At 41.1% G+C, this 144,179-nt stretch overlaps 1 protein-coding gene across 1 annotated transcript; it reads left to right on the forward strand.

The window, feature by feature from the left end:
* The first annotated feature begins 38,323 nt into the window (after positions 1–38,323).
* LOC117271230 (uncharacterized protein C14orf132) lies at positions 38,324–108,996 on the forward strand. The gene is made up of 2 exons (XM_033649373.2): positions 38,324–38,533; positions 105,752–108,996. Exons 1-2 carry the CDS (start codon positions 38,507–38,509, stop codon positions 105,980–105,982), a joined length of 258 nt encoding a protein of 85 aa, XP_033505264.1. The 5' UTR covers positions 38,324–38,506; the 3' UTR covers positions 105,983–108,996.
* Positions 108,997–144,179: the final 35,183 nt, after the last annotated feature.

The raw sequence follows: 144,179 nt of genomic DNA on the forward strand, positions 1-144,179 counted from the left end.
CTAGCTTAACGTGATATATTGGCATCTATTAATTAGTCATCATTTAGCTAACATTATCTACATGCAACATTACTCAACTTACATGGTTTGTTCGGAAGAAACTGTGCAAGGTTCAAATTGAACGGTGGTAACAGCTGTAAAATGTGTACAAATAGAGGGCACAAATACGGGAAGTGCGGGGGACATGTCCCACGCGTAACCTGCATCCGCTACGCCCATGCTCCAGAGGGCCAATCAATTTAGTCCTGGTATGCACACCTGGGAACCATAGAAAATGCACACTACAGTCATCAGCCACAGTGGTTCTGATGATTTGAAGCTTTGCCTTGAAACACCAACCACAGTAAACAAAGCACCACTGTCCACTGAGGTGATTTACTATTTAGCTGTGATGTAAAGCAGCAGAGGTGCTACAGAGACTGGAACACTTAATTGGCCTAAAAGGTTCTGCACTAAGCTGGTTTAAATCTTATTCATCTGATCGTTTTCAGTTTGTTGATGTTCATAATGAATCATCCTTATGTACTAAAGTTTGTTTTGGAGTTCCGCAAGGTTCTGTGCTCGGACCAATCCTATTTATTCTATATATGCTTCCTTTAGGCAACATCATTAGAAATCACTCTACAAATTTCCACTGTTATGCGGATGATACACAGTTGTATTTATCGATGAAGCCAGAAGAAAGTAATCAATTAACTAAACTCCATAACTGCCCTAAAGACATAAAAACCTGGATGAGCACCAATTTCCTGATGTTAAATTCAGACAAAACTGAAATTATTGTTCTTGACCCCAAACAACTCAGAGACTCTTTATCTGATGACATAGTTTCTCTAGATGGCATTGCTCTGGCCTCTACCACTACCGTAAGAAACCTCGGAGTAACATTTGATCAAGATTTGTCTTTTAATTCTCATTTAAATCAAACCTCATGGACTGCATTTTTTCATCTGCGTAATATTGCGAAAATTATGATGCAGAAAAACTGGTCCACGCTTTTGTTACCTCTAGGCTGGATTACTGTAACTCTCTATTATCAGGTAGCTCTAGTAAGTCCTTAAAAACTCTCCAGCTAGTTCAGAATGCAGCAGCACGTGTACTAACAGGAACTAAGAAACGAGATCATATTTCTCCTGTTTTAGCTTCTCTGCACTGGCTCCCTGTAAAATCCAGAATTGAATTTAAAATCCTACTGTTAACTTATAAAGCTCTAAATGGTCAAGCTCCGTCATATCTTAGAGAGCTCATAGTGCCTTATTATCCCACCAGAACACTGCGCTCTGAGAACGCAGGGTTACTCATGATCCCTAAAGTCTCCAAAAGTAGATCAGGAGCCAGAGCCTTCAGCTATCAGGCTCCTCTCCTGTGGAATCATCTTCCTGTTATGGTCCAGGAAGCAGACACCGTCTCCACATTTAAGACTAGACTTAAGACTTTCCTCTTTGATAAAGCTTATAGTTAGGGCTGGCTCAGGCTTGCCCTGTACCAGCCCCTAGTTAGGCTGACTTAGGCCTAGTCTGCCGGAGGACCCCCTATAATACACCAGGCACCTTCTCTCTCTCTCTCTCTCTCCCTCTCTCGTATCCTATTACTGCATCTTGCTAACTCGGCTATTCTGGATGTCACTAACTCGGCTTCTTCTCCGGAGCCTTTGTGCTCCACTGTCTCTCAGATTAACTCATATCGCAGCGGTGCCTGGATAGTGTGACGTGTGTGGTTGTGCTGCTGCCGTGGTCCTGCCAGATGCCTCCTGCTGCTGCTGCTGCTGCTGCCATCATTAGTCATTAGTCATGCTTCTACTGTTATTATACACATATGATTATTATCACACATGTATACTGCCAGATACTAATATATACTTTCAACATATTGCACCACAGTAGCCAGAACTATAACGATAATATTATTACTTTCATTAATGTTGTTGTAAGCTACTGTCATTACCGTCTGTCCTGCATCTCTCTCTCTCTCTCTCTCTCTCTCTCTGTCTCTCTTTCTGTCTCATTGTGTCATACGGATTACTGTTTTACTGTTAATTTATTATGCTGATCTGTTCTGTATGATATCTATTGCACGTCTGTTCGTCCTGGAAGAGGGATCTCTCCTCAGTTGCTCTTCCTGAGGTTTCTACCGTTTTTTTCCCCGTTAAAGGGTTTTTCTGTGGGGAGTTTTTCCTTATCCGCTGTGAGGGTCCAAAGGACAGAGGGATGTTGTATGCTGTAAAGCCCTGTGAGGCAAATTGTGATTTGTGATATTGGGCTTTATAAATAAAATTGATTGATTGATTGAACATGATATCACTATGGCTACAATACACATAACAAGAAATGTCTGTGATTTATTGCACTTCTCAATGTGCTGTCACACATTACTTTTAATGGCAAACTTTTACACAACAATAACCAGCTGAGGGACTCTGATGACAACAAAGGGGAAGGGAGAAAAATGGGGACAAACAATAGTTCTAGTCTGTGTGGGCCTGATCTAATTTGGATGCAAATGCACAGAGGTTTTCTGCTTGGGTCTTCCATTTATTCTGCTTTATGCAAATGATACAATTAGGCTGCTTATCTCGACAGGATGCGCGAGTCCAAAACAATAGGAGATAACGGGTACTATCAGAGGCAGGCCTCTAAGGGGACAGGGGGTATTTAGATGAAGCTAGCTTCATCCTGAGAGATGATGGGATTCTGTAAATGAATCTGCAGAGTGGTGTGTCTGCTGATGGAGACAGAACATTGTACACAAAGTACATGCTAATAATTCACAGGAGTGGGACTTGTTTTGTCACATAGTGAAGGTGAATTTAATGCCAGAAAATCACAGCAAAGTATTTGAATGTCCTAACAGTTTGCTGGTTAACGCAGTAACTTGAATGCACCCAAAACAATAACACTAACATATTCTCAAGGTACACACTACACTTACTACGATAAGAACACAATGTCACGTCTACTGATGGGAAAGATTTTTCATCCAGTTTAGCTCTCTGTTCATGCTATTAGGATACTTTCAGGGAAGTATTACTCCATGTGGGTAAGGCAGCATATAATTGGTCATTCTTGCTATTTCGCATCTTTCTCATAGAGACAAATATGTTAAAGTAAAAAAACAAGACCAACAGTCTGCAGCCAAACAAGCAGCACTGCACTCTTTACTTACTTGACTGCTAACAAAAGAATGAGAGAAATGTTTATCATGTTCACTATCTTAGTTTAGCACATTAAGCAATGTCTACCTCTGCATCGAATCAACGCCATACTGTAACATGCGTTGTAGTCTGATGTGCACCTCCCCAGAAATGTAACTACATGTCATGGTGACACAGACCTCTTGTCTATTTTTGTAAGCTGAAAACCATTTCCCTCAGTGGAAACAAAGCTTTTATTTCACAGATAAGAAACAATAAATTGTGAAGACAATAAAGCCCCCACATTATAGCATTTTAAGTCTTGTGTGTGATTTATCATGGCTTCATATGAGTAGAGGAAATCTCCGCAACCTGATCTCACAGAAATATGTGAAATGACCTCTTAACACTGCATTGGTGGCAGCACGTAATGGGTTAAAATTATGTGCTGGTACCACGGAAACAATGCCAAAGTAAAGTCAATTAGGATCCATTGTCGTGGTGGACACATGGATTCCCTGATTCAATAACCTTACGTCAACCTCGTTTTCCTCAATGATATCTTTAACATTCCTCTATATACATAAAAACACAAAAGTGTCCTTGATAACTCAACAATATGACAGGTTAATGTCAAGGCCATAAAATAAAATAAATGTATTTTGCCAGCTTTTGATAACGTAGGGCTTTAAGAGCATTGTCCTGTGGGCGGATGGGGCGCGTTCGACTACTGTTTTGTAGCTACTGTCCGCCGTCTGTGGGCTTCATTCCATTTCAGATTGCTGTCTGTCTGCTGTAACCGAATCCAAATGCCACTGATAAATAAATATATAAGAAGAAAATAAGGCTGAGCACAGAAGAACCAGAGAGGAAACCATCACATGGAGCCGTCCGCATCGGGAGACCCGGCCACCCTCCACTCCACCAGGGGAGAGCGGACCCCAAGCCAGCGCCACAGAACCAGCTCCTGCTTTGAGCCATTGACCTTTGAACCTTGACCTCAGTGCATGTTTGAAGGTGTATAGACGGAATCGCTGTGTTGTTTACATTTACTTCCGGGTAGAAAACCGGCGCATCAGTTGAATGAAGACGAGCGAGACGAATGAGAGGTAAGCTATATATATATAATCCTTTAGAATAATTTAATGTTTGTAAAGTCTATAAAACCAATGATTGAACAAACATTACTACTTCTGTGTGCATGTTTTTGTAATTAGTCATGGTTATCGTAGATTAGCTGAGCTAACGGTTAGCTGTCAAAGTTAGCTACACAGTAGTGACAGATATTTATAACTAACTAACTAACTAACTAACTAACTCAAACTCATATTTATGAGGTAGTTATAAATATCCATGTATTGGACAGGAGGAAGCTTAGCAGGGTCAATAAACCACCCATCACTGATATTATAGGGGTCTGGGAGTGGCACGATGGCATCACCAACATGGAGCTGCAATTTCTCTTTATAACGATTATAATCTGCTGTGTCTAAGCCAACAGCATAGGTGGACAACTGACTCATCTTTCCTTTGCTCTTGATGGTCCTGCCTGTCTTGTGCCTCTTGTTATTTACTCCTGCTTCTTCTCACCTTCCTCATCTCTGCCTCTTCTTATTTACTCCTGCCTCTTATTTAAATATTGTCTCTTCTTATAATTCTTATTTATCCCTTCCTCTTCTCTTTCTCATCTCTCTCATCTTCTTACTCCTGTCTCTTATTTACTCAAGCTTCTTCTCATCTTCCTCCTCTCTGCCTGTCTTACCCTGGTTCAATACTTTTTCTGTAGAGGTGAATAACGTGAAACTCATGAATGAAAAACTGTTCAACATTCGTCATTTCCAACATTTTGTTTATTAAAGCAGATCGTCAACATCAACACACCACTTGTTACATTGCTGGCTAATCATGTGAGTGTAGTCAACAACTTGGGGTGCTGTCAGATATGGGTAAAATATGGATAAAATTAATTTTCACCCATTTAGAAATTAGATATTTAAAATCTGATTACACAAATGTGTTTACCATCCCCTTAAAGTCCACAGTGTACTCTCAGTTCAGTATTTACAACTTCCAAATCTAGGAAAAACACATATTTTTTAAAAACTACAATTCCCTAGGACATGCAACTTGATACATATCAGCAACGTAGTTGTAGTTCTAAATAGGGTCGTAAAAAGATATATCTACTGAATATATAGTAAAGCTGAACTAGTCATGACACTACATCTAGATGAACTATGTTAAGAAAAAGCAAGGATGTTGGCTAATTTCAGATAATTTAGATAGTGCTCTAGAAACGGCGTTTTTTGGGACGGTAGTTTTTTGCGGCTTGTTGTAAAATAGAGTCGTAAAAAGATACATCTGCTGAATATATCAAATGTCTAGTAAAGCCGAACTAATAATGACATTGCACCTAGATGAACTATGTTAAGAAAAAGTAAGGATCCTGGTTAATTTCAGATATCATCTATCTCTAGAAATGGCGTTTTTGGGACTCCGGTTGTCAAAGTAGTTGTCAAATAGTGTCATAAAAAAGTAAATCTACTGAATATATCAAATCCCTAGTACAGCCAAACTATCATGTTATTATTATTATTTTTGGTGGGAAATTATAACAAAGGAATATTTTTGCCGTTTTAATATCAAGAACACTTTTGTGTTGTGTGTATACAGGACGTTGTTGAATCAGGGAATCCGTGTGTCCACCATGACAAAGGATCCTAATTGACTTTACATTGGTGTTGGAATGTGGTGTTAAGAGGTCATGGTCATTTCACGTATTTCTGTGCGATCAGGTTGAATCTTGCTAGTGGCTAGGCTAATTTATACAATGTAAAATGCCACAGGTTTGTGCTAATAATGTTAGCATGTTGTATTTGTTTGAAAATTGTGTTTAGTACAAGACAGTTGTTTTGTTGGTGAACCTTGTGAGTTATAATGGAGCCTAATTTTGTAACATTACCTCTGGTAAATGTTACTGTTGTCCCTGGCTTCATGAGTAGAGGAAATCTCTGCTAGCTTGGGTAATTTATACAATGTAAAATGCCCTAGGATGCAAATGCATCCGTAGCTGCTTATAGTATGATACTTAAATGGTTGGTGTTGATAAAAAACACTGATGAGTATGTTTTTAAAGGAGTAAGTATGCTTTTTGGGGTTTCCCCTCTTCTTTGGTGTGTTATAGCATTTTTCTGCCTCTATAAGGTTTGCTAAGTAAAAAAAAAAAAAAAAGTCCAGCCTAAAGAGAGTTGTCTCCCCACAGACACACAGTTCCTGACATGCCTGAAACAGCTTGTTTGAAAAAAATTCAGTTATTAAGACAAAAATCCGAAAATACACAAATTGCATCTAGACAGCATGGAGATGTTGGTAATTTGTTTTTAACAATGATTTATTGGCTCCATAAGTGAAAAACTGATGTTTAAAAATACCATTTTTGCATTGACTCCAATTGTTCGCATGAGAGCGAAATTCAAAATGCTGTAAAAAAATCAGTTTTTGAGATAAAATTCTTTCCAAACATCATCTACCATGATGTCATTTTTTTAATGAACATTGAAAACGTATTTAGCAAGAATTTTCAAGTATATGTTTTCAATACCATTTACAGTCAAACATTTTGATGCACTGTAGGCTCAATTTTCGATAAATCAAAAATCTGTGTGGATCATTTGTGTAGGACAGTCTGAAGTGGTGTCAATTGAGCAAAAATTGTGCGAGGAGATAGGTTTAATAGGTTTTACAGTTTTTGAAAAAAACAGAGTGATGGACTTCATAATTTGCAATAGGTTTAAATGTACAAAAGTTTCTTCAGTATTGGGGCTACAGTTTGGTGAAAGTTGCAAATCTGTAGCACATATGGTTGATTTGTTGTGAATTTTCAAAATTTTGAACTTTAGAGGCTTGCTGTAGCACTACCATCAGGACTACTGGCCTGTTTTTGCAGCTGAGGCAATCTGGCATGAGACTGGACCTTTGTGCAAAGTTTGGTGATTTTTCGCACATGGGAAGTAGGATTTCCTCGGAAGAAGAAGAAAGAAGAAGAACATGCAGGATAACAATAGGGTCCTGGCAGCTTAGGCTGCCCGGCCCCTAATAATACACACACACACACACACACACACACACACACATATTTTCTTTCATTTGGACTTTTGGCTGTCATCAACACCTATAAAGGGCATAGGTTTCAAACCGAGTACAAGACCTCATGTTGAGTTGGAGGACAAAGAGGGAGAAACTCAAACAGATCAGGATCAGGAAACTCCTGGCATATCCAGAGTTCAACACAGGATGGGATGGACGCCTGAATGGAATGAATTGGACACTGTTAGTGTTGCAGATAAAACACTGCTGTGTTTATAAATCTATCTATTGTCTATCATTTAGTACGTTTTTTTGTAGTTTTTGTTTGCTAAAAATTAAGTTCTATTGACAAAAGACTTATTTTTCATTTCTTTCTTTGTTACTGTGAGTGCACTAAAACCTCCCAGAGGAAAAAGGCCAATACTTTATCAATCATAGCTTTTTGATACACAGCGGCTACCGTAGTTGCAATACGTGTTTGAAAAAGTGAGGCGCTAGAGTGCGCTATGCGTTTGAATGCAATACACAATTTCAACGTTAGATGGGAGAAATTCCTACACACTGTGGTACCTAAATGTTAAATCTAAATCTAAATTTTAAATCTAAAAATCTAAATGTTTAATCTAAATCTAAATGTTAAACCTAAATGTGCTTGGTGAAACGAAATATTTAGCTAATGTGCAAATGCACACTGCCAGTCACCGGAAGTACCAAAATAAAAGCCTGTATGGTCAGACTGTGTTTATAGCATCAAATAATAAAAACAAACTAATCTGAGAAAATGAACATTTGAACATACTCAAGTTTGTGTTCTTCCTGAATGTGTTCTGTGTTTCTCTGTGCATGTTTTTCCTCTGGAAAAAGTGCTATATGAGAACATATAGAAAACGACATGTAAACGTGTTGTCTTACCTTACCGGTGTGCTGCCATGTTTGTTTATCATTTAGCTCTGCTTCCCAAAGCGCAGCCGAAATATCGTGAGAACAAGCAGCGATCTCATAGTGTGCCTGAACAAGCAGCAACAGCTGGAAGGATACACTGATGAAGAACTTTGTGAAACTGAATAACGGAGGAGGAGAGAGAGAGAGGCGCAACAGGTAGAGGACAAATGGCTGCTGCAAGGCTGCGTAGCTCTGGAGATTGGTGGTGTACCTGTGAATGCTGTGCCCCAGTGCCCACAGAAGAGGAATGCCTCTGTTGCAAGGAATGGGAGCGGTTGCAGCCTTATTTTCAAGGTCTGGATGTGACCGAGGACGAGACACCTCCACCTGGAGTAACGTTAGTATCCAGCTGGGCTTTATCTAGAGCTGGCGAGATATATTTCGGCCGCGCTTTGGAAAGCAGAGCTAGAGGGATAAACAAACATGGCACCACTCCGGTAAGGTAAGACAACACATTTACATGTTGTTTTCTATATGTTCTCTGGCATTTATCCTAACGATATGAGGCGGTCTTTGTGGAAAAAAAGCTTGTTTAGTGGACTAACTTTGCACTTGAAGGTATGCCCGTTCACTTATGTTTTAACAGGTCTGACGCTACTAATGCGCCCCGGCTGTATCTAGGTTAATGGCTTACATGCTAACGATTATTTTTCGTCACTAGTCACTTGAAACAAATTTAGACGATAGGAGACAGGTTGAAATAAACCGAAATTTCCCTTTAAGTAGGGGTGGACTGCCAGTTTTGTTGCTAACCCTTTTCTCCTGTTTATTTAATTAGGGAGGTAAGATTTTTTGTCATTTATTTCTTATTATTTGATTAGGTTATTTACTTACTCCCTTGATAGAATTGTTTTGTTAGTTATTTTGGCCTTAGTCCACCCTGAAGTTATTATTTCACGCATTACTGTTATTCCATTTATTGTAATAAGTTACCTATTTTGATCGTTAAACACATTTGTATCCTTGTGGCCTACTTGGGACTTGGGGAAGATGGGGGCCTTTCATGTTGTGTCCCAGACACCCCTAGACTGGTCATGAGAACTACATAAAATGACAGAAACCATGTTTGGGGAAATGTTATTTGACGTGTACTTTGAGTTTTTAGTGTCCCATCTGCTAACATGAAGGGTGCGAAATTTATGGGTACACTCCACTGTTGGGTCATTTTCTACATGCTCTCCTTGCTTGCCAACATGTCCGGCGATTAAGCTGAAAACATTGGAAGGGCTGTTTTGGCCACAATTCAGAATATCAGCAGTGCAATTCTGTTAGTTAGCAACACTCGTGCCTTCCCTGGTCAATTTGACCCGGTGGTATGGTGCGTTCCAGGCAGACTTTTGAACTCGTAAGTCACGACTTCAAGTCACAACTTACGAGTTTGTAGCGTTCCAGGAAAGTTACGTCAAACTGCCAGTTATGCTGCAGTTACTTCCTGTTTAACGTTACATTGGTGAACATGGCAAACCGTTTGTTTGTGCTTCTCCATCATTTCCATCGCCAAAGGTGCCTGCTCCTTGCTCATTTGAGCGAAATGGAGGAGGAGAAACGGCACATAGGGTAACAGAAGCTGTTATACCTTTTATCTTACGTTATTTGTGTTTTTTGAAACGTATTTTGTATTGATTAATGCACTGAAAACTAGCTAACGCTAAAGCAGCTGCCAATAATGCATTAACATTAGCAGATAAATAACGTTAGAGCAATACCTTGTTATAATAAACATTCTTTAATGTTAGAGAGACCAGACCAGCCATCTGAAGGCATCTGACCACCTCTCTCTCTCTCTCTCTCTCTCTCTCCCTCTCACACACACACACACACACACAGACACACACACACACACACACCAATAGCCTACACACAGTTCAATAGCCAACAGTGAAGACCAATAATTAATAATAATAAATAATAATAATAATAAATGGCTTACCTCCTGAAAGATGAATCACATTATGAGGATTTTGCTATTTGTTCTTTAAGACTGTCTCATCTTACTTTTCAGAGATGCAATTGCTCAATTTGTCCTGCTACACCCAACAATTTTGAAGACTGGCATAGAATGTGAGCTTCTGTTCCATATGGATGCGCGGACATTTTACCGCCATCTCCGGGTCACCCACTTCCAGTTCGACTACCTCATTGAGGTCCTGAGAGAGCAAGATCTGAATGCAGGGTCTCTGCAGGTTTCAACAAGTCAAATTTAAGACTTTTTAAGACTTTTTTAAGACCATAATGAATACAATTTAAGACCCATTTCACATTGATAATGGCAAAAAAGTACAAAAGACCTGAAGGAAAATTGGAGGCCCGGAATTACTTGCAAAGTATATGAATTTATTCGCAGCTCTTTCACATTGGAATACAAAATGCTTAACCTAACTAAAAACACCAGAAACCTCTCTGTTGTGAATTAATATTTGTTTGGAACTCAGAATAAAAAAAAATATTGGTAAACTCTACAGCCAATGGCCATTGTGTGTATGTGTGTGTGTGTGTGCGTGTGTGTATGCGTGCACACAATCTCGGAATCCGGGAACATAGTCTGGAACAGCTCACCAATGTTCTCATTACCAGTATATGACTGGTGCTTAGTTACCGTATGAAAAGTCCATAGCACCTCCGCTTTTAGTGTGGGTGTAGACCCAAACGCTGCCCGGAGGTCGACTGGAGTTGCAGCAGACTGGGTCGCGCAGGACCTCGATGCTCCAGCTCCTGATGTGGAAAATTACTGGCTGATTGACAGCGTTTGCTGCTGGCATTTTATGACCGCTTTATGTTTTTCTGATTTGCAATGGGATTCCAATGCCCAATGTTCCAAGTTTTAAAGTTTTCTCGCAGAAAGTACAGTGTGCTTCATATATGTTTCCATCCACCAGCTTCAACCATGTATTAAATTGTTCGTTCTGAAGCCACAAATCGTTGAACTTGCACTTACCCATCTATGCAAGTAATTCGGCTTTGCTGTGGGCTTTTGTTAGTAGGTTTTCTCCGCTGCTATGCTAAGCTGTCTGTCACAACACACCGCTGTGCGCGCATGGCACATTAGCTGGTGGTGTTCGATAAATTCTGACCGGGCAGCACAGGTAGCCTACTTCAGTTCCGCTTTGTAGTTACGTTATAGCGTCCTCAAAAATCGAAACATTTAAAAGCGAGACTGAAGTTTATGCATGTTTTAAATAAAAGTAATGTCAATAGATTTTTAAGACCTTTCAAAATCGTATTTAAGACCTTTTATGAGATTTTATGAGAATTTTAGACATTTTAAGGCCTTAAATTCAAATTATTGGATTTAAGACTTTTTTAGACTTTTTAAGACCCCGCGGATACCCTGTGAATGGGGACCATAATGGAGGTCTTGAGATTCCTCTTAAGCAAAAGGGCCTATGCCCCGAACTGTTTTTTTGAAAATGCTGGCATTTTAATTCAGTAGCCGTACCATAATACATTTCTCCCTTTGTGATAATTTCTTGAGTGTCTGGGATACATTATGTATTTATAGGTTGCACTGTTCCTCTGGTACATGGCAAACCAGAACAGCTTCCGAGAAATCTCAGACAAGTTTAATGTGTCCCAGTCATCTGCACAGAGGTAGAAAGTTTAGGTGGTACACTGCTGCTAGAAAACTGATTAACAGACTGTAAAGGATTGATAATGGCTTGAGTTATGGTCATAAAAACTAAGATTTGCAGTGCTATTCTATTCTATCCTGTCCTATCCTATCCTACAGGTGTGTGGTTCACGTGCTGAGAACCTTTTGCACTATGGTTCCAACTTTTATCAGCTGGTTCACAGAGTGTGAAAAGTTGGCAACCTCTGCCGCCCTCAGGGCAATGTGTGGCATTGACGGCATCATAGGTACAGTACAGGCCAAAAGTTTGGACACACCTTCTTATTCAATGCGTTTTCTTTATTTTCATGACTATTTACATTGTAGATTCTCACTGAAGGCATCAAAACTATGAATGAACACGTGGAGTTATGTACTTAACAAAAAAAGGTGAAATAACTGAAAACATGTTTTATATTCTAGTTTCTTCAAGTACATAACTCCACATGTGTTCATTCATAGTTTTGATGCCTTCAGTGAGAATCTACAATGTAAATAGTCATGAAAATAAAGAAAACGCATTGAATGAGAAGGTGTGTCCAAACTTTTGGCCTGTACTGTAGATATAATATAAATAATAAACATGTTTCTTATAAATTACTTAAATACTATAAATAAATAGGAATCTATATAATAACATGCAAAAATCTGTATCTTTGCATATCTGAGAACACAGGACGTGCAGTTTGGATGCTTCGAGGTAAAACAGAACATTACATGTAAACAGCAACTAATGCAAATGATACTTTGCAAACAACAACGCTTTGAGGTGAAGTAAGTACAAAACTGTCATATATTATGCTCAGTCCCTTCAAATAAACAAAAAAAGTGCAAAAATGGATACAAATAAAAAAGTAATGCAATTACCTATAAAATGTAACACACGATACATATATATATATATATATATATATATATATATATATATATATATATATAATATTAATAATATACATCTTTCTTATAAATTGTTGAAATACTATAAATAAATAGGTGTCTATATAATAACATAATGCAAAAATCTGCATTTTTGCATATCTGTGTGTCTACTGACATGCATCACAAAACCAGGAGACACCAGCTGCAGTGGTAGGATCAAGTCTGACACAGCTGAAGTGGAACCATTGGATCGCACAGTTCTTGTTGTCACATGCAACCATGTCTTCCAGTTCCTCAGGCCCACTGCACAGGCACCACAGATTCTCCTTGTTTTCTGCAGTCCTCTTCCTCTTGTTCTCTTTCTTTTGCCTTCTTACTTGAGGGACGTTTTAGTGCAAGGTGGTTTAACAGCCATAACTCTGGAGGGCTGCGTTGTGGAGGCATCTTGTGTGTAGTGGCGGCAAACAAGCTCAGGGTGGGAAACCTTCAGGAAAAATTCCTGTGCCTTCTGCAGACATGACTCCCAGAACTTGACATCCGGCATGACTCGGACAACAATAAGGTCTCTCTGTGTCCACACCACAAAATCACAATATGTAGACTCTGTCACAAAGATCTGTGTCTGCACCTGTGTGTAGTATCTGTGGCCTCATTTCAGTTGAAATCTGTTGTCCACAACATGGAGACAGAAGTCCCTGTCACCATCACAAGCCTCCTAGACAGTGTTATTTTTGTGCTTTGCTGGACACTTTATTTCCAGGCAGCCTTTCCCGCAGCAGACACAGTGAAGTACTCCATCAGGTGAAGCGCCTACTTGTGGAAACGCAGGATTGATGTTGAATCCAGAGAGCTCAATTTTCAGGTCAGTGTGGTGTGGTGCTTGTTTGGCTTGATAAGCACTCCTTGCAGCCTCCTCATGCTCAATCCCCCATCTCATGTCTGGGGTTGTCACCAGCGCTGTTGGGTAGCACATCTTCCTCACCGTGGACACAGCTGGCTTCTCGATGTTGGTAGCAACAACTGCATGCATATTTGAGGCGGTTACTCTCCCTGCCTGTACTCCATACCAGGCAGATGCCTTATGCTGCTGCTTTGTGTGTGCCCTGATCATGTCTGCTTGTTCCTTGGTCACAGCTGTGATGTCTTTCACCGTCTCACAGTGTTGGAGAAGGACAGATAGTGGAGCTTGATCAAAGTACAGGTCACGCAGACAGTGTTGAAGGGGTTTTGGCATCACAGCTGGCTGGACAGGGTCTGTATAGGAGTGGTAGTAGTCATCCATTGTGGACATACAAACTGCCCTGTGTTTATGTAGAACAGGGAGCAGTGATGACAAGTCATCCAGGGGGCGTGTGTCTGCTGGCTCGTGTCCGTAGGCCAGCTGTGGGACTGTTGCCACTGATGACTGTCCAGGGCAATCCTCTGGGCTGCAGCAGAAGTGAAGTCAATCTTGTAGCTGACCTCTCCATGGACCTTGTTAATACCAGATGGAATTTTCCAATATGCTGGCACATCAGTCACTGTCTTTTTTCCACAGATGCGGACTGCTGCCTCAATTTTGAATAGCAGAACCCCAACATGTGTACATGACTCTGCAATGCCAGCCATGCATGTGCAGTGTGCACAGTGAACCTGGCCATCGTTGGCAATGATGACCCATGGCTTAGAGGAGTACACTAGATGCGACTCAACTACTGCGTTTGTTTACTGCTGCCCATAGCCATCAACATGGCGGCGACGTCCATGGCGACGTCACTGTGCCCATTCCCTATTAGCTATTATTTGATTTGGTACTATCTATCTATCACTAGAACTTTAGGTTGGCTAATGTAAATGATGATGGCTAACATAACGTGAGGTAACTTGACTAACTAAGAGCTAACGTTGTATTGACTTGGCACAAGAGTCCCGCCAAAGTAACTGTGTAGTAGCTAATGTCATCATGCAAGCCCTCTAATAACTGTATTGATGCATGGTGGGTGCGGGATGTGTGAGTGATAGAGAACGAGAGAACGCGTGTGTGGGGAGCTCGAGGGCACGGAGGCAGAGCAACTTGTGATGTGGTTATAGAATCATAAGTCATTTAGCTAGAAAATGTAACCCAAAATAAATATCAGAAGTCTCAGGGCCAGCATGGTGTCCTGTGTGCCGTTTCCCTGACTGCCGTGTGAGAAGAGGGTATTTGATCCGGGGTTAGCTTAGCTAGCTAGCTAGCCATTTATTTTGTGACCTTCTGTACCTTACAGGTTATATTTTTTGGGTTAACTGACCAGCTTCTCCTAACCACAACACAGGTTGCTCTGCCTTTGTACTCTCGCACTCCACACACACACACACACACACGCTCTCTTTCTCTCTTGCTCCACCACTCACACACACCCCTCACCAATACAGTTAGAGGGCTAGCTAGCTACACTGCTCCTAACAGCTAGGTTTGTTGACCTTCTGATAGCTAACAGCTAATGGAAGGTGAGCCATGGTTGGTTAATTTAAAGTATTGTGGTAAAATATTGAGTTGTGTGCAAATATTTAATCAAATTACCGTTACGTTATTAACCAGGTGGCGCTAATAGAGCCCTTTCCACTATAGAATGGTCTGTAATCATTTTTTAGGCTTCTAGTTCAAGTTAGCATTGTCACCATTGTGGATTGTAGGCTGCACAGCCCACGTCCATGTAATTCTAGTTAGATTCGTTTTGGATTTAGGTTTATTTGCAAACTCATCACACTAAGTGTAAATGGAATTTCCCCCTTTTCCCCCCAGGATCCTGACCTGGAACCTTAAGCTGTCAGAGTTCTTGCCTCTGGCTGTGTCCGAAATCACTCCCTACTCACTAAATAGTGCACTAAATAGTGTGTTCGCCATTTTGTAGTGCTGTCCGAATGTTTAGTGTAAATTAACATACCCTATAGTGGACTCATACTATCCCACAATGCAGCGCTTAAAGTAGTGTACAACCGATGGTCACTAACCAAGCAATATGTACCATGATGCATTGCGGTGGCGCCAGCAGCAGACGGCAGACATGGCGGACAGTGAGGATGAGCACCCTGTGCAGCATACATACATACAAATGTAAGTAAATTTCCGCTGACTTTCGATATGTTGAATTTTAACTGTTTTTATTTAACTGTTGTGTCTGAAATCACTCAACTACTGTATGCGTTGCGTCATTATGGCAGAAATCACGGCTACTGATCATGGATGTGTTAACGTTACATGTACGTTAATTGTTTCATCCATGCTAGTGATCCAGTTTGCTTTCCTTTGTACAGTAATTTTTATTGGCAAGGCAAGCTATAACGTTAGCTATAACTAGATGATCGTCAATTTCTTTTTAAAATGACAAGTAATAAAATTACATTGGAGTTAGGGCTGCAAAGATTAATCGTTTGACTATTGAATTAATCGCCAACTATTTTGATAATCGACTAATCATTTCGAATCTTTTTCTTTTTAAGAAGAAAAAGTCCAAATTCTCTGATTCCAGCTTCTTATATATGAATATTTTCTGCTTTCTCTAGTCTATGACAGTAAAGTGAAGATCTTTGGGTTGTGGACTGTTGGTCTGAGGACATCTTCTTGGGCTTTGGGGAACAGCGAACAACATTTTTCACCATTTTATAGACCAAAAGCCGAACACATTAATCGTTTTTATTTACTTTTTGTAGCAGCAAAATATCAGCAAAGTTGATTAAAAGATGTAATTTTCAATGAATTATCATCTTTCTTGTGTTTATTATTAATGTGCACATAATTAAAGCAAACTAGTGCTAAATTTAAAAGCTATTAGTTAAATAAGAGTAATTTAATAATTATTCAATACATAATCAGATTAGTCAACTCATCAATTCAATGGTCGGTGAGTAGTTGACTATCAGAATAGTCGTTAGTTGCAGGCCTAATTGGAGTGTCACATAAGCAAAAGGCAAAAGGTTTGCCACGGCAGCTGAATTGAAGTGAGTTATGTCAAATTCTTTTGAAGGAGTATCTTATTTTAATGTGAATTCATAACAAAAGTAAAATTACTCGTAATCCTTTTACTATATTCCCTTATATCAACATTGTTGATGATACTGATAGATTAATTTCTTGTTTTTCAATTCACTTGTTACGTTTTGTATTGTTGAAGAGCTGTACTGAAAGAGATGGGCTTGGTTGGGATGGTGAGCCCTGCCCGAGCAGCCAAAAAGTGGGAGAATCTGAAGAAGATGTACAAGATTTGTATTCATTGTTTTTACCAAGAGTCCTAAATAGCGAAAGCATAGATGAAAGATCAGTTACTATTCTCCTTGAGTAATTCCTTTGCTGTATTAACTTGCCATGTGTGCAGGAGGTCAGGAAGCCACCGTCAGGGAGTGGCACTGAATCGGGGGAGGCCACGGCTGAGACATGGAAGTGGTTCTCCCTCATGGATGAGGCAATAGGTGGGAGGCCATCCATCCAGCCTCCATGCCTCATTGCCTCAGCCTGAGGGGGAGAACACTTTAATGTCGGCATCAGCCTCCCACGAATCAGTGGCATCAGAGCCAGGGAGTCAGACTCCAGAGCCTGAAGAGCCAGGGCTATCAAAAAGGCAGAAGAGGGACCCGATACTGGAGCTGCTGGAGCGGGAGGAGAAGAGGGCAGAGGATAGGGCAAAGAGAGCAAGGGAGGAAAGACTTGTGAATTTATTGGAAAAAAATGTTGAAAAAATGTAAATGTAAACAAATTCATAAACAAACTCTGAATTAAATTAAAGTATTTTCCAAACTGATGAGTCCAGACTAATATATAAACAAATTCTGAGTCAAATTAAAGTATTTTCCAAACTGAGTATAGACAAATATGTACAAAGTAAATTCTAACATATATTATCATTTTTTGTAGGCACAAGCTTAGCAGTGCAGCACAATCTGGAAAAAGGTCTAGAGCAGGAGTACATTGTTAGTATCAGCAGGTGAGGTTTCTCTGAGCTTTAATAATGGCGGCCAGAACACAGGCCCAATAATCAAAGAATGGACTTGCTCCAAATGTAAACAGCACTTCACTTGCAACTTTCTGTCTATTGTCTGTAGTGCAGATGAACAGACTGTCCTAAATGAAAAAGTGAGCAACATGGAGTGAAGTTTGCCTAAACCTAAGAAGGATATCCAAAAGTGTTCAAACATTAAATTCCACTGAAATCCAACAACATTGGAGTGTTCTTTGCTATAAAGCATAGAACAACTGGGTTGGAGTGTGCAGTTTAATGTCACCACATTTTAATACCTCTGGTTTCTAAAGTTTCAAACTGTTGCCTGTTTCTGGTAGATTTCAGATTGATAGAAAGCAGAATGATTTACAACTGACCACTCAAGTTTAATGTGTCCTCCTCTTCCTCTCTCCTCCTCCTCTCACTCTTTCTCTTCCTCCTCCTCCTCTCTCCTCTTCCTCTTTCTTCCTCCTCCTCCTCCCACTGGGAGCACTTTGCAGGTTGTCACAGGTATGACAAGGGAGAATTGAGCTATATTGTTAATAACTATTTACACTATTAGCAAAAGCAATGGAAACTATTTACATTATATTAACCTTACACCAAAAACTTGTGTGAATATATGATTTATTAATGACTGATCTGATTGAAGATGATTGATGATGAAGGTTTTTCAATAGTCAATAGTCATGATCCTGAAGAGCTGCAGGAGGGTTATTTGGTGCTGAGAGAGCAGCAGCAAAGCGACCATGCAGCCGTTCCCCACACTGCAAGTCTGGCTGAAGCTGACCGCCTCCATCATCTGGCCCCAGTGCCTCTTCAACAGGCTGTCGCCATTCTTGAGGCAGACGTTATGCAAAATGGCACAGCATGCGATGACCTTCACAGCAAAAATATGGTGCACTTCCAGGGCTTTGAAAAAGATTGAGCGCCACCTCGTCTTCATGATGCCAAACGCCCGTTCGATGACAGAACAGGCCTTTGCGTGGTGCCGGTTAAACCTTGCCTGAACTGCACCTCTCACTGGCTCCATGTATGGTGTGATGACGGTGATGGGCTCTGACATACAGGGATATCCTCCATCCCCTAAAATACAGTAGCCCTCAGGTCGGTACAGACTATGGACATGAATGGGGCTGTTTATGAGAACTCTGGCATCATGTACTGAGCCAGGGTAACCTACAAATATGTCGATGAACTGACACTGCGGGTCACACACTGCCCGGAGCTGAACAGAATAAAACAATTTACGATTGAAATAACACTGGGCATCTGCACTTGGTGCTGCAGAACCAGCAAGACGGTGAAAGCCTGCACCAACTCTCTCAAGCTCCTCAGGTGGTGGAAAGCAGATGACCTTGTTTTTCAGGCTGATGATCTTGTCTGCTACTCTGTGGATGATATCATTGACTATGGATTTGGATGGATTTTGAAAAAAAATCACCAATCCCGGGAGAATCCTTCCAGGAGTGCATGGAGGCGGAGAAGGATGGAAAAATGCTTTAGACTCGAGGAGGATTATTCTGAAGGGGAAAACTTGTAATTTGTAGTTTAGATTTGAAATAATTTTTTTGTGACCCCAGTCCTGTTCCTTTTCTGACGCACCTCATAAATACTAATAACAAATAAAGATATTAACACTTTTAACTTGTCATGGAATTAAATATGTGAATAAAAGCTATGTGACAATGTGATCACATTGTGATAATAATAGTTATATGTTATAATAGTTTATTGTATGTCAGTGGTTCTCAAAGTGGGGTCCGACACCCAGGGGTCCAGCAAAAAGGGGAATAATTTATTTTCACTCTAATTCCATCCAAGTAACACAATGACAGATATTTTGGCCATGGGTTTCAATATACTTCTTTATGTAATAACATCTAAAAGATAAAAATCTTATCAGATGGAGGACCCTGGGACAAAAATCTTATCAAATGGGGGTCTGTGGTCTAATTTATATCAGTTTAAGGGTCCTTAATGGTAAAAAAAAAAAAAAAAAAAAAAAAGTTTGAGAACCACTGCTGTATGTGATGTGAAAAACAAAATAGTCATGTTTAACTTTCCCCAGGAGGGGGTGTCATTTGGCCACTGGTCTGACACTGAAAGTTTACATTGACAATTCAGAAATGATGGTTTGTGTATCTACTTAAATGTACAGGCCTAGCATAATCTTTTCACTTACGATTCTACGATGTCTTGCTAGTCTAGCGAGAGCAGCACATCTCAGCCTTCTCTCTCTGGTAATGTGTTTTCTTCTTATCAAAATTATTTTGGTAACTGTAAAAAGGAGCAAAACTACGGTGCCATTTGCTTGCATTTCCGCAATGTTTTGTTGTTGGTAAAAAGACCGAAATGACAGGAAAGAAAGTAAGTATACCGGTTTTGGCTTTGTTTGTTTGTTTTTTTATGGCGAGGGCGAGACATTTATGAAGGTGATAAAACGGCAGTTGGGGGTGGATTTACGGAGGAAAAAACGTTATTATAAACGGAGATACAAGTACAATTAAAAAGTTAAATAGAATAAAGCTTACGGTGCAGTGCGAGGAATTAATCAAAAGCCTCTAATATGATATAATAAAAGGCAACGGCAAGGAGAAAAGGTGTTTAGTCTTGATTTAAAAGAACTGAAAGTTTATTAAGTGTATTTATTTTTGTATTTATTCATGTGGGAAAATACGCTCAGTATTATGTATTTGTCACACAAATGAATTTATTATTTATTTCGAAAACCCACCAGACGACATCTCTCTGGCTCGTTTTAACCCAATGGGCCCTAGGCGTTTTTGGGGTATTTTTACTGCCTTTACTTTTAAGCTCATATTACAGTCATTATAAAGGCTACATACACATGCTATATCTTGTTTTTTTCAGGACAATCTGCAATCTACATTTTTACATGTATCTCACCATAAAAAGTTGGAAAAAGACATATTCTGCCATATATGAAGAGGAGAGACTCTCTGGAATCTGGCAATATAAGAACCATGATGGTGGGACATTCTGTCACTTCATAGCTGTCCAAAACATGTGGTTTGTGCCAGGCGGACATGATTGCCAGTATTTTTTCATTATTGCAAGAAATTCCATTGACTCATTCACAAGTCAAAAATGTGTTTTATCTGAAAGAAACATGCAATATTTACATCTAAGATCATAGAAAAATAGTCAACCAAGTGCAATGACGTCCTCCAAGATAATATTTGCCACTTTGTTTGCAGTAAACAAAGTTTGTTGTTGTTTTTCAGTTTCAGTTATATATTGGGGGGGCATTTTGGGCATTGTATATGGTGACTACGGCCCTGTCAGGCATGCATAATTAGGCTGCAGTTGTCTGGGTGCTCAAAGGTGAAGTGGCTGGTCTTGTCATACAAAGTTTGACGAGTGTCAACTGGACAATATGGAGATATTTGCATCTTGAAAGCTGGACTACAAACATGGATAGACAGGGAGAAACACACGCAAGCCTAAGACGTGGTAAGATACGATATTCCTCACTATATGAAGTGACTGATAACAAGATCTGTATAATGGATTGTAAAGAAATTCGTCAGGTTTTTATTTTGTAGACAATTGATCTGGATTTATAGCATGATGGGATGACAGCACAATGATGTGTGTGGTATCACTGGAAAGCTCTGCTCCTGCGCTTTCATGTGATATGTGTGGCATTTCTGTGCGACCCTGCATTCGCGAGTAATCCATCCAAGAGTAATGTGTGTGCAGAGCTGTATGAAAGCTCTGTTATACATAATTTTAGTGTAACTTTATCATTTTTTTTCACTGTGAAAACACTGGACTACCGACAAGTGCTTGTTCTTGTCGGAAAGCTATGATTCTGCTGTTTCACGTGATATGCGTGGCTTCTCGCTTTCTCGCGGAGAAAATCCACAGACAAGAACAGGTGTGAATTTGGACGCACTATGCGTCGTTCGGGCCCATAGGGTTAATTGTATGACAATAATGACGTACTTAACTACGCGACGGAGAAGTGTCCGAAAGTGGTTTAATGAGCTCACTTTATAGTCCTCTATATAGGAATTCTTAGGGAGTAGGGAGTAGTGAATGATTGTGGACACAGCCCAAAATGTGTAGCATTAGCATACTAGCATGCTCATCTGTTTTAATGCTGCAGTCTAGGGCTGTGGTTGACTAGTCGATTATTTGGTCACTATGCTCTCATCCGACCAAATTCTCATTAGTCGAATAATGGCCGTGTTACTTTCATAAGGAGAAAAGTGCGACATCAACAGCTTTCCAGGATTAATCCATTATTTCCTGCGGCAGGGGGACAGGCTAAGTTTCCTGTGAAAATTGGGGAGTTTTCAAAACACCCCTGTTGTTGACAGAAAGTTGAACTCGCCCACCCTAACGCTCAGCTTCACGTTTACGCAGACCTCCTGTCAGTTTCTGTATACTGACACCATTTCCCTCAGTGGAAACAAAGCTTTACTTGTATTTCACAGATAAGAAACAATAAATTGTGAAGACAGTAAAGCCTCCACTAAAATAGCATTTTAAGTCGTGTGTGTGATTTATCCTTCAGGGATTTATCCTGGCTTCTTAGGAACAGAGGAAATCTCTGCTCGTCACTAGGCTAATGTATACAATGTAAAATGCCATAGAGACAGAGCGCAACGCGTCATAATCTGAAAGCCATGCCCCCAAAAGGGAAACAAGGCCCATTTTCCTCTCTGCTTCTTCGCTCGTTCGCTGTCGTTCTGCCTCCACAGCCATGCCTTCAGGTCTCCACGACTGAATTGCTAGCTAGCTAGCTAAAATTATTAGCTATAGCTAGCTAATAATTAGCTAATAATAAGATGGCAAAGGATTATTTTAGCACGCTATGCCTACCAGAGAGGCAACGGTATATTGATAAGCTTAATATTGCCGGTCTACCTCAGTGTCCCTTCTCCTTACCTTGCTCGTCTTGGAAAAAAACATGATGTGGAGATTCTTTTTTAAGAAGATGAGCATGTCGGCATGCTCAGCTGTCAGCCTGCTCCTACTACTGGCACACGTTGTTTTGAGACATGCCTCTACATGCTGGTAGATTGATAGAAGTGCTAGAGCGGACTGCTGGAATGGACTGCTTGAATCGCGGAGCGCTGGGCACAATTATAACAGAAGTTGTCAATGCTTTAGCTTAACATACATAAATACAGTTAACTGTTACTCTAAAAAATACATTTGGAGGGTCTGACAAAGTGTTTGCTGCACACATAGGCATACCGAGTGTCAGGATCCCACAATTTCTTCCCTGTTGAAGCCTCACATTTTATTGCCTGTATCCACTTTTGTCTTCTACAGGGTTCCGTTTTTCTGCTCGGCAGCTGATAAAAGCTAAGCTCTGGGTTTTTAATTGGCCGTGCAGCCCACCACACAGCAACTTTTTGGCATTTGGACTTAGGGAAAACTCAACAGGCTGGAAACAGAGGGGAAAGTGTGAGGGGAAAGCAGGCCTCGTTTCCCCTTTGGGGGTGTGGCTTTCAGATTATGACGCGTTGTGCTCTGTCTCTATAGGCTGGCGCTGATAACGTTAGCATGTTGTATTTGCTTGGAAAACGTGTTTAGTATAAGACAGTTGTTTTGTCGGTGAATGTTGGGAGTTGTAATGGAGCCAAATTGACCTATGCCAAGCCACACCCCCCTCCACTTACTCGGACAAACCATAAACATTCAGTGACCGGGCGCTATGGTAGGTGTCACCACAGACATATATACATAGACGCCGCATCGAGCGCTGAGCCGTATGTCAGCGTCGCCGCCATATTGGATGTGGCAAGGCTGCGCTGTAAACTAATACAAGTAAATGGCCTTAATTTCATAAAGCGCCTTTCCTCAATGAAATGTACGTTAATGCTCTCATTTATTCATTCACACATGCACTAATATACTTGGGAAACAGTTAGGCACCAAAAATAATGTATTTGATCTTCTCAGATGGCTAAGATAAGAACTTTATTGATCCCACACAGGAGCAATTCACCTTACATCAGCTATAGAGAACATGGTAGTGCCGAAAAACAATGTCCACTAGCCTATACATATATATATATATATATATATATATGTATATATATATATATATAGCCAGGAAGTTTCCACTCTGAGAGAGAGATTGGAAACACAGGCAAGCGTGATCGAAGACCAGGGAACGGCTGCGGCTCTGGATCGCCGGATGATGGACTTGGAGAGGTGCTATTGCCATGGATCACCCAGCCAGGCCCATGGGGCTGGTGCTGCTGCGTCGGGAGAGGGAAGCGCCGGGGTCGTCGGAGCCTGCTCGGCAGTCACTGGGGTGACGGCGTGCCCCTAACTCCTCTCCCCAGCATGGAGTACCGTTCTGAAGGAAGGGAAGCGCAAGCCTCAGAAGCCCCAAAAAGTGTAATTGTGTAGGATATCTGAGTCACCAAACAGCTTAATTTCAGCACTTGCAAATCCTGCCATTAGTATGGTTAGGTTCACCTCAAGGCTTTGGAACCATTGGCGTTTTAGTTTATATGCAAATATTTGCTATTTTTGTATCTGTCTGTCCTTTTACTGTGTCTTGTATTTTTATTGTAGGCCTACTGTACTATATACACACACACACACATATATATATATACATTTATATATATATATATATGTATATATATATATATATATATATATATATATATATATATATATATATACATATATATATACATATATATACACACATACACACACATATATATTTGTTCTCTATAGCTGATGTAAGGTGAATTGCTCCGGCGTGGGATCAATAAAGTTCTTATCTTAGCCATCTGAGAAGATCAAATACATTGTTTTTGGTGCCTAACTGTTTCCCAAGTATATTAGTGCATGTGTGAATGAATAAACGAGAGGCATTAACGTAAATTTCTTTGTAGAAAGGCGCTTTATGAAATTAAGTCCATTCACTTGTATTAGTTTACAGCGCAGCCTTGCCACATCCAATATGGCGGCGACGTTGACATATCGCAGCAGCGGGCAAACCCACTCAATGCGGCGTCTACGTATATATGTCTATGGGTGTCACAGTACACGGCATTTCGCAGGAGGCAGTTGATGGTTTATGGGGCCATAACGATCAGATGTCATTGAAAAGTAACCAAAAGGGCCTAAACTAAGCATTGGAGGGATATATTAAAAATTTTATTGTTGAGAAGCTCAATGAAAAGCTTAAACTACAAGCCAAAATTTACAGGTCTCAGTGTACGCTTGTGAACCGCATCTCGTTGCCGTCGCCATCAAAGACAGCAAGAAGTTAAGGCTTTTGGCTCAGAATATGAGAAAAGGATAACGGCCATTTTACCATCTTTACCAAGAGTGTATCTCCATTAGTTTGGTGCTACAGTATTTACACTGAATCATTCAGCATAACGTTTGCCAACCTTTGTTATCTCTACGATATACAGATAAATTAATGACACTAAGCTCCAGAAGCTTAACTAGAGCCCTATGGACAACAGCTAACAATGATGTTAAAAGTAGTACAAAAACTAGAACAAAATAGGCTAATGAAAACAAGGTGACATGATGAACAACGCAGCTAGGAGCTAACGTTAGGCTACCTTTAGCTAACGTTAGCTAGAGATGTTAAAGATAACTTTATATTTCTTTCCAGCAAAGTGACAATATGTTGCCTCAAACACGATGTTTACTTACCTTAGAACAGATGTAGACATCCTTGTTAATCTTATTCATGTTGAGTTGATGTTGTGGTCTACCGCGCAACTTTATTCAAAGGAGACACTTTTCTCGGTTGAGATGTGGTTTAAAGTGTAAAAAATACACCGTCGCCCAGCCTCTCAGGATACCTTGTGTCGGAGTTGCATGTACCCCATGCACACCGTTTGACCATTTTTAAACTTCAAATCTCCAAAAAAGCTCATAAAACTGAACAAAACTGACTTTCTGTAATGCATTTCAATGAATATCCAGGCAGAGAATGTCCAAGTGTATGGGAATGGCTATATGCACTGTGATTGGCTCATCGTCTTTGAGGGCGGGACTTAGTCTTCAAAATACCTTTACCAGCGAGGGACATACAGCCCCGCCTTCTGAGTTCTCGTTGAGAGCCAGGCCAGCCCTGCGTTACTGATAAGCCAAAGGAGAGGCGCTTCACTACTACCCCTGCACTAATGCAGCATAACAAAGTCCCACTCTTTGAGCATAATGCAGGATCATGCATATGTAGCATCACGGGAGACGGAATCCTCGTCGCCAAGAAAGCGCAAAGGCAAATCAAAAAGGCAACGTGACCGGCAAATTCATAAAATGAGGGTCAGCGCCGGGGTAGCCTTTCCCAGGTGGAGAGAGCTGCTGAAGGAAAAGGCAATGCAATCACAGGCAAGCGTCACTGTTAGCTGTTAGCCGCTGTTAGTGGCCAGCAGTTGGCTCAGTAAAGGATATACCTGGGCCCACTCATCATACTCACTTGGAAGCAGGGTCATGACCTGTGCTTGTGCCTTGACCTAGGGAAATAAGTAAATGAGATATTAATTTCACATATATATCATAACGACTGAAGCTCCGGTATCAGCAGTGTTTCTTTCCCTGGGAGAAGATTTTGCCAGAATTTTGAGATTGGCATAATTTGTGACATCCCCCAGCACAGTGTGCCAACACACTCATGGCCCCAAGGATTAGGGATGCACCGATCCGACTCTTTCAGTTCTGATGCCAATACCGAAGCTGGGGTCTTACGTATTGGTCGATACCCGATACCGATCCAATATCATTGTTGATTTAAGAAGCTACAAACCTGATCAAGACGAACACACTAAAGGCATCAGGTGTGACTACACCTTTCTTTCCTGAGACAATATATAACAAGATTAAACAAATAATGCAATGAACCATTTATTTGTTACAAAAGTAAACAATTGTGCAACAGCGGCAATAACTTATGCATCAGCATTTAGATTCAAGTAAATTCGTATATGATCTTATTAGAAAGAAATACAAATGTTGTAGTTGAAACTGAATTGGGCAAACATAGAGACAGTAAACATACACACAGTTACCAAATATTAAAACAAATAGTAGTACACTAGAAAGGCAGAGAAGGAGAGGAAATCCTCCTTCCTGTGTGTGCCAGTTCTTATTTCTGAGGTTTATCTATTAAAGATAGATTCTGTTTGATTTTTGCAGTTTGATTTTTTCTATTAAAAGAGAATATAACAGTTATAACAAAATAGGATGACTTGCATCAGATGATGGTTATAGTGATGTGACTCCAAACAAAAACGAAGTCACTTAGAGGCTAAGTGAGGGAGCATTGCACTGCTGACTTGCCACACAAATGACAAAGCCATTTCCAAGTTTTCCAACAGTATCCCGAACAGCGAACAAACAGGCAAAGCAAGGCAAGGCACGGCAAGATGGTCAAATACCTAGTTTTTGTTAGTTTAAACAGTCAACAAAAAATACACTCTCCCTACTCACCCCCTCTCCATGCAGCCGCCGCAGTGAACAGGTGACTATAAGCCCGTGGTCAGGGAGCAGTGATTGAGTGATTGGTGTCAAGCTGGAAGCTGATGTCAGCACAAACACAAACACCAATATCTCAGCATATAGCACCTACAATGGTGTTATTTCTTTTCTCTTAGATCCTTCCCTGCATTCTGAGCTAAAAACCCAGCAGAGGGCAGCACAGTCCTCTGATGTGCAGCTCCTCTTCTGTATGATTCAGTAGGCTGTTTCAGTCTATTGCACTGCCAGAGGGGGGTTTACACATGAACCCAAGACTAATTGTGCAATACTCCATTGGGAAACCTTTGGTCCTGGCATTCATTTGGATGCTACTTGATGCGCTCCACCCACCTAAACATTGTTGCAGTCTACTACACATGTAAATATTTGGTGCAATTCCACACCAGTCATGACTTGTTGGTGCTCTAAATGCTCACTTAAGCAAAGTAGAAAATAACTTAGCAACTGAACATGAGAATAAACAATTAATCTGGTCAAATACAATCATCAATAATCAATGAATGTAAACATGTTGACATTTAGTGCAGTCTCACCAATCATGGCCTATTGCTGATAATTTGAGTAGCCAGGATGGGTGCTCCCTGAAAACAAGCATTTCTGCTCTCTACTGGATTATGCTTACTTGGCCAAACATACAATAATCAGATATTGTATAAAGGTTCACATTTATTGCAGTCTCTCGCCCCTTATGAATGCTTGTGGACAGCTGAATGCTCACTGAAGCTGCAGTGACAAATTCTTTGTCAGGAAGACAAGCATCTCTGCTCTGTCTGCAGTCAGTCTGTTTCTCCTATCATCCACAATGTTGGAAACTGTGTTGAACAAACTTTTACTTTCAACAATGGTGCAAGGGACACATAGGTATTTTTTGGCAGTGGCAGCAAGATCAGGTAGACCTGAGGGGCCTTCTCTGCTGGCTGCAGAGCCTCTGTTTCTCCTGCTGTGCTACTCAAGTCTCTCTCCCGAAGCTCCTTCAACAGCGCATCTTTTGTATGGCTGGCAGAGGCCTCCCTTGTAAAGTACCCGAAACAGGAATAGAAGAACAGCTTAGGCTAAATATGAAAACACTGATCAAATTACAAACCCTGCTGATAACTGATTTGACTTGACAGTGAGACTGCTAAAAATATTGCACAAATGTTGTAGTAACATTGATATGTATAATAATGCATTTTTAAAAGTTCCACTCAAATGTACCGTATGTCAGCATCTTGTCACATCATTACCATGTATAATATACCATACTAATGTAGGGCTAATGTATGTTACATTAAAATGGCTTAGCTGTCCTTGTATCGTGGGTCCAACAAGGTGGCAATGGTGTATAAAAGCTCCTGCTCTACGTAAAGTAGTAAGTAAGTAAAATCGTTTTTTTGACAGCTTCCAGCAGGGTTTTTTTCATCGTTTTGATGCCAGCATCTGCCTCGCCTTCCCTGGGCAGGATGCGCTTGAGGACAGTGACAGCAGGAATTACATCAGCAGAAGAAGCGGTGGATGAGCTGACTTTTCTTGTCAGCTCCTCAAACGGTTCCAACATAAGGCTAGTTTTTTCTAGCAAGCCCCACTGGTTAGTTGTCAATGTTGTCGGCAGGTTGAAGTCAGCAGCATAAGCTCCTAGGATGCGCTTCTGCTCCAGGAGACTCTGGATCATCAAGTACGTGCTGTTCCACCGTGTTTTTACGCCTTGCTGTGAGCATTTCGGTTTAAATTTGCATCTGGACTTGGATGTCATTTAACTGTGAGGAAGCAAAAGGAGACTTTTTAAAATGCTTTACAATCGCTCTGGCGTTTGCGACTGCGTCACTCACACTCCTCTGAGACAGCAGGCCCTTGTTGACCACCAGCTGTAGTGAGTGGGCATAACAGCCTAAGATGCCCACTCCCATCTTGTCCATGGCCTTTTCCATATTTTTTGCATTGTCCCTTAGAATAAAATGCACTTTGCTAAGCGGAATATTCCACTCGGCAAGCATCGCCTTAATGGCAGCCGAAATCCTGTCGTTGTTATGGGAACCGGGGAAATTCTTCGCTTGCAGTACAGCACTGTGAGGGGTCATATTTGTGTCTAGCCAGTGGACAGTTAACCAAAGCTTACTTCTCTTACTTGTATCATCAAGGGGCTTGGGAGCATAACGGTGATAGTGCCTGTTCCTTGGCCAGTCGCGTCGGGTGTTATCATGGTGTATTACTGTTACCCACTTTTGTTTCAACACCTCGGCGCCACCCTCACAAGTTTGTGCGCTCCACCACAAATAAATTGTAGTGGATGGAATCCAGTATCCTAGGCCTTCACATTCCCTCCTCTTAGCAGCAGTGGTCAGATTTTACACTCCTTTTGCCACATGCTAGGGATCAACGCCGTGGTGTTTTTCTGGATGGCAGACCCTCATTTCTGTAACGATTTGTGGATGTCTGTCAAGGAAATGGAAGAGACCTTCAGTCTGGTCTATGGTTTTTAGAGCTTCCTTAAAATCCTTGATTCCCATGGAATTAGAGCTTGAAACCTGGGTGAAGCCTATTACCTTGAAGTCCACAACCTTCTGCCTTCACACATTAAAAATGTTGTCACTACCCAGCTCTGTGGCAGCGACAAGGATGGGAGACAAGACAAGTTTTTACCATGAAAAAATAGATATTTATTTACAAAAGACTCAAATGAAGGTAAACGTGGAAGTCAGTAGTCAGTAGTGTAAGCATGTGTGGATGTGTGGAATTGTATGGCGCAAACAAAAGAAGAAAACAGCAGCAGCAGCCGTGCCCATGCTCCGACCAGAGAGAGACTGAAGACAGGCAGGAAGAAGCTTTTGACAGAGACACACCCATCAGGCTGATGACCCTCCGCCCTGCGTCCTGCAAGAGAAAGAACAGCAGCAAAAAGGCAGGGACAACTAGTGGAGCGGAGGGGTCATCACAAAGTGTATGTGCAGTATTTGGCTGAGTTAAACACCTTGGAGTTTGGCTTGATCCAACACTATCCTTCAAACATCACGTCCAGACCATTACAAAAAAACCATAACCTTGCTACATTATATCACTCAATAAACTGCTTCACTTTCCAGATCAGGAAAAGAATAGTCTCCCAGCTGTTATGACCCATATTAGATTATGCAGACATTGTCTATCAGAACACTTACGACACACATCTCCAGCCTCTCAACATAATCTTCAATAGTCTCTGCAGATTTATCTTAAAGGGACATTGTTGATGTCTGCATTCATAATATGTCATCACTGGTGTACTATTACCTCCACCAATAATCTGACTTATTCTCGTAAAAGGAGAATTTCGGATTTGTTTGTACATTGTGCAGGTAAGTCGTCTGTGGGGTTCCATTACGTTTCGCCATCTTGAGAATACACCCACCAGCAAGGGACATACAGCACCGCCTTCGGCGTTTTCGTTGAGAGCCAGGCCAGCACTGCGTGACTGAGGAGCCGAAGGAGAGGAGCAAGAGGCGCTTTGCTACTACCCTGGCAAATGTGAAAAAAAGTCCCACTCTTTGAGCATAATGCAGGATCATGCATATGCAGCATCATGGGAGACGGAATCCTCGTCGCCAAGAAAGCGCAAAAGGGAATAGAAAAAGCAGCGTGTCATTTATTTCCCCAAAGGGAAACTTTGCCAACATCAGTTTTACCCCCTAAAATAAAGTTTTTTTAGTTTCTTCATCTAACTTTGGTTCCTTTATATTCCAGCCAAATGTGATGCAGAGCAGACAGACTGACCAACGCCATCATAAAACCTGTCAGAAATGCTGCAGTCAGCTGACAAACTGAACTGTTGGCCGACTTAATGCCCTGTGCGAGGCCAGTTTAAGTCCATGAGCAAAATCCTTCACATTCCGCTAACTAAATGGCAAGACCCATGTTAGAAGCGTTGTCTGCTAAAACCATAAGTTTTTTGTAGGCAATCCCCCATTCTCGTGCTGCTTTTTGCAGGAGGTCTGCAATGTTTGCTCTGGTGTGACTTTAGTGTACTGCTCTACTTTGGAGAACGTGAGACAGCAGTCGTCAGATAATGTGCCGTTATAGTCACATATGAATCCACTGACCTTAAAGTCCAGGCATCACAAGTTAATGCCACCCTTCCTGCTGTACACAAAGATTCCTCAACTTTATGCTTCACTTCTCTGTAGAGCTTTGGTATGGCTCTGTCAAATAAAAAATGTTGGGATGGAGTCACATACCTGGGTTCCAGTGTTTCTGGCATGTAACAAAATACTTTGTTTTCAACAACGCTGTATGGACACAGATCTTTGTTGCACATGAAGTAGGTGATGGACTGTGTTATTTTCTGAGCTCTCTCAGAGTTGGATCATAGTTTTTTTTAGCTGTCAGCAGCTAATGCTATCTCTGGATGGTGGAGTGTGAGGTGAGCCTTCATGTTTGTAGTATTCACAGCATATTTTATTCTCATATGACACTGCTTGCAAATCACATGTGTAATCCAAGTCCTCCTTTCCTTCTGTGTTAAAAATTCCATAGTAAGTGTAGACATTTATATGCAGCTGGACATTTCTCATATTTTTCTCTGCTGCCTCCATCTTTGTTTTGATGAACTTCCTGCCAAATACTGCTGACTGAGACCTCTGCTGACCTCATTAGGAAAAAAAGCCTCAGCACCATCTAGTGGACCAACAAAGCTGTTGATTTTATTATTTTAGTAATCTCTCAAGACAGATTCTGCAATTTACATTGTAGAATCACAATGTAGGGGTGGGGGCTTTGAGTTTTAACGATGCTGCGATTTGGCCAATCACAATTGAGGGGGCGTGGCCGAGACCTGCAGGTGTCCCCAGGACATGTGTACCTACAGAAACAGCAAGCTCCGCGTCCATAGCGACCGCTCCACCCAAACGCCGTCTCATCATCAAAAAATATTTTTTTCCAGCGGATGTCTTAGTTACAACATGATTGAGCTAACTGGAGTAGTTTCATGTCATATCCGACAACGGGAGGCTTTTAACAGATGACGTCTTGATGTTAGCTTTGCTAACTGTCCCTGTAAGCTGCAGCCACTGATGTTTTCTAGGCATCGTGATTTCCTGACATAACTGAATAAATACCACATATAGCAACACAAAACTGCTTTGCTAGCTCAATCATGTTGTAACTAAGATATCCACTGGAAAAAATATTTTATTCATGGACCGTTTATTGAGTTATTACCTTATTTTTATACAGTCTATGGTTATTACAGACCCTGCTAACGGCTAACGTTAACAGCTAACGGTTAGCCCAGCTAATCTACGATAACCATGTTAATTACAAAACACACAGAAATAGTAACGTTTGTTCAATCATTGTGTTTATAGACTTAACAAACATCAGATTAGTCTACACGGTGATATAGTGACGTGAAAAATGTGATATATAGCTAAACTCTGCTGGTTTTCTACCCAAAGTATTTGCACAGCAACAACACAGCAATTCCCTGGGGGCACCACCAGAAGTGAAGGGCGTGAGCGATCGCCGAGGCCCCTGCACTTCCGTTAGTCGAAAAACTCCGGGCTGTGCCTCCAGAGGTAAAGGAAGGAAAAAAAAAAAAAAAAGTTTTTTTTTTTGTTTTTTTTTACTGATGGATTTCCAGATTGTTATTTTAGTACCAAAAATGTTATTAATGTGTATTTGCAAAAATTAATAATGTATAATTAAAGATCGATACTTGGTGTTAATGTAATGACACAATATCGTCATGCAAAATATCGTGATATCGTGATTTTTTCCCCCACTGCTAGTAAATTTGTGTCTTTTTTAGTCATTTTTTATATATTTAATATATTTGTAGTCTTTTTGTGTCTCCTTGTGATTGTTTTGTCTTATTGTAGTTGTTTATGTCTCTTTGAGGTAATTTTATGTGCCTGGTAGGCAGCTCCAGTAATCTATCGATGGTCACATAGAGAAAAGTTTATTATTTTGTTGTTTTTTTCTCACCAGAGCAAGAAACCATGGAAGGCATTGCATTCACTGAATAAATAAAAAAAGAATTGTCGCCTTATCTCATAGTTACGAGATCTTACATTGTATTTATGATATCCTGATGTTGCACTACAAGGCCTTTCGTTGATACTATAATAAGGTTAATGTTAGCTGATTTGTAAAGTGAGTCCACCAAGAAACACAAGGACAATACTTCCAGTCAACGTTTTTTAGAATAAAAGCATTACATCTGTAGACTACGGAAGATGGAAGACTACGGATGACATAAGGTCTCTTAATTCCGAGATCCTGATGTCATAATTTCAAGATTTTATCTCGTAATTACAAGATAATGTACTGATTTTTATTTATTTATTCAGTGAATGCAATGCGCTTCCCTAAGGAAGAGTCTAAAAGCCAGGTTGAAAGAATGGCCTTTGGTAACAATCTGATACAGGAGTGATAGAGAATCAGCACCTAGGATTGGAGGGCGTGTGAGATGTACATGAACAAATAACAGGACCTGATGAGAGGTAAATAGAAGACACTTTTTGCTAACAGGTGGGTACTTTAATAAGCACAGCTTTTTAAAAGACTTTAATGATGAATACTTTTATAAAAGCATTCACCTTAAAAAAATTCAGAATGAGTCCAGTCTAGTTGGCAAAGAGGACCTGGGGGCATGTTAACCTTATCAGTCCCACAAGAACGCCAGCGTTCCACCCACTTTTTGAATGAGCTTATGTTTGAAATGTATTTTCCTGTCAGTAAAGGCCACTCCTTACCCTGTTTATGAAGCTCAGTCTAAGTTCAATCAGGAAGACTTTCTTTATGCTTCATTCATTCACAATTCTTTCTATCTCACTTCTTCCACTCAGCTCATTATGGGTGCTCACTCTTCCAGTTTAATCAATCAAATTGTGCCATGATCTCTATCGGCCAATCATGTTGCCACTGTTAAACTTTAAATAAGTTCTCCTCTCCTTAGGTGGAATCGTCGCACCCTCCCCGATCCCATTCAACTCCATTCAACTTGTCTAGAGCTCAGGGCAAGCTCATCAAAAGTGCACTCCTCATCACATCCAGATCCTCAGCTCCCTCTTCATCTCATCACCACTACTTCCACCACCACCGCAAGACTCCATAGGGGGTTTTCTCCAATCTACTGTGACTTCACCACCTCCCTTGAAATAGAGGGTTGACATCACAATGGGGTCTAATCACTATACATAATTAACATTTCTAGTACTTTTGTGCATAAATATTCTTTTACTCAGAATGATTCTCTCCTGATTGAACTATTTTATTTTGCTATGTGCTTTTGCTTTCCACTTTATTTTTTCACCAACACACCTTACTCTTACCTCACTCTGTTCTTCTCTCTTCCCATTACAGTTAATATTGTAGTTCAGTGATTTTAATACAAAATTGGATTTGTAAAGGTTTAACCTGCCAAGCTGTTATCCATTGCTATGTACAATGATGCAGCAAACAAAAAAGTGCAATGATTGGACTGACAAAAAGAGGCAGCACTCAATGGTTCCTTTGGGGTTTATTGATGTTTAGGCTTCAGCCCTGGAGTAAAAGTTGCTTTGAGTTGTTTGTTGTTGCACTTCATCATTTTTCACCTGTGTCATTTGTTAGTTACAGAGTATAAGCCTATGGCTGACAAAAGAAGAATGAACAGTGGCTAATAGCCAGACATTTGTTGACATTTACCAGTATCATTAATCTGTTACTGCCTCCAGAGTTACAACACATCCGATACATATTTATACTATGCCCTTAGTGTGTATATCTCACTTACTCATATCTATACTACTGTCTATACTTGTACTAATTCTGCACTTTATAGTTCAGTAACTGCTACTAATGTGTCATTTTGCTTACTGTATCTTAGTGTATTCATTTAACACTGTTAATACAGTCACAGACACTGTAGGTATCTTAGCATATTTATATTCAACCTTTACTATTTATTCTACTGAATATAGTCTATACATTACTCTGCAGTTTACTGCTAGATGCTTAATTGCATTGTTTGCTCAGTACTTTAACTTTGTGCAATGACAATAGTATGACCTCATCTAATCTGATATTGTCTAGAGAGAAACATGATATGCTACAAATCCTTTACTGTAAGATCCCCTATTACAAGCTTTTAAGAATTACCTGCACATTCAAATAGGTGACCTGAAAATTATAGAGAAGTCTGCACTGCAATTAGATTTTGAAACCAACCCCATAATAGTGATGGGCAAGTTGACACTTCACAAGAGCTAGCTCAAAGCTCAAGTCACACAGAATAAAATCAACTTGTATAAATTCAAAGATTACAATAAGAATTTTAAACTCGCAGTCACAGTTCACAGTCCCCAAAATGACTTAGTAAACATTAATTTCTTCCATTTTTCTAAGTGAGCAGCTCCAAGCTTTTCTCCAAGCTTTTCTCCAAGTAGAACCTTCTCCTACTTCAAACACTGCACTGCCCACTTCCCAAACTGTGATTAACTGTATACTAATATCAGACAGAGACACACAGAATTGTGCAGGCAGTGAGAAAAAACATGCAGTAAATGCATACTGTAGATGGAATGGAAATTTTATTTCGCCTGCATGAACCAAATTATCAGCTCAAAAACATAAAGTACAAAATTTATATTTTTCCAAGCAGGCCGGTCCAGGCCCCACCGCTGCCTTCATTACAGTTGCTATAGCAGGAAGATGCAGTATGATTTCAGTTCTGAAGAGCACACAATTTAGAGAAAGCAATACTAAATACTAAAAAAAAATTGTGACTGCTGGCTGGAGGTCTCACCCCTTGCTAATGATTTCTTGTGACCATCATTCACTCGCAGATATTTCCAAAGACTGGTCAGATGCTTCAATTTGATATGTCATTTCAACTTCGTTGCTGACGTGGCTGATAACGTGACATCATCCATTGGTCTGTGGACTCAAGTTCTGAAGCATTTCAGCTGCCACCCTCTTGGTTTATTGGAGCCAGAAGTAAACATATTTGGGCGAGAAGCTGGAGCTGGACTTTTTAACATGGGGGTCTCTGGGAAATGACTCGCTCTTGGAGTCAGCCTCAAGTGGCCATTGGAGGAACTACAGTTTTTGGCATTTCCATATTGGCTTCATTATTCAGCCCTAGAGGTTGCCACTTGGTTCATGCTGAATACTGCCAGTGGCCATATGGACAAAGCCAGCAGCAACACAACAAAAAGTGGGACAAATTAAAAATAATGAGCTATGCGTGTAATCCCTCTTCTAGCCATATCAGTGTACTGAACCATGAATCTCATCACAGTTTGACATAATTTTATCTGTAAAATCTGTATGAAGAAAATCTGAAATCAGCTCTCTTAGTTACAATAACTAAATGAATAAACAAACAAAATATGGTTCAACACTTGTTGAAGGGCGTTACACCCATAGACTGTACAGGATAATGGACGTAGCCACTGTGATGTCACCCACTTCTGCCATTTTAGGTCCTTGGATTTGACATTTTGGCCATTGCCATCTCAGATTTTTGAAGCCAGAAATGCCCAGATTTGGACGAGAGGGAGGAAATAACCCTAATGCCGGCTGCTAATTTGGTTAGCATGGTGCATTTACAGCTATGTACAACTGCGATTATAGCCTGCTAATGCTAATTTTCACTGACAGAAAAAAGAATTAGAAGATGCTCTCTTTGAAAAAAACTGAATATGGGACTCCATAAAGAATCTTTTAGCACAACCAAACGCTTAACAAGTCTTTCTCAGGCAACAAAAATGTTACAATTAACCTTCATGAACTGAAAACACACTCCATTACACTAACTAACCAGTGTTGTCACTGTGGTAGCAGCTTGTCAATGGATTGCACACACCTGTTACTCAAAGCAACTCTGGTCTACATTGCACAAAAATGAAGCCAAAGTATCCTGGATACATTGGCAGTCATCTCTCACTGGTGAAGTCACTTGGAGTCAGAGTCTGCGCAGTAGCAATCTCTACCAATATCTAGTCCCTGTCCATACATTCATCCAACCAATTGTGAGCAGTGTGATTGATAACGAGCATACCAATAAGCACACATAACTGTTAATTGTGACCTCAATCCCCCTTTTTTAACATTAAATTACTGATTATAACCAAATTTATCAGAAAAATGAACACTTGAGTGACAGGAAAGTGACAGGAACCATCTTTGGGAAAAATTTGGCGTGTACTTTGAGTTTTTAGTTTGGCCCATATTCCATCCACTAACATGGACAGGCGGGGTTTATGACCAGGCACTGGGGGGTGATCGAAATGTTTTGGCTTCACCTTTTAGGGGCTGTGATGTCGTCCATCTTTATATACAGTCTATGGTCAGAACATTTTAGAGCACTGATGGGTAAAGGACTGTACTGTATGTGGAGAGCGTCATTAGAGTAGATTAGTAGTAGATTCTTTTACTGTGGTTTTTTAATACTGCTTAGTAGCTGAGTTTATATTTTTCATTAGCTCTTGTTCATGTTCCCCCCACAACAATAAATAAATAAATAAAAGAAGAATAAAATAAGAACAGCTTTCATTTAGTTCTGTTATTTTTACTGTTTGTATTACTGTCTTTTATTTATTATGGTTTTACTGACTGAAAAGTCCATTTTGGAATTCTGTTTTCTAATTACTGACAGAGCCAGATAGCCTAGGCCCTACTGAAAGTGGCATGTTATTTAAGGATATGTTCAAATGTCACAGTGTTCAAAACAAAACAACGAATAAACAAAAAAAAAAAAAAAAAAAGTTTTAATTTAAGTTCAGCTGAGCATTTTTTGCCTATTGCCTATAGTTTTTCTTATCATTGAGAAAAAGATGATTTGACATGAAGTCAAAAAATAAAAGTAGCTGTACATGTAGCGAACTACTTTTGCCATTTTCTCATAGCTTTGCTTGCTGCATTTTTGGGGATAACCTCAATGTGGTGAAAATTAATTTTGATGTAGAGTAACTGGCTTAGCTCATTACATTTCCTAAGGAGTTTGCCTAACACTGGTGTCACAGGAGGAAATAATGTTACAACTGACCCCACCCTCCCCTACTAGTTGAGCTCTCTTTCCCCACAGGCTGATTATATTCACTCGCTCTCTTCACCCTCTCTTAAATTTACTTCCATTGTGATAGAAAACGTGATCTCTGAATATAATAATATAATAATGACCCCCCCGCCCCCCCCCCTCTCTCTTTCTCTCTGTCTCTATCTTTCTCATCCCAGTCTTCAGTATCTCACTGCCTCCCCGCCGCCTCCCACTTGAACACTCTGTGCTCCCCCTGCACAGACAGTACCTAAGGAAGATCTTGATGTTGTTTGGCGTGTATCGGATGATGCTTAGTGTTACATCTAGCGGAGGATTCTGTCCTTTCCAGCGGGAGTAGGCGACTCTCCACGTCGTTTCAGGAGGACCAGACGTCGGGTAGCCTACCTGTCCTCAAAGACCCCGCCACCATGGATTTCTCCTTCATGGCAACGCAGGTACACCCGTCGCACTTTATTTCTGCTTTTCGTCCTCCTCATTAAAGTGAGGTGTAATATTATGGAGCTATATTTGTGTCTTTATTACATGCGAGAAAATAAATGATATGAGAGGGAAAAAAATGTTTGAGAGAAAAAAAAAATATTTGAGAGAAAAAGTTTTCACACTGATAGCAAAAAATAATATTTGAGACTAAAAAAAGTTTTGAGAGAAAGTATTTTGTCATAGAATATAAAAAAATTATTTGAGATTTAAAAAATGATTTCCAAGAAAAAAAATTCTCTCAAAAAACTTTTTTTCTCAGATATTATTTTTTTGCTGTCAGTGTGAAAACATTTTCTCTCTCAAAAAAAAATTGTTTCTCTCAAAACATTTTTCTTTTCTCTCTCAAAACCTAAGTCTTTGCTCTCATGTCAGGATTTTGCTCTCACTGCGAAAATAATGTCATGGGCGGGGCCACGTTCCTATTGGCCAGTCTCAATGGAATTGACAGCCGGGTGAGGATCGTCTTGGGAGTCGAACTCAACTGAATCATTCATCCACCATAGTCGATTCACCGGCATAGATGTGCTGCGTTATTTGGGAGCAGAGACTCCAATGTTTGGGTAAGATGGTGACACACACAATTGATGGGTAGCTAGCTGAGCAAGTTGGTTATCAAAATCATTCCTATAATGAATCCCTTTTCTCATGTAACGTTATTTTACCGAGACTGTGTTATTAACTGCACTAACCAGCTAGTGTTAACTTTATATCTAGCTAGGTTATCCCATTAGCGTTACTTTACTACGGTGCTTTTCTCTTCCAACATTCCATGTGTGGCAGAGTGAGCACTGCTACACCTCCGCCCTTAATTGGCATCAGCTGGGTCTAATTTCCAGTTGTCGGAACCTAATTGCGCAGCGGTGGCACCTGCGTTATTTGGTCTTCCCCTCACAGGCGCGCTCACTTCTATCTGGCGTTTACCTGGCGTGCTTTGTGTGTGTCGTGCTCCAGTTTCTGTACCCAAACTTGGGACTCATAAGGTAGGCATGGGTGCTGCAATGTTTGTGAACTGTTAAAGCATATTATGGTGTCACAGCTACCGTGACTCTTCGCTTTACAGCAGCTTTGGCCGTTCCTGTTGTGTGCACCTTCGGAGGGGACTTTGAAAAGCGTGGTGTCTGCTCTTCCTCACTGCAAGACTGTGACTGGGTTTGAGCTGTGCGCTGTGCTTAAGCTCCCTTCGCTCCGGTAAGCTCGCTCTGTTTTTTTTATTTCTACTTCTGCTAATTCTGTTAACTTTATGTTAACAGGTTGTCCTGCTCTCTTGTCCTGCTGTAGCTGAGGCCACAGCTTGTGGCTTCTTCTCCTCCTCTGCGCACTGTGTGGGGCTGCACGGTGACGTGGCCCATCAGCTAGGCATCCTGAAGGACGGCTATCCACGGCCTCCAGCCCTGGTGCGGCCGCTCCATTTTCCACTGCTGTTCTGCCGGTTTTCCACAGACTGATTAAAGCACACTGTAACGCGGCTGTGCATTCATGCGGCTTTGGACCTCTGTGTTATATTTGGAAGTCCGTCTCCTGTCCCCATATTTACCAGTGTACAGATCTGTGTGACCTTCTGTTGTTAAGAGTAGTCTACAGGTTTGAGTGTATTCCCTGGGGTGCAATTCCACAGGTGGTGTTGTTGGTTCATTTCCCTCTCCTCTCCATTTGGCCACACATGCATAACGTTATATATGCATATCCGCTCCCAAATAACGCAGCACATCTATGCCGGTGAATCCACCATGGTGGATGAATGATTCAACTGAATTCGACTCCCAAGACGATCCTCACCTAGCTGTCAATTCCATTGAGACTGGCCAATAGGAACGTGGCCCCGCCCATGACATTATTTTCACAGTGAGAGCAAAATCCTGACACCAGAGCAAAGACTTAGGTTTTGAGAGAGAGAAGAAAAATGTTTTGAGAGAAACAATTTTTTTTTGAGAGAAAATGTTTTCACGCTGACAGCAAAAAAATAATATCTGAGAGTTAAAAAAAGTTTTTGAGAGAGTTTTTTTTCTTGGAAATCATTTTTTAAATCTAAAATTATTTTTTTTTATATTCTATGACAAAATACTTTCTCTCAAAACTTTTTTTTAGTCTCAAATATTATTATTTTTTGCTATCAGTATGAAAACTTTTTCTCTCAAATATTTTTTTTTCTCTCAAACATTTTTTTTCCCTCTCATATCATATATTTTCTCGCATGTAATAAAGACACAAATATAGCTCCATATAATATGCATTGATACAACAAACAGGTAGCCTATGTTTGTGACTCTGTTGGACCTTTTTTTCTTCTTCAAATACAGTGGTAAATATTTTTAGCTTCGATTGATATATTAACCAGATGGACACGGTTTACTGCTTCTACAATGCCAGACAAGTTCGCATTTTCACTTCACACTGCGCTGAACCAAGTCAATTACACTGTGACATCTGAAATATGACTTGTTACTAATAAACATGCTGCATCTGTTAACATTTGTTCTGTGAACAAAACTTTAGTCCATCTTTGCCAAGCCAGTCCCACATGCTGAATAATCCGCAGGGTCTAGATATTATAATCTGTCTTGATACCATAGCAACTAGTTACTAGTTGCATCCTAAACCAGGGCTGAAATCACCTATTTCACATGGGGGGCATTTTATAAACACCTTCTGCAACCCAACCCTCTGGGGAGTGGACTCTGTAGCACAGCTATTTTTCTTTATATTTCTTTTCAATATATTGGGGGGATCATTTACACAGACTCCAGGGGTAGGCTCTGCCTTAAGACCCTCTCCACTGGCACCCTGTGGCTTTGACCTAAAATTATCTGGAAATGTTTTTTTGACATTCAGATTTTCATTTGTCAATAATGTAGGTTGAGAGTGATTATTGCATTCTACAAACATGTTTAGCCTACAACATCGAATCAAAAAATGTCTTCCTAGCAAGGCTAGCTCTGGATTCCAAAACTAAAGAAGATATAAACTTGGAGGAAAACAGAGGATTTAATAGTGTGTGGACTTGTTTCACTATCAAAGTTAAAGTAGTTAAAAATAGCCCAGTGCATGTAGCCACCATGTAGTAAATCATATCAATAAATAATCATTAAGACCTATTCGTCATGTTGATGGGCAAATTTGGACTTGATAGGTTAATACCTTTATTCAAATATGTTTTGCGTCTCCAGACAGACTTTTTTTTTTGGCCAATAATGGCTTTTTAATAGTAAAGGTTGCGGACTCCTGGTCTTTTCCTTGACATATTACCACCTTTTAAATGTAATGCGTATGATGCACTGTGCACTTACATCAACATGATGAGCTACGGTTAGTTAAACTAAATAGGTGTATCAAATTTTCTAACTTGTTGACATCAGTATAGGTCACTTTAAGTATGTGACTATGGATGGATTCACCTGCTGCTTGGCCTGTGATTTGTATTCATAAACAGGCACATTACTTGGCACATGGTTTGGTGTGTTGCAATATAACTGTTTTAAGATTTATTTATGAATATGCTTTCTGTAAGAAGAATGTCACTAAAATAGTAAAGGGTCTTAAACACTTCTGTGAATGAAACTTGCCCACAAACAAAGCACAAACAGGTAGTCTTATATGGCAATTTTAGAGGATGAGCACTCACCTCCTCAGGAACAGGTGGCATTCATCAGGCTGATGGTGACGATGCAAAAATATGCATCTATCAGCCACCCAAACCAGACCTGACCTGCAAACCACCAATCCTATACATCACTGTAGCACAATTGGTAGGACCGAGAACTCAAACCTCAGACAAGGACAGAGACGTTAGGACTTTCCAAGGTGTGTGTGTTTGAGAGAGACGGAGAGAGAGACAAAGAGAGAAAGGTTGGCGAAAGGTTGACACTGAGAACGTGCTTTGTCACTTTTTCACCCGCCTGCTGGAACCTTTGATATTTCTATCGTGTTACCAGTGAATTTAAAAAAAAACAAAAAACAAAACAGCTGTCAGCCCAGCTGATGTGCCTAATCTGCAAACTTCACATTTATTTTAAAGCTAGTATAGCATTGTGTCACTGTCACGATGGTGGATGCTAGAGGATGCCAAACATCTAATAACTCAAGAGCATTTAAAGTCCAAAAGTCAAACTTAATTAAATAAAGGTAAAGGAAATCCTTTCCAATATTCACAACATGTTGTTCTGTAAGGAAATATTCTGCTTCGATTCATATTTGATGCCGTTAAAAAAGAAATTCTTCCACTGTTACACTCCACTCCTGAGAGGCACACACTTTGACAAACAGCACCATAAATTATACTAATGACAGAAAGTTCTGCAAACACAGTGGTTAAGTTCAAGTTACAAAATTGTTTTTAATTTAATTATTCTATTTATGTTACTAGAACAGCTGAAGAAACAGCCTATTATTTGTTTATGAGATATCCTAACAAAACATTTTTAGGTGGCTTTTTGTTAGTTGGCTTTTTTAGGTAATTTGAAGTAAAAAACAAAAAATCTTTTAGATTTATTAGTTCAAGGCAGGGTCTGGAGGATTTTCCAGTTGCTGTTTGTAAACACACATTCAAATTCGGCCCCATCTATCAGGCTCAACTCTGTCGGGTGTACGGAGCCCGGAGGTACGGAAGAAGGCTTCACAGAAGAGGTTCAGGCAAGGCTCGCGCTGGTGCACACTTGGACACGCTCGGGCACGGCACCTGTGCTCTCTCATTGGCTGGGGAAATCTCCGCCCAGAAGCTGTCTGAGCTCACAAAAACATCAAAATACAGTTAAAGGGCAGGAGCTCTGCAAACAGAGTCACCACCACACATGAGTAGAAGCCCATAGGTGATGATTAAGCAGGATTTCATTTGTATATGTCTATATTTTGTTTTGTTTGAAAATCCTCCAGATCCTACCTTTAATAAATGTTGACTTCCAGTGAATATTTATTTACATATTAAGCTGTATATTTTCAGGAATCTGACGATTCTTGTTACATTTTAGCCCATATGAACACATATAGAGCATCAATCAATCGATCAATCAATCGATCAATCAATCAATCAATCAATCAATCAATCAATCAATCAATCAATTTTATTTATAAAGCCCAATATCACAAATCATAATTTGCCTCACAGGGCTTTACAGCATACAACATCCCTCTGTCCTTAGGACTCTCACAGCAGATAAGGAAAACCCCCCTAAAAAAAAAACGTTTAACGGGGGAAAAACAGTAGAAACCTCAGGAAGAGGGATCCCTCTTCCAGGACGGACAGACATGCAATAGATGTCGTACAGAACAGATCAACATGATAAATTAACAGTAATCCGTATGACACAATGAGACAGAAAGAGAGACAGAGAGAGAGAGAGAGAGAGAGAGAGAGAGAGAGATGCAGGACAGACGGTAATGACAATAGCTTACAACAGCAATAATTAAAGTAATAATATAATTAATATTACAGGCTATTTTGGTACAATATGTTGAACATATATATTAATATCTGATAGTATACAGTACAGGCCAAAAGTTTGGACACACCTTCTCATTCAATGCGTTTTCTTTATTTTCATGACTATTTACATTGTAGATTCTCACTGAAGGCATCAAAACTATGAATGAACACATGTGGAGTTATGTACTTAACAAAAAAAGGTGAAATAACTGAAAACATGTTTTATATTCTAGTTTCTTCAAAATAGCCACCCTTTGCTCTGATTACTGCTTTGCACACTCTTGGCATTCTCTCCATGAGCTTCAAGAGGTAGTCACCTGAAATGGTTTTCCAACAGTCTTGAAGGAGTTCCCAGAGGTGTTTAGCACTTGTTGGCCCCTTTGCCTTCACTCTGCGGTCCAGCTCACCCCAAACCATCTCGATTGGGTTCAGGTCCGGTGACTGTGGAGGCCAGGTCATCTGCCGCAGCACTCCATCACTCTCCTTCTTGGTCAAATAGCCCTTACACAGCCTGGAGGTGTGTTTGGGGTCATTGTCCTGTTGAAAAATAAATGATCGTCCAACTAAACGCAAACCGGATGGGATGGCATGTCGCTGCAGGATGCTGTGGTAGCCATGCTGGTTCAGTGTGCCTTCAATTTTGAATAAATCCCCAACAGTGTCACCAGCAAAACACCCCCACACCATCACACCTCCTCCTCCATGCTTCACAGTGGGAACCAGGCATGTGGAATCCATCCGTTCACCTTTTCTGCGTCTCACAAAGACATGGCGGTTGGAACCAAAGATCTCAAATTTGGACTCATCAGACCAAAGCACAGATTTCCACTGGTCTAATGTCCATTCCTTGTGTTTCTTGGCCCAAACAAATCTCTTCTGCTTGTTGCCTCTCCTTAGCAGTGGTTTCCTAGCAGCTATTTGACCATGAAGGCCTGATTCGCACAGTCTCCTCTTAACAGTTGTTCTAGAGATGGGTCTGCTGCTAGAACTCTGTGTGGCATTCATCTGGTCTCTGATCTGAGCTGCTGTTAACTTGCCATTTCTGAGGCTGGTGACTCGGATGAACTTATCCTCAGAAGCAGAGGTGACTCTTGGTCTTCCTTTCCTGGGTCGGTCCTCATGTGTGCCAGTTTCGTTGTAGCGCTTGATGGTTTTTGCGACTCCACTTGGGGACACATTTAAAGTTTTTGCAATTTTCCGGACTGACTGACCTTCATTTCTTAAAGTAATGATGGCCACTCGTTTTTCTTTAGTTAGCTGATTGGTTCTTGCCATAATATGAATTTTAACAGTTGTCCAATAGGGCTGTCGGCTGTGTATTAACCTGACTTCTGCACAACACAACCGATGGTCCCAACCCCATTGATAAAGCAAGAAATTCCACTAATTAACCCTGATAAGGCACACCTGTGAAGTGGAAACCATTTCAGGTGGCTACCTCTTGAAGCTCATCGAAAGAATGCCAAGAGTGTGCAAAGCAGTAATCAGAGCAAAGGGTGGCTATTTTGAAGAAACTAGAATATAAAACATGTTTTCAGTTATTTCACCTTTTTTTGTTAAGTACATAACTCCACGTGTTCATTCATAGTTTTGATGCCTTCAGTGAGAATCTACAATGTAAATAGTCATGAAAATAAAGAAAACGCATTGAATGAGAAGGTGTGTCCAAACTTTTGGCCTGTACTGTACATATGTGCCAATAATCATATGTGTGTAATGCATCTGACGGGACCACAGCAGCAGCACAACCACACACGTCACGCTATCCAGGCACCGCTGTGATATAAGTTAACCTGCGAGACAGTGGAGCACAAAGGCTCCGGAGAAGAAGCCGAGTTAGTGACATGCAGTAACAGGACATGAGAGAGAAAGACAGAGAGAGAGAGAGAGAGAAGGAGAGAAGGTGCCTGGTGTATTATAGGGGGTCCCCCGGCAGACTAGGCCTAAGTCAGCCTAACTAGGGGCTGGTACAGGCCAAGCCTGAGCCAGCCCTAACTATAAGCTTTATCAAAGAGGAAAGTCTTAAGTCTAGTCTTAAATGTGGAGACGGTGTCTGCCTCCCGGACCACAACAGGAAGATGATTCCACAGGAGAGGAGCCTGATAGCTGAAGGCTCTGGCTCCTGATCTACTTTTGGAGACTTTAGGGACCACGAGTAACCCTGCGTTCTCAGAGCGCAGTGTTCTGGTGGGATAATAAGGCACTATGAGCTCTCTAAGATATGATGGAGCTTGACCATTTAGAGCTTTATAAATTAACAGTAGGTATTTAAATTCAGTTCTGGATTTTACGGGGAGCCAGTGCAGAGAAGCTAAAACAGGAGAAATATGATCTCGTTTCTTAGTTCCTGTTAGTGCACGTGCTGCTGCATTCTGAATTAGCTGGAGAGTTTTTAAAGACTTACTAGAGCTACCTGATAATAGGGAGTTACAGTAATCCAGCCTAGAGGTAACAAAAGCGTGGAGCAATTTTTCTGCATCATTTCGGGTCAGGATAGGCCTAATTTTCGCAATATTACGCAGATGAAAAAATGCAGTCCATGAGGTTTGTTTTAAATGAGAATTAAAAGACTAATCTTGGTTTTGTGTTTGTCCAGTATGCACCAAAGCAACAGTAGCAGCAGAAGCCAGTTGTTTACGGGTGCTGAAGTTTTTGGGGTGAGGCCTAGACTAGTTGTATGAATTGAATTGCATACTGCCATTAAAAGTAAAGTTGTTGAAACAGCTGTCCATAGAGTAGTGAAGGCCAAATGAAGCCTCATGAAGCATTTTCTTTATTTTCTGAGCCCACTAGATGGCGCTTTTTGTTCAGTGAAAGGTTGAAAACACACTGAATTGCCATTCTTTGAGCCTCTCTCTTTAAACCATGAGTGCCATCTAGTGGGCTCATAAAGCGTTGTTCCCTTCATTAAATTTCGATAGTAAAGTCTATGTCAGTGTGCGGAGGATTTTTTTGTATATCTTAAGGCTTCATTTGGCCTTCACTCCCATAAAGTTCATGCCTTTACTATTTTGCAAGTGATGCTGTAGAGCTGTTTGAGGGGCTAGCTCCCAAAGGCCTGGTGTTTCCACTGCTGGCACACAGCCTGTTTCTCAACCGTTTTTTGTTTCCTAGAGAAGGTGCCCAGTCGCTGTTTAGAGAACTCTCAGACTTGTGTCCACAAATGGACATGCTTGCTTCTAATCTGCCCTCGGCTAATTTCTGGATGTTAGTTCTCCTGATGCACTGATTTGTGTAAATCACTGATGTGCAGGCCTCTTAAGAGATTTGTTTTAGCATGGATCCCAGGTAATTGATACCCAGAGATTTAAAGAAATTCATTTTACAAAAAACAAGGACATATCGATGTACAGAAAGTCTTTGAAATGTTAGCAAACCCTACTTTCTTTCAAAGTAAAGAAAGTGATACTTAATTAACACTAAGCAATAATTTAACTTCAAATTAATAACTAAACAAAAAGTCTAATGCCCTCTTTCCAGACGATGGTGAAGATCACTGACTCCGGTGCATACCAATGGCAGAACTCCAAACTGCGACCAACACACAGCACCTAAGCTGCCACACTGGTGCATTTGCATATTTGTATTCTGTAAATACAACAGGAATTTTTAGTCAAGTTTGATCATGTTTCTTCATAACATCACTTATTATTATTTTGTAATTATTATGCTATTATGCAAAACAAGTCTTAAGCCTCCTTGATGTGGTTCTTTGACTAACAAACCTGTTAAAACTGGATTTATTACAAGAGATTGTGGCGTTAGTTTTCTTAGACCCTCCTTTTTTTTTTTCAAAATGTAGCTGGATGTTAAAACTCACCATGTTTACAAGGCCCCGTGGTTTGTTTGGGCTCATTGCCTCTGAATTCCTCAAAATTATCAGGTTTGCATAATTTTCAGTTTTGTCATGGCCTGCTCTCCCTAGACATTTTATGAGTCAACTAAAGACAGAAACAAAGAGAGCAGTCAAATATTGAAATTTGAACATAAAACTGCCATTTGTACTTGGACAGTGGAATACCATAAAGCTTCAACTGAAAGTCTAGTCCCAATTCAACACCCAGTCTCTTTTAATGGCCTGGTGTGGCAACTTTTGTCAATATGGAGATGCTACATATTGTTAGCTTGGTTAGATTTTTCACAGTTCAACCGTTTAGTTCATGTTACTGAGTCTACCTTATGAGCACCAAAGACAATAATTCATTGAATTTACCGGCCTGGTAAATAAGAGAGATGAGGAAAAAAGTGGTAACTCCCTGCCTCTGAAGGGGTCATATAGTCACAATATGTGTCCATTCCTTGATTACGATAAGTTGTTAATATTCCATCAGAAGAATCAAAAGGTTTTTCATAAAAAATGTATCCAAGTAGTAAGCATTGTTTTAACAAGATAAAGTGATGTGTCAGTATGCCGGGTGCCATAATCCTCAAGCTAGATCAAATAAATGATTGATATGTTATTCAAAGCCGTTGTATACAAGTAATATTCATACTGGTGTAAGGTATACAAGCTCAGTCAATTTATGCATTTCAGTAAATCTTACATCCCAATACCAATTCCAGGCCACTCAGATCATCTAACCAATCTTTCTCATCAGTACCCCACTCCCTCCACAAATCCACAGATGATTGCACTTTTGCTGTTGGGGCCCCTTCCCTCTGAAAATGTATAAACCCCTCTATTAGATAAGCGGAGTCCATAAGTTGCTTCCAAATACTTGTCAAAACCCATCTCTACCAACATGACTTCCCTGAATAGGGGCTGTAATTCATGTGTCCTCCGTAGTTTCCTGCGTCCTGTATCCTTGGAAACAGTCTGTAACTTTGGAGGTCCTTTATAAATTAAAAAAAATATCTTTCTTACTAAGAATGTGCCTAAATATGAATATGCTCATTTGCACAGGTAATGTGCTCTAAATAGATGCAAAATACATATAAAATAATCACACAAATTATTTTTGCAGTAATATGGTTTAGACATAATTTTAGAAACACATTCCTTGACCTTCATCAGGTCCTGTGTCATTATCATCAGACACAGACTACTTCTTATGTATCAAAAGTAATCCAGGTGATGGTCAACTAGATAGTGTGAACGGGAAATGGAGCATTGACATCAAGTTCAGGCATAACTTGATGTGAAGTTTAGTTCACATCCCAGCTACATTAGCTGATCTCAAGCAGCCTAATCACCTGATGGGTCACTGATTGATGGAAGGGAATCAGGAGATAGATAACATGATTCCTTTCTATGCAACCAATCAGCAAATCTCATTCAGGGCCCCCTATTTGAACTGCTTTGGCCTGCCTACTGTTGCTGCTTCCTCTGCAAGTTGCTTAGCAACCCACCTCCAACCCAGCTCCTCCTTTCATGTTGTGTCTGACTTATCAATGTCATTTCTGTTTGTCATTGATGCTTGCTCTGTTCTGTTCCCGGGGCATCTTTGCTGCTGCTCTCCCTGCCTTAGGCTTTCCATGTAGGCGCATGGAAGGGCAGGGAGCTGTGCTCTCTCTGCATCAGACTTTCCACATAGGCATGTGGAAGGGCAAAGAGGTGTGCTCTCTCCACCTTAGGCTTTCCACATAGATGCATGGAAGGGCAAGGAGGTGTGCTCTAGGGCATTAACAACTTTGATTTTTTTCAGGTCGACTTATCTGTCAATAAAGTCGAAGTCGAGTCGACAAGTCATTTGATAACGTCATCACATTGACACGGCGGAGGAAAGTGAAGTATCTCCACACATGTGATGTGTGTCTGGCAAGGCCCGAACATACTCGGGCGGAACGTACGCGGAACGGACTCTGCGGAGGTCCGCGCGGACTCAAAGCGGACGTCCGCAAGCCCTGTGCGCGCAAAGCTCAGATTTTACGACCGTGCGGACTCTGCTCTGCGCACCAGTGACAGCTCGGCATGTATTTTTAACATCGCGGGGATTTTTCACGGACATTTTTACAGGAAACTACAACGCGGAAGTGCGCTTGACTATGAAAGCCCGAATGACTGGAGTCTTATAGTATGCCCGAGTATGTTCACTTAGTCAAGGATAAAGTATCAGTGTAAGCTAATCAGAGGCAGCGATTGCATTCCGTACACAAGCACACAGAGAGAGAGAGAGGGAAAAAACACAGGACTTGTCGACTCCTCCCGGGGGGTGTCGACTTGTGCCACTGATGTCGACACGTTGACAAATCGATTTTTCTGTTAATGCCCTAGTGTACTCTCTCTGCATTAGGCTTTTCATGTAGGCACATGGAGGGGCAGAGAGGTTAACTCTCTCCGCCTTAGGCTTTCTGTGTAGGCTCGAGGAAGGGCAAAGAGGTGTGCTCTCTCCACCTTAGGCTTTCCACGTAGGTGTATGGAAGGGCAAGGAGGTGTACTCTCTCTGCCTTAGGCTTTTCATGTAGGCACATGGAGGGGCAGAGAGGTCCCAGGACAGAGCCATTTTGCCAAAGATAATTCTGCAATGGAAATAAAGTTTTCTTTGACCAAAGTGGTCCTGAATGAACTACTAGTAAGTGTTTTAAAAACGTGGAGGTGTACACTGAGGTTTAACTTTAAGTTCAATAGAGACATTCAGCCCGTTCCCTATAATGACTCATTTGTGACTCATGTATGTGTACAAACACGGATGGAGCCTTCTGTCAGTACACTCTGTACATTTCTTCCACATTTGTGCATGTTTTCTGATAGCTAACAGATAACAAAATGGACAACATGGAGTAGTGTAGCATAGTTCAAGCAATATACAACCATAAGACACGACAAAGAAATTTAATGATGGCAGAACTGAACTAATCAGTAATATAGTAGAAGAGAAGAATTCAATGCCCACATGTTGCAATGTATTTAATGGCCACATAGACCACCACTGTCTACAATGCTGCCTCCTTTAAAAGGTAACATTTTAGTAATACAACCTCCTCCACCCATCCCCTTGTTTGTTGTTGTCAGAAACCTCTGATTCTGCCCTCTAGCGCCATCTAGTGGATGTATCTATGCCATCATAAAGGAGGCACAGAAGTGTAATGGAAGTGTCGGTCACAATATTTGAAATGAATATCTATTTTCGTACATAGCCTTAACTTATTATCAGTTTTCATGAAATGAGCTGTCTAGTGTAGAATCATGATGTCTGATGCGCCACAGGTGTTATTTTTACCTTACGATACTGAAGCCTGCATAGCACCTTGTTGGTAGAAAAGGGAACTGAGGAGCTGAGATAAGGGACCATCTTAGAAAGAAATTTAAATGGGCCAAAGGGGCTTTCTAAAATTTCTGTCAATAGCTTTCTCATTTTTGAAATAGACATTTTAGACAGAATTTATTTTGGACCTCTTCCCACTGCAGGCACTTTTTTAAAAAAGCTACAGGGGAGGTATTATGAGCTAATATCGGACGATCTTTATACAGTCCAGTTGTTACAGAAAATCTTGCAATATGGCCAAATGGCAATTCTGACCACTAATGTCCAGATCCTATCTACTTTTAATTTCCACAGAGGAGCATACATGGCAGTAGAAAATGACTGGCAGTGAAAGTCATGCCCATTTACAGTGCAATTCCAGTACAAATACAAATACACAAACAGATTTAGCTCACAGGAACTGCTCTCAGCTCACAATCCATGGACTTGCCAATATATATATTTTTTTAAAGATATTTTTTGGGCATTTTGCCTTTATAGATAGGACAGCTGAGTGTGAAGGGGGAGAGAGAGAGAGAGACGGAATGACATGCAGCAAAGGGCCACAGGCTGGAGTCGAACCCGGCCGCTGCAGCAGCAGCCTAATACATGGGGCACCTACTCTATCCATTAATCCACCGACACCCCAGAACTTGCCAATACTAATGCTTTGGAAAACCACCTCTCTTCACCAGCCCCCATCAAACTGTCTAGGAACAAGATGGCAAAACTGTGTGTGTGAGATGTTAAGAACAGAATCCATCCTCTCTTAAGCCCAGTATTAGCAGGGAGCAGGCGAGTTGTGAGGCAGGAATAATAATAAGCTGTCAGCTGTTCTAGACTTGACTGTCCTTCACCGGTGCATATGGGCCGGGTGTTTAATGTTCTTTTGTGGAAGGATTTTCCTCTGTCCTCATTTCTTTTCCAGCCAAGACAAAAAAGAGCTCTAATCCTTGGCCAAAGGACTTTTTTTTCAGGGTGTGCATTGAAATTAATGGCTGGCCTGATTAGTTCTGACACAGAATGACGGGTTCTTGATTTATTTTTATGGTCATAATGAATTCTTCTTGTGTGAGGAAAGTATAAAGGTAGATACATGAATGTATCCAAAAACACTGACATTTCTTTTAGACTTATTATCTGTGCGTCTTGTACAACAATGATTATTTTGCTTGGTATCTGAGACATTTTGGGGGCACAAACTTACACATAAAGGTCAGTTTACTTGTCATGGTTTATAATGCTCAGTCTGTGAGCAGGTTTGTTTGGGTGCAGCTTTGTCAAGTCATGGAAAAGTACTTTGATGTTAGTGTTAGGCCTGGCATTTTATTATGCCTCCACTCTGGTGATAGTCGTGGCTCGAGGCTTTGGGCTCTAGTTTCTCGGTACGGCACAGGGTGGCGAACCCAGCGCAGAGCTAGTTTCAAGCAGCGCAACCCGAGGCGCGCTCAGTTTGGTAGTTGGGCAGACCAAGGTGCACTGAGATGGGTGTGGCGGCGCAGCAGGGGGAGGTGTCGACAGATCCAGCTTGGCGCAGTGACAGTTTCGTGCCAAAAGGCTTCACCGAAGGTGCGCTAAAAGCTCGCCAACTGAAACCAGGTCTAATGTTAGCGCAGGCGGAGCGCAGCCGGTGTAAGCCAAAGTTTGGCTGACCGGCGGACAGTGCGCACACGTCACCAAAATCTCACAGACAGGTTTCCAGAATATCAGGCACATTAATAATGCAATAAATACACAAAAAAACACTATTCAATGCAACTATCTGCAATCAGCACATAAATGTATCTCTATATCGACTGTCCCGTCACATCTGATGTCAGATCAAAGGGGATTGGCACCGTTTGGCACGTTTGGCACGCGTAATGGAAACCCAACCTGATTTGATTAACACAGCTGCAAACTAATGAGTTCACATCCCTCTCAGCCAACCACAAACAGCCACAGCTTCAGATAGGGAGTATATATTCAGCATCTGTCATCTTAGAAAAGTCAAAAGAAAAGAAACAGAGTGAGACTGCGAGAGAGAAAGAGAGAGTGCGCGTGCACGAGAGAAACGCAACATTGATTTACAATTGTGGTGACCTCCTCCCAGGCTACCTTTGCATCATCAGCCCGTGGAGGTCTGCTTGCAGTTCCATATATTTGGACACTGCAAGCTTGGACCTCCCGGACCAAAACATCAGTTTCCTCCTGGGAGGAGTTTGGCTGTCTGATGCTGCTGCTCTCTTCTGCCATGGCGAATTGAGTAAACTCTCATTACGCCTTCGCACGGCGCATTTAAGGGCGAGGAGTGGGGCTCATTTGATTGGTGTGATGTGTGTAAAACCCACTCCACGCCTTCTCTCCTCCCTCTTTCCGACTTGCGCAGGTAGGAGGGATGGAGGTGGGAAAGAGGAGTAGCGCCAGGGCGCACGGTGTGCCAAACTTGCAAAATCCGCCTGGCCACACCCAGTTGGCGAAGCGCAAGTGCGCTGCGCCTCCGCCTCCCCCGGTCTGCGAAACTAGAGCCCATTGTGTTTTCAGGTTGTCCCTCTGTCCATCCCATTCTTGTTAACATGATACCTCTAAAACGCCTTGAGGGAATTTCCTTCAAATTTGGCACAAATGTCCACTTGGACTCAATTATGAATTGATTAGATTTTGGTGGTCAAAGGTCACTGTGACCTTGTCTGTCTCATACTTGTGAATGTGATATCTCAAGAAGGCCTTCAGGGAATTTCTTCAAATTTTGCTCAAACGTCTTAAGGATAAACTGAATTTTTTTTGTTTTTGTGTTTTGGTCAAAGGTCAAAGTCACTGTGACCTTGCATCTGTCTCATGAACGAGATCTCTCAAGAACACCTTTAGGGAATTTTCTCAAATTTGGCACAAAGTTCCACTTGGACTCAGTGATGAACTGATATTTTGGTGGTCTAAGGTCAAGGTCTATGCGACATCATAATGTTCTGCAAAAACTCTTTTCTGGCCATTACTCAACGTCATATCTCAGGAACAGAGGGGGAGACATTTGGTCAGATACTGAATTGGTGACACTAATGTTGAAACTGTGCTGACTGTATAGACTGTTAAAAATTAATAAAGCTCAGTAGTATATGTGCTACCAGATTGAAGATGTGAATGAAGCTTCCATGTTTCAGAATGTTTAGTTTTTTTCAGCAATATCAATATTTGAGACATTCTCAACTATCATGGCAACATACGAGTCTGGATAGACGTGGCTGTAAACTGTAACTGCAACTTCAGTGGTTCACAGAGACGTTGCAGTGATTCCACTTTAATCTGATTGCAGTTTCAAATCTGAAATATGAACAGAACATTTCTCAATGCAACTAAAAAATTTTTGTACAAACATTTGTAGTTTTGACATATGCTTACTTTTGTGAGTGACAGCAAAGTGCATAGGTGTTGCTTGTTTCAAGTGCTGTATGTTCACTTGGGGTAGTTGTCATGGCAGTTCAAAGATGTCAAAGATGACACACAGGGGCACTTTGCAAACGATGCACATTAATGGTGTGTTTCTCCCACACACATTGCACTTTTTACACCCCTCTGTGGCCTTCTTGGAGGGATCCTCACTCGTAGCAATGCTACAGGTGTGCTGGTACTGCCTCTCTTGAGGTGCGTCTGAGAGTATTTACTTGTTTGTTTGACAAGGACAAATGCATAAAACATTGACTCATATGTGAAATACAAAGTTGATACAATGCATATAGATTTCTAGCCACGGGTAATTAGCAACTCCTGTTCTCGGTTAAGCTTTTAGAATTAAAACAGGAAATTCAGGATCACTAGGCTTGGAGTAATACTATACAATAATACAACATATACACTAAAATGCGAGCAAAGACTAAATGAAAGTGGAGACCAAAATAATGACTATGTTATTTGAGTATTGTGTGTGTGTGTGTGTGTGTGTGTGTGTGTGTGAGAGTTGTGTGTGTGTGTGTGTGTGTGTGCGTTGTAGCCTGAATGAGGTTGACGTTTGACCTGCAATTTAACAGTTGAACAATAAACACTTTCTAAGAATTACAACCTGCCCCATGCCTAGCAGCCATGAAAGAGCTAACCGTTTTTAGCATTTAGCTTCAAAGCTAGCACTAATGAAACACATCAAATTAAACTAGAGAAACTACTATTTGAACCTATGTAAGTGAAACAATTGTACATACAACACAATGGACACTGCAAAAAACAACTGTGATGAAAATGTTTGGTTTCTCACCTGAAAAACTGTTTTTTGGCTCTAGAACAGACAAATTTGGACTCAGAGACATGCTGCTTCACCAGTGAGCTCCAATTGTAAATGAGCATGGACTATGTTGATGATGTCACCACAGCTTGTTTCTAATTGGCCAAACTGAGAGTATTACAACTATCACTTTGTTACAACCATCCCCGCTCTCCCTACAGCGTTTATTGTGAAGTGAGTACTGCACTGAACTCTTTTTAACAAAAATGTTACATTGCTTGTCAGTGACCGGTTATATGGAAACAAAATGGTGCTTTTTGTTCAACAAAAGGTTGAAAGCACACTGAACTGCTATTCTTTGACCCTCTCTCTGAAAAACAAAAGCGCCATCTAGTGAGCTCAGAAAATAAAGAAAATGCTTTATGAGGCTTCATGAGGCCATCGCTAGTTGTTTTTAGGTTTGTTTTCTTAGATTTAGGCAAGAAAAGCGTGTGGTTGGTTTAAAGTAATTTACATGGGAAACAAACAGTGGGCTCCTGAGTGAATGTCCAAAGATTGTTTGACCCATCTGCTACTCCTTTCATCCTCCCTATACAGGCATTCTTACTCTTTATATTACCGTAGTTGCCAGGGTCGTTACAAATGGATGTGCCCGATGCATATCATACTGCCGAAAAAAGTACCTCTGTGTGTCTGTGTCTGATGCCTGCATCACTGACAAAGCAGCAGTATGTATCGAGTTGGGAGGCCAAAGCAATCATCCTAGGGAAAACACTGCTCTTTGTTGAGAGAGTTCCTGATTTGTTTGATAAAGGACAATCAGTGCTGCTGTCACCTTGAGAACATCGAACCACTTGCATTTTCATTCTATCACTAATTTCCTTCATCAGCAGTGTTAAATGAGTTTCATTGTAAGCCATTAGAATTCATGATAAACACACACATCAATGTCACACCATTAAACCATTAAGTCAATCCAAATTATCATTAATCTTTTCTTTCTAACACTGGCCTACACACAGAAGAGATGCTAATTTGTTATGCAAAAATAAATACATAAAATGCACATACTGTATTACCAATGCTCCTTGAGATCAAATCTCTGCTGAAAGAATTCCTTTCTTTTCAATCGTTTACTGCTTTTATGCAAAACATTTCAGCCACCTTTACTGCAAATAAGTTGCACTTTTTTTTATCTACATCTTTTTTTTTTAATTATGTCCATATTCACCCTCTATATATGTAATATTTTATTTAAAATGAGACTAAAGCTGCATCCCAATTCCATACTACATTAATTCTAAGCTATTTACAGTGGACATAAATTATTCTCAGAGTGATCACTATCCAATTTATATATATATATATATATATATATATATATACATACACACACACACATATATATATATATATATATATATATATACAGTACAGGCCAAAAGTTTGAACACACCTTCTCATTCAATGCGTTTTCTTTATTTTCATGACTATTTACATTGTAGATTCTCACTGAAGGCATCAAAACTATGAATGAACACATGTGGAGTTATGTACTTAACAAAAAAAGGTGAAATAACTGAAAACATGTTTTATATTCTAGTTTCTTCAAAATAGCCACCCTTTGCTCTGATTACTGCTTTGCACACTCTTGGCATTCTCTCGATGAGATTCAAGAGGTAGTCACCTGAAATGGTTTCCACTTCACAGGTGTGCCTTATCAGGGTTAATTAGTGGAATTTCTTGCTTTATCAATGGGGTTGGGACCATCAGTTGTGTTGTGCAGAAGTCAGGTTAATACACAGCTGACAGCCCTATTGGACAACTGTTAAAATTCATATTATGGCAAGAACCAATCAGCTAACTAAAGAAAAACGAGTGGCCATCATTACTTTAAGAAATGAAGGTCAGTCAGTCCGGAAAATTGCAAAAACTTTAAATGTGTCCCCAAGTGGAGTCGCAAAAACCATCAAGCGCTACAACGAAACTGGCACACATGAGGACCGACCCAGGAAAGGAAGACCAAGAGTCACCTCTGCTTCTGAGGATAAGTTCATCTGTGTCACCAGCCTCAGAAATCGCAAGTTAACAGCAGCTCAGATCAGAGACCAGATGAATGCCACACAGAGTTCTAGCAGCAGACCCATCTCTAGAACAACTGTTAAGAGGAGACTGCGCGAATCAGGCCTTCATGGTCAAATAGCTGCTAGGAAACCACTGCTAAGGAGAGGCAACAAGCAGAAGAGATTTGTTTGGGCCAAGAAACACAAGGAATGGACATTAGACCAGTGGAAATCTGTGCTTTGGTCTGATGAGTCCAAATTTGAGATCTTTGGTTCCAACCACCGTGTCTTTGTGAGACGCAGAAAAGGTGAACGGATGGATTCCACATGCCTGGTTCCCACTGTGAAGCATGGAGGAGGAGGTGTGATGGTGTGGGGGTGTTTTGCTGGTGACACTGTTGGGGATTTATTCAAAATTGAAGGCACACTGAACCAGCATGGCTACCACAGCCTCCTGCAGCGACATGCCATCCCATCCGGTTTGCGTTTAGTTGGACGATCATTTATTTTTCAACAGGACAATGACCCCAAACACACCTCCAGGCTGTGTAAGGGCTATTTGACCAAGAAGGAGAGTGATGGAGTGCTGCGGCAGATGACCTGGCCTCCACAGTCACCGGACCTGAACCCAATCGAGATGGTTTGGGGTGAGCTGGACCGCAGAGTGAAGGCAAAGGGGCCAACAAGTGCTAAACACCTCTGGGAACTCCTTCAAGACTGTTGGAAAACCATTTCAGGTGACTACCTCTTGAAGCTCATGGAGAGAATGCCAAGAGTGTGCAAAGCAGTAATCAGAGCAAAGGGTGGCTATTTTGAAGAAACTAGAATATAAAACATGTTTTCAGTTATTTCACCTTTTTTTGTTAAGTACATAACTCCACATGTGTTCATTCATAGTTTTGATGCCTTCAGTGAGAATCTACAATGTAAATAGTCATGAAAATAAAGAAAATGCATTGAATGAGAAGGTGTGTCCAAACTTTTGGCCTGTACTGTATATATATATATATGTACTATATATATATATATATATATATATATATATATGTACTGTATATATATATTTATATTTCACTTGACCCCGCCCCACTCTCTCTTACACCACCTCTCCCAAACTGGCCATCAGCCAGGTAGTCAGGCAGGCTACAGCTACAGTAGTTCAAAAATGAATGAAGCAAGCAGCAGAAGAAGGTGCAGCAAATCACAGAGAAAACTAGAAAAAGAGGAGCGGGAGACATCACTTCTAAGAAGTGGGCTGTCAGTTAACACATTTTTCATGAAACAAAATCACAATGAAAACGTTGTTAATATTAACAAAATGAGACTAACTGCAACAATGGTCAATAGGCCTGTACCTTAAAGATAAGTATCCTGTAAACAGTTAGTAACCTATGTAGTATGGAACCAGGAAACAGCCCCGAAAGATTCCCGGTCTTCAACTAGGGTTCTGTGACTTCAAGGGGGTCCTTAGAGTAACTGCAGAGAGGCCACCAAATTATTGAATTGTGTTTTTTTTCTGTCCATCAGAAATTCATGTTTGAAAATACACAGCTAGCTAACGCTAAATCAGTGTGCGGCACTTATTCATAAAAGTGAGGTTAACTAGTCAGCTAACATTTACATAGGCATATGGCAATTAGTTGTATTATTATTCCAAGTGCACAGACTTTCTTGTGAGCTACAATGGATCGTTTTGTAACTTTTTGAGCAAAAGACACTCAGAAAACCACCAACAAAAGTACAGAGGATGAGGCTAATGCATCTAGCCATGCTCCAGCTGCTGCTGACTAAGCAGCTACAGGCAATGCAAACGGGAACTGCCCATTGGTTCGACAGCCCATTGTTCCGACCATATTAAACTCATTGTTCCGAAGTCTGTTCCGAAATCATCATGATGCCCTGTGGTTAAGGTCTGGTTAGGTTTAGGCACAAAAACCACTTGGTTAGGGTCAGGAAAAGATCATGGTGTGGGTTAAAATGAAAAAGAAAGTGACAAACATAAGCCGTGAGCCTGCTCCACCTCAAGCCGGTCGCGGCGCACCATACGCCCGCCGCGAGCTGTTCAGCACCGCGGACAGTCGGACTAATGGGATGTCAAACCAATGGGCTGTCGAACCAATGACATGGACCCATGCAAACGACAGAAGACTTGAAAATATCCAGAGAATTATCTCAAGTTCAGCTCAGTTTTACATATGTAGGAGGGGGCCCCTGTTCCCTTTCTTTTTCAGCTAAGAGGTCCTTGGCTTGAAAAACATTGGAAAAACCCTGGTCTATAGCCATGCTAACATTACTGTAAGGCTTTACTTAGCTCTGCTTTGATGCTAACATCAGTGAGCTAATATTCTCAAAGTGATAATGTTTACATGCTGATGTTAACCAGGAAGTTTACCATGGTTGGTAACATAATTTAGTGTGTTAGCATGCTAACACTTGCTAACTATGGCAAAACACAAAATGCCGTTTATTTGGTCAAGAACGAAAGAATTGGACACATTAAAACTGTTCACCATAAGACAGCGCAAGATTCAAAACTAAATCAAGTTATTAGAATCTATCTTGAAGCGCACATGGATGATTGCAGTAAAATTTAAAGCAACCAGTCCAAGGCAATTGTGACGATCAATCCAATAATTGGTTGGTCAGATCAACCAAGTACCATAATATTACGTTGACCAATTTCAGGCTCATCATAATAACTTCTGATTTGGTCCAGCCCACTTTAGATTTAAAATCCACCCACTTATGTCTTAAACTCCGCCAGTTTCAAGAGCAGATAGAGATAATTTAGTTGACTGAACATATACAGACACAGATACAGATAATGGTACATTCGCTCATCCCTAGTAATTACTAATTGACCACACACTACACACACACTCTACACCCAATATCACAAATCACAATTTGCCTCACAGGGCTTTACAGCATACAACATCCCTCTGTCCTTTGGACCCTCACAGTGGATAAGGAAAAACTCCCCAAAAAACCCTTTAACAGGGGGAAAAAACAGTAGAAACCTCAGGAAGAGCAACTGAGGAAGGATCCCTCTTCCAGGATGGACAGACGTATAGATACATGTCGTACAGAACAGATCAACATAATAAATTAACAGTAATCCGTATGACACAATGAGACAGAAAGAGAGACAGAGAGAGAGAGAGAGAGAGAGAGAGAGAGAGAGAGAGAGATGCAGGACAGACGGTAATGACAGTAGCTTACAACAACATTAATGAAAGTAATAATATTTTAATTAATATTACAGGCTATTGTGATACAATATGTTGAAAGTATATATTAATATCTGATAGTATACATATGTGACAATAATCATATGTGTATAATAACAGCAGAAGTATGACTAATGATAACAGGAGGCATCAGGCAGGACCACGGCAGCTGCACAACCACACAAATCACACTATCCAGGCACCGCTGCAATAAGTTAACCTGAGAGACAGTGGAGCACAAAGGCTCCGGGTTAGTGACATGCAGTACGGCCGAGTTAGCGAGATGCAGTAACAGGACATGAGTGTTAGCAAAGGAGAGAGAGAGGGAGAAGGAGAGATGGTGCTTGGTGTATTATAGGAGGTCTAATTAATAACATCAATTAAGAGAGCCACTTTCAGAAGGCTTGGTATTGTGTATGCTACCCCACTGGAATGACTGTTGGGACACCTAAATTGAACTGAGCTATCATTTTAAAATAAATTACACTTTGTTTCTCCTGCCATGACCTTGCCTTTTAAAGCCATTACAAGTCACTGCCACAAAATGATTCATATGATCATTCCCTGTTCTGCCTTCTCTATGATTAAGGTTTGATTAGGTTGAGGCACAGAACTTACCCTGATCATTTTAAAGAGAAAAAAAAAGGGTTACAGGGGTTTGGGATTGGGAACAATTTTATGACAACCTTTGGTGGAAACATGTATGCTGACCACGTTTAGGACCACAGGAACAATTTTCCAACCCAATCACCAGAACAAATGTTAGCAAGTTTCTGCAAACAACGGATGTGTTACATTTCTACTTTATTATGTAGCAGATACATTGCAATGTGTCAGTGTATCATCATACAACATTTTGTGTGATATCCTACGGAAATGCACACACAATGGTTTGTATCATATCATATGATTTAGCATCCCATGAATGATGTTATGTACTTAACTTAAAAAAGTACACATTTAAAGTTACTGTGGTTAGGTTTAGGAAAAGAGACATGGCAATACGTACCTTAAAATGACTCAATGCTCACTCGGAGTTTACGCTGTTCTGAACACTGGTCTCCCTGTAAAAGTCCTGTGTTCTGTGACAGATTTACCACCTAAATCTGCCACCTTATGAGACCGCTTCCTTCTTTATTCTTTCCTCACCTTAGTGCATTGGTAACGTGAATGCAGCCTTCCCAAATACCCGAGTTATACACAAATTACTCGCTCATGATAATCTGGGGTATGTACGAATACGAAGTACAAACAATGCATAAGAACAGGCTCCACGTTTCAGCAGCGCTGTTGGACAATGTGTGGTTAGACTTAGGCACAAAAACCATTTGGTCATGGTAAAGAAAAGATGCTGTTTTGGCTTAAAATACCCAGTTTTGGTGCCACAATCCCCGGTGGAAACGTAGCAGTGTCTGTAAAAACAAACACTTTTTGTGGTACTATCCCTGGTAGAAATCTCCTGAGGAAACCATTGCTTTCTGTGATACTATGCCACATAGTCAACAAGTTGCCAAAAAAAAACAACCATGTTTGTTGGGTAAAAAGCTATCAGAGACCCCGCAATGACCCCCTAAGAAAACCCTGGTTTTGCTGTTTGTTGGTCTTGAACAGTGGTCTACAGCACTATCCCCTCCACCTCCAGATGACATGGTCAGCTTACTACGTTTCTTTCAAAATGTTGGTATGATTCATATAAAATACCCAAATATAACATATCTGTGGTTTGCAGAAACGTATGATGCCAACATTTTCTTCTGGTGACTTGGCTGACTTTTCTATGTACAGTGAAACTTTGAGTTGGTAATATGTATTTGTGATATGAGTGATGGCATAGAGTTTCCATATTGTGTACAATTTCCTAAGAAAATAGACTGTCTATGGGCTCGCCATTCGCTTGTGCTGCAGTGCAAAAGTTTTGTTCCAACTGGCCCTGTAAGCTGCATGTTGGGTAATAGACTTGTCTGTCACTGCCAAAACAGCTTTGTGAAATGGCTTTCTGAACAAAACACATGAATCTCACATATTGGATTCCCAATGGGCAGCCTGCTAACCCATAACTCAGCCAATAATTAGGAGGCATCAACAGGACAGGGAGGCCGGATGCTTCAGACAGACCTGGACACAGCCTGGATTTACTACCTCATCTGTGTTGATTTTCTTCACTAGTCTGGTTCCCCATTTGTCACTGCCATGACTCCACAAGTGTATGCTGCTATAAATACTCACTCGATTCAGTTAGGACAGTGTCTCTCTGATTACAACTAATTTGGTGGCAAGTGCAATCTCACAAGGATGGAAAAATAAAAGCAGATTTTGGAAATATCTCAATTATATACTATTTCCCAAAAAGAGCCAATACAAAATTAGTATGCAGATAAACTAGAATACTGATAAACTCCCAAACTCTCATCTACCATCTAATGGAACATTCAAATTCATTCAATTTAATCTGTAAATAAAATGGTAAGAAGCAATTTCCCCAGCTCCATCTTTTAGTCTGTCTTGGCTTCTCATCACCTAATCAGCTCAAGTACACAAAATAATGGCGCAACAGCTCTCTCCTTTGAACAGAATGATCAGGTGAAAACTATTATTAGTTTTTAATTATTTCCACTTCGTACAAGAAAGGATGAATACAGCTGAGACGCACTCTGAGCTAATCCAATGTCACATGAGCTTCTTCCTACTGCCAAATTCATCACCAACTCTGGATTGCACACAAACTCTGCTCTCTTCAACCTGGTTTCCAGCAGCAGGTAACAACCACTGATATACACACAGTACACTACCTGCTCAGCACCAAACAGCCTACAGACAAAATAATAATAATAATAGCTGGTGAAAAATGTGGAACTTGTTGCAGCCGAAGAGCCCAATAAGTCCTCCAAACTAAAAATTCATTGCTTAAACTACCGCAGATGTCTTTCCTGATCAGTCCTGATGTCCTTATCAGCAGGACATCACTGCTGTAAGTGCCCTCTAAAACATTTACAAAAACAACCAATATAACAGTTTCCTCTTCTGCCACCACAATAATTAATGTTTGGATGGATTCAGACACAAAAAGTATGCGGTTATGGTTAGAGAACAACAAAGGTCATTGTTAACAGTATGTCAAAGGTTAACCATTAATAGGTTAACTGCTGAGAATATTGCTGACCAGTTATGCATGTTGGTCTATAGTTTAATTTGCTACTCTTCAGATTACTGTGCTGTGCACCACTCAGATCTGGTAGGAGACAGACAGCTGGTTAGCCATGTTAAAATGCAGAAACATAGTGCTCACTCCCCACACTCCACTTCTTAGCTAGCCTCGGCCCTCTGCACTGCACACCAGCTGGGTCAGGAAGAAGCTAATGTTAGCTAGCTGTGCTGCTTATTTCGGCGATTATTGCTAGTAACACCAACCTGACCCAACAGTGTTGCCATGGAAACACTGTACCCACCTTCCCAGGTCACTGCGGTGATTAAGCAGCTCAATTTTGATCACAAAATATTTGAAGTTCACCACCTAAATGCACTTTGAAAGCACATTGACAAAGTTCAATGTGTCAAAGGAGCGCCAGACCAATAAGAAAGGCCCCTCGTATTTCACATCATTTTGCTTTTTTTTTTTTTTTGTCTAATAATGATAATGGCTATTAAAAGGAAAATTTACCAAAACTGACATCCCTAGTTAAAAGAAACCATTGTTGACTTTCAGAGGAAAACAGGAAACAACAATGATCTCCCATGTTAAATGCACGGTTCCACAGCTCTGTAACAGCATCAGTCTATTTCAGCCTTTTGTATTGACAGTCATAATACAGTATAAGTGGTTATGTAAATGAGTGGGAAAAAAATCACATATGCTCTTTTAGATATTTGAACCAATGACTGATGAATCCACCCACCATGGGAGATTTCATATCAGAAGGATATATGAATACAAGGTTGAAATGTGGAAATTTTCTTAATTCCTCCGATCTGACATGACAACGTCATCATGTCAGGTGAGGTCAAAGTGTAATGGTTGGGGTCAGCTCATGGGGCAGGTAACCTTAAACTTGGGGAGAGAAATGTGGTAGCGGGTGCAAATCAATAGCTGAAGAGGCTGAGAAAAACCACTTAAAAGGTTGCTGATAGCGGTTAGCAGCCAACTCATAGAAGAAGAACAGTGCTGAAAATGTTTGATGACAACAATGAGGTCTGGGGGCTCCTCACCCTCCGAGCAGAGGACAAGATCAGCCACCATATAACAGGGATGGTAAATGATTGCTATTGTCATGTTAATGCCATTGTCATTAATTATAAGGCCCTGCCAATGCATATATTGTATGTCATACTAGAGGCCAACGCTGTTGTGTTACATGTCACTCCTGTCACACCTCTTTTGCTGCTGTTATTTGGCTCTGTGTAAAAATGCAAAAGCAGTGTAGAGAAGAGACTTATAGCACAATCCCTGTGAAAAGGTTTTACTCACACTATCCATCCTGTTTCAGGATCAAAGTGTGAACACTATAGCTCAGAAATAGTTAACCGAAAGAACTCGTTGTATTAGTACATATGAGAATATTTTGTCAAACATCAAAATGAAACTGCTTTCATATATTTATAAAAAAAAATCTGTAAAAGCTCAAACAGCAGAACATGAAAAATAACAAATGATGCAAAAAAAGGCCTCAATGAAACAGTGAAAATGCATGGAAGTGCAAAATGGCAAATAAGTTCAGCCTCTGAGTGCTGGAATTTCCAAATTCTTGCGTAAAAACACAAGCTGGTCCACATGCTGAGGAGTCAATATGCTTTACTGTGCAGTAACGACATCTCCTGTGGTGGAGAATACTTGCTCTGTGGAAACGCTGGTGTTTGGGATGTACAAATACCTCTTGGCCAGCTTGGACAGGAGAGAAAACATCACTTCATGCACAACCTTGGTAAGAGGCATGCTTAGAGGATCCTTAGAGAGAGACATAAGAGCTTTACAGCACTTTTCCATTTCCTCCTCAGCTCTTGCAAAGGGTGTCTTGTGTGAAGTTTACCTACATCAGTGAAGGTCTGCCCAAGCTGACACGCAAGCAAATACAAAGCCCTTTTGATATGACACAGAGGACATTACCAACCTGAGCAACAACCACCATGTTGGTAGAGTTGTCTGTCACCAATATTTCAACTACTTAACATCTTGCAACAATACCGCCAAATTGGCAGCTGTGTGGCTCTGATGACCAGCTCTTGTTTGGAGCACATGACTGATGTTGCTGATATAATGTGCAGTCACAGTTACACAGGAGTCTGTCGCAATGGAAATCCATGAATCGCAGGTTATTGCCACTCGACTCTCAGTGACCATTACCTAAGCTTTGGTGCCGCTGTAAAGTGTTGGTATAGCTATATAAAAATGGGATGTTGTACCTTGGTTCCAAGATATCAGGAGAAAAAGAAAGCTTTGGAGTTCCACGATGGAGTAAGAGCTAATTTCTTTAGTAATAAAACTTTAAACATAATTTTATCTTTGTGGTTGTGTCAGAGTTAGGTGCCAGCTTTGGTTCAACACAACAATTTTTTCCCTGCCGTTAGCCCTGAGTGGACCCGGACTGGATTGTACTTGATCCGTGTGAAACATATCAAAGATGGCTGGCAGCTGTCATGCTTTACAGTGTATAAATTACCTATCCGATATTGACACCTTACAAAAAAGAGTGAATCACCTCAACTGATATGACCACACTGTGTCATTAAAGGAGCAGACATTCCTCACAGTTTGCATATCACTGTCTGTCTCCTGGTGGTCTGATGTACAGTACAGGCCAAAAGTTTGGACACACCTTCTCATTCAATGCGCTTTCTTTATTTTCATGACTATTTACATTGTAGATTCTCACTGAAGGCATCAAAACTATGAATGAACACATGTGGAGTTATGTACTTAACAAAAAAAGGTGAAATAACTGAAAACATGTTTTATATTCTAGTTTCTTCAAAATAGCCACCCTTTGCTCTGATTACTGCTTTGCACACTCTTGGCATTCTCTCCATGAGCTTCAAGAGGTAGTCACCTGAAATGGTTTTCCAACAGTCTTGAAGGAGTTCCCAGAGGTGTTTAGCACTTGTTGGCCCCTTTGCCTTCACTCTGCGGTCCAGCTCACCCCAAACCATCTCGATTGGGTTCAGGTCCGGTGACTGTGGAGGCCAGGTCATCTGCCGCAGCACTCCATCACTCTCCTTCTTGGTCAAATAGCCCTTACACAGCCTGGAGGTGTGTTTGGGGTCATTGTCCTGTTGAAAAATAAATGATCGTCCAACTAAACGCAAACCGGATGGGATGGCATGTCGCTGCAGGATGCTGTGGTAGCCATGCTGGTTCAATGTGCCTTCAATTTTGAATAAATCCCCAACAGTGTCACCAGCAAAACACCCCCACACCATCACACCTCCTCCTCCATGCTTCACAGTGGGAACCAGGCATGTGGAATCCATCCATTCACCTTTTCTGCGTCTCACAAAGACACGGCGGTTGGAACCAAAGATCTCAAATTTGGACTCATCAGACCAAAGCACAGATTTCCACTGGTCTAATGTCCATTCCTTGTGTTTCTTGGCCCAAACAAATCTCTTCTGCTTGTTGCCTCTCCTTAGCAGTGGTTTCCTAGCAGCTATTTGACCATGAAGGCCTGATTGGCGCAGTCTCCTCTTAACAGTTGTTCTAGAGATGGGTCTGCTGCTAGAACTCTGTGTGGCATTCATCTGGTCTCTGATCTGAGCTGCTGTTAACTTGCCATTTCTGAGGCTGGTGACTCGGATGAACTTATCCTCAGAAGCAGAGGTGACTCTTGGTCTTCCTTTCCTGGGTCGGTCCTCATGTGTGCCAGTTTCGTTGTTAGCGCTTGATGGTTTTTGCGACTCCACTTGGGGACACATTTAAAGTTTTTGCAATTTTCCGGACTGACTGACCTTCATTTCTTAAAGTAATGATGGCCACTGGTTTTTCTTTAGTTAGCTGATTGGTTCTTGCCATAATATGAATTTTAACAGTTGTCCAATAGGGCTGTCAGCTGTGTATTAACCTGACTTCTGCACAACACAACTGATGGTCCCAACCCCATTGATAAAGCAAGAAATTCCACTAATTAACCCTGATAAGGCACACCTGTGAAGTGGAAACCATTTCAGGTGACTACCTCTTGAAGCTCATGGAGAGAATGCCAAGAGTGTGCAAAGCAGTAATCAGAGCAAAGGGTGGCTATTTTGAAGAAACTAGAATATAAAACATGTTTTCAGTTATTTCACCTTTTTTTGTTAAGTACATAACTCCACATGTGTTCATTCATAGTTTTGATGCCTTCAGTGAGAATCTACAATGTAAATAGTCATGAAAATAAAGAAAACGCATTGAATGAGAAGGCGTGTCCAAACTTTTGGCCTGTACTGTATATAGACTCAGAGAGCACTTTACAAGGCAGCTGTCGCAAAGGCTGAACATCGTGATGTTGCCATGGGCAACAAATTAACCTCGTGTTGGATGACAGTCATGGGGGGTTTAAGTGCTCTCTGTGGTTTAAATGCTCCTCTGTCTGTCTCCTGCAGGGCCAACACATGAGGAAATGATGCACTGTATTCTACAACAGAGTCAAAGAGCCTGCAGCAGCTGTTTGTTCACTGAGAGCAGGCTGTTGTTCTCAAAACACAATGTACTATGCAGTCACAATGGAAGTTAAAATGGAATCACAGAAAAATAACAGCTCACATCTGAATTATCTAACTTGTTCTTGCTTATGTGAAAATCATAGCATAAGAAAATACCAAAACACTTATAGGGAAGTAACCCTTGGGATCAGGGCAGACATCTGTGGCTATTCAACATACCAAACCAAAACGTTTATTTTTTATTTTTTAAGTTAAATAGAATCAGCTCCCAAGACTTTCTTTCTTTATCTGTGGAAACTGTCATAAACTGTCAATCATAGCAACCATAAAGAATGAACCATAGAGATGGGTCAGTTTCTGGTTTTGCCGATCAAGTCCAGTGTATGAGCTCAAATCAGTTTAATTGTATGCAAACTGGATGAAACCTGTTATATTTAAGGCAACTTAAAAAGTAGTCCAAATCAGCAACCTGTTCTATCAACTTCACAGTGCTAAATCCAACGTGTATTGCGTTAGTAATCAGCAGTAGGACAATGGGACTGACAGTGGCACCACCCATTGGTTCTATAGCCCAAAATTTTGAAGCCCTGTTAGTCTGAAAAATGTCCCATTGGACTGAAACCTAGTGATGGCCTTTTCTTTACTTTCTGAGCCCACTAGATGGCGCTTTTTGTTTAACAAAAGGCACATTGTGCTTGTTTACCAAAAAATGAATGTGTTTTTTGGGGTGAAGACACGTGACATACTGGAGTTAGTCTCTCAAGAAAACTAAAATGGTGCCAATATAGCAAAGGTTTGGATTGTAAGCTTATGAGGGAGGTGTCCAAACAGGCTGCGGGTGACGCTGTGCGCCTGTCTGATGTCCCATTCCTATTTACTTTCTGACACTTGCTTTGAAAGCATAGATGAGGAACGGCTGATTCATGAAGCTGAAATAAGGAGGTGGCTATACAATACATTCTTAGTTCACTACAAAAACTCAAATGAAGGGGCAACTAACTGGAGGGAGATTGCCAGCCGTAATTTTCTCTCTACTATCAATCTACTTGCTGTTGGCTTTATTGTGTGTCATCTCAAATATATATATCACAATACTAAACTTACACTTACTTAATAGCAGGTAGCGTACTTGCCCATCATTAAAGCGGTTATGTCTCACAGACACAGCAGATGGGTACCTGGTTTGTTTACATGAAGTGCATATTTAAATAGATTCAGTGAGGAGAGAGAGCTTCAATGTCATGCAATGACATGCGATAGTCGGTCGCTCATTTGCTATGTTATTATATTCCACTTAGGAGCGGCTGCTGAATCAAGTGTGACACCTCGTGGTAAAATTCAGTACACTGGTCTAGTTGGGTGTTTAGCTTAATATCAAACCAATTTGAAAATCTGTGCACCCACCCAACCATATGAACCAGTTGATACCAGCACAGTCCAAAGGAGACATCTAAACTGGTTGTGGTGTACCCCTGTTCAGGAAAAAATGCAAAAATTTGTGTGAAAGTTGTTTTATAAACCTACAATTTGCAGTGTACTGTTCCATGTTCTTTTTTTTTTCTTTTCAGTAATAACTCGAGGGACTCTGGCTGATCTGCAGCATAATGACCAACTGCTTTTGTTTTCCCTACATTTTTCTCTTTGAATTCTATTAGTGGAAGCTTGTAACTTTTGATTTGTGGAAACATAAAATCAATGTGACAGTTCTGCAGAATGTTAATGCATGCTTACATTTCTAATCTGATCTGTATTACAGGGCTTCCTTTAAATGACAAAAAAGCTTTAATATCAGCATTATGCCAAAACACTGCTCCCTCTATTTTCCTTAGTGAATCTCAGATACACACCCTGCCAGACATTTAATCATCTTCTGCTTCCAAGAGCTAATTTTGCAAATGGTGGTGCAATTATTGGATTTCTAACCTGATAATCTATAGTGGATGGTCTTTTCACAGGTTCTGAAATGGGCGCCTGACACTTAAAGAGCAGAAGTCATTTGTCACATTGACATTCTGCAATATTTGATCATTTGGCATGTCTCATGCCAGTAATGAGTTTATTATAATTGCTAAATATAGGCATGTCATTGTGCTTTCTCTTCTCTGAGCGAAGCAGCTCTATGCAGAGCCTACGCTATAGCCTACACATGTGGCCTATGCTGTTGTGAGCATTTAATACTTGTGCGGCGGCATTTTTGTGTCACTCTGCAGTTACACCTCCAAATCACTGATGCTCTGGGTTGTTTGGGTTTTTCCAAACCAGACACAACTGTCCTGGGCGGTGCCAAACCCAGGATTCGGAAACATTGCCCTTTTATAAATAGTGATTCGTGACAGGGCTAACTGTTAACATCACACAGCTAACTTTACCCAATGGTTGTTACAGGTTTAATGGCAGAGTCAAGCCGTTTCAGTATTGTGTGAGTGTGTTGGGACTTGGCTCAGGGTCTGGTGTTAGCACTGCTGCTGTGTTAGGTTGTGCTAATCAGACAAACTCATGGGTGTAGAGCAGCTCTGTAGACAGGCAACAGAGAATTTGCTGATCTGGCAGGGAGTCAGAACAGTTTAGGATCAGACCCCTGGGACAAAAAGGATCGAATTCAGGTGTTGTTTGACTGGAGACGTTAAAAAGATTTGAAAGCAGGCAAAACCCACATCTTTGTCAAAACTTGCCATTTTCAGCATGTCGGCTGTTAGCTCTGAGGTTGTTGATATTGTTTCCCATAGTGAGGCAGATTTTGAAAATGGTCACATACAGATGGTTAAAGGGGGTGACAATACTGGTGTAAATAGCCAGCCAATGGTGCGTTTACGGCCTCAGTCGAGATCCCGTGAGTCAGACTACCCTCAGAATGAGTTTTTAATAATCTGCTTGTGATGTATAATCACTGTGGGGGACAGGAGGTTATGCCACCTTCAGTATATGAAATATGGAAATTTGTCCCCCCACCAATATTTTTAACAGAACCTGCACAAAAGCTGAGATAATTTGTTCCTTTTCTATTCAGTGATAGACAGACTCCAAAACGTACTTTATTTACAGTAACAGTGAACGCAATGGCTGCAAACAGCAGAGGGGCACCTACTTCAGTTTATGGTTCATTCTGTATACTTTGCACACCATGTACAGATCTCTGATACACAAGTTTAACACTTGCATGTCTACGCAAGTAATTCTATTAGAATCACATCACTATTACACATTTCAAATATAAACCAGTGTCTTTTGGCTGTTGTTGACTACAGTATGTCTGTACAGGTGTGTTTCAGTGTAACAGGTTGGAGGATGATTCAGAGTTTCACTCATGCTGCCTATTGAAAACCAACCAGGTTATCATTGTGTTGTTGTTCAAAATGCACTTTTATTGGACATCTAAGTAAATACTGGTTTAAGAGTTCATACTGAAATCACAGAATCATGGACATCATACAACTCAATCGCCAGAAATAATGTTGGTGCAGAAACATATGTTAAAACTTTATGTTTCAACAATGCTGTGGTTAATGTAAGGTTAGGCAAAAAAAACCAAACACCCACTTGGTTATAATTAGATTATGAAGATTATGGCTTAACATACCTGGCTTGGAGGGCCCTATGCCGGCAGGACAAGCAGCGAAATCTCTGTAAACTTTTTTAGCAGAACATTATGATGTCACAGTGAAACTGACCTTTGGCCTTTTGGATATAAAATATCATCACTTCATCATTTTATCCTCTTAGACATTTGTGTGAAATTTTGTCATAATTACTGTATGATTTTTTTTAGTTACGGCAAAAAACATGTTTTTTGATGTCAAAGTGACCTCATTCTCGGAACCCATTGGCTATATTCGGCATCTGACTTCCGGCAGACGGCGATACAGCCTGTGTGGGCAGATCCCCGATTTTTTGGCACTCCCATTTGAGGAGGCGAATTTTCGTTTCCAACTTCCGTTTATATATAAGTAAATATGCTGAACCATTGCGATGGATTCAGAGTTTGCAGTGATGCCAATTATGTTCCGCCTCGTTAGTTCACTGCATGGACCGTTTAACCTGGCAACAACTGCAGCCGGCTCAAAAGTGATTGGTCAATATCATGCGGACTACAAACAGCCTACAACCGGAAACCAGGGCTCTTCCGCTCTTCTACCAGAGGCAAGATCTCCAGGGTTTTCCTACAGACTACATTCACTGAATGTAGAGTCTGTATAGAGACTGAAGTGAGCTTGACCATTGACCACCAAAATTTAATCAATTCATCAGTGAGTCTAAGTGGATGTTTGAGCCAAATTTAAAGAAAGTGACCCTTCTCTGAGTCCCACCGATTGAACACAGACTGGCCAATAATAGCATAGCATCAGCCAGCTACGATGAGGGTCCAACAACAACACGGCTGTGTTCCATAGACTCTCATGCAATCATTTCAGATTTCCTTCATTTTTAGGTTTGTTTTGTGGATTTTGAGCTAAACATTGTTCCTGGGGCATGAAAATTAATAATAGTCATTGACTGGAGAGGTTGGAAGGACGTATATGTTTCTGCCCCGTTTCAAAACCAAAATCAGACCTTGAAAAGTGTAGGGTTAGCTCGCTATCTACTGAGGGTGAAGCCCTCTGAATGTACTGTATATACATGCTGCTCTTGCTTTTTAATGATTACAACAGTGAATAAAAACCTACCCTGCTCCACAGAAACCAGTGAAGGGAAACTTTGCCAATATTAAACTAGCTGCGTGTCACTGCAATGGAGCTTACCCGGAGCTCCCTGCCTGTCCGCCGGCAGACTTCTAGTGAGGTCCGGGCACTGGAGATGGCACAGGGGAAGGCAAACATTGTTCATCACCACACAATGTGATGGCACACAGGTGGTTAATTATATTCATTGTCTTCTGTCTCTATCACCAGTGATGTGGCAGTTCACTTGTACACTGTCATCTGTAGCCTATATTTAAGCTTCAGCTTCAAACTAACTTTAGCTTTAACCTGTTTTTGTTTCTCAGTCAGTTTGGCATCCTGGATATATCCTTTAAACACATATTGTAGACCCCTCTGTCTGCTTCTCTCTGAAACTGCTTCTTAGTTTTCCCAAAAATGTAATGATTTTTCTTCAGGGAGTGCAGTTAGTTACAGTGTGGGCTCCATGCTAACTCTAACAACTTAACATACTATAATAAAGGGGCAGGGCTTAGCTAAGGGTCAGTTTCCTGACCATTGACCATCAAAATCAAATCGGTTCATCCATGAGTCCAAATGGACATTTGTGCCAAATTTAAGGAGTTTCCCTCAGGCTGTTCTTGAGATATCTCGTTGACAAAAAAGAGATGCACGCAAGGTCACAGTGACCTTGACCTTTGACCACCAAAATTGAATCACTTATCAGTGAGTCTAAGTGGATGTTTGCAGCAAATTTAAAGTGTATCTTGCATTCTTGAGATATCGTGTTCAAAAGGATGGGATATACAGACAGACAGACAACCCAAAAACATAATGCCACCAGCCACAGCATTTGCTGACCTAGAGGCATGAAAACAACTGCTTTTTGTGCCTACAGTAAAAAAGTCGTTGGAAAAACAGCAACGGGTGGCTAAAACACACATTTGGTGACTAAAAAGCTGCTGGAAATGCAGCAATGACTCACTAAATCTTAACCAAGTTTGTTGTTTGTTGGTCTCAAACAGTGGTCTGCAGCTTGGCAGGCTTCTCTTTTAGATGTCACACCATCCACCATCCGCTCCACCTATCAGCTCACAAACTACGTCACCTTAGAAAAGGTGATATCATATACATGAAACGTACAAATGTAATGTATCTGTCGTTTTCTGAAACGTACAATGCCAAGATTTTCCTATGACGACTGGGCTGCATCATGACAACATTGTGGGACTGTTAGCAGAAAGCACTATACTAGATATGGATACATGTATACACTTAAATAAAATGGCAAACTGTAAACATTACATTTACCTGCAGCCAGTCTACAGTGAGGTCTGTGAAGCCTATCTTTATTAGAGTGTAGCCTCAGCACTATTTCTTCCACACTCACTGTAATCTACACTGACATTTTACAATTTAGCCATGAAGATGAGCCTCTCCTGCTAAACAACATTGCATGCCGGCAGACAGCGGTAAACCTTGTGGCAACCAGAATGTTGACATGATGTTCAGACATATTTATCATCAGTTGAGCATTTGCAAAGCAGACAGTGACAGTGGCTGCGACACCTCATTCACCTTTCATTTGTCCTTCCATGACAGGGGACTGATAATAAGATTGGAGATGAATGAAGTCTGGCATCATAGAGCCGTGAAGCCGCATATAATACATCTGGAACAGATAACATCATAAAAGAGATATCCTTCCACCTCCCTGCTGCCTGAATGTTTTGAGTGGTGTGACACTGCAACAAGCTGATAGCAGCCACCAAGGGTATAAATCTCATGTGAATGCTTTTTTTGTACCTTGTTGTTAAATGAACAGCATGTAAACATTTTATTTGCCTTGACATTGAACTTTGAGATTAAGTATCATTTTTTAAAATGGGGCCAGAGTCAATTAAAATAATGATTCATTGTCTTTATGGGATACTCAGAGGGGATGTTGTGCCTATTTGTAAGTTAGAAGGCAGAGACTACATCTTTAACCAAACACTGCTCTCATTCTGGTGGTGGTGCAGTGGTTAGCATTGTTGCCTCACAGCAAGTGGTTTTCTGGTTCGAACCTCTGGATGGGGAAGCCCCTCTCTGTGGAGTTTGCATGTTCTCCCATTGTCAGTGTGTTTTTTTCTGGGTACTCAGGGTTCCTTCCACAGTCAAAAGACATGTAGGCTAGGTTAATTGGTGACTCTAAATTGTCCGTAGGTGTGAATGTAGTCTGACTGTTGTCTGTCTCTATGTGTGCCCTGTGATAGTCTGGTGACCCGTACAGGGTTTACCTCGCCTTTCGCCCAGTGTCTGCTCTGATAGGCTCCAGCTCGACCTGCAACCCCCAACAGGATAAGCAGTTACAGAAAATGAATGAATGCTCTCATCCTGCTCAGGACAGTCTTGATGAATTTTAGTCCACATTTTAAAATAGAATTTTAAAACAAAAATGATCTCTATACTCATAAGCATTTTAGAATAATCTCTGTCCATACTGACACGCCTAAGAATGTATTCATTACATGAGCATTCACATACACTGGGCACACGCGTGTGCCGACATAAACAGGAAGCAGATTGTCTATGGTTGGTTGCTTAGTTACAGAAACTACTACAGAAATGGTGAAAAGTAAGACCAAAGATTTCTTTGTTTGGACCGATGACAAGGTCGAGTACCCACACAAGAAGGATAGCTATAATGTTTTTACCTGACATGTTGTGACTGACAAGACCCAATGGGAAGCGAAGGTCTGCGTCTGTTAGCGGTGGCCAAATTAAGCTACTCTACACTACACTTAAAGAGGACCTAATATACTCATTTTTGGGCCTTTGTATTTGATTTCTGGACTCCTATAGAGCAGCTACACACGATTACCTGCACACAAAGCTTTGTAGATCTTCAGGATGCTGTGCCTCTCCCTGTACTGCTTCCTTGTATTTCCTGCATCCCGTGAAAACGGTCTGTGTAATTTACTCCACCCCCCGGCCCTCGCCTCCCACCAAGCCCACTCCGCTGTGATTGGTCACACTCCCGAGGACTTCCCAAGGGCTGCTGAGCGCTGCCGGCATGCCTGGGCATGCCCATATAAGTAAGTCCGGCACGCATTAACGTCACATAGACTACACTGTTTTAAAAAAGACTGTAAAACACAGCGTGCAGAGCCATCCAAAACAGCTTGCAGGGCTCACTTCCAAATGTACGAATCTCATTATTTAACGCGTTGGCATCGTTTAACACAAGTATGCAACATTTATAGGTCAGAAAAGAGGAAAAGCATAATAGTTCTCCTTTAAGAATCATCATGCTTTTATTCAAGTGAAGGGGCACAGTGAATGAAGTTCAAAAATAATAATATCACGATATTCCAGAATATTTTTGCACTAACAATATTCTTGACAATATGACAAATTAGTAAAAAAAAAAAATAAAAAATACTGTTAAGAAAAAAGAATTGCAACAAAATAAGTTTGACGTATTAACTTAACAGTTTGCCTTCAAATATTCTGTAAAATCAGAACAAAAATGATCTCTCATTTCTTTACTTTGTAAACAACAACAGTAACTCAGAGTGAGATTCAGATTCTGTATACAATATTAATAGTGCAACAAAATAAAATCTACTACAAAATACTAATTCAAACTGTTTCCAAATACAAAAAAATGTACCCTGGGATCAACATTTCCACTGTTTTAGCAAAATCCTAAATTATTGAATTATTTTTTTTCCCATCTGGACCTTTATGCTCTGCCATTTCTCCTCTAATCATCACGCTGTAAACTGTGACAGGCTGTTAAAATCCCATAACTATCGCACATCCACATATATGTAGTTTTATGTTGAGCCGCGAGCATCACGTAGGTTTACATTACCAAAGGTTTACGAAAAAATCACTTGACACCACTGACTTGAGTGTGCGTACGGCAAGAGAGGAGAGGGAGGGACACTGTGCTGTTGCCAGAGGAGCCACTGAATGAGTTGCCTCTGTGCGGTAAGTCGCTAAAAGAGTCTCAGAAGTCCGAGGCTGTTCATAAAACATTCAGGACGCCACACTTTATTCCACACTACTGAAGCTGCTCGCCTATTTGGAACCATTGGGAGTCTGTAATAATTTCGCTTTCAGCCATGCTGAAAGTATCACAATATGAATTTTTCACATCATATTAAGAATTATAATGATATGATATGGCACACCCCTACTGGACCCCATCATTGAGCCAACTTTGATGAATTACATATCTTAAATGATGAAAATGGAAAGTAAACACAACCCCTTACTTTTAAATGAAAAAAAAAATTGCCTCTCTATGGGAAACTGACAGCTGACTTACACCAGTCTGTTCTGAGAGCAGCCAGTGATGTCGGACAGGAAATCAAAGTTTAGAAAAATGAAAAATTAAAGTCAGCTGGACTCGAACAAGACCCAGACTGAGACAAGTCCATATTAAAACATCTGAGAGAATGAGATAAGTCTGATATGGTTAACAACATCTCCAAAGTGGACATGTAACTGACATTAGACCGAAGCACTGACACTACAATCAATTGTACTCAGAACTTGGAGGGAAAAAAAAATGACCTCTGTTGGATTTCCAAATTGTAAACTCAGGCAAGATCCACCATGGTGGAGTTTGCCAGCATAGACAAACGTGATGTCATGGCAACATGGCAGCGCTCACAGTAAACCCAAGCTGAATTACCTTTTCATAGATTTCGACTTTATTCAGTCTTTTCTGTAGTGTTTGTGTCGTGAAACGTGCTGTAACACTACATATTGTTATAGAACAGTTCATATGATATCCTAGGAATTTGCACCCCACAAATGATGTTACATTCTTAGTATACAGTTATGTAAGTAGCATAAAGTTACAGTGGTTAGGTTTAGGCAATAAAAGTTACTGTGGTTATGTTTAGGAAAAGAAACATGGTGAGGACATACCTTAAATTAACTCAAAGTTCACATGGATCTGCACATGACTCCGGGGGAAAGTCCTGGAAAGTCTGATTATTTGTGATCCATCCACCACCCTAACCTGCCTCCTTACAAGCACATGGGACTGCTTCCTTGTTTTTACTGCCATCAGCGCATTGGTCATGTGATCACAGCCTTTCAAAATACGTGGGCTGAGTAAGAATTTGGGTGCATTACTTTTTGTAGGAAAACATAAGAAAAAAATTGTGAGAACAGCCTGTGTAACAACATTGTAGCTGCCATTTCTATTCTCACTGAATTGATTTGGGCTTGATAGAAGTCTTTGTGAGCATGCGTATCTCCATCTCCATCCACACAAAGCAAACGCACACAATAACTTAAAGCAATTGGCTGTGGTGGTTCACACTATTATGGTCCTCAGTTTTCACAGTTTGAGCTGCTGCTCATGACTTTTTAATGAGCAAAGATGAGCAAAACAGTTGAATCATCTCATACGTCCTTTTGGTTCACTAATGTCACTGTGGTCATTAATGTAGGCTCTCTGACGATGCTTTTGAAGCTCATAAACTTGCCATACAAATACCAGTTTGCTGCTGGTGTTTATGTTTCCCAAGCAGATGCAATAAGGCACATTCAAGTCAGATGTTGGGATTTTTGACTTGGAATGAGTCCAACTTGCAGTGCGTTGCAGGGTAAGTCCCTGGGTGAATTACCCCCCAAAAGAGCTTGGGCTAGGTACTGGCTTTGTCAAATTTTAAATGATCAACAGATTAGTCAGTAATGACAGTTGATGGATTTTGTTTCAGTCCAGTTCCAGTCAGAAATCCTTCTAGTATGACTGAACACTGCTGAAAAGGTGAAACATTAAGTTTGGTCTGAGTCAGAACACAGATACTGTCCTGTTGAGGATTTTGTATCTACATGAGTGCATTTATCCACCAGCCATGTGCTCTGCTGCAGAGTGTCCTTTGGCACAGTGCCTCAGCCCTGTTTCTCACTCAGTGTATGATGAGGGCCACTTAGATGTCTGAAATGTACGACAAGAGCAAAGACGCCTCAGTGCTCTGGTACAACTGTAACTGACAGGCACAGGTCAAGCTCCGAGGCTCTTTGTGCTGTCTGTTCACTGAATGATGATCAGTCTGAGGACGGTCTGTTTGGGCTCCCAAAGTCCAGCTGCTTTACACATAATGTTCAGTAGACAGTCCGGTCATATTCAACCAACTCAAGAACACACATGCCTATGACTACATACGATGACGTAATATAATAAATACGTATGTCTGTCATTTCCTAGAGTACGGTCCTGTGATTGTGACACACCTTCTATTGGCTCATTAATCAGTCTTACCGGGACACATATATAGAGAATACAAAGAAGTGATGTTCATAGAGTTATTAGGCTGTAGAGATCAGAGCATACAGACTCTTCCACACTTTTTTACCTCTTAAATCTTGACACTAAACAATAAGAAGGGGACAAATCCCAAAAGAGGGCTTCTGTTTTTGAGACAGCCCTACCCGATGTCAAACAAGGCACAACCATGTTATTTTTTTCCTAACTTTAATATGTCTAGTTTTTTAAATGGATGGTTGTTTAAAAAATATTTTACTGCATAATTAGTCTTTGGTCCCCAAAAGTGTAATGAAAATTTAGGCTTCTCCGAAAGGAACAGCATGTGCTTTATCATGTGTATCTCTAGAAATTTTCATCAGAATGTCAAAAACTATGGGCAGGATGTTCACAGACAGTCATTGCATACAAGAAGAACAAAGACTTCATCAGTTCAATCAGGAGAGACTTTTTTATAGTAAAAGAATATTTATTAACATGTGCACATAAGAATAAACTGTGGCAAGTCTTTGGCGATTAGACCCCGTAGAGACAGCTTGATTTAAGGAGGGTGATGAATCCATAGTCGAATAGGGAAACCCGTGGGATGGAGAGAATTGTGAATGGATGAGCACAGTGAAAGTCTTCCTGATTGAACTTACGCGGAGCTTCATTACTTTTTTCAATTTTTTTTAAATGTATAGACTTAAACACACAGGTTTTAGGCAGAAAGTGAACAAAAAATAAAATAGAAAATTAAATAAATCCAATATATATATATATATATATATATATATATATATATATATATATATATATATATATATGTACAGTACAGGCCAAAAGTTTGGACACACCTTCTCATTCAATGCGTTTTCTTTATTTTCATGACTATTTACATTGTAGATTCTCACTGAAGGCATCAAAACTATGAATGAACACATGTGGAGTTATGTACTTAACAAAAAAAGGTGAAATAACTGAAAACATGTTTTATATTCTAGTTTTTTCAAAATAGCCACCCTTTGCTCTGATTACTGCTTTGCACACTCTTGGCATTCTCTCCATGAGCTTCAAGAGGTAGTCACCTGAAATGGTTTCCACTTCACAGGTGTGCCTTATCAGGGTTAATTAGTGGAATTTCTTGCTTTATCAATGGGGTTGGGACCAACAGTTGTGTTGTGCAGAAGTCAGGTTAATACACAGCCGACAGCCCTATTGGACAACTGTTAAAATTCATATTATGGCAAGAACCAATCAGCTAACTAAAGAAAAACCAGTGGCCATCATTACTTTAAGAAATGAAGGTCAGTCAGTCCGGAAAATTGCAAAAACTTTAAATGTGTCCCCAAGTGGAGTCGCAAAAACCATCAAACGCTACAACGAAACTGGCACACATGAGGACCGACCCAGGAAAGGAAGACCAAGAGTCACCTCTGCCTCTGAGGATAAGTTCATCCGAGTCACCAGCCTCAGAAATGGCAAGTTAACAGCAGCTCAGATCAGAGACCAGATGAATGCCACACAGAGTTCTAGCAGCAGACCCATCTCTAGAACAACTGTTAAGAGGAGACTGTGCGAATCAGGCCTTCATGGTCAAATAGCTGCTAGGAAACCACGGCTAAGGAGAGGCAACAAGCAGAAGAGATTTGTTTGGGCCAAGAAACACAAGGAATGGACATTAGACCAGTGGAAATCTGTGCTTTGGTCTGATGAGTCCAAATTTGAGATCTTTGGTTCCAACCGCCGTGTCTTTGTGAGACGCAGAAAAGGTGAACGGATGGATTCCACATGCCTGGTTCCCACTGTGAAGCATGGAGGAGGAGGTGTGATGGTGTGGGGGTGTTTTGCTGGTGACACTGTTGGGGATTTATTCAAAATTGAAGGCACACTGAACCAGCATGGCTACCACAGCATCCTGCAGCGACATGCCATCCCATCCGGTTTGCGTTTAGTTGGACGATCATTTATTTTTCAACAGGACAATGACCCCAAACACACCTCCAGGCTGTGTAAGGGCTATTTGACCAAGAAGGAGAGTGATGGAGTGCTGCGGCAGATGACCTGGCCTCCACAGTCACCGGACCTGAACCCAATCGAGATGGTTTGGGGTGAGCTGGACCGCAGAGTGAAGGCAAAGGAGCCAACAAGTGCTAAACACCTCTGGGAACTCCTTCAAGACTGTTGGAAAACCATTTCAGGTGACTACCTCTTGAAGCTCATGGAGAGAATGCCAAGAGTGTGCAAAGCAGTAATCAGAGCAAAGGGTGGCTATTTTGAAGAAACTAGAATATAAAACATGTTTTCAGTTATTTCACCTTTTTTTGTTAAGTACATAACTCCACATGTGTTCATTCATAGTTTTGATGCCTTCAGTGAAAATCTACAATGTAAATAGTCATGAAAATAAAGAAAACGCATTGAATGAGAAGGTGTGTCCAAACTTTTGGCCTGTACTGTATATATATATATATATATATATATATATATATAAAAGAGAGAGAGATAGAGAGATACTGTATGTCTGTCATTACTAAAATAAGGAGACCAATCACCAAAAAATGACTTTTATCTACCAAAGACTGTTACCTTATTGTTAAACAGTAAAACTGTGAACTGATAAATCCAGCTGTTTGAAGGAGACATTTCTTGGTGTTTTCACAGCACTATAAAACAGTTGTTAGTGGGGGAATTATGATGTATTGTACATAGTAAAAAAAGGCTTTTGAAGCAATTTTTTAAAAAAAATCCTTTAAAAAGATGTTTTTCATGTGAAAGGTTGTTTCATAAACATGTATGATTGAATTTGTGCTTATTGAAACAGTGCTAGGTAATAGAGACATTTCTTAGTCCTGGTTGTCTCCTGTATGTAGCAAGTGGGCAATAACATTAGAGAGTTAGCCAGCCACCACCACTTCCCGGCCAGGTACAGCGGTTGGCGAAGCGGGAGTTTGGCGTTGTCACACTGTCTATGACCTGTCCACAGATGTGTCTTCTGCTTCATTTGGTCTATGTACAAATGTTTTTGATAAATGGTAGAAAACACTTTATCTAATAAAAGCCCTTCAAAAATGAACACAGAATTCAAATCACAGGGGTGGAGATGGATGAGCCCGTACTCATTTTCTTTAACACCAGCCTGCGCATTAAGATAATGAATTCCATACATCATATTTATATTTCTCATCATTAAGGAGCACTTCAGTGAGCAGTATTTAATCTACATATTAATGAGCACGATCTGTTTCTATATGACACACTGTTTTCACACATTACAGGCTCAGTAGCTCATAGTGCTACCGTATATATCATGTTTCACAAAGAAATGATTGTACACAAGCCATACGCCTAATGAGGACTCCTTTGTAAAAGAAAGATGAGTGTGCGATGTTCCATTCAATTCAGTACTGACATTGGTTGGGTCTCCTGCTTATACTGAACCCTTAACTTTTTTCTATAAATCAACTATTACTTGCTTTCCCCCCAAAGAGAGTCTGTGTGTGTTACTGTGCATTAAAGTTTTTTTCCTCACTCGGACAGAGGTATGATGGAGACATTTTTCAGGATCCTAAAGACAAACTGGAGAAGACAACCAAGACCAGCAGGGCTGATAAGGTAGATGACCATGGATTGAGTATTTTTGTCCCCTAAAACTGTGTTTCTGTAATGTTTCTTCACTGTTTTGTTATTGGCCTCAGAAGCTTGCACACAATGCATCCTGGCACAGGTACTGCAGGCACAGCTCCTCGAGCAGAAGAACTCAGTTTCTCAGTCAACAGAGCACGCACTGAGAAATTCATTGCATGAACTGACTACATACACAAACCACCACAAACCAAGTGCTGCCAGTGCCTTAACCATGTTGTAGGTGTTGGAAGATCAGATATTTTGGCAGAAGATAAGTGAAACACTGTGTCAGTGAACAATCAGGTCTGTATCAACCAGGGGTCGCGTTAACCGGATATTCTCGGTCCATGACCGTTTTTTTACAACAATGACCGGAAAGTCTGAAGGCTGTCGGTCATTTGACCAGTTGCAATTACCACCCCTGCCCACTTGGCGGCGGAGTGCACAGTGAGTGGTTTAAGTGGCTGCCGTTTTCATTTTAAACATGGGTAAGTCCATATTTTAATTGTTTTTTATAACATAATAAGTTAATGACAATTTGTCATTGCATGTCCATGTATTGAGCGTGTTGGATTAACACTGAATGAATAGGGCATATTGTTCTGACCATTTTATTTATGTAGTCTGTAGGCTTGGTGACAAAAAATTGAAATTGTAATGAAGTGATTAGGGTATTGAAAAATATGTTCGATTATGCACTGTTGTGTTATTTTAAATTATAAACATGGTATTCCCTCACTTTCCTCAGTGCATGCTGTTGTTATTTTATTTTGAAAATTGGACGGATTCTCTCGTCTTTTCTGTGTCAGACTTCCTGTTTGGTACGATCCGCTCTATCCAGCTTGACAGAAGCGCTTGTGTAGACCAGACGCCGAACTGAAGCACTGCGGTGTATGGATGTCTGTTCATCTTTTCGTTCATGTCCTTATTAATGCACACTTTATAACTTGCTTGTTGGATTTATTAAAAACGAACGAATGAAAACTAAATGTCTTTGAATATCTTTATTACCATTTAAAAACGAAAATTAAAATGACCGGTAAAAATAGATTATGACTGGATTTTTATGACCCTGTCGGTCAAAATGACCGCCGACGAAAAAGTCTAGCGCAGCCTCTGGTATCAACATTTTAGAACTTGCCAGATACATTAATTAATACAAATGCATCGATTGCACTTCTCTTGACCAATTTGCAATTTTTTAAAGGTCAGACTTGCTGATTTCAATTTTGGCCAATTCAAATTTCCTTTCTTTCTAAGAACTATGGTCTAACTGACAGTATGCATTAACACATTTGGAACTTTTCTTTAAAGCTGCTGGAAACATGTCTTGTATTAGTATGGTATCGAAGATGAGTGTCTCAATGAGCACCCACAAAAATCTGAGCAAAAATGAATGATCATACCTATTTAAAAAAAATCTAGTTTGTGATCAAATCGTGCTTTATTGACAGCTCCCTATCAGCTCAAGTAATGTTACCATTTTAGTTTCCTTTCAATCACTGGCAGAAAAACTACCAAATCTATCAAATGGACACTATTTAGTATGACAGCTAACTAAACTAACTAGCAAATTAAATTAGACCATGCAACTCTGTGTTTTGATTTAACTATACCTCCAGGAATATGACCCTAGTTAGCATTTTCCATTCACCTAAAATAAAATACTTAGCATAAGGGTTTTTTTTTATGTGAAACTTTTGAGTTTATTATTAACTACCCCAGTATTTTTCTAATTAATCTAACTAACTAGCAGACTAGCACCCAAGTTTGTACATATTCCACATATTTGGAAAGGCTGTGATCACATGACAAATGTACTGACAGCAGTAAACAAGGAAGCAGTCACAAGCGCTGTGAGGAGGCAGGTTGGGGTGGTGGATGGGTCACAACTGACTTTCGCCCAGGACTCTCCCTTGGAGTGTTGTGTTTGGTTCCATGTGAACTTTGAGTGAACTCTGAGTCATTTTAAGGTACGTCCTCACCACGTTTCCTAAACCTAACCATAGTGATTTTACTTGCCTGAACCTAACCTCCGTAACTACATTAATTACGTAAGTGTATGTTCAGGATGTGTGGGGCACAACTATCATGCGGCGCATGCATGTTTATTTGATCAGCACAGGATCGGCTATAACCAATACTGACCAACCAGTCACTGATCATGGCCAGTTCCTGTAACGAACCAGTGCATCTCTATTAATACACAATTTCCTTATAATCTTTATGGAAACCTTTAATCCATGTAGTATCATATTTGCTGCTGTAAATAAAGAATTTTCTCAGAGACAGGCTTGTTTTTTTCATCACAGTAATAACAAGTGAAACTTCAAAAACAAAACTTCTTCTTGACCCACCTGATGAAAGCACATTGCATCATTTGGAGCATTATCTAATTTGCTCACTTGACCAACCATGTCTGGATAAAAGCCTAAAATGTCTGATATCTTAAGGCTCCTGTACAGTGGATCCATTAGGTGGCTAGACAGGCTGCCATACCCTGTCTCTTTGAGATGCTCTCAGAGAGAGAGAACCCTGCTGGCTCACTGGATGACTCATTCACTTTATGGCATTTCCTCCCTGCAATGCACTGCCACTTATTGTCACTGGCTTTTTCTTTTTAAGTGAAAAGACCTTGAGCATCTTTACTGCACTGTCTTTTTTACAGTGGTAGAATAAGATGTGGCTTTCAGATTGTGCATCATCGTTTGGAGTTTCTTGTGTCACAATGGGTCAACAGTGCTCATCTGATCTAATAACTGTTGTCACATTAACCTGTTTGCAAAGTGGTTTCTTCTAAAAAAGCTTTTTCTCTCGCTAGCTGCTTTGTGAATTGCTCACTGTGAAGAAAACCACATTTTACAATGGATAAAAGTGAAGGTCAAAAGTTTGTTTTTGATCTTTAGCAGCTGTGAATATGAAATTGTTATGATGGTGGTGGTTTGTATGCTAACATGCTCACAATGACGCAATGTTCGCATCCTGATGTTTAGCAAGTAATATTTACTATGCTCACCTTCTAAGTTTCACATCCAAGCATTTTCTTATTAGTACTGGACACAAAGTGTGTCTGAGGCTGATGGGCACTGGCGCCTACCCCTATAGGCAAGTAAGGCAAATGCCCCCCCACTTTTTCAACTCGTTTTAAATCAAAACGTTGTTGCATAATATTTAATTGAATATTTTCAATATAAAATGTAATTAAAAATTAAATAAATTAATCTTATTTACATTTAAATAATTGTATTTGAATTATTCTGCACCCCATTTTCAATCCAAGTGGCATATTCCAGGCAGTACGAAGCAAGTGCATCATGGTTGCCATGTCCGCTTATTAGAAGGCGTTTGGATTGTTTGTATTTCTGTAAATTTGCTTTCAAATACTGGTAGTTAAATTGCCTGTTTTAGTTGTGGATGCACTTCACGTTTTCGCCATTGTAGTTTGAGACACATTAATGATAAAAACGGGAAAGATGTGGAGAAGCAGCTTGTCTGATTGCGCGTTTCACTCCGGACATCTGGCGCTGCTCTCTGCACACGCATACTGCAGCAGAAGCTGTACTGTCCGGTACAGCGTGCCACAGAGTGTAGGCTACATGAAAAACCAACCATGAAACGCCAGCTAACTATCCATAACTTATGGAACAATAAGATAAGGAAAAAAACATGTGAGGTGACCAGACGTCCCGCATTGTGTGGGACTGCACAGCATGTCTGTCTCTTTTCACGCGTCACGCAAATTGAGACCATGTCCCGCATGATTGGTTGTCACCCGCGCTTGCATTCATGCCGGCCCACGTAGGCTCTCTGTTTATTGTCATTGTAACACTGTATGTGCGTTTAAGCCCTATAGGGCTCGCCCCTCCCGCCCCATATAGCAACTATTTCAACCTCCTTGATCGCAACAGGCGACACTCGTTAGCTAATAGGCTCGTTCGAGATGAACTGCACCTCGCCTGGAAAGTAGACGAGAGCAGGCGGCCACAGCGGGGGGCGGTGACAAAAAGCTGCAGTGAAGTTGGACAGTTTCCAGCAGCCTTCAGTCTGTACAGGAAGTCACAGACACACTTACATCCTGTCTGGAATGATGTCAATTCATTAAAAAAGTGATCAGACCCATATATCAGTTTGTTTTCAGTCTCCAGTTGTTTTTGTTTTGATAGATTAATTTAGTAAAATGCTTTACAGGTGATCTGTAGTTTATGTTCATGGTTTATCCTCCATTTGACATGAATTCTCCTGTAAATCAGCATCATATCAGTTTGACCTGTCCCCTCAACTACACAGGCTAAATAAACTATGTTTGACTACAAGGTTCATATTTTCAGAGAAAAAAAATACAAGACAACAGCTTTCATTAAAGATCAGTCAGATACAGTCAGGGCTTCACATCTGTAGGCTACGGATGTTATTATAATAATCCTCAAATCCCACTGACCACAAGTCTCTGTGTTGCTAAATCCTTCAATAAACAAAACAGTCCAGTGTTAATATACAGTAGACTACGTATAGTTTATGATGAATGTATTCAGTCTCTGATGACTAAACTTCGCGCTGGGGGCGGGTGTCCCACATTGTCCCTCACAAACCTACTCCGTGTCCCACATTTGGTTTATTGGGACCTAGTCACCCTACCTACAGTTGTGATCAATGCAGCGTTAATGCAGAGCCCTCCAGCGTTATGTTGCTCTGGACAGTTGAAAAAAAAGTGTAACTTCTGCCTTTGTAATCAAATTCGTAAACTGTTAAAATGGTATTTGAATGTCTCATTTCTTTAAATTAATTGGTCCTGCGACATAGTATTGAGACTCATAATCAATAAATTTATTGGAATATGTTTTGTTTCTGGTTTTTCGCACATCCTTACTCAGGTCATATTTTGCCCCCCCACTTTTACACAAAGTTAGGCACCCATGCTGATGGGAGTGTAATTTTTTTGGTATTATTACCAAAGCAGGGATGTGTCATATCAGTCATGATAATGCTGATATAATATCCATCCATCCATCCATCCATTTTCATAACCGCTTATCCTCTTGAGGGTTGAGGGGGGGCTGGAGCCTATCCCAGCTGACATTGGGCGAGAGGCACGGTACACCCTGGACAGGTCGCCAGACTACTGCAGGGCTCACACATAGAGACAGACAGACAAACACTCACATTCACACCTACGTACAATTTAGAGTCACCAATTAACCTATCCCCAACTTGCATGTCTTTGGACTGTGGGAGGAAGCCGGTGTACCCAGAGAAAACCCACGATAACATGGGGAGAACATGCAAACTCCACACAGAAGGACTCCATCCTGGGATCAAACCAGGAACCCTCTTGGTGTGAGGTGACAGTGCAAACCACCACATCACCGTGCCGCCCATTGATATAATATAATGTAATAATCATGATGAGACATGTTGACATTTTTAAATCAGGGCTACCTAGAACAGCTACAATCTGAAAGCAAAAAGCTACTGGCTCCACTGTGGAGGATTTAACCCAACGAAATTGAATGAGAATAAAATAGACATGCAAACTTTTCAAAACAGCAAGATGGCTAGAGCGCTGGCCATTTTTATGTGTATCAATGCCAGTGCATTTGGGGGGCAGTCCATTTCTTTACACCTGTATCCATTGGGCCCATTGCAGGTTGGTTGGATGGGGGATTGAGATGACTGAGCTTGAACCTTTCGAATGACAGCTGCCAACAATTGAGCTGGCTCTGGATCTTGGAAATGGTGATGTTATTCCAGGATAAGCCAACATTGGTACAATTTGCTGGCATTTCATTGCTGGTTGACTTCATTCCACAGGACATAGGGATTGTGTAAACACACACTGTTTACAATGCATTATTATTGTAAACAGACATGTTTAATGTTGTAGATCCTAGGTTCAGCAGGCAGTCTTGCGCTGGCAGCTGCATGTTGCTGTGACTTTGACCAGATAGTCTCCTCTTTTGGTGGAGCTGTAGTCCAGAATCATTTATGGCTTCTTGTTGTCTCTTGTGCTCAAAGATGCAACATTGTGCACTGTGCTAAGTACAAGAATGTTCTTGTTTTTTTGTGTTTTTTTTAGCAGTATGAATTTGGCAAGTTGCATTCTCATTGAAAATAAATGTTGAGGAATGCAGAGGTCTGCCCTCCATCTTCAGAATTTCACTGGGAAGTTCTGACTTATTTCCTCTGTCTGTTCCCACCATGGTAACATGTTTGTGAAGTGGATGGACACAACAGACGTGTCTGTGTGCTCCATGCTGCACACTGCATACTGAGGGGGGACAGTGATAAACTGATAACTATGACAGGGTGGCAGTGCCAAGACCTACTGCTGTGGGGGATTACAGCTGCTTCATCTCTGACCAGCTTATTGGATACTATTCCACATCTGTGAAGAGCACATAGTGGAACAGGACAGTTTTGTACCACTTTTTTGACATTGCTGCTACAAACAGCAACACTCTGCACAAACAGCTGTGTGCCACCAGAGGTGAGCAGCCCATGATGCGCCAGGCTTTCTCCTCTCCTCTTCTCTCTACTGAGCTGTGCAGAGTGTAACTGGATCTAACTTTTTAAATGGTGCAATTACTTGGTTTAGGCCAAATCTTGAACACACAGAGCAGTGTGTTGGAGTTAACTCTAGCCAGTAACCTGTTAGCTGAATGGGAATTCTACAAGGTTCAATTCTGGGCCCTTTACCATTTAATCTGTATGTAAATGATTTACCTTGCAAAAGAGTCAAATGCCAAATGTATGCAGATGACACAGTTGTATTAGTGTCTGCAAAAACCCAAATGGCAGCAGAAATGCTCTTAAAAGAAATGTCTAGAGTGTCACAGTGGCTCCAAAGTAATCATTCTGACTTTGAACTAAAGCAGGATGGTCTCAATGTGCTTATCATTAAAAAGAAATTGGAGAGTATAAGGACTGACGAGAAAGATAGTTGAGTTTAAGTTTTTGGTGTAATTTTAGATTCTCATCTTAAAGCTATAGTGCGTAACTTCTGTCGTCTCTCAGCGGATAATGCGTTATTACAACTAATAAGCCGGCAGCACTTCCATGTACACAGAGTAACACTCGCCACACACCATGTACACAGAGTAACACTTGCCAGTCGCCACACACCATACACAGAGTAACACTTGCCTTTGAGATAGGATCCACTTCTGAACCGTGTCTCGGCCGCTTCTCCGCCATGTTGCTTTCTCTTTCTACCTGCGCTCTACCTCTTGCTGTGACACTCTCCGCTCTTCCTCCCCCTCCCTTCTTGTTGTGAGGAAGCATTTCCTGTGCGCCAGCGTGGGAATGTCACCGGTCGACACGCATACTAAAAATGATATTGAAAAATACCGCGAGATGTTAGAGGAGCCGATCGGCTTAATCAGCATTGTGTCATTTCCTCTAGTAGTGGCTTGGGTGAAACGGACATTTACGGACCTGTAGAAGTTACGCACTATAGCTTTAAGTTTAACACTTTAAGAGACTGTGAAAAACTGCCAAAACAAGTGTCAATTGCTTTCTCTTACTTTCACCTCGCAAGGCAGCATAGCAGTTAATGGGTACCATGATATTTCCTCTTCTATTATACTGTGTAACTGTTTGTGGCCAGACCAACTCAACAGCAACTACACCCAGTAGGTCATTATATAAACAGACACTGAAAGTAATGGATCGTAAATCTGCTGGATGCCACCATTACCTAATTCTACAGAAATTCAGTATATTAAGTTGTGACAGTTTTGTAAATTTTTCATTCATAAAACTAATTTTAAGTGCATGAACAACCTTGCAGCAGGAATACTCTGTCAACTGGTAAACATACAAAATAGTGAAATTAAAACTAGAGATACAACAAGTGGAACTGTAGAGCAGCAAAACGCAGGACAACATTTGGTCAATCATCCTTTTCAGTAAGAGGTATACAACTGTGGAAGGCATTACCATCTGAAATAAGAAAAAATAGACAACTCAAGTTTTTTTTAACACATAAAGCAATAGCCGAAACTGAAGCAAACCTGTGATAACTAATTTTGCAAGCTACAATCTTTGATCACACAAACACATACACATGCATGTGTGTTAAGCACAATGCATGGATGTATATGTGTGGGCATACACACACACACACACACACAAACACACACACACACACACACACACACACACACACACACAGTTAATACTTTATTATTCTTGATTTTATTTATTTTATGTTATATATTTTGATTTATTTTATTGTACTTATTTTTGTATTTATGTTATACATTTCTATTTATTTTAACATTATAATTATTGTATTCTTACAAGTTTATTGTTCCTTCTTTATTATTCATTAAAGTACTTGAATACATTTAGCCTATTGTGAATCTTTTTTAAGCACAATAATTTCATTGTTACATCCATCCCCAGCTAGTGTTACCACTCACCCCGGTACTGGGGTATGTTGTAACAATATACCTCTTTGTATTTGACATTAATTTCCATAATCTGTGATGGTGTAGTAGAGGTCAAAGTGTGTGTAATTTATAGCAGACAAATATGGGTACCACGCAGGGGCGATTCTAGGATCAGAGGTTTAGGGGTGCTGAGCACCCAGAGAGCTGCCTGGCCAGGCAAGATAAATTTTACTGTTTTGTACATTTTAACTCAATTTCTTTCCCACATTTGTGAAAGAAAAGCACAACACTTTAGTCTGTGACTAAACCATCAAATCTGATAAAGGTTATTTAAATGCTGAGCCACAGCAAAAGAGGAATGGATTGGAATCATAAAAGAAACATATCGTAACCCTAATTTCTGGGGGAAGACAACTCATTTTGATACAGCAGCTCCTCAACATACACATAAACAGTATGTATGTTTCTGGAGTAAACCAGCCCCCTATAGTGAATACCAAAAATACCAAAAATACTAATAAAAATACTAATAAATAAAGTCCTCTCTCTGCTCCTCTCTCTCTCTTTGTACTGTCAACCAAAAGGCAAATAACCAAACAATGCGTTTTATATCTAATAAGAGATATATACTGATACACTGATGTATTTTTGTTGTTAAAATATTACTTAGTACTCAACCAAGTACTGTATGGGTTTGACACTTTTCTAGCTTGTTAAAAAGGGACATACAGTAAACAAAAAAAAAAAAAAATCTCTCAAATTTTAGAGGTGCTGGGATTCAATTTAGGGGTTTCAGGGGGTTTCAGCACCCCCAAAAATATATACATATCAAAATTTAAGAGCTCTAACAAAAAAAAAAACCACTGAGTTACACTTGCTCAAACAAAAAGTGTTATAATCATCCCCGGTCTCCCCTATCACATCACTTCCAGCAAACTTCAGGAAGAACAATGAGGGCAAAACAGCATCAACAGTCTGTTTTAACTTAATATTCTCTGATCTAATGCAGCTAAAACAGAACCTGTCAGCACATACATCTGTAATTCACTACAGAACCTGTTTGTAAACTGTAACCTACCAATGAAGCTGAATGAAGCCTCTAAAGCCTCATAAAGAATTTTCTTTACTTTCTGAGCCCACTAGATGGCGCTCTTGGTTTAAAGAGAGGCTCAAGAATAGCAATTCAGTGTGCTTTCAACCTTTTGTTGAACAAAAAGCACCATCTGGTGGGCTCAGAAAATAAAGAAAATGCTTCATGAGGCTTCATTAGGCTTCACGAGGCCATCACTAACTTCAACACACATCACTAATCATATACAGTGGCAGCTTCCATAAGGCTCTATGTGAGCCCTTTTGTTTCTCTTCAGCCTACACATACAATAAGTTAATACATATGCATATGTATATATGTGTATATATATATATATATATATATATGTATATAAAGCCAACAGACTGACAAACAGCTTTTTTCTGCGAGCTGTGAACTCACTGAACTGACTGACTGACTGACTGACTGACTGTACCGAAATGCTGCACTGCACTTTACTGTACTATACCATCTATCAACACATCATTTACTGTACCATACTGCTGATCCAACAGTCGATCTCATCTATTTTTCTTCTTTTTCTTCATCTCGGTTTTAATCTTAATCTTATTTGACTTTTATTTGTATACTGCACTTTACAGCACTGTTTACATTTAACCACTGTTTGTTGATCTGACCTGTGTGATGCCTAAACAAAATTTTGTTGTATCCTGTGTACAATGACAATAAAGCTCCTTATATATACGAACCGTTTTATGAGGATACGTTGATGCAAACACATTGAATGAGACCACTTTGTTGGCATCTTGACACACAGGGTTCCAGCTGAAACAGTTGAAACTGGCTCAACTTTTGCTGATACACAATGCAATGTAATCATGTCACCCACCTCAGCTAGTTAAGTAAATGCATGTGCATATTCCTGGTAGATTATTTACCTGTATTGTTGTAATGTGAATGGTATAATTCTACTCGTTTCCTGGTGATTGTTCGGACAAAGGATAAAGTGATTGTCACTGTGTAAAAGTTTTAAAATTCAGTCTAATGCAGTTTGTTGGCAGTCAAACTCCTGGACTCATTACTGAAAGTGTTCACCCTGGATCCTATTCTTCTCATCATCTCACCCTGTCAACATACTAATTATACCACCAAGCTGATAATACAGTTCTACTTTTAGAATGTCCAGTAACATGCTTAACTAAGATAATGAACGAGGTGAACATCAGCACGCTAAACTGGAACTATGGATTTGTCTTTGAAGATCTCTACAGGGACGCGTCAAAGAGGTAACCTCAAAGATTAACTCCCCTAATTTTACACATCAAAGTCTGTTTACAGGTGTTGGGGGGTTATTGTTGCCATGCAATAAAGCCTTTTGTGTCTATAAAGGGAGCTGCAAGAAATCTGATAAAAATTGCTTTAAGCAATGTCCATGCATCAATTTTGACCCTTTTGTCAAACTGTCTCAGGGTATGGAAAATGAATCCAGTGCAGAAGTGCTTTAAGTGTATTTTGTCACGGCTTTAAGGTGAAGTTGCAGAACTGAAACTTCTCCCATGTGCCAAACATGTAGAAGAACAACAGTGGGTGAAATAAAAATGTGAATGGCACCATCCAGAGCCACTGTTTGAGTTGTCTATTCTTGGCTACTGCAGCTGGCGCTGTACATCAATAAGATGTCAGAAAGACATTCGACCTGCTCCAAATGTAGATATAAACAGTGCATTCTAAAGTAACGAAAACACATCCATTCTTCTTTTCAGTTGTGTATAAACTGAAGAAAACATGGTTATGAATATTATATACCATGTCTGCCATGAGATGACCCTAAATGACCCTAAATGCTGAACCTTAAAACCTTCAAACTAATGTCGAGCAGGGGGTAACTCCCTGGGTGCTAAAAGAAATCTGACTGAATAGAACTTAATAAGAAAGTTTCTTCTTCAGTACAGCATGATGTTCATTTTGTAAATTATGGTCTCATTTAGAGTAAAATAGATGATTAAATGGGATGCTTTAGGGTGTGGCTACCTTGGATTGACAAGTTGTTACCACGCCAAATATGGTAGTTTCTAGTTTCAAAAAACCAACAAAGTGACGTCTGAAATGCTGAACTTAAAGGGCCAGTGTGTAAAATGGGTTGAAAACAGTGACATCAGTGGTCAGATTCTAGATTGCAGGGCTCACTCGCTCACCCCTCCTGTCGGGTAAATGACGGTGGCCTCGTAGGGACAAAAAGCCTTGCGCAGACACGAGTTTTTCAGGAGTAGGTCTATCTAGCGACGAGGCGAATGTTTATTTAGAAATCTAAACCATGTTACGATATTGTAATGAATCCCTCACGAGCAGGAGACCAGAGTAGCGTTCGGGAAAAAGGCCTGTTTATTTGAGCACTCCAAAAACTCCGGATAACACTCCAGGGGGTAAAAGACTCCGTCCCAAACTCTGACTCTTCTGGCGTAACACACACACTCCATACACACATACTCGTTTACAGTGCTTAGCGGGTACCCCCTCCCCTCTCTGCTCCACCAATCTCCAGCCCGCACACTGACTGACAGCTTAGCCTGTAAACAGAGCTCAGCTGTTTATTTAGCCTAGCAATATCTCTGGACTATAGTAGCTGCAATGGACGACTTTCAACGCGATTTTGAAGAGTTTCTTGTAGCGGACACAGACCCAGAGCCATACCTGTTTGAGCCGGAGCATACAGATGAGGAACTCCATGTGTTGGATGCTGAGCGGGCGAGAAGAGAGGCTGAATCCTCCACTCCCATTTTGCTGCACAGAATGGGATTTGGTGCTACCATCGTTGGGGAGATATATCATCAGGAGGAAGAGTGCATCACAGGGAGTGAAGTTGTGTCTTCTTTTCCTCGCAGATGACGGTTCGGGTTCATTCTCTACTGTTGCGTGGTAAGTGTGGTCCATTCACAAACTTTATAACTAAAAAAACTTTTCACTGCTCTCTATCGACGAATTACTAACACTCTCTGCTGTTTCCTCCTCCTTCTTCCTTCCTTCCGCTGTCTTCGTTGGTTTATTTATACACGCGAAACGCATTCTCTGGCTGGCTGGATTGTCTGCTCAGGCTGCCTTACATACATGGCGGCGCAAGATGGCGACCTCTCTAAAGCAAGGCCCTTGCTATATATATATATATATATAAAAGCATAATTATAAGGCTACGAAAACCAAACGAATTTTATTTTATAGCGATTATACACTTATATAAACATAATAATGGGTAGAATATTCAGATTCAGATTCAGATTTGACAATAAACCATGCCAAATATTACACACTGGCCCTTTAAGACTTCAAAACAGGAGTCTACAAAACAGTGGGTGAGATCACGGTGGCAAGTTTGCAGTGTTGCATGCTTACAAAGAAGTCAATGGGTGCAGGTGTGTGTAGCCTTCAGTCTTGTTACCTCACTAGTGACAGGTCTTGAGAATGGTGATGCCGGCTCATACTTTGGTTGTTTAAATTTAACTTGAATGCAAAAACTGTCAAAATGTAAAATATATTGAACACATTTATGCTCCACAGAAGGAAACATCCTTTCCAGTGTGGACACTCCATTAGTTTTCATCCAGCGGTACTCTCAGGTCAAATTGTCAACTTTTTATACAAGATATCTAAAACTAATTTAGGCTTTCAGTTGTAAGATGGACATGTACTTAGACCATACACCAAAACTCTTCCTGTATCATGTCAAATAGCCAGGCCCTGATGTCACTCTGTAACACCTTTCAGATTCACCTCATGTCTGACTCTTCTTTGTTCCTACTTAATTTCATTGGTTCCACTCCAGTGACTCATTGTAAATTAGATTCAGATGAGCCACAGGAACCTCTGTGTTCCACGCTCTTGACTTTAAAGCAGACCTGCTTCATAAATAAAAGCTTCACACTGCATGAATATGAACAATTGTTAATCTTTTCTTTTTTTCAAGCAAAACATACATAAATATATGTACTAGATAGCAGGCAGATGTTTTTATACAGAATGTGTTTAGTGCATACAGGCAGTGCCCTCCTCATGTTTCCTAGTCTGCCCCTAGCTGTCCTCAGAAATAAGGTGCCTCTCCTTTGTTAATCGAAAAATTGACATGCAAGTGTAAATTATGATAGATAATGTTAATATAGAAAAAAATATGTGGAAAAAAAACATTTCTTGGGGTGATAGAAGATCACAAAATCAGCTGGAAACCTCAAACAAGTCACATTCAATCAAAGCTGGCAAGGAGCATCGCAGTTATGGGACCATATATCATCTGCTGCTCACTCATTTTACTGTATCTTAATTACTGTGTGGAGGCCTGGGGTAAAACCTATAAAAGCAATTTCTATACATTACACATATTACAAAAATATACATAACGTTGGATATAGAGAGCACAAGTCACATGCATTAAAATTAGGGGATTGGGGATGGTTAAATTTAATTTTTTTAATTTAATTTTATATACTTTATTAATCCCCCTGAGGGGAAATTCAATTTTTTCACTCCGCTGTCATTAACACATAGGTCCGAAATACACACACATGCACAAACAGGACCTATACATGCACAAAGTGGAGAGATGTCAGAGTGAGGGGGCTGCCTTGGTCAGGTGCCCCGGCAGTTGGGGAGTTCAGTGCCTTGCTCAAGGGCACCCCGGCAGTGCCCAGGGGGTGAACTGGCACCTCTCCAGCCACTAGTCCCCACTCTGCATTTTGATCCGGACAGGGACTTGAACCGGCGACCCTCCGGTTCCCAACCCAAGTCCCTATGGGTTGAGCTACTGCAGCGTAAATAATGTACAAAGCAAGACATGGTCTACTTTTAGGCAAATATTCAGGAAATGTTTTCTGGCAGGCATGCATACAAATGCGCATACAACTTTAAGAAGTATGTGTATTTCAGTGTGTGAGGTGGATTTGTAGAATGGGTTCTTTTTCTAACTTCGTTCAGTGTTTCACTATGGGAATCGCTCTCGGTGTGACCATTACGGAAGCTCCAATGACACAACATCTGTCTTGACAGACAGGTCGACTTGTGGGAGGCCCCGCCCCCTCTGAATATCACAGTTGACCCCCCCAACCAGGTCATTCTCACTTTCTTCCCATGCGGAAACATTACTAAGCTCCCTCAGCGCATCCAGGAAAGTCGGATACCTGCTTAACAGCTAATAGACGTCCCGTTATAGGAACACAACGGTTATAGCTAAGCTTACACCAGCTTTAACTGGCATGTTTCACAAGGCTAACGTGTCGCGATGACCCATGTTTCCTAGGCTAACATCTAGTTCATTGTGTTCTCTCTCCAGTGGACCATGTCTGCACCCGCAGCCCCCACCAAAGGGTCCGAGCCGAAGGGGTGCCTCTTGCCCGTGTCCCGCGTCGTGCGGAGCATCCACCTCGGGCAGGGATCCGCACCCGTTATGCATCGCGTGCATGGGCGCTAAACACCCCCAGGCTTCGCTGGTGAACCGCCTCATCTGTACTCACTGCTCCGCGATGCCGGAGAAAATCCTGGAGAGGAGATTGAGAGTGGCGGTGACTAGCGCTAGCGGCCAAGACCCTAGCCTAGCTGCTCCAGCCACCGGAGCAAAAGCTGACCATCGGCCGCGAGCCTCGAAGGGCTGGGCGGACTTGATGGAAGATGCTGATGTTCGGGATGTTCAGGTTATACCCCCGCTGTTCGAGGACGACGGTCTCATCGGACCGGGAGGCGAGAGCGACGATGCAGATGGCGATGCCGGCTCCGACATCCTCGACTTTGACATGGAGGAGGGGGAGGATGACACTACCTTCCCAATGGATCAACAATCCCGACCTCCCAGCTCGTCCGGAGCGGCCTCCCCGGTCGACAACGGCCTGTAAATTGAACATCCCATGGCCAGCGGCCCAGGACACGGAGGGAAAAGAGAGGGACCTGTACAATGGTAAACGTCTCCCTCCGGCCCATCCTCCGGCCAAACAGCTGCTTCCAAGCTGTCCCGGCCTGCATGAAAGAAATTAGCTGTTTTTTGTCTAGCCCATACAAGAGCAAGCTAGCCACACAGGGCTATTCCAAGCTGGAAGTGCACGGCATGGGTGACCTGGGACTGGCCGAACCCCCAGTGGTGGAGCCTTCGGTGGCTTACCACCTTCACCCGAACTGCCGGGCCATCTCAGCATCCTCCCACATCTCCTTACCCGGTAAAGGTGAGCGCACAGCCGCAGGTATTTATCAGAGGATGTATAAAGACGCGGCTCAGTCTGTTTGCTCTCTGAATGCTGTCACACTGCTGTCGGCATATCAGGCTGAGATTTTGGAGGAAATGGGTCAGCAGCTGGACTCAGGACTCCCAAATCCGGCACTTTGGGACGAAATATGTGTGGTTAATGATCTCCCCCTGCACTCCTCTCGGGGAGTGGTGCAGGGCAGCGGCCGCATCATGGGCCTAGCGGTGTCAGGAGAGAGAGTTCTCTGGCTGAACCTGTCTGGGCTGGGGGATGCACAAAAAGCTAAGGTGATGGACACTCCCTACGACCCCACCAAGTGTCTCTTCGGCCCGGCTCTGCAGAAGATGAGGGAGACGAGCACCCTCAGAAAGCAGGAGGGTGAGGCTTTCAACCTGTGTTTGCCTCGTAAGCAGGCGTCGCGACCCACAGTGCGCTCAGGCAGAGGGAGGCAGCCCGAGGCCAAGGTGGCGCACAGACCCGCGTCTGGCCGCAGCAAAGAGGGTGCTATTGCCCCTCTAGAGCACAGAGAGGCTCCGTAGGACCTCTCGCTACACAGGAGGGAAACTGGTGCGCATGCGCAGTTCACCCTTGGGTACTGTCAACTGTCACTCTGGGATACAGACTACAGTTTGCTATGAAACCACCGAGATTCAACAGTGTTTTAGAGTCAGTGGTGGAGGGGGAAGCTGCACAGGTGTTACAGAAGGAGATCACATCTCTTTTAACCAAGAGAGCAATCAGAGTGGTCCCGAGAGAGGAGAGTCAGCAGGGTTTCTACTCGCGGTACTTCCTCATTCCAAAAAAGGGGAGCGCTGCACTCCGCCCTATTTTGGATCTTCAGGTATTAAACAATCACTTGAGAAAATACACGTTCAGAATGTTAACACACAAGGTGCTGTGTCAGTCTATCCGCCCGACCGATTGGTTTCTGACGATAGATTTGGCGGACGCATATTTTCACATAGATGTCCTCCCTGCACACAGGAAATTTCTCAGGTTTGCGCATCAGGGCATAACCTACGAGTATCTAGTTCTTCCGTTTGGGCTGTCACTAGCCCCTCGGGTGTTCAGCAAGTGTGTGGAAGCAGTGTTGTCTCCGTTAAGAGACAGCGGCATCAGGATTTTTTCGTATATAGATGATTACCTGATATGCTCTCATTCACAAGAACAAGCACACAGAGATGCAGAGACGGTGACGTCACATCTCATGAGCCTGGGCTTCAGCATAAACTGGTCCAAAAGCCGAATGCAACCCGCACAATGCACTGTTTACCTGGGTCTCAACATAAACTCCCTCTCGTATTGTGTCACTCTCTCACAGGAGAGGATACAGGCATTCACTCAGTGTTTAGCCCGTCTCCAGCTCGGCGCGGCTGTGCCATTCAGGGTCTGCCTCCAGCTACTGGGTTTGATGGCGTCAGTCATATCGGTAGTGAGACTGGGCCTCCTCATGATGAGGGATGTGCAGAGATGGGTGGCGTCATTAAAACTGTGCCCCCGCCGTCACCTCTGCCGTTTGGTGACGGTTTCACCAGAGGGCATGGTGGCTCTCCGTCAGTGGCGGAACCCGGAGATTTTCTCTCAGGGACCGTGCCTTGGGACAGTAGCGTCGAGGGTTGTCATGACGACGGACGTGTCGCTGACAGGATGGGGAGCGACCTTCGAGGGCAGAGCTGTGAACGGCTTCTGGCCATCGGAGCTGACCCATACTCACATAAACTATTTGGGGTTAATGGCAGTATTTCTAGCACTGAAACATTTTTTGCCGCTCCTCAGGGACAAACATGTTCTGTTAAAGTCCGACAACTCCACGGTGGTGGTGTATGTGAACTGTCAGGGGGGCACATGATCGTTGCAGCTACACAGATTGGCTCGCAAGATTATTCTGTGGAGCAGCTCTCGACTCGGGTCGCTGCGGGCAACGCACGTAGTGGGAGTGTTGAACAGAGGAAATCCTCTGTTTGGGGAATTGAAACTTCATCCCCAGTTTTTGCTCAGGTGTTTCAGAGATACGGCCAGGCTGCCATAGATCTGTTCGCATCGCAGGAAAACGCACAGTGTCCTCTGTATTTCTCCCTGGCAGACGCAAATGCACCATTGAGTGTGGATGCATTGGCTCACCCGTGGCCAGAAGTCCTATTGTACGCGTTCCCTCTCCTCAGCCTGATATCCCCCACTCTAGCCAGAGTGAGGGAGCAGGGTTTGTCACTGATCCTGATAGCACCACGGTGGCCATCCAGACACTGGGTGGCGGAGATGCAGCTATGGAGCTGCTGTCGGGCCAGCCGTGGCCCCTCCCGCCACACAGGGACCTCTTGTCCCAGGCCGGGAGGAAGATTTATCATCCCCACCCTGAACTGGTGGCACTCTGGGCCTGGCCCATGAAAGGCTGAATCTGGATGCAGTCGGACTGCCCCCAAGAGTGATCGACACTATTCAGTGTGCGAGGGCCTCTTCCACCCGCTCGCTATACAGCGGTAAATGGCGGGTATTTGAGAAGTGGTGCGAGGAGAGGCAGATTGTCTCCTTTCAATGCTCAGTGAGGGATATCCTCTGTTTTCTTCAGGAGGTGCTGGACAGAGGGAAAGCCTTTTCCACAATTAAGGTTTACTTGGCGGCTATCTCAGCGTGCCATTTGGGCTTGGGTGATAAAACACCGGGCCAACACCCGTTGGTGGGCAGCTTTATTAGGGGGGTGCGCCGCAAACGCCCTGTTTCTAGGCCCCTGGTGCCGTTATGAGATTTGTCAGTGGTGTTAGATGCCCTTTCTCGACATCCATTTGAACCTTTGGAAGGTGTGGGATTGAAGTTCCTCTCACTCAAAACTGCGGTGCTCTTAGCTTTGACTAAAGCAAAGCGAGTGAGTGATCTACAGGCGCTGTCGACATGCTCAGCCTGTATGCAGTTTGCCCCAGGGGGATCTAAGGTGTGTTTAAGGCCTAACCCGGCGTACAGATGCCCCATGGTGGTACTGGGGGCTTTTCACCCTCCCCCGTTTGAGACAGCGGAGGATCACAGACTGAATACTTTATGCCCGGTGTGGGCATTACGTCTGTATGTGGATAGGACAGCAGGGTTCCGGAGGAGTGACCAGCTGTTTGTGTCCTGGGCTACGCCCCACAAGGGGAAACCACTGTCCCGCCAGAGCTTATCCCACTGGATTGTGGAGGCCATAGAGCTGGCTTACAGATGCAGGGGCCTGCAGCCTCCTGCAGGGTTAAAAGCTCACTCCACCAGAGGCATGTGCTGCGGCAAGTTGGGCCACACCACACACATTTGTGAGATTTTAGAGGCTGGACATTTCTGACACGTCCCTAGCCCATGCGGTCCTGGGGACAGGGGCTTCGGATGCCGTTTAATACGTCAGACTGGGTCGTGGAGCCGGATGGCTTCGGGAGAACATGCAATCCGTGAGTGGGCCATATCTCCCATAGTGAAACACCGAACGAAGTCAGAAAAAGAACGTTGGGTTACTTAACGTAATCCCTGGTTCTTTGATAACAGAGTGAGGTGTTTCACCAACATTTCCCTCCTTGCATCGCTAGAGGAAGAAACCGGTATAGAATGACCTGGTCGGGGGGGGGGGGGGGTCGACTGTGATATATAGAGAGGGCGGGACCTCCCACGAGTCGACCTGTCTGTCAAGACAGACGTTGTGTCAATGGAGCTTCCGTAATGGTCACGCCGAGAGCGAATCCCATAGTGAAACACCTCACTCTGTTATCACAGATCCAGGGATTACGTTAAGTAACCCAACGTTAGATGGGGAGTTAAAAGGAAGCACTACTATAGAGCACTTTAAAAAGAAGTACAGACACAGAATGTTTAGGAGATATGCAGACGAAGAGGGGTTTTGCTGATGGGTTTGTTTACTTAGCTCTGGGGGCTAATTGGGATGTAAATGAAGTTGAGATGGGGTTTGTTAGTTCATAAGTCATTATTAAGAATGGCTTTTGGTTTGCCATCATCAAGCTTAAAAGAACAGAACAGTACTAATGACTTTTTTTTTTTTTTTTTAAAGATAATTAGATAATGCTGATGTTTGACTGAAGACTATCTTACATCATTGTGTTCTGTTTTAATAACATTGTTTTGTATTAACAGTGGCAGTGTTTTTCTTTTTAGTATAAGGGGGTATGGTCACACATTAGTTAAATTAACACTGGTGAGTTCAGCCATGTTGAACTTTGACCCTTGAAGTCGCAGCCTCAACTAATCGCAGAGTATGTGTACAGGAGACATTGATTGTTGCCGTGTTTAACCAGCTGATATTATGTGACACTGGCCATTAAAATACAAACTGCCCCACATGACAGATGCTGCCTGGCTGGTAGTGAGTCGGTAGACATGTATGGAACATAAGAAAATGGAAACATCACATTTGGCAATATTCATTAGCTAACCCTAACCTCTGCCCATTGGTCCGACAGCTCATTGGTCCGACATCCCATTGTTCTGACCATATTAAACCCATTGTTCCGAAGTCCCGTTGTTCCGAAATCATCATGATGCCCTGTGGTTAAGGTCTGGTTAGGTTTAGGCACAAAAACCACTTGGTTAGGGTTAGGAAAAGATCATGGTGTGGGTTAAAATGAAAAAAAAAGTGGCAAACATATAAGCTGTGAGCCTGCTTCGCCTCAAGCCTTTCCAACTGACCCAGAGCTGGTCGCGGTGCACCATCAAGGCAGAAATACGCCCGCCGGGAGCCATTCAGCACCGCGGAAAGCTCCCCACACAACCCAGACCCCAGAGTTAATAACAGGAGGTTATGGTGTTTCATTCTCTCCTCTCTATGACACTTGTATCTCGACCAGTAGCCTACTTTTGTTGCGTTGCTGATCCTCTGTGGTACACAAATACAGTATAGCCTAGTATACTCACATATCAGAACAACGGGACGTCGGACTAATGAGAGGTTGGAACAATGAGAGGTCGGAACAATGCTATGGCACCAACATTAGCTAGCAAGCTAGCTTTCTTTGTGTGCACACTGATCATGAAAAGCGCCTCAGCAGTTGTTAGTCACTCACCTGCATTCTCTGTCATGTGTGATCGTGCCCTAATGTGGTTGAAAATGTTTGGAAACCATTTATGCACATATGTCTCTCTTTCTAAAAAGCCATTAAGTCAGCAGTTATTAAAGCAGCTGTGCGGAACTTTTTACCATTTATAAAACTGTCTCTAGTTTGTATCACCCCCTCTTGAAGATCCGCATATTTATTTGAACCCAACAGCGACAAAAAAGCCTTTCTCTATATGGCTATTTAGCGTAGCCTCGTGCGGGTCGGAAGGACAGCGGAAGTCAGCAAACCAGAGTACGGCACCCGAGGCGGAAGTGATTCTGCTCGCCCGCAGCGGCCCGCAGCCATTAAACCACAGAAGGAGAAGGAGCCATGTTTACAGAGAGTGTAAGTAAGTAAGCGGTATGCAACAGGCATTGCTGAACACATAACAGTTTTACCAGAGATGTATCTATAAGGACTTGGTTATACTTTTGAAGTCATGGCGGATAACGAAGGAGCACCATCTAAAAGAAAAAGAACAGAAGAAGGCTAAACGGGACAGTGATAGGGCTCGTGTAAACCTCGGTCGGGCATTCACCAAGTGGAGAAAGCTGAGAGAATTGAAAGGTTTTAAAACTGATCCCGAGTTGGCCCTTTTCCTAATCGACAGGTATGTAATTTTTGTTTTTATTTAGAGAATATAACGCAACTTGTTAGACGTTTTTTCACTTCAATATATGATGACATGGAAGTTAGAAGCAAGCTAAATGTAACGTTAGCTGATGTGAACCGCTTTTGTCTAGTAACGTTACAACAAACGCCACAAAATTCTGTGACTGTGAGCATGAACACAAATATACAGCAGGCAGTTGTCCTTAGTTTATAAGAAATTCAGAGCTACACCAGAACATTTATGAACAGGTCTTACTTTACTTCTAACTTGTGTAACGTTAGCATGTTAGCATGTTTCCACTAATTACTCGGACTGACCTAACGTTAGTAGTGTTAGCTTTGCAAGCGAAGGCTGCAGGTAACAGCTTTGCTGTGTTAGAATTAGATCAGAACAGAAACACGACAGCAGAATTTACTGAATCATTTTGCTGTTTCCACTAATTACTTGGACTGACCTGACATTAGTTAATCCTCTCGCTCTCCAAAACAAATGCATGCGGTAATTGCCAGTTGCAGTCGAGATTTTACGACGGCTACAGTCGGAATTTTACGACACCAGGCTGTGGGTGTCGTACCGCTTCGACCAAAGGGGCGATATAATCAACGAAAATGGAAAGTTCCGCACAGCTGCTTTGATATAAGTCATAAATAAAGGGTCTTCATTTTCTCATTTTCTAATAAGCCATCAACAAAAGTCAGTCAACTCCAATTTTAAATATATTTATATATTTATAAATGAAATTTGGTCCAGATTTCATGCAGCCGTTTTTGTGTAACTGCTTTTGTAGTCACCTTCAGAGCTGAGTGAAGCATAGACTAGAGAAGGATATATTTGATCATTTATACAATGTAACCTTTAAAATGTTAACTTCTGCATGACAATAGGCCTGTAAATGTTGTCTTGATTTGAGCAGGTTACTTTTGGAAGAGTGGTCGTGGAACTTTATTTGTACAGAGCATCTTCCATGAAGAACACAGTACAGCGTTGCGCATGGTCAGTAAGTCAGCAGCAGTGCAGGCTCACTTGGTTTTGTAACTCACTTCCACTCCTTTGAGTAATACAAGAGTTCTTGAACGGGAAGTGGGTACCATACTGTTTCCTGTACTGTGAAAACAGAGGCTTAAAAAATTGAGATCAAATGGTAAAACAAGGCAGTGTTGATCAAATATAAACCAAGATTCTATAACTGCATTGCATTGCCAATTTCTCACCTAAAATGTTTTCAGAAACATGTTTTACTGTACTATTTAACTGTAATACGAGATTGTTTGTTACAAGCCAGCCATATAGTTTTTGGACGAGCCAACACTCATTGTTTTGTCATTGTTGCTGGTCTGTTGAAGCACAGTGCACAAAAGCAAATACCACAGTCCTGTTGTCTGTTTTCTCTGGTTGTGTAGCACCAATTTAAAACCATTTGCATCTTTCTTCTGCATAGCGTAGTTTCATGAAAAGACCATCTTTCCAGCAGTGACATAAGTCACTGTCAATTAACCTCTGTGTAAGAAGCCCTTTTACACCTTTATCTGTGTGTCCTGGCCACTATTTGAACAGCAGTTTTGGTCTAATTCTCCAAGGAATAGCAGTGCATTAAGTGCTTTGTTTTCTTTTCCCACAGATTCCGGTGATGACAGGTGCCTTCATGGACTCGTCTCTCAACGATGACTACAGCACAGATCACTCTCTGTTCAACTCGTCCGCCAGCGTCCACGCTGCCTCCATGGTAGCTCACAGTCAGCCTGAGGAGTCCCAGTCCATGTCCGGGGACGCCATTTGGCTCTGGATTGCCATCACCGCCACCATTGGGAACATTGTAGTTGTGGGTGTCGTGTATGCATTCACATTCTGAGAGTAACTATCTGAGCCAGGATGTTTGAGAGAACACCAGATATAGTTTATAACTAGCTATGAACAGTGGTGGGCTGCACTTTCTGTCGAGTGGACTGACTCATGACTCATCAGATGGAATTTCATTTAGTCACTAAAGGATATATCAGCAAAATTACCCAGCAGTCATCAGCTGCAAAGCACCAGAGTCATAATGAACTTCTGCCAGTAAAGTCGTTGTGAGGGTAAAGCCCTGTGAGGCAAATTGTGATTTGTGATATTGGACTTTATAAATAAAATTGAATTGAACTGAAGTGTGGAAGAGTGGGAATAGTGGTAATAGCGGACATAATATACAAATGTCTTCTTTCTTCAATGTGTTTTGTGCTTCAAAGTATTTTTTTTCTTTAATGTCATATGTATATTTGCTTACAGTATATTGTTCTTTGCAGGTACAGGGTATATGGAGAAATGTCATACTGCATGACACTTGAGGGTAGAGTTTGTGTTTGTGTGGGTGCTGGCTGTGTAACACTTCGGCACATTGCCTAGCACAAGACTCTATCAAAGATATGTTGTGAAAATTTTCTGTTCAGTTATTTCATTAGAAAAACCTTTTTTTGTGAAAGAACAGATTTGAACTTTTCATAGCCTTTATGTTGTGTTTTCACTGTTAACCCTGTCTGCAAGTACAGTTTCATACACAATACACTTGTATGAACCGTAAACAAAATTAGACAAACCATAGACTTTTAGAGGGTGAAACTGTCACAATCTTTTTTTTTATTTTAATGTGGCCAATCAGAGGCTTACAGTACTCTGAAAGCCATGCCCCCTGGGGGAGGGGAAACATATGCAGCCGAGCGCAGGGCACTATTTCTGATTATTTGGTACTTTAACTTTGCAGAGCTGGCAGTGAAAGCAAACAATGTACAGGCACTACTAAATTCTCTATTTAATTCCAAGACTTTTACTTTTTTGGATTTGGCACCCAAAGCTAACCAGCTAGGGAGACTCCAGACTAGTAAAAAGGTGCTAGGCAGTAGGCCTAGATGTATTATGCACATTTTAGTTGTTAAAAATATTAAATAATATTTTTATTCAGCATAAAGGCTTCACATTTTTCTTTACATTAGCCACAAGGAACCACTGGAGAGGAGCTGAAGAGGCACATGAGGCTGCGGAGCCTACAGGTTGCCTACCCCGTGGTTTAAGCTAATGAAGATCAAAACCAGGCCTTGCAAAGCTTGGTTAGCTTCAACTTCTAAAGTTTGTATGGCCGAATTAGCAAAATGTTTGCTGCCCACAATATACTGTTGGGATTCACGGGACCATAGATGATTTATCATTTGGTGAAATCACTGATTTCAAGGCTTTTTCCTCTGCATGCTCTTTGTCTTCAAACAAAGAGAGCTAAGTGGCACCCATCTCCACAGGAGGTCTCACCTCACACCTCAGTGAGACTCAAGTCCCATGTTACAGCCTCCATGCAAACACAGAAATCATGGCTCCATAGCAGCGGGAGGCTGCAACATATAAAAGAGGATGCCACACCAAAAGTAACAGTTTACCCACAAGCTTTATTTTTGTAACCCAAAATATTAACCAAAACACAAACAACTAAAGGAGAAACAAAAGGGACTGGAGACCCCGGCCAAAAAGAACAAAAGGAGGGAAGACACTGAGCCAACCACACAGTGGGCCGTCGCTCCCAGCGTCTCCCCCTAAACTACCTGAAAAGGAACTAAACCTAGAATAAACAAAAAGACGAATAAAGTAACTACCGGTAATCTCCAGCCCAAACTAAAACAACAAACTAACACAACAAAACCCCAGCTCCTAAATGGGCATGGGGGAAAAACCTGCTTGGGGAAAGAGAACAAAGGAGGAAAAGGGGGGAAAAACTCCTCACCACCTGTGCTGGTGTCTGTGCCGTGTGCAGAGCCCTGTCTCTACTCTCCCTGTCCCTCTTATCCCCTCCTCCTCTCTCTACCTGAGTGCCGATTGCACTCAGGTGCGCAGCAGGCAGAGGGAGGAGGGAGACAAGCCTGACAGGAGAGAGAGACAGCACAGGCTGCTGCACGTAACATCCCAAAACTTGATTGGGCAAGACCTTTTAGAGTGACATGTGACTCTGTGATGTCACAGGCATCGGTACAAGGTCTGCTCCCTCCAAGCTTTCTTTCTTTTCTTGCTCCAGCTGTTGTACAGCTAACAACTCTCTCTGGTTGGGCCTGGAACAGTCCAGAGGCCTAGACCCTGGCTCCATAGCCCAAACCACTAAAGGGAGGGCAACCGATCACAGACTCTGTTGCAAACACAAGGTTTGCAACCAGCTTTCCAGCAACAAGGAACTAAGTGAGTTAGCACCCAGCGTCTAACTCTGCAAGGACCCTGACCAGCTTCCTCTAAGTTTCACCTTTGGAACAAAGGACCCAACAAAGACTGCAGCTGAAACCACACCTTCCCAGCCTTCTTCTGCCGGCTAACAGCAGCACACCACCAAGTGACTCTTTCTTCCATCCATTCAAGGATCGGTAATCGGTAATAGCTTATCACAGCTTTACAGGCTAAGCAAGACTGTTTAACTTGTTGTATGTGATTTGATGCTGTTTACTGAGTTATTGTTGGGATAGATTGCAGTTAGGTCATTGATTAGTTGGCTTCGCCACAGCTAGGTGTTTAGTTTGCTAATACTATTCACAAACAGATTCTTGCATGAAAATAAACAATCTCTGCACTAATCCAGACCGTTTGCAACACATGTCACATTGACACAGACTCATTAACAAATAGGCTTTCAACAGAGCTACATCCAAACAGGCATTTCAAAGTTCCCGCTTCTTTTCCTTTGTCTTTGTCCTGACCACACGGTCAGACAAACACCTCCCCCGACTGGAAGCAGCCTTGATTCGGCCATTTTGGTAGTTCTGTTGTCAGCCATTTTGTTTTGTAGGCCAAACGGCTACTTGATCACCACACCCACCTTGTCTTTCTCTTTTCTCTCTCTCTCTCATTCACACACACACACACACACACACACACACACACACACACACATACACACACATATACTCACATATACACGCCAAGCTTGTATATAGTTAGTTAGAATTTGTGTGTTTTGGTTTGCTTTGCTAATTTGTGAATAAATATAATTATTTGGAATCATACCTGCTGTCTGTTTATTGTTGCACAAGAGTGAATTAGTAGTCAACCTCTGCTGCGTCAAGAACGCCGAAATCCTTCAGGCGTTACTGTTAATTTTGGTTGTTGTCATTAATTTAATTATTAATCAAACTCCAAATTAATAGTTTAGCCTATTTTATGAGACTGATATCTTTAACTGGCTATCATTTTTCCCTTTACGGGAATGGTGCCCCATGAGGTGATTTAATGTTAATTAAGTCACATTATTTAACTTAATTATTAATAATAATTATTAATTATTTCTGATAGCCAATTTAACCCCAACATATTTGGTGCCTCCGTGTGAAGCCTAAGGTGTTGACCCCAACATATTTGGTGCCACCGTGTGAGGTAAATACTGTTGATTCCCAACATATTTGGTGCCACCGTGTGAGGTAAGTATATGTTGATTCCAACATATTTGGTGCCACCGTGTGAGGTAAATATATGTTGATTCCCAACAATACTAAGTATCAGGATCCCACAGGTTTCCCATTCTCCCTGCTTATTCCTCATGTCTGTCCACTTTTGTCCTCTTAAAAGCTCAGTTTTACAGTCCGACAGCTTACAGAAACTTATATCTGGGTTCTTTACCCTGTTTGTAGATCATTCTACCACAAAGTAGCTTTTTATAGGTTGCAAACAACAGAAAAATCTGTTGTTTGCAAGGTGTTGTGACAAGGTGGGTCCTTTATTACATAGTAGGCTACAGAGTCAATCTAGAGCAATAAATTGAGTCATTATTTGTTTAAAGGTAGGGTCTGGAGGATTTTCCAGTTGCTGTTTGTAAACACACATTCAAATTTGGCCTCTCCTATCAGGCTCAACTGTCCGGATTGTACGGAGCCCGGAGGTACGGAAGGAGGCCTCACAGAAGAGGTTTAGGCAAGGCTCGCGCTGGTGCACGCTTGGACATGTTCGGACACACTCGGGCACGGCACCTGCGCTCTCTCATTGGCTGGGGAAATCTCCGCCCAGAAACGGTCCGAGCTCACAAAAACATCAAAATACAGTTGAAGGGCAGGAGCTCTGCAAACAGTCACCACCACACATGAGTAGAAGCCCATAGGTGATGATTAAGCAGGATTTCATTTGTGTATGTCTATATTTTGTTTTGTTTGAAAATCCTCCAGATCCTACCATTTAATAGTCTCAACAAAGACCACTTTTTTTGTGGTGACCTAAAATGAGCAGTGGTGAAATATACTACATTCTGTTGTGATCCATGACCAAATAGTTGATAAGCAGCTGGTGTTAGCTAGAGTAGCTACCTAGCGTAGCGTAGCGTAGCGTAGCTGGCATGGTAGCTAATTGAAAAGTTGTCTATATCTACATTAAACAGGCAACTGAGAAGTCAAGACTCATGTTATTTTTACAATAACAATCTAAAAGATATTTTGTGTTAGCCTGCTGTATCAGCCACTTGAATAAAGCATGAAGTAGTAACGCTAATGTCTGCAAAGCAATGGAAATCCCATGATTATGATACTATGAAGTGATTCGTGCTGAATTAAAAACTAAATGACAACTGGTTCAGGCAGTCTTTTGGTGAAATTAGTTTTTGACTGACAGAGGACTGTAAACCTCTGATTAGCCGAAACAAAAAAAAAAAAAAAAAAAGATTGACAATTACCACTCCCCTCTCAAAGTCTCCAGTCTGCAGAGACACCTCACTCAATGAGTGGCCAAAGACACTTCACAACTTAACTAACAGTACTCCTCAGCCATGTGTTTTCTTTCTGTAGTACAGTATAAACCAGTATTTATTGTATCATCTCCCCATGCTGACATTACCTTGTTATTTCAGTAAATTGAATGATATGGGGCCAATGTTGCTAGATTTTTTGCAACTCTGTGTGAATGTGAGGCTTCAATTTGCAATGTGCAAGCGGTGAGTTGCAACATGAGATCTTTGCCTGTGCTGCTAATTTGCTCAAATCAAACACTATATTTCAAAGCCCAAACATATCCTATTGTGTCCAAACTTTGATGCTAACATTGAATTTCTTTATTTGTTCAGACTGGTGGGTCATGACTTGTGTAATTGCTAGTCAGAACTGCGTTTGAGTATGAACATAACCATTACGACCTGCCTTTTCAATAATCTCTGTCCTTGCTCTGCCCACTGGTGGCAGCCAAATTGCTTTCTGAGCTGAATAAGCTGTAATGACCTTTGGGGTAAAAGTTGCCTGTTGCCATAGTGATGCATCTCCCTGTTCCCATCATCGTGCTCCCATGGCGACACACCTGCTTTATGTCTCCCAGCCCACCTGGCTACATGCCACACATACACTCAGCTAATGACACCACAACACACACTCTGCTGCCCACAGGCAACAGCAAGCCCAGCTATTGTCAGACAAGTCAAAATTTTGAATATTGTTACAGAAAAAAAACAACAAAAAATGGTGAAAGAGGCATTGAGGGGATCAGTCAACATTTTAGGAAATATGTATGTTTGTTTTTCTTTCTGAAAGTCATAAAAGATGGATATTAAGACCATGGGCTCTAGTTTCCCGGCGCAGTGCAGGGTGGCGCAGGGTGGCGAACCTCGCGCGGAGCTAGTTTCGATCCAAAAGGCTTCGCCGAAGGTGCGCTAAAAGCTCGCCAACTGAAACCATGTCTACTGTCAGCGCAGGCGGAGCGCAGCCGGTGTAAGCCGAAGTTTGGCTGACTGGCTGACAGTGCGCACACGTCACCAAAACCTCACAGGCAGGTTTCCAGAATATCAGGCACATTAACAATGCAATAAATACCCACAAAAACCACTATTCAATGCAACTATCTGCAATCAGCACATAAATGTATCTCTATATTGACTGTCCCGTCACATCTGATGTCAGATCAAAGGGGATTGGCACCGTTTGGCACGTTTGGCACGCGTAATGGAAACCCAACCTGATTTGATTAACACAGCTGCAAACTAATGAGTTCACATCCCTCTCAGCCAACCACAAACAGCCACAACATCAGATAGGGAGTATATATTCAGCATCTGTCATCTTAGAAAAGTCAAAAGAAAAGAAACAGAGTGAGACTGCAAGAGAGAACGAGCGAGCGCGCGCACGAGAGAAACGCAACATTGATTTACAATTGTGGTGACCTCCTCCCAGGCTACCTTTGCATCATCAGCCCGTGGAGATCTGCTTGCAGTTCCGTATATTCGGACACTGCGAGCTTGGACCTTCCAGACCAAAACATCAGTTTCCTCCTGGGAGAAGTTTGGCCATCTGGCGCTGCTGCTCTCTTCTGCCATGGCGAATTGAGTAAACTCTCATTACGCTTTCACACGGCGCATTTAAGGGCGAGGAGGGGGGCTCATTTGATTGGTGTGATGTGTGTAAAACCCACTCCACGTCTTCTCTCCTCCCTCTTTCCAACTTGCGCAGGTAGGATGGACGGAGGTGGGAAAGAGGAGTAGCTGCGCCAGCGCGCAAAGTTTGCTTTGAGGTTTTGGTGACGTGTGCGCACTGTCCGCCGGTCAGCCAAACTTCGGCTTACAGCGGCTGCGCTCCCCCTGCGCTGACAGTAGACGTGGTTTCAGTTGGCGAGCTTTTAGCGCACCTTCAGCGAAGCCTTTTGGCACGAAACTGTAACTGCGCCAAGCTGGATCTGTCAACACCTCCCCCTGCTGCGCCGCCACACCCATCTCAGCGCACCTCGGTCTGCCAAACTACCAAACTGAGCGCGCCTCCGGTTGCGTTGCTCGAAACTAGCTCTGCGCGGGGTTCGCCACCCTGCGCCACCCTGCGCTGCGGCGGGAAACTAGAGCCCAAAATGGGATACACGGGATACACACCCTGAGTCAAAGAGCTAATGCCATTACACAATGATAGTCTCTTGTTCAGCAGCTAACAGCAGCTAATGTTAGCACAATGTTCACGTCCATAGGAGTAAGTAGTGACTGTAGCCGATTTAGTCTGAGAGACTGAGAGGTTTTTTAGTGACAGCTGTTCAGCTTGTGTTTATATGACTCTGGCATTTAACAGAGATGTTTATTGATGAAGATATTGGACTGAAAGAGCTCAGAGAGCACATGGGATGTAGCAACCTCACCAGGGGGTGAACAAAACAACACTGATAATATGACCTCTAATGTCGGTAGTAAAGTAGTATTTATATAGTAAAGGAGGGTTATGTACAGAATGCCTCCATTGTGTCATCGAGCAGGCTCTTAGGCCCACCCAAACAATTCTGGATACAGAAATGATGAAAAACAGTTTAACTCCACAGTTCAGTACTACACAGTTTAGTCTTTTCACATTTACTCACATTTACAACAAGTATTTTCTAAGATGTGTAATGTGTTTTGAAAGAAATCACTGATTTAGTTTTACCCAGACTTTAAAGTGAGTAAGATCTTAAGATCTGTGTTTAAGAGAATTCATACTGATACAGAAAATTAAAACAGTAAACACATGGATCCCTGAAAGCGGTTTAAAAAAAACAAAAGAGAAAAAAAAAAGAAAGAAAAAACATTTTCCTTTACCATTAAGTCTTTACCATATTTACATCAGTAAAATACTTCTAAGACAGGGTCATGGAAGTCCAGGTTTGAAAGCCTTAATAAGTGATTGATTAATAAACATCTAAATAATGGATTAAAGCTCCAGTGTGTAGGAGTTAGGGGGATATATTGGTAGTAATGGGATATAATTTAATCAGTATGTTTTCTTTGGGGTATAATCACCTGAAAATAAGAATTAGGCTACTACTCTAGCTACAACTTTGAAGGGGATAAATGATAGAACAGCGATGGTGACAACTTCTACTTTTGTCACTTCTAGAAATTTTACAAATGAGGTTGTGACAAGGGCAACCTTTGCCAATAAAACTGTAATGACATCTCCAATGCTTATGAAATTTGTAAATGTAACCCAGAATCCTATGCTAAAGATAGAGCTGAGTGTGAACAGTAGTGATGAGATTCTTGAACCTAGAGAACAGATGGTGGAAGAAAATGATGCAGATTCATCTGTGACAGCTCAGAGAACTGTTTCAGATGAGAAAGATGAGTTTTTTTACTTAGATTGGACATCAGAAGACATGACTGACCACTACCATGCATTACAAAAGAGAGACACTTAGTGGAAGGCATATGGATTTGATTCCTAGGTGTTACAAATGGCAGACCCATGGACAGGTAGGAACTTATGGTTTCAGCAGTTAACTCATTCTGTAAGATCGGTTAGGAGGATGAATTGTCCATGTGTGGTGAAAGTTCCATCACCAGGCACGTGGCCTTCAATTTTAGAGAAGGTACCAGAACCACTAACTACTGTATGTCAATCTTATGCACTATCATGGCTGTTGTATGAGCAGCAATAAGCAGAAGATACAGTGATGGCTTTGTCAGTGAATCTATTTAAACCTAGACTTAATTGTTCTTGGTTGAGGGAATTACCATATGTGAATTTACTTGATCAGCAGGAAAATATAATGGCAGCGGTCCCTGACACAGTGGAAGTAAAATCTGTGAGGGCTAAAGATTGTTTTTGTTCAAATGATACACATAATGGGCATGGAATGTTTATGGGAATTTCAAGGATATTTGGTGGGGTTTGTGGCGATAAGGCATACATATTTCTACCATATGGGTGGATAGGATGTTGTTACATGGCAATGCTAAAACTCCCATATGAGGTTCTTGCTGTCCAGAAGGGGAATGTATCTGATGAGGATCAATCTAATGTTGTTCCTGGCAGTAGAAAGAAAAGGGACATGGCACGATTTCATAATCTGGAGTCCTACCATTGGAGGATAAGTCTAGGAGAGAAGTGGGATATTGGATTATTTCCATGGTACGATGTGACATTTTTGGCAGATCACATTGATAACATAACCTACACTCTACAGGGTTTTGCAAATGAGACTATAAGAGGTTTTGAATACTTGTCAAATACCCAAAGGAGTCACAGACTGACGTTGCTAAAACATGACATGGCTCTTGACTATATTTTGGCCAGACAAGGTGGCCTATGTGTGGCTTTGAACTTAACTGGGGATGCTTGTTATACTTTGATTCCTGATAGTTCTGACAATGTGACTAGTGTCATAGATGCATTAAAAAACATAAGGGATGTATTTGGCTCATCGGAAGGATCCGGATGGTCTGAGAATGCTTGGTTGCAGGAGAAATTTGGACCGTTAGGAGCAGTGTTGGTTCAGGTTTTGGGAGCAGTTCTTTTATCATTGTGTGTGATGTTCTGCTTTTGTATGCTGCTATTGACCTTTGCAGAAGGCTATGATATTGAGATGGGTTGGAGTTGTGATGCCTGGGGATTATGTTCAGATGCTATTATTACAGAGGACTGACACAGATGTTGACGAAGAAGAAGTGACTGGTGAACTGGTTGAGAAATATCCATTTTAAATATCTAATAAAATTATGCTCTTAACATCTCTTATTGTGTTATTTGGTAGTTTCATAACGAGTGGTATGATTAAAGGGGGGAAATGGAAAATATGACTTATAATTAGGAATAATGTGAAAGTATGATATTGTGAATTTCACATCTACTTATAAGGTGAAGTTTTGCATTTGATGTTTCAATTGATTGCATTATCTGTCTTTGCAAAGATACTGGTTGGTGTTTTCTTTTCTCTCCTCCTAGGACGATACTGGGGGAAGACCACTGTGAGGGTGGTTGATTGTTCAGGGACCCCGACATTCTGAAGGGATTCAGACACTTAAATATGGACAATAATATGGACTGGAAGGCCCTGAACAAGGACACTATGATAAAAATGTTCAGATTTAAAACATCATCGACGCCATATTGAGAGTCGACGCTGCTGAGGAGCTGCAGTGTGATACATTTTTATGTCTTCTCTTTGCTTGAAGAATGATGGTTTCTGCTATGGAGTAAATACATTGGGACCTCAGATTTCTTTTTTTTCGGGTGCTTAGGGATATTGGTGCTAGGCAGGGAAAGGTCCATTGGAAGGTGCGATGGGTCGACCAGCCTGAATTTGGACATTGTTTTGATTTTATTTACTGAGGTTTTCACATGTATTTGTTCAAGTCATATCCCTACACAAAATATTAAATTCCTCTTTTTTTAAATTGGTCTGGAGTACTATATGTGGTCACCTAAGGCAGAGGGGCCATGAGAGAATTTTTTCTGTCTAGATTGTTTGAAGGTCATTTCAGGAAAGATAGCTGCCTGACAGGTTTTCACTCTCGCTCTCCGTGAAGTTGCTATATTGTTAAGGTTATGCTGTAGAAAGCACCATTGGAGGAACTGTTATTTTTATCACAACTGCAAAATGTATGTATTACTTTTTTTTATTTTCGAGACTCTGTGTAGTCTCGAAGGGGGGAAATATGTAGTGTATTAAGATCTACTCTGAAGCTTTGGAACAGATGACCAGTTAGGGGCCCAGGGTCTAAAGTATATATGGTCAGGGTCAAGAAGGTATTTATGGCCCAGGTCAAGGTTTGGTGAAGTCCAACTAGAATATCTCTCTGTCGTCTGTTTGACTTTGTCTCACATTTCACAAACACAACCAAGTCTATATAAGCAGGGTATTTGGAGCTGTTTTTCAGAGCAGTTCATATTGGCTTCGAACTCTCTCACAGGCATCCTAGGCGCTTGATTTGATGCTGTACTTCTTGTAATAAACCTTTTCTGTATACTAGCAAGACGGTCTCAGCGGAGTCTCCTTCATCACCTTCACATCATCACTATTTCATAAACAACAATTTTGGAGTCACGAACAGGATTAGAAGAAGGCACAACACCTTCTCTAAAGCAGTGGTTCCCAACTGGTCTAGCCTCAAGGTCCAGATTTCCCCTTTGTCATTGGCATCAAACTTACGTTAGGTGTCTCTGTCAAGTAGCCATCTGTTAGTCACTAACTCTTCAGCAGGAAACAACACTCCAAAATAAAAGCTCTGTGCTGGAATTTAACTGTACTTGAAAAAATCACTTGACACATTTGCAAGTCACTTGCAGTCCATTCAGAATGAGCCCACAAACCACTTTTGGGCCATGACCCACCAGTTAGGAACCACTGTTATAAGACCATCCTAATGACATGAGCTCAACATTCTGTTTCTCTCTCTGTATCAGTCTGGTTCTCCTGCTGCCTCAAACACTTGACAGAAATTACAATCCAATTGGGCCAATCAGGGATCCACACCATAGCTGACAACATAAGCAGCCAATTAGGGACTGCAGTATAGATGATGACATAAATTGCAGGCTGTCACTTGCAGAACAGTAATGGCAGCTCCCATAGCAGCAACCACCAACTCTAATGTCAGTACAGTAAACAGAGCAAAATCAATAACAATAACAGCAGAGTTTCTTGGAGAAAGAAGAGGTTTTCGCTCTTCTTCAAATTTGTGTTTCTGTCAGTGGAGTCTGGTGACTGGACGGGGGAAGCAGCAAGACATATTGTAGCCACGTTAAAGTATGACCACCTAAAACAAATCAGTATCAGTTTAAGTGTGTGCTGTATTTAGAGTATTCACACAGCTTTATGTTTTTGTCAGACAGCCCTCTACAATGGGAAAGTGATGTTGCAACATTATGCTCTCCTTAAAGCCACCAGGCTCCATTGATAGAAACAGTCATTTTACTCCACAGAGCACAATCTCTGTCTCTGGCCTTCTGCTGCACATTGATTGGGTACTTAATTTGTGTTATTTTGTGTTTTCCGGACCGACCTAATCATGCCGGTTGTCTTGTCTGCCTGTCCAAACCAGGAGCCTAAGTTCGATAACAAGTAGTTCTCAATGTAGGCTCAGACATGAAGGATACTCAACAACGTCCTCCCCGCCGCTCGCCCTGCACGTGCCCTAGGTCCAGCCGTTTCCTGTGCAGTGCTGCTGCACAAAAGAAGAGAGGGGGAGAGACTAAGCAGAAGAGCTGTGGATTGTGTTTATTCTGTGTAGCATGCATGTGAATGCAACATATTCAAATACATTTCTTGCTTTTACCCTGATGGTGTGAAATTTGCTGCTACACTGTTCCCCAGTACAGATCCGATGTTCACTGTTGTTTTGCCACTGTTTGGCTGAAGGAGTTTGTCTGTCAAGGTGGGTACTCCTGCCCACTGAAAGTGTTTGGGGTGGCAGTGGGCCCAGACTGATACAGAAAATGAAACAGAATGTTGAGCTCACATCATCAGGATGGTTTTACCAGGCTAGCATTTTTGCACCTTAAGAGGCAGACTGAAAATGGGGGAGAGAGGGAGTGGTGTGACATGCACCAGAGTGCTTCATGTTTGCCTTATTTTGAAAGTTAACGTAGAAACTTAAAGGAAACACTGAGAGAGAGCAGGGTTGATGGCATTTGATAAAGCTTCCAAGCCGAACTGATGTAGGGTACTAGTCAGGCTGTTCTCATGCACTGTTTGTATGTTTACCTACAGAAAACAATGCAATAGAATTCATATACAGTCTTCATGATGATAACCCAGTAATTGGCATGTAACCCACGTAATAGGGAAGGCTGTGATCACACGACCAATGTGCTGACAGGAAGTAAAAAACAATGTACACGCACTACTAAATTCTCTATTTAAGACTTTTACTTTTTTGGATTTGGCACCCAAAGCTAACCAGCTAGGGAGACTCCAGACTAGTAAAAAGGTGCCAGGCAGTAGATGTATTATGCACATTTTAGTTGTTAAAAATATTAAATCATATTTTTTATTCGGCATAAAGGCTTCACATTTTTCTTTACATTAGCCACAAGGAACCACTGGAGAGGAGCTGAAGAGTCACATGAGGCTGCAGAGCCACAGGTTGCCTACCCCGTGGTTTAAGCTAATGAAGATCAAAACCAGGCCTTGCAAAGCTTGGTTAGCTTCAACCTCTAAATTTTGTATGGCCGAATTAGCAAAATGTTTGCTGCCCACAATATACTAAGTATCAGGATCCCACAGGTTTCCCATTCTCCCTGCTTATTCCTCATTTCTGTGTCCACTTTTGTCCTCTTAAAAGCTCAGTTTTTCAGTCCGACAGCTTATAGAAACTTAGATCTGGGTTCTTTACCCTGTTTGTAGATCATTCCACAACAAAGATGCTTTTTATAGGTTGCAAACAACAGAAAAATCTGTTGTTTGCAAGGAGTTGTGACAAGGTGGGTCCTTTATTAGTACAGAGTAAATCTAGAGCAATAAATTGATGAGTCATTGTTTGTTTAATAGTCTTAACAAAGACCTTTTTTTGTGGTGACCTAAAATGAGCAGTGGTGAAATATACTACATTCTGTTGTGATCCATGACCAAATAGTTGATAAGCAGCTGGTGTTAGCTAGAGTAGCTACCTAGCATAGCGTAGCTGGCATGGTAGCTAGTTGAAAAGTTGACTATATCTACATTAAACAGGCAACTGAGAAGTCAAGGCTAACGTTATTTTTACAATAACAATCTAAAAGATATTTCATGTTAGCCTGCTGTATCAGCCACTTGAATAAAGCATGACGTAGTAACGCTAATGTCTGCAAAGCAATGGAAATCCCATGATTATGATACTATGAAGTGATTCGTGCTGAATTAAAAACTAAATGACAACTGGTTCAGGCAGTCTTTTGGTGAAATTAGTTTTTGACTGACAGAGGACTGTAAACCTCTGATTAGCCAAATTAAAAAAAGATTGACAATTACCACTCCCCTCTCAAAGTCTCCAGTCTGCAGAGACACCTCACTCAATGAGTGGCCAAAGACACTTCACAACTTAACTAACAGTACTCCTCAGCCATGTCTTTTCTTTCTGTAGTACAGTATAAACCAGTATTTATTGTATCATCTCCCCATGCTGACATTACCTTGTTATTTCAGTAAATTGAATTCTGTTAAATGAATTTCTTTTTTTGTTTTTGTGATCAGTTTTTTTTATTTTATTTTATTTCATTTGATTCCATCCAAAGCCCTTACCCCCACCCTTGTCCCGAGGGCAACATTAATTATGGACAATTACAGGGAAAAAATAAATAAATTAATAAATAAATAAATAACAAAACAAAACACACACACACACACACACAAAAAACAGCTGTACATAGCAAACATATTCATAAGGTGTTTCTCACTTTTCTCAAAGAAAAAAAAAAAAAAAAAAAAAGTTAATAATATTTAGCGGTATAGCCTCAAAACAGTGCTTTGACTTTCTCTGCTGCCGATTCCAGATTCTGTATCGCTTCTATCTTTGCCATTTGAGCACGGGCACTGGAGATTTCTAATGGCAGGACTTCATAAAATTATAATTTCCACAGATACACATTTAGAACATGTGGTGGTTTCCATCGCTTTATCAACATTTTTTTTGCTGCAGTTAAACCTGCGAACAGTACTCTCTTCTTGTGGAGTGTTAAATTCAGAGAAGTATCATCATTTAAAAGCAATATATGCGGTAAACAGGGTATGTTTGTCTGAATTAAACAAGAAAGAATGTTTGAAATACTGAGCCAGAAGGAATAGACCCCAGGGCATTCCCACATCATGTGGAGGTAGGTGCCCAACACTTTGTGAGGACATAACTGACATAGTGGGCTCTAAGTAATACGGATCTGGCAGCATCGTCTTGGGGATAAATAATATCTTTGTATTAGCTTATAATGAATTAACTGATGATTATGATTACGAGATGTTAGGGGAATATTACTCCACACTCTCTGCCAGTTAATGCTAGGCCCAAACTCTTTAATATCTATATTCCAAACAAGAACATTGCCTGTGGGTCCAGTTAGTCTTCCTTGTAGCTCATTATATATTCGAGAAACGAAACCTTTTTTAACTTTTGCAATGTTCAAAAGATGCATCAGGGGATGAATTAATAAAGTTTGATTCCATGGGACACCATATGTACACATTGCTGTGCGCAACTCTAAATGAAAAAATAAAGAGGTGCCAGGTATATTATAGATTTGTCTAAGTTCATGGAATGGTCTAAGGCAATCTACATTATACATATCAGACAAAGTATGAACTCCCTGGTTTTGCCAAGAGGAGAAAATGATTGGTTCACCACCTATAAGCAATAAATTATTTCTAAAAATTGGTGTATCTAAGTGCCACTTTATATCCCATTTGACTGATTTGGCTATGTTATTCCAAACAAAAACTGAATTTGCAATAATTGATCCAAATTTGTTCAGACAGAATTTTTGGGAGAGGCCCGAGAAGAGAACATCTTTAAGCATGTATGGGGATACAATATGATTTTCTATGTTCACCCAAGGTATGTCAGCATTTTTGCCAAACCATCTTGATACAGATCTCAGCACAAAGGATAGGAAATACATTTCAAAATGAGGCACCGAGAGCCCTCCTGAGGTCCTACTCTTCTGAAGCGTAGACCTACTAATTCTTTGGTGCTGGTTTTGCCATATAAATTTAAATGCTAGCCCCTGTATCTTCTCCCAAAAACCAGCTGGTGGGGGTAAGTGTAGCATGTTTGCATAGAAATTAACCTTGGGATCCACTCTCTACACACTGATATTCGTGTAGAGAGTGGAATTTATAATGCAGACCACCTATTTAGTTCATCAGATATTAATTTCTTTAGGCACTTATAATTTTTAGAAACAATTTTTTCAAGAGATGGATATATATCAACTCCAAGATACTTAAAATGTGTAACTACTGGAATCCCTACATCCAGCTGCAGATTGCTCATAGCAGTATTCAAAGGAAGCAAAGAGGACTTGTTCAGATTTATCTTATGTCCAGATATTAAACTAAAATTATGAAAAATCTTCAATGCGGCCGGGAGGGAAAACAGCACGTCATTGAGAAATAATAATAAATCATCCGCATACAGAGAGGTCTTATGATAAGTTCCGCTCACTACTATTGGCTTTACCTCATCTGAGTTTCTGATTTTTGGTGCTAAGGGTTCCAGAGATAATGTGAACAGCAGTGCAGAAACTGGACACCCTTGGCAAGCTCCTCTTTCAATAGTAAAAGGTCTAGAGCGTTGTTTAGATGCAATGACGACAGCAGTTGGGTTATGGTACAGCATTTTAAGCATGCCAATGAAATTATCACCAAAGCCTATAGTTTCCAGAGTATGCCACAAATATTCCCATTCGAGCCTATCAAAGGCTTTTTCAGCGTCTACAGACAGCATTGCACAAGGTGAAGATATGTTAGTACCAGCATCAACAATGTGCAAAAGACGTCTCATATTATCAGATGCATATCTTTGTTTTACAAAACCTGTTTGGTCAGGATGGACCAAAATTGGCAGAACTGTCTCAAGTCTCCGAGCCAGGACCTTTGCATAAAGCTTAATATCTACATTAAGCAGTGATAGAGGGCGGAAACTAGAACATAAGGTGCTATCCTTGCCTCTTTTGTGTAGCTGTGATGATAGCTGTATTTATGTCTCTATTGAAGCATCCTAATTTGATGGCTTGTTGAAACATTTCTAAGATAGAAGGGCCCAAATTATCCCAGAATTTTAAATACAACTCAGGGGGGATTCCATCCAGGCCAGGTGATTTGCCGTGGTTCATGCATTTAATTGCCTCATATAATTCATTAATAGTAAATGGGGAATCTAATAGATTTCTTTGCTGTTCTGATAATTTGGGTAAATTTAAACCATCAAAAAAGGAAACAAGATCATTTTTTGTGAAAGTTGCTTCAGATGAGTACAGCTGTTGATAGAATAACTTAAATTCATGATTAATTTTCAAAGGATCATATACAACTTCACCCTCTCTGTTTTTAATGGAGACAATGTCTGCTTTTTTATCGTTGTAGTGTATTTTCCTTGACAAAACAAAGCTAGGTCTATTTCCATTTAAATAGTGGGTTTCTCTCGCTCTATGAACTAGAAACTCTGCTCTTCGCATAAGAAATGCATTAAGCTCAGCCTTTGCCTCCCCTAATTCTTTTTCCCTCGCTTGGTCGTACTTGTTTTGTTGTTGAGAGATTAGGGATGAAAATCTAGTCTCCAGCTTTGCTAATTCTTGGAGATGAGTCCTATTACGTCCCGAGGCAAATGAAATTGTACAGTTACAGATACTTCCTTTAATTGCATCCCATAGGTATCTTACATCAGGTACTGAGTTCTTATTAATACTTATAAATGCATTAAGATCTGATTTAAAATGTTCACAAAACTTAGTATCCTGAAGTAAAGTTAAGTTAAATTTCCACCTTAAAGCACGTTTGGGGTTGTTCTCAAATACTAATTCACACTTGTTGGCGTGATGGTCAGATAAGGATGTATAGACTATCTCGACTTTTCTGACTCAGTGAGACACATTGGGAGTCCCCAAAATATAGTCTATTCTAGAATATGTTCTGTGTCTCGCAGAGAAAAAGGTGTACTGTTTTGTTTGAGGGTTAAAAGTTCTCCAAACATCAATCAGGGAAAAGGTATCTACCATTTTTCTCAGTGTTAAATTGGCTGTACTCTGAACAGCCTGCCCTCCATACCTATCCATAGAAGGATCTAGCACTGCATTCATATCACTACCTAATATGATTAAGCAGTCTGAAAGGTCCTGTAACATCTTTGTCAATTGTGCATAAAATGAAGGGTCAAAGATGTTGGGAGCATAGGCTGATATAAATGCCATCTTTTTGTCAGTAAGAGTGCCTTTAATATAGGAAATTCTACTGGCAGAGTCATTTCCTTGCTCCGTTATAATAAAATTAGAAGTCTTGCGCATAGAATCATCACTCCCTTTGTCCTATTGATAGAATGAGAAGATGAAACAACATCATATTTACTGTTATCTAATTTACCTATATCTAATGTCATTATGTGAGTTTCTTGAAGCAGAGCAATATCAATTCCTTTCCTATCTAGAAATTCAATGCAGCTTGTATATTTGGTACTCTTATTAATACCTTGTACATTCCAGGAAAGTATTGAGAGTTTCAACATTTGAAGGTTATATTAACTAATTTACAGAGTTTTATTTTACGCATTCCATAACCAATAGGCTAGTCTTACGGCTACTGTCAGAACCAAAATAATAAACATAATGAAAAAAAAAGAAAAAAAAAGGGAAAGGACAGGAAATAATTACAAAATCCTGCTACCCCAGAGAAGCCCATCCCCTTACACTTGACTTCATTCCTCCCATACCTCCCACATTCCCCCTTCCGCCCTCTCCCACCCTCCCCCCAGGAAAACGGTCCCGTAAACACAAGACCCTCTTCGGATTTCCTAATCTCGACCTAATGCGAGAGTTGGGACATGGGGGCCGCAGTCTGCAGTCCCCTCCAATATTAATGCCCTATTTCATTCATTCATTGTTGCCACTCAGTAAGAAAAGGAAAAAAAAAGAAAATTAATATTGAACAAAATATGTTCACCCCTAAAATGTCAAAATGAGAGTGAGAGTGAGGGGCAAAGAGTGAGTCACCATGAGGGCATTCTAGAATAACAGTCCTCCAATTATCAAAATAAATCTGTTAAATAAATTTCTTGAGTGGTAATGTGACTTCCCAGTCATTGGCAACAAAATGTATGCTCTGTTATATCAAATATGAAAAAGCAATGATATGGGGCCAGTGTTACTATATTTTTTGCAACTCTGTGTGAATGTGAGGCTTCAATTTGCAGTGCAAGCTGTGAGTTGCAACATGAGATCTTTGCCTGTGCTGCTAATTTGCTCAAATAAAACACTATATTTCAAAGCCCAAACATATATTGTGTCCAAACTCTGATGCTGACATTGAATTTGTTTATTTGTTCAGACTGGTGGGTCATGACTTGTGTAATTGCTAGTCAGAACTGCGTTTGAGTATGAACATAACCATTACGACCTGCCTTTTCAATAATCTCTGTCCTTGCTCTGCCCACTGGTGGCAGCCAAATTGCTTTCTGAGCTGAAAAAGCTGTAATGAGCTTTGGGGTGAAAGTTGCCTGTTGCCATAGTGATGCATCTCCCTGTTCCTATCATTGTGCTCCCATGGCGACACTCCTGCTTTATGTCTCCCAGCCCACCTGGCTACATGCCACACATACACTCAGCTAATGACACCACAACACACACTCTGCTGCCCACAGGCAACAGCAAGCCCAGCTATTGTCAGACAAGTCAAAATTTTGAATATTGTTACAGAAAAAAATAAATAAATAAAAAAAGAGGCATTGAGGGGATCAGTCAACATTTTAGGAAATATGTATGTTTGTTTTTCTTTCTGAAAGTCATAAAAGATGGATATTAAGACCATGTCATGAGTTAAGTATGGAGCTGGAATTATCTTCAGTTGAGGACTGAAAGCTGGCTGTGCTGACTACCTCCAGGATGTTACACAGTCACTGCAAACACCTCTTCACCCAGGACCGTTCAGCATGCAACTTGTGAAAATCATTTTTGTTTTTGTACTTCTTTTTTGGCATGTTTGCCTTCTCTAAAGCAGTGGTTCCCAACTGGTCTAGCCTCAAGGTCCAGATTTCCCCTTTGTCATTGGCATCAAACTTACGTTAGGTGTCTCTGTCAAGTAGCCATCTGTTAGTCACTAACTCTTCAGCAGGAAACAACACTCCAAAATAAAAGCTCTGTGCTGGAATTTAACTGTACTTCACTGTCACTTGACACATTTGCAAGTCACTTGCAGTCCATTCAGAATGAGCCCACAAACCACTTTTGGGCCATGACCCACCAGTTAGGAACCACTGTTATAAGACCATCCTAATGACATGAGCTCAACATTCTGTTTCTCTCTCTGTATCAGTCTGGTTCTCCTGCTGCCTCAAACACTTGACAGAAATTACAATCCAGTTTGGCCAATCAGGGATCCACACCGTAGCTGACAACATAAGCAGCCAATTAGGGACTGCAGTGTAGATGATGACATAAAATGCAGGCTGTCACTTGCAGAACAGTAATGGCAGCTCCCATAGCAGCAACCACCAACTCTGATGTCAGTACAGTAAACAGAGCAAAATCAATAACAATAACAGCAGAGTTTCTTGGAGAAAGAAGAGGTTTTCGCTCTTCTTCAAATTTGTGTTTCTGTCAGTGGAGTCTGGTGACTGGACGGGGGAAGCAGCAAGACATATTGTAGCCACGTTAAAGTATGACCACCTAAAACAAATCAGTATCAGTTTAAGTGTGTGCTGTATTTAGAGTATTCACACAGCTTTATGTTTTTGTCAGACAGCCCTCTACAATGGGAAAGTGATGTTGCAACATTATGCTCTCTTTAAAGCCACCAGGCTCCATTGATAGAAACAGTCATTTTACTCCACAGAGCACAATCTCTGTCTCTGGCCTTCTGCTGCGCATTGATTGGGTACTTAATTTGTGTTATTTTGTGTTTTCCGGACCGACCTAATCATGCCGGTTGTCTTGTCTGCCTGTCCAAACCAGGAGCCTAAGTTCGATAACAAGTAGTTCTCAATGTAGGCTCAGACATGAAGGATACTCAACAACGTCCTCCCCGCCGCTCGCCCTGTGCTTGCACTAGGCCTAGCCGGTTCCTGAGCAGTGCACAAAAGAAGAGAGGGGGAGAGACTAAGCAGAAGAGCTGTGGATTGTGTTTATTCTGTGTAGCATGCATGTGAATGCAACATATTCAAATACATTTCTTGCTTTTACCCTGATGGTGTGAAATTTGCTGCTACACTGTTCCCCAGTACAGATCCGATGTTCACTGTTGTTTCGGCACTGTTTGGCTGAAGGAGTTTGTCTGTCAAGGTGGGTACTCCTGCCCACTGAAAGTGTTTAGGGTGGCAGTGGGCCCAGACTGATACAGAAAATGAAACAGAATGTTGAGCTCACATCATCAGGATGGTTTTACCAGGCTAGCATTTTTGCACCTTAAGAGGCAGACTGAAAATGGGGGAGAGAGGGAGTGGTGTGACATGCACCAGAGTGCTTCATGTTTGCCTTATTTTGAAAGTTAACGTAGAAACTTAAAGGAAACACTGAGAGAGAGCAGGGTTGATGGCATTTGATAAAGCTTCCAAGCCGAACTGATGTAGGGTACTAGTCAGGCTGTTCTCATGCACTGTTTGTATGTTTACCTACAGAAAACAATGCAATAGAATTCATATACAGTCTTCATGATGATAACCCAGTAATTGGCATGTAACCCACGTAATAGGGAAGGCTGTGATCACACGACCAATGTGCTGACAGGAAGTAAAAAGGAAGTAGTATAAAGGGTAAAAGTGCATGTAAGGAGGCAGGTTGAAGTGGTAGATGGGTCAAACACAGGACATTTCCCTCAGAGACTGGTGTTTGTGACCCATGTGAAACAAAGTGAACTCTATCTTCAACACCTTTCTTTTCCTAAACCTAACCTATGTAGCTAAGTTAAGTACATAACTTTACGCTAAGTAGTCTACATAATGTGACAACATCCCAACGTTTTTTGTTTCTTTTTCAAAACCTAACCTATGTAACTTTACTTTCCTAACCCTAACCTAAGTAACTTTACTTACCTAAACCTAACCTAAGTAACTTTACTTACCTAAACCTAACCTGTGTAACTTTATGTTATATAGGCTACATAACAGGACGACACCCGAACACCCATTTCTTTTTCCAGACCTTACCTACGTAATTTTACTTTCCTGCCCCTAATCTACTTAAGTTTATGTTAAGTATGTAACTTTACATTATGTAGGCTACATAACAGTACAACACCTAAACATGTTTTTTTCCAAACCTAACGTAGGTGTCTTGACTTTCCTAAACCAAACCTATGTAACTTTATTTTACTAGCCCTAACTTAATAGTCTAGTAGCCAACTAAGTGAACTCGGAAATGTTGAGTACACCAAAGTTTTATTGCAGAAATGTGAAGTATGGGTCCCCAGCATACAGCATACATATTTGCATAATTAGCATAATTAGAATAATCGTCTATTTGGACCATATATTTTACACTGTGTGGCCAATTTCTACAATATTTGAATGGGTTTTAAGGGTTTTAGAGGATGCTGAAATGATTTCTGGCTTTTCTAGACTTCAAAATGTTAATTTTATAACATATTTTGTTTAATTTTGATGAATTTTTATTAATTTCGGGCAGAATTTTAGGTTATTTTCATGTATGAATGTTAATACATTGTTTTCAGGTTCTAGTGAAGCTGAATCCATTCCTGACACTTTTGGAGATTCAAAATTGCTATTTGGATCAACTATGAATCTTTGTTAGGCTGATTGTTATGCGTTTCTGGAGGAATAAGTAATGCAGGTATTTGAAATAACTTGGATCCTGTAACTGGATAACAAATTCTTGCATAATTCTGAGCAGCTATTGACAGGCCATATCTGCTATGTCTCACAATTGCTCAGCCCTAATTGATGCTTCCCCACCCAGACTTAGTGAGGTCAAGCAGGTGATTCTGCAAGCAAGGTCAGTTTCATAAGAACTGTCCTAGTGTGCTGAAGCTTCTGTTGTCCCTCGTGGAAGTTGTCTGGACTAAGACGAGCATCCCCTCTGAGTGGCAGAGAGCAGTGGCAGTGGCAGTCCCGAAAGGACTGGACTCCAAGACCTTCAGCCAATTCATGAGTGTAGCCCTACTCAACATGGAAGGGAAGAGCACCATGTACTTGATAGAGAACAAATACAATGACACTAGCTAGCAGAAGGCTGGGGTGCCTGGCTCCCCAGGCTGTGTGGAACATGCATCCCTGATTTGGAATGCAGACAGTCAAAGGAGAGAAAAAAGATCTGCATGTGTGGCTGGACCTAGCGAATGCAAACAGTATGGAACATTCCCACATCAGCTCATCGCCTTTGTACTGGACCACTTTTACAATCCAGACAATATCTAGAGCATGGTGAACAGCTACTTCCAGGACTTCCAGATACATCTTGCACTCCAGAATCTCCTCCTGTTGGCAACGGCTCGAGATGAGAATTGCTATGGGGTGCTCCATCTCCCCAGTCCTCTTTGTGGCAGCCTTCTAAATAAGGCAGGAGCAAGGCAAGCAGTGGGGGGGTGTCAGGCTATCAGCGGATCGCAGAGTCCCCCCTCTGAGAGGCAACATGGACGACACCACTTACCTGCTAAGGTCTTCCTGATGACCTTGCAGCTGACCATAGCAGGCACCAGCGGAGGCGCAGCAGGCCCAGAGCCATGCAAGAATACCATCTCCATGTAAACTGAATGTTTAGAGATGCCATCCAGCCATCCTAGACTAGCAGTCCAGACTTTTACAATACTGGCTAGTGTTCTTGACTCTTGATTGGCGTTGCTGAGAGGTTACAGGTTCAAGCCCCAGGGCAGGCGGACCATGCGGGAAGACCTCTATTACATTGGTGCCGTGACCTAAATGGGAGTGAGGTTTAGGAGGGTGAGTGTAAGAGAAGCCAGTTACTGAGGCTAAGTAGGTATATGAACATGAATAAACCTCACCCAGAGGTAGGGAGGCCTTGAGGAATTTTAGGATATTGGCTAGCACTCGCGATTCCCAATTCGCCATTGTTGGGTGGTCGCAGGTGTGACCGAGGGCCTCTGTTATACTTGGCTAGGTAAACCTCCCTTCCAGTGTTATGAAAGACATGCTAGTAAGTGAAACTAGCCCTTTTATCATTAAATAGTATGTTTTTTCATACATTTTAAATGGAATATCAAGCATGTTACAACTAGCCTGGGTATACCTATGCTCCCTTACTTTACAACTTATTTATTACAGCTACAATAACATGACCAGACCTCAAGAAATTTAAACAAATATAGTTTATCAATATTAACACCAAAGAACAAGAGCTCTTGTGATACTGAAATGTAAGATTATGTGTATGTATGGGAAAATAACCTAAAAATCTGCCTGAAATTAATCAAAATTTTCAGAAATTTATTATAATATGTTATAAAATTAATATTTTGCAGTCTGGAAGTGCCAGAAATGAATTCAGCATCCTCTAAAACCTCTAAAACCACTCCAGTGTTGTAGAAATTGGCCACACAGTGCAAAATATATTGCCAATATGGACGATTATGCTAATCATGCTAACTGTGCTAATTATGTAAATTGCTCAACATATGCAAATTAGTATCCGGCAGTTTCTACATGCTGGGGACCCATACTTTACATTTCTGCAATAAAACTTTGGTGTACTCAACATTTCCGGGTTCACAATGGGGCTCTATGGGCTGGCTACTAGACTATAAGTAAATTTATTTGCCTAAATTTAACCTACCTATATACAGGCTGTGTAATTGGATGACGCCGAAACATGTTTCTTTTTCCAAACCTAATCTAGATGACTTGAGTTTGCTGAACCAAACCTATGTAACTTTACCTTCCTAACCCTAACTCTAAATGGGAAAAAGGCTGTGGGGCGATAATATCAGCTGATTTTTTACCGAATGTTTTCCTGTTCCAAACTATTGTTTTTATATCACCATTTAAAAAACTTTACTCATCACTTTTTGTGATTTTCTTTACAATCAAAAATAAAGTACCAATTGTCTGTACTTTCAGACAAATGTGAACTGCAAGCAGCTATTGCAGCATACATTTTTCATGGTGCAAATTTAAATTGTAAAGAAATAAAACCAACATGATGGGAACTGCAGGGCCAAAACTCTGAGCAGGTTTATCCTAAATGGGAGAAAAGAAAATAAAAACAATAGGAGCAACTTATGACATTTATGTGAGGCATATTTTGGGTGCTGAATGACCTTCATTTGGCCATCATTACTTTTTCTTTAAGCCAAGAGCACCATCTAATGTGGCCAACAAATACAACGAATGGTTCATGAAGCTTTATTTAGTCATCAGTACTTTTGAAACAATTCCTCTTTCCTTGCCATTTTTGCTACTCAGCCTAAACACCTACATAGGCCTGGTTTTTCTCTGTACCACAGCTGAAGCAATTTCATTGTCTTTATAGAGTTCCCAGAAGATTAATTTTATATTTGTTTCTAGTCAGTGATTAAAAAACAGCAATATTAGATAGTGGTTTATTAACAATGATGGGCCTGTATTACAAAATAAAAATTAAAACTCATGTTCCTCAAAGACAGAAATGTTTCATTGCATTACGTTACATATTAGTACATGCAATCACTCAACTCATACAAATGTATTTTTTTAAATGCTAAATCCCAGAAAACCTCTAATGTGTAAACCCTAACATACTCAACCAGGTTAAATAAATGAATAAATGTGTACATGTATGTTTACAAATGTATGTTATGTTATGTATGTTATGCAGCTGTGATGTCTGTACACAGAAATTTAAATATAGGCACAAGTGTCAATTCTAGGGCTCAAGCCAGCATGACCCTAAGACGTAATAAGACCTTTGACAGTTGATAACACCTGCATTAAAGAACATACGCTCATTCATTTATGTCCAAAGCTTTTCTTGGCCACACCCCTTTTATGGTTCACTGGTCAATATCTTCAAAACACAATGAGATATTAACAAGCTTTTAATAACTATTGGTAAGCCTGGACAAAAAAAAAAAAGATCAACAGAAAATGTAGGAAACAGACCCAATCTTTAGAAGATTCCAAAAATGTGTTTGTCAAAGGTTCATCATTGTTATTAAATATAACTGCAAGCTTTGTAATGATTGGACAAAGAATTTCTGATTCATAGTTCCATTTGTGTTATGCCATGTTTTTTTTTTTTTTTGTTTGTTTGTTTTTTCTAATACATTTGTAGCACTCCCTAGTGGTCAATTTGAATGAAACTTTCAGGGTATGTTTCACATAACTTGACATCTGGAAGTTTCATGATGATTGGCCTAACGGTTGTGGAGTAAGGTCTATGTGTGGTGCTGAGCCATGACTCTTTTAAAGTTCATTGGTGATTATTTTCAAAACGCAATGAATGATCAACAAGCTTTGGTAACCTTTGATGAGCTTGGTCAGATAATGATCCACAGAAAATTTTGGACAAATTGGATGTACAGTATAGGAGATGTCAAAAATGTGTTTTTTTGTTTTGTTTTTTAATTCAAAATGGTGGAAAATCTAGTCAGGTAGACCTTAATGATTCTGTTTTTCTTTTTTCTTCTGTGTGGCACATTGAGCTGGACTTGCGTGTCAAATTTCCAATTTATGGTGTGAAAGGTGTGACCATTCCAAAATTCAATTTTGGGGTCTTTATTAAAGCACCACCATCAGGCTGATTAAGCTCATATTTCTTGAGCAGCAGAACAGTTCCCAATCACTGGTGAACATTTCATGTGCCTACGATGTACCATTTCACAGGAATGTTTTCTGAAGAAAAAATAAATTCACACAAAAACAAAAAGGTTTCTCGGCGCAGCGCAGGTGGCACAGGGTGGCGAACCCCGCGCAGAGCTAGTTTCAAGCAGCGCAACCCGAGGCACGCTCAGTTTGGTAGTTTGGCAGACCGAGGTGCGCTGAGATGGGTGTGGCAGCGCAGCAGGGGGAGGTGTCGACAGATCCAGCTTGGCGCAGTGACAGTTTCGTGCCAAAAGGCTTCACCAAAGGTGCGCTAAAAGCTCGCCATCTGAAACCACGTCTACTGTCAGCGCAGGGGGAGCGCAGCCGGTGTAAGCCGAAGTTTGGCTGACTGGCGGACAGTGCGCACACGTCAACAAAACCTCACAGGCAGGTTTCCAGAATATCAGGCACATTAACAATGCAATAAATAGCCAAAAACCACTATTCCATGCAACTATCTGCAATCAGCACATAAATGTATCTCTATATCGACTGTCCCGTCACATCTGATGTCAGAAACTGAACCTGATTTGATTAACACAGCTGCAAACTAATGAGTTCACATCCCTCTCAGCCAACCACAAACAGCCACAGCATCAGATAGGGAGTATATATTCAGCATCTGTCATCTTAGAAAAGTCAAAAGAAAAGAAACAGAGTGAGACTGCGAGAGAGAAAGAGAGAAAGAGCGCGCGCGCACGAGAGAAACGCAACATTGATTTACAATTGTGGTGACCTCCTCCCAGGCTACCTTTGCATCATCAGCCCGTGGAGGTCTGCTCACAGTTCCGTATATTTGGACACTGCGAGCAGACACCTTCGCGCGGCGCATTTAAGGGCGAGGAGAGGGGCTCATTTGATTGGTGTGATGTGTGTAAAACCCACTCCATGCCTTCTCTCCTCCCTCTTTCCGACTTGCGCCGGTAGGAGGGACGGAGGTGGGATAGTGGAGTAACTGCGCCAGGGCGCACGGTGTGCCAAACTTACAAAATTCGTCTGGCCACACCCAGTTGGCGAAGCGCAGGTGCGCTGCGCCCCTGCCGCGCCCGGTCTGCGAAACTAGAGCCCTAAGGCTTAACCCCCCTTAAAAAAATGTGGTTCAGTTGAGTTACATATTGGATCTATTTCTTGATGAACAACAGTGTATCCATCTGCCCAGCACTCCTGTGCAGTGTTTCTGGCTATAAAGCATGAGCGCAGCCACAATGAACCTTACATCCTTTTCCTGTGATGAGGATTTCAGAAAACTGTTGTTGATAAAGAAGTAGTGACAGCAAGTAACTCCCTCTAAAACAACAAATAGTTGTTTCTGAAGTTCATATTATGTACGAATTTGACAAATTAGATACCTCATGTTACTCAGTGAGCTTTGAAGATGTTGGCAGGTGTATTTTTGAACATAAACACAGCCAGGCTAGCTGTTTGCTCCTGCTAACAGTTTTTATTGTTAACTAGACTAACCAGCTGAACTCACAGACATAACATTGATGACAATCTCCTCATCTCAGTTTCTGTGTATTTCAAAACATGCTGAACTATTTCCCTAACAGAAGACATATAGGATTTTATGGCCTTCGCTGACCTCTGTAAGAAAATGCAGATCAGTCTACCCACATAAATTTACATTTTGCCCTTTATAGTACTTCTTATCTCTTTCCATCAATCACTTTGTAGAAATAGCTGTCCTTATCCTGTGGTGGATATCACATTTTGGAGCCTCATGATTCATGTCAACAGTGTGACAGATGTTGATGAATACTCCCCCTGTAGATTCTGATGATCCTCAGCACACAGCCCAGACAGTGACCTCCTCCACATCAGGTCTGCAGCCAGGACACACAAAGTCACTCTCCAAACAGCAGTGGACAGCCAGCCTGCCCATTAGGTGTAATGCAGAGGCAGAGAGGCTAATGAAATGTCACTAAATCCCTGCTGCCTGTCACAACCACAGGATGAGGATGAGTCCCTTCGGAGGAACACATGATGCAGTTGGTCCTAACTGCTTGTTATCATTAGTTTGTGTTATCAGATGGTTCAGCTGGGACTTTGATTAATGTGTTTTTACCTGGGAGATGGATGACTCATAGAAATGGGGCTAATGATATGCTGAATAAAGGACTGGAAAATTAGAGTAGCCCTGAGTGTACTAAAATACAAAGGTATGCAGGGAGTTTACTGAGATCCATCTGCCCATCCACAACCACCTGTCAGAGGTAGAGCTCAGTCATTTCCTAAAAGCTGTGATAGCTGGTCACTGTAAAGACGGAAGCGGCCCAAGCAGTCCACTAAGAAAGCAGGTTGGGTGGTGGATGGGTCACAAAACACAGGACTTTCCCCTGGGACTTTACTCCAGGAGACTGGTGTTCAAAAATGTGGTAACTTTGAGTCATTTTCAGGTATGCCCTCACCATGTTTCTTGTGTGTAGTAAAAATCAGTCAAAAGTTCCTAGTCCTCTTGCATTAAACTTAGAGATGCTGTGTTTCTGAATACAAACAAATAACGCATAATGAAATTATGGATCCTACATTTATTTAAAGACATTCACACAGAATGCATACAGTTTGAGAGGCTAATCTGCACACTGAGTTGTATGTTCACATACTGCATATCTAGGACAGTGACAACTTTGATGTAAATATATGCTATAAAGTGGAAAAGAGATGCTAATCTTAAGTGTAAAAGTATGTCATTAGATCCATGTCAGCAAGTCAATAATGAGTCAGACGAGTTTAAAATGAGTAAAATCACCTTGAAATATTTTCCCAGATATTATCATTTTGAAAGAAGTTCGAAACCAGGTGTAAAAGAAACCATAGACAAATGGATTGAGCATTGAATTTGACCATCCAAGCCATTTAAATGATGCAATCACAGAGGCTGGTATTGCATTATCAGTCAGAGGATTAAAGGTGAAACAAAGAAAGAAAGGAGTCCAACAGATGAGAAAAACTCCTATAACAATAGCCTCGTTTTTCTTTAGTTAGCTGATTGGTTCTTGCCATAATATGAATTTTAACAGTTGTCCAATAGGGCTGTCGGCTGTGTATTAACCTGACTTCTGCACAACACAACTGATGGTCCCAACCCCATTGATAAAGCAAGAAATTCCACTAATTAACCCTGATAAGGCACACCTGTGAAGTGGAAACCATTTCAGGTGACTACCTCTTGAAGCTCATGGAGAGAATGCCAAGAGTGTGCAAAGCAGTAATCAGAGCAACTTTTAGAGGGTTTAGAAAATAAAATCATAATTTGGTGCTACATTCATACAGGAAGTGAACACTGGCCTCCCGTGTGAAAGTTTGGGGTCTGTGGGACTCATCCACCACACCTCCTGCCTGCCCTATAGGGACTTTCCTACTCCTTATATTACGTCATTATTGGCAGTGTTTCAACCTGACCCTGTTCAGCAGCATATCTGCGTATATGATACAACATATCATATCACCGTGAAAGGTGGCGTTTGGCATTGGTGTCTGATGCAAAGATCATTGACAGAGCTGTGATATTTGATGACTTCTGAGCAAGGGCACAAAAATTGTCTATCTATAAACATCACAACACCGTCAAGTCTGTCATTGGTATTACACCCTATAGATCCACCTCTTTGAAATGTCAGGTTGCAGAGTGTGGGGGAAGAAAATCTGATAAAGAGATCACAGTACAATCTGGTTTTTATCCTTACATCAAATGAGGTGACCAGTTAATGGCTGACAGAGGTTTCCTAAAACATGTTGCCACTTTTGTCATGCCCCCATTCCTCCAAAACAGGCAGCAACTCCCAGGATATGCAGCTGAGAGGGCTCGTCAGTTTTTCATCCCAGTAGCAAGTGATATTTTTGACTGTCTGTGCTGCCCTCCAAAAGCTTATTTAAAGATTTTTGGGACTTTAATTATATGCAGTTGGCCTTACAAACTGAGCTGAGTATAAATTAGTAAAGCACTGATTTCATAGACTATAAGTTTAAGTAAGTTTTCAGGAGGAAATTCTTATAATTTGCATAATTTCTGGAGTCAACATAGAATTGTCTGTATCTTTTTAGGACAGAATGCAGATGGATGCTATCATATTTTAGAAAGTACATTCTAATACATAAACCAAATTTCTTTTAATTTCATTTATATGTATGACATGTTTATTACTAATGTTTACATCACAGTTTTTCAATACACATTTTTACACTTCAGAGATGAGCTGCAATTGTCCAAGAGTATGATAATTTTTGGACATTTGAGTAATTATTTTATTTTTAGCAAATTTCCATTTTAGTGAATACACTAAGGTTGCTGATGGAATGCTCCAGGATATTGTCATGGAATGGTTCATATGCTATCCTAACAAAAATCCATGCACAACAGTTTGTATGATTTTCTACAAATAGCAGACTTTCACGTCTTTTTCTATGACATAAATATTTTCAGCAATTCCCCACTCGTGAATTTTTGAAGCTTTTATGTGTCTTAAAAAGGGTGGTTGCTAACTGGCAATATGAGACTACAGAATGTCATCACCCCAAATACAGCGTTACAGCCTTGTTGTGGCAGAGACATTAAGTCACGTGACCAAGTGTGGTTTGTTTATGACCTAATGTTAGCTTTTTACTTCTGGCGATTGCATTCAGGCTTCAGAAATCATAAAAGTGGTGTTCATTTGTGGAGATGATCTTGCTGAACAAAATGCTTGCAGTTGCAGAGCATTGTTCAGAAGGCTCATAATTCCAAATCCCAATTGTCCAGATTGTCTGAAGGACTCAGAAATACCCAGTGGACCCAGAAACAAGTACACATTCTCCCAAACAGAGGCATATGGCTAATATGCAGAATGGGGACATTTCTATGGTGAGGGCATTACCTGCCCTGTTCTGCCTCTGATTGGCTAGTGCTCACTACCTTGATTGGTTAGAAAGGTTCGGTTTAGGCATCAAGAGCAAGACTTGTCAGGGTCAGGGTACCAGCTATCAGAGTAAGCTAGTCAGAGGCACGCAGTCCTCATAATATGAAGGTCTGATGACATCATTCTACATGAGAATTTTTTGTTGAAAAATGGAGCAGTGTGTGTTTGTTTTCGGGATAACATGCTGTCGGACAAATGGCCCTTCAGTCCAACAGGACATGTTTCAGACTACTGGGACTTCAGGAGCCATGGGAATACGTTATGGCACCTTACAAACATGACAAACTATGATGTGTATGTGTTACATCATAAAGCCAGACACAAATTACAGTAAATGGAACATTAAGAAAAAAGATCCAAGTCCATTGTCAATAAATCTCGGCATTCATGTACATTCATAAGATGCAGCATGTAAAGATAGCAGAGCAATGAAAAGAGTCTCCAACAGCCAGTATGGAGCTGGAACATATCTGGACCTATCTGCTGAGCATTCACATCACACATTCAGCGCAATCCACGTCTATCACCACTCCAATGCACCGCTCCCCTGGCTGAGCAACGCACAGCGAGTCGTGACCAGCCAACCTTCCTTTCAGGGCCGCCCCGTTGACACCTACATGACAAAAGCCTGATGTCAGAACCCTACAAGCGCCTCCTCTGGGCTCAACTGACAGTTTTCTGACACACTGATGTAAATATAGCTCAGTCTGACTCACCAAAGCCTGTTTATTCAGAATTTATCAACCCCCTCAAGCATTTATTGTATGGCGAATATAGCATGGACTTAAATCATCAAGTGAAGAGTACCCAAGTTTGAGTTAAATGTCATGCCTAAAACAGATCTCTGAGCAGCTTATTTATTTGACAATGATTTTGTATAATATTAATTATCTTCAATCATTATACTTATGGTATTAACATATAATATGGGACATCAGAAAATTGTATTTCAGGATGCTGTGTTTGCTGTGTCACTATTTTCATTTTACAAGAACGCTTTGATGGACAAAAAGTATTTATGTCATTCTCATCAATGTTAGAAAATAAAAACTCTAAGGGTAAAGTTGTGTTTGAATTCCTTTCAACAAAGATAAACAGAGAGCAATCACAAACTGTAGACCATGTGTGAGAATTTGTACTCATCCCAGTATGGCCCACCTGGCCTGCCTGCCTAAAGTTTTTCTCCAAACAATCTGCGAGTTTGAGTGACAATTGCTGATGTTGTTCCCCGACTTTGTGAATCCTTCCCCCTGTTGGTTTTCAACAGCACTGAAAGCACTTCTCAGTGGCCAAACAAACAGCATTACTGCTAGCTGAGTAGTTTTTGTAGGCCACCTCTGTTCTTTAATGCTAGAGAAGGATGTATGGAGTCCAAAGTCCTGTGATGTAGCTGATGGCTGTGTCTTTGTACTGCGACACTGTCTACATCTGGGAGGTCAGTTATGGTTTCTTCTTCAGGCAAAAGCACTTCCACATGCTCCACATCCACCCTGCATCCAATATTGACATTTGTTGAATCAAGGATGTCCGTGTGGTCATGAAGAGGACAGCTGCCCGTGCCCTTCCTCACCTGATGCCTTCTTGAGGCACTTGAAAGCCCCACAAAAGTGTCTTGCACTGGGGTCATTGCTGGAACTCCAACATGCTGCTTAGAATAACAGCTCCAGGTGATCCTGACTCAATTTGTATGTCAGAAGGTATCTACTTGATGCAACTGGTCTCTCTACAAGATGTTCATAGATATTAAGCACACTTCTACCAAAAGCAATGAAGATGGGAGCTTTCTTTTGAGAAGCATCCATGTAGACAAAGTTGTTACCCTTGTTTCTAGCCTTGAGCCCATGGAGACACAACTCTGCTTGTTCTAAAATAGCCCTGGCATGACCTTTGGTGAAGGCTTGATTGGTGCTTCAAGCCCTTTTCTCAAATCGGTTGCTGCTATTATAGATATCAAAAGCTGCACCAATTGTTGGGCTGCAAGATGGACCTTCATTTCATTTTTTGTTGTACCCACTGGATGCATGCCATTCTTAGCTTGTTGTCAAGTCACAAACCTTCCTTTTATTGAAGTTTGTGGAGTTCTTCAATGTACTCCCATCTGATCTGTTTCCCATCTTCTGTCTCCAACACTTAATCTATAGAAAACACATTTCTTATTAGTTTTAACATGTGACATGGATCCAAGAGCACATGCACCTTTTGTGTTTGATCCTCTGGATGAAGAGAATAAGGTGTCATGTTTGTGATGTCAAGTTTGGCACCAAGCTGGTGGTCCATCCATATGTTTGCCCTCTTTGCTCCACCGCTGATAAGAAAGTATGTAATGGGGATCTTCCAAGATTCACTGATGGTTACAACCACGATGATTAATGCCTGCCTGTCTACTGCGTTTTCTATTTCACCAGCACCAACATTGACATTGCGTGAATTTCAGAATGTCTCTGAATAGAATCCAGAAGAGCAGCATCTGAACAAAATCAAACAATTTCCTGTAGTAGTAGCGCTGAGCATCAGCACTTGGGCCCTTGTTTCTTATATTAACAATGCTGCCCACAACCTGGCGAATGCTGCAGATCCAAGTAGCTACACATTCAAAGTCAGCACCAGTTCTTTGAAGCTCACCAGGTGGTAAAAAGCAGACCTTGTTCTCGAGCCTGATTATTTTATTTGTGACCCTGTGGATGACTTCATTTACTGTGGAAAATAGGACAACATGTTAAGAAGTTTCATCTGCCATCATCAAATGCAGAGGGGAGGATGTGAAGAAGACAGGCTGCTGGTCTGGAGAGATGGACATCTGGTCGCAGTTCACTTTGTTATAAGGCCAAGACAGGGATTTGGTTGGTTGGTTTGTGGTTCAGTGCACAACACTGAGATTATTTGTCATACTGTAAATAAAGACAAAAAAGAAAAGCTACAATAAAATATCAAAAGCTATTTGACAATACAATCACTCTCTGTTGTAACTGTTACCATATGTGACATAAAAACAACATTGTGCCATGTTTCCCTAGGAGGTGGTGTAGTCTGACACTATATGAGGGTTAACTGTTTACACTGAGAATTCAGAAATGATGTTATGTATGTATGTATTGTAAAGCACCGTCTTCATTGTTTCCCTTGCAAGCTGACAATGTGTTTTGAGTGTAGCAAGAGTAGCACACAATCTTGTATGTCTGATAATAGTTTCTTAATCGAAAATATTTGAATGATCATGAGAACAAAGAAAGAAGTTTGATATATGTGATATATGATATACAGTCAGGTCCATAATTATTTGGACAATGATACAGTTGTCATCATTTTGGCTCTGTACACCACCACAATGGGTTTTAAATGAAACAATGAATACCTGCTTAAAGTGCAGACTCTCAGCTTTCATTTAAGGCTTTTTTCAAAAATGTAGTATGAACCGTGTAGGAATGACAACCATTTCTTCACACAGTCCCCCAACTTTAAGGGCTCATAAGTATTTGGACAAACTAACATAATCATCAATTAAACAGTCAGTTTTAATACTTGGTTGCAAATCCTTTACAGTCAATGACTGCCTGAAGTGTTGGACACATAGGCATCATCAGATGCTGGGTTTCTTCCCTGGTGATGCTCTGCCAGCCCTTTACTGCAGCCGTCTGCACTTCCTGCTTGTGTTTTGGGTGTTTTGCCCTCAGTTTTGGCTTCAGCAAGAGAAACGCATGCTCAGTTGGATTCAGGTCAGATGATATGACTTGACCATCATAGAACATTCCACTTCTTTGCCTTAAAAATGTCTTTGGTTGCTTTTGCAGTATGCTTCAGGTCATTGTCCAACTGCACTGTGAAGCATCGTCCAATGAGTTTTGAAGCATTTGGTTGAATCTGAGCAGATAATGTAGCCCCAAACACTTCAGCTTTCATCCTGCTGCTCTTGTCAGCAGTCACATCATCAATAAATACAAGAGAACCAGTTCCACTGGCAGCCATACATGGCCATGACATAACAGTACCTCCACCATGCTTCACTGATGAGGTGGTGTGCTTTGGATCATGAGCAGTTCCTTCCCTTCTTCCTTCTCTTGTCTTCCCATCATTCTGGTAGTTGATCTTTGTTTTATCTGTCCATAGTATGCTGTTCCACAACTGTACAGGCTTTTTAGATGGTTTTTGACAAACTCTAATCTGGCCTTCCATTTTTAAGGCTAACCAATGGTTTGCATCTTGTGATAAACCCTCTGTATTTATTCTAGTGAAGTCTTGTCTTGCTTACAAGAGCAGCAGGATGAAAGCTGAAGTGTTTGGAGCTACATTATCTGCTCAGATTCAACCAAATGCTTCAAAACTCATTGGACGATGCTTCACAGTGCAGATGGACATTGACCTGAAGCATATTGCAAAAGCAACCAAAGACATTTTTAAGGCAAAGAAGTGGAATGTTCTGCAATGACCAAGTCATATCATCTGACCTGAATCCAACTGAGCATGCATTTTTCTTGCTGAAGCCAAAACTGAGGGCAAAACACCCAAAACACAATCAGGAAATGCAGACGGCTGCAGTAAAGGGCTGGCAGAGCATCACCAGGGAAAAAACCCAGCATCTGATGATGTCTATGTGTCCAACACTTCAGGCAGTCATTGACTGTAAAGGATTTGCAACCAAGTATTAAAACTGACTGTTTAATTAATGATTATGTTAGTTTGTCCAAATACTTATGAGCCCTTAAAGTTGGGGGACTGTGTGAAGAAATGGTTGTCATTCCTACACGGTTCATACTACATTTTTGAAAAAAGCCTTAAATGAAAGCTGAGAGTCTGCACTTTAAGCAGGTATTCATTGTTTCATTTAAAACCCATTGTGGTGGTGTACAGAGCCAAAATGATGACAACTGTATCATTGTCCAAATAATTATGGACCTAACTGTATGTCTGATATTATGGCATGTAGAGTTCTAAATGCTGTTTTATAAAGAGCATTACACAAAGTCATTTCAACAGGAGCATAGTTTGTTTTTCCGTATGATGACAGGCAAGAAACAAATCCAGTTGTGGTGCCAAAATAATATTTTTAACACAACCCAACGCAAAGGACTTTAATTTGGGAAAATATGCACAGTATAATATCAAGCATATCTAGTCATCTAAATAGAACTCCCTAGATGGTGAGTTGGGATTAATAAATAAGTAAATGATTTTGGACACAGCCACTGTCTTTACGTTCTGTATTCTGCTACATTTAGCTACATGCTAACATCTTACTTCTCTGTCTCTTCACAGCAAACTTCTCTGGTCTCTTATTTCTCACAAATGTGCCTGTAGAAACAAACAGTATGTGTGTTTATAGTTTAAAAAGTTCATGCATAAATACTGAGTTGACAATATGTGATATGTAACTTTACAATGAAAGTAGCTAGCACTAGCTCCAAAAGTTGCTAAATATTGCCAAATGAAGTGAGGTGCTCATTTGCATGTCATTGTGCATGTATTTGGGATAATGGAAGCATTTTACAACTTTGCTGAATTAGATTTAATAGAAAAATCAACAACTAAATACCCACACTGTGACGAGTGACATGTCCTCTCTTCCTGCCTGTTCCACACCTACAGCTTACCTGCACAGTGCTGTTGCAGAGGAGAGAGGGAGAGACTTGGCTGTTGGCAGAGGAGCCATGGGATAAGAATATTTTGAGCAGCATGCATGGGAATAATTACAGTCGAATATATTTGAAAATATTTCTTGCTTTTTCCCAGATGTTCTAAATAAGGGCTGATTTAAAGTTGTGCGTAGGTTCTATGTAGAGCCTACGCCATAGTCTACACAAGTGGCCTACTCCATTGTGAGCATTTATACTTGTGCAGTGGTGTGTCTGTGTTGCTCTGCAGTTACACCTCCAGCCCAGTGCCAGTTGGCAATGGGGTTTCTATGTTATGATTCAAAACACACCTACAACAAATATAAAACACAGCTTAATAGTGACAATATTAAACACCAGTACAAAGTCTCCATTATAACTTACAAGGTTCACAGACAAAACGCTTGTCTTTTGCTGTACACATTTTCCCCACAAATACAACATGCTAATGTTATTAGCATAAGCCTATGACATTTCACAGTGCATAAATTAGCCTAGAGGCTAGTGGAATTTTCCTCTACTCATAAGTTAATAACTCAGTTTGAGTGGAGTTACTCAAAGTTATGAAGGTTAGGTTTAGGCAGATTAAGTTATGTAGGCGAGGGCTAAGAAAAAAAAACATGGAAACAATGATCCTTAAAATAATGTACAGGTAACTAGGTTTCACGTAGTTCCACAATCGGTTTCCTCCCCAACCTGCCTCCTTATGCAGACTTTTGGTTTTAATACTCTTTAGGTCCTGATCACACAGAAAGCGTTTAAGCTGCTGGAGGCAGCTTTTTGTAGGTGTTTCCATGAGAAGGAAGCTTTTTGCTCTCTGATTTTGCGTTGCTACACGCCTTGTGTTTCTGCGCTCTTGGAACCTGGTATTTTTGCTGGCATGTTCTGAACTCCCCAAAGCAGAAAAGCACCACACATCATCTCTGCTTTTTTCCAGTTGTCCAATAGATGATTTGAGAGATGGGCCTTCTGTGGTGGTCACGACAACAAGTTGGTAAACAATGGAGGAGAAACTGGTGGTGCTCAGTCGCTCAGCAGGACCAATGCTCCTTGTAGTTACTATTCATTTTTGTTATGCTGGGCAGACAGCAGGTTGTCAAACTGCCCCTGAGTCATCGTAATATATGCCTGGAAATGGCCATCATTGAGGTGAAGCTCCTGGATCAACTGGTAGTATTCCCTGTGATCCACCCCCCTCCAAAAAGTAATAATCAAAAGCTCTGTTTTCACTGAGTAAAATAGTTTTCAGCTTACAATAATAAACAGCAGGTCTGCGTTGCTGCAACCTATGTCACAGTTCTGGAGATGTGCATGTCAGGCTACGGCATAGGGTATGTGTCTACGCAGAGCCTACACCAAGTACAGCGTCAGTTAAACACAGAAGTATAAATTCAGCTTAAGTCACTGAAGTTGTCACTAGTCACTATTTGAAATGAA

This window comes from Epinephelus lanceolatus, chromosome 13 (genome assembly GCF_041903045.1).
Source record: "Epinephelus lanceolatus isolate andai-2023 chromosome 13, ASM4190304v1, whole genome shotgun sequence".
NCBI classification, from domain to species: domain Eukaryota; kingdom Metazoa; phylum Chordata; class Actinopteri; order Perciformes; family Serranidae; genus Epinephelus; species Epinephelus lanceolatus.

What these genes read in the sequence shown, in the direction of transcription:
- LOC117271230 (XM_033649373.2), top strand. Translation starts at nt 38,507, where the DNA reads ATGGATTTCTCCTTCATGGCAACGCAG. An exon ending in TCTCCTTCATGGCAACGCAG is followed by an intron (nt 38,534 to 105,751) that starts GTACACCCGTCG and finishes CTTTTCCCACAG; the next exon opens with ATTCCGGTGATGACAGGTGC.